The following is a 144,179-nucleotide window of genomic DNA, read 5'->3' as shown; positions in this document are numbered from 1 at the left end:
ATAGATGTTATGGTTAGAAATTGATCACTTTTGAGTTATAGGCATACTGCAACTTCCTGTGCACAAGCTTGCTGTACACATGTGCACAAGCAGGTGATCAAATCATTTTTACACTAGATCTACTAAACTAAGACAGCATGCATGGCTTGCTCATGCACTTGGCTCTGAGTATAGCACAGTAAAATTCTGAGCGCCAGGTAGAAGTCTGTGACCATCTGAGAAGCAAAAACAGTAAAATGTTTCCACATAATAGAAATAAATTGCATCAGTCCTGGATTTTTACGAGCAAAGACAGCTACAACTCTACATGCTACACCAGGGAACACTGGCTTATATCCTACCAAACTACAGTAAAATCCATTTCTGAATGAGGACTTCAAGGAATTTTGGCCAATTCCCCACATCATGTTTGTGGTTTTTGCATTCCTTTCTAATTTATGCCAGGACAGAAGAATCTACTTTGTGGATTATGAAGTTTATCAGATGAAAGGGAATAAAAAGGCTCACATAAATGAATTTCTAACAATTAAGACTAAACTGTGATGTGATGTATGAAAGCTTTGCTTGTGTTTTGGTTCATTTGTTTCTCAAGGACTCCTGACTCCTCAACTGTTTCCTTAGGTCCCTTTGTCTGTTTAGGTAAGATTGAAACGCTCGTTAGGCTCCCTACCTAAATCACTGATGGCAGACTCAAGGCCTTCAGTGGACACTTGGGCAACTCCTAGAATGAGGTAAGGGTGTCTCTAACAAAGAGACACAGAGACCCTATTATAGGGAAACTGATTTTGCTGACTTAGGAGGGAGACACCTGGACTTTACTTCACAGCGCATGCTCTGGAAAAAGGGTCAACGGGTGAACACTGAAGAAGACTACTTACTTCCTCCCCCGACCACCGAAGACCCTCACCCCATTTTCACTACGCATGCTCGGATTATGCAAATGAATTCTGGGAACTCATTATCATAAGACACCCCTTTCTAGGAAATCCAATGAATATGTATGATTTGTGTGTATGTAAACTGTTGTCCCTTGTTAATTCTTGGGAGCCCTGATGGTGGAGAATCCCCGGGGCGACCCCAGCACTGTCAATAAAAGAATACCTGCTTAATAGTTCTATTGGATTCTGACTGTTGAGTTCATTTCTTACACAGCAAAGAGCTGTGTAACAGTAAAGCAAAATGGTTGTATAACAAATGGATCGTATCAGTTACACAGAGCCTACAACACCATTCTAATTACTAAAGCTGGTCTCAAAACATCCTCCTGCAGACATAATGAGAACATATTACGTTCTAGTCAACAATATGTCCCTTTCAAAGGCAAGTGGGGTGGAGGTGGTGGAAAAAAAGTAATTTGTTGGATATCCAGCTAGATGAAGGGAAAACTGAAGTCCACGACTAGGCTAGCTTGCATTCTGGTGTGGCCATTCAGCTATCTACCATAAGAAGCTGGCTTACTGCCATAGAGGATTATCTGTAAAGATACTCAAGATAACTCAAGAATTTGCAAAACAATTGGTTTCTTAGGCAACTTTTGATTACAAATAGAGATGATAGGCACTAAAATTATCACCTGCTTGAGAGAAAACATACATAAAGCTACATAGAACACTCTTCTGAGGGATTTGAGTTAACTATTAACTAGAGACTATTTGAGATTAAAGACCAATTATTTCTTTTAAGTGCATCACTTCACATAATTCCTAAAGCCAAAAATGCATAGACCAAGCAAAATATTTTAATTGTAAATTTGTGTACAAATAAATACCTAGTTTTTTTGTAATGTTTAGTACTTTCCAAACTTTAGTTCTTTATGATCACTTTTTGCTTAAAAAGCAAAGGTCTCGATAGAATAAGAAACAAGATATTTAGTTCCTGAGTGATTTTAATTTTCTTCAGTGGCAAGAAGTTAAACCAACATTTAGGCTGCCAGTCATTTTTCCCCTGGTCCTCTATCAGCAGAGTAGCTGATTCTATGTTCTGTTGGCTCAATTTCCTGACCAGCAATCTTTAAGAGACACATCAATTTGTTCTGAAGGAAGAAAACCCCTCCTCTAGTGATCTAGGAAGACAAGAGACATGCTAGTTAAGGAAAATCCCTAGGCAGCCTAAATAACTTTTGAGTTGTAGCAGCATGCTTATTGTAAAAGACAGTGAATAGAATTCTGCAAATCTTGAAGGTTCCTAACATCTTTTGTTTAGCTAGTAAATCTTTGTAAACATTTTGTTAAAAGAAGAATTAAAAAATAAGTAAATACTGCAAAAAGGCCAGACAGACATGAGCAACATGCACTAGGAAGCAGTTTCCTATTAAGTTATAAACTAAAGGATCATAGCAACCTTGTCTTGAAACATATAGCCCAACAGTTCTTTTTCCTCCCCTTCAAAATTTATCTAGGGAAAAAAGAAACATGCTCAATGCAATTAGTGTAAAGTTAAGGTTTGTGAAAAAAGGACAAAGTTACACATGAGTACATTTTGGTCCCTTCTACCCTCCATTTTAACAGTGCATATAAAATGGGGGAATGAAACAAAAAACCCACAGTGGCAGCAGTTTGTTCTGTATTAGAAATGCATGGAGCAAGTTAAAAAGCACCTGCTTGGTACAGCCACAGGCCAAGTCAGAAATGAAGCTTTATAGAGGTGATAACTTTTGTTTGTTAAATTATCTGACAAAAAGGGGAATTCTTATTCATAACTGTTGAATTTTGCACCTGGAAAAAATTAACCAAGTGATGGTTTCCCTGTAATTCTATTTGAACCTTGTTCTTGCACTACAATTTACTAGTCCAGGCCAGTGTCCTGTCCTAAAGAGGTTCAAACCCAAATCACTGAATGTAATGTAAAAGCTGATTCCCATAACCCCAGCAAGGGGTTTTCAATAACCAAGCTATACACAAAGTAAGGTTTCTACATGTAGCTTAGGTTAAGAGAAACATTTATACTAAAGAATCAAAGCTGGTACTTCTGAAGTTCACACAGTCGGTAACAGCAGCGCAATTCAAGTTCTGCTTCTAGCTGCAAAAAGTAAAACTTCTAAAAAGCAAGTGGGGATTATTGCGATATTTTGGTTTTAATCTTATGCAGAAACACAACCAATTCTCATCAGAATTCTCTCATCAGAAGCTATAATTGCAATAGTACTATCATCACAGTAAGACTTAATTAGCCAAGAAAAGTCATTCTTATGCTGCTGCTTGGATAAAGCTGTAGTACCTTTTGAATTAATTTAAGTTAGCTTAGTACTGCTAACTGGCTGGCATGAGCACCTATTAAAATAGGTTTTAGGTATATTACAAGTTTAGAGATTACAATGAATGTAAGAATGTATGTTTTAACTTCTAAAGATAATAGCCAATAAATATTCTGTTCAGACAAGAAACTAATGGTACAAAACTCAATTATAGCTCTCCTTCAAAAAATATTAAGAAAATATATTCAAAAAAATAAGATATTTTGCTTCTACAAATTTAATTGGGATATGAAAGGAAACTCACACTCCCAAATATATTCAAACAGCAATTTTTAAGTCAATTAAATGCAGAAAATTGCAAATACTTCATTATCATTAAAACACACTTAATGTCTTATTTCGAGATAACTGTAAGAGCAATGAATGATATGAAGATCATGTACAGAGATGCCAACTGCATAAATCAATTTTTTTGTCAATGAAAGAAAATCAGTAGCCAAATGTCTTCTTTTCTTTGTATAACTTCACCTTACATTGAGCTACAGAAAAGAAAGAACATCTAGCATAAAAACATGTCTTCTTTTGTTGTATCTCAAAATTAAATTTCAGTCATATGAAATTAAATGAGTAACAAACACTATACAGAATTTTTTAAAATATATATATGAATAACGTACATAAACCTTTGTTTTATTTCTAGGATGGTAATTTTGCCTGAAAACAGTGACCCCAGGCTCATATTCATTTTTCTAGTAGTATGCTATTTGGATTAGCAAGCAATAATTTCCATTACCTTGTCCAGTGCAAATTTGGCATTTCCTACAGAAGATAGCGATAACTTGTGGGATCCAACAAGGATGAAATTCGTAGTGCGTACAGCATTAGGGCCACCTGGACTGGCCATGGCTGTTGAGAAAGAAGTTAAAGTCAAGTTGTAACACAACACACAGTCAGGATGCTGCAGGCCTTAAAAAGGCTTTATCTGTACTACCATGCACATGTCCTACTCAGTACTCCAGGAGAAGCACTCTCTGCAGTGCAGCCCAGCAGCACATTCAGACAGGACCTTGATGCACACCATTCCTCCTCAGTAGTTCTTTTCTTTCAGAAAGAAGTTTTGAAATATCCGCAAAGGAGAAGACAAAGCTTTTTAAGTGTGGGGGGGGTGGGGATATGGGTGGCAGGGCAGAGAGCACCCTAGGGCACACTACAAAGCACACATCCTGCAGTAGGTACTTGACTTTCAAATTTCTTAGCCTCTTCTCAAGTGACACACTGCAGTCTTCCAGAATCTGTAAGCCTATATTGCTCTTTGCACTTATAGCAATAGAAATAAGCACTATAGCTCAGGCACAGCAACCTGACTAGTTGCAGCAGCATGGTAGACATTTCAGAGTCAGTTCATGAGCTCCTTATTGCTGCAGTTTGTACCAAAGCTAGTTCAAGTATCTCATACTGTAGTCAGACAAGGGTATAACATGTTTTTATGTAGTTAGAAAAACTACAGAGATGCTGTTCTTCTCCCTCGAGAGTCAGAAATATATGAAGATGTTAACACTACACACAAGCAATACTCAGAATCTGTTCATATTTTCAAGTTTTCCCTGTATTACTTTATTGACATCAGACTCTAGTTTAAAATCTTAACATTCTTTTGAGTTTACCTTTTCAGGATAAGAATGTAAACCACAGGCATCCGATACCAGATACTAATTTTGATGTTGTGAAGAGATCTTCCATTAAACTAATGGTAACTCAGATATAAACACAGGGCCAGCTTCTGGCCTAGCAAGCTGACATAATTCTGTTTATTACTCCCAAATTATCATCTGTTAAAAGTTTTATTTATTGATATACTGCTTTAGACAGCAAGTGTAGATTATTCACCTTGACTTAAGATGTTCAGATTTTACTTACCTGGAGTAAGAAGGGTGCTTTTCTAGAAAGAGAGAAAGAAATAAAAGTTTAGTGGAAAAGCAGTTTCTCATAATTTCTACAGAACACTAAAGTACCTTAGAAGGAAACTAGATCTGAAATACTTTAAAAACACACACACACAACTTGAAAAGAAAGTCCAAATAAATGTGTAGTCACTGCATATTTCCAGCATTACATATTTAGAGCTGTTACCTATTTCTTGAGCCTATGGCTAAAGAGTTTGGCAGAAAGTATAGAGTTTCAAGTAAGGGACACAAAGAGCCTGCTGTGAGCACAGCCTTAGTCAGTGTGAGAATATGGCCTTTGGAAGTGCTCATAACCAGATCTTGTTACAATATTACATTCATACTTACAGAGGTAATAGATGTTAATAATCTCTTTGGAGTAATAACCTACAAAAGAATATAAGAAGATAAATGCATCTGCTACTGAATTTGTCCATCACATTAGCCTGAAAATTAAGACAGTGAAACTACTGAAGGCTTATCTAAAGAAATTTTGAATAGATACTAGTTGTTGTAATGAGTAAGTCTTGGTTTTTGACTAGATGTAACATTTCAGTGGAAGGAAAGGTACACATCAAAGAAATATTTACTGCAGAGAAGTTTAAGTATGCATTAGCTTGGGATGGACAGCATGCATTTGAAAAAGTCTTAGTAGACCTTTTTCCTTCATGTAACACAGCTTCAAAGTTACATTTGCTTATTAAAGATAAGAGTTAACAATACAAGTACAGGGATTCAGTGTGATACTGCTGTACCTTATCTATATTATCAGGTGAAAATCTCAAAGTTTAAGTGAGACTGTATATTAAACATGAACTGGAACTATATACTCATCTATTCTCTAAGCTGAAAGACGAGGGCAAGAAGCTTGTCAAAAAGGAGATACAGGATGCCATCAGCAAACCTGTAACCCCATGTCAGCAACTTACCTACAGTGACACAAACACATTCAGTTTTAAGTAAAGATCCCACTAAACTACAGCACAGGAGAGAAGGAAACCCTGGACTGCAAACTGGTTTTATTGGGGTATAGGTAGAAGCATGCTTTCAGTGTGCCAAATGAAAGTAAAATTAAAAAAAGTTCCTATTTTTTTTGCAGAGACAGGATTTAAGTACTCATTCCAACTGTTTCTGAAAGACACTCAAGTTTCTTGTTTTTATTAAGTGACAGATATCTTGAAAAGTAAGAAATCAGACCCAAAAATCATTAATACACTGTGAGCCCAGCTATTAGAATGACAAGAAGGAAAAAAAGCAAAAAAGCCACCACAAAAGACCACCTCCAGAAAGCCACTGACTTGTGCTTAATAAAGCACAAACACTTGAAACATGCACCCTATCCAAGCTGAAATATTTATGTTCAAGGAATGGTTAAAACAACGTTTCGTTTAAAAATAAGCATCTAGTGTTTTTACTTAACACTGGGAAGAAAGAAAAGTGTCACAGTTGATCAATAGAAGCTTTAAGACAAATCAGACTGTAGGGTAGGGCATATTGACTGGTGTAGCTTAAGTGGAGAATAAGGACAGTAAATCACTATCAGAAGCACCACACCCAATACATAAAAGTTTGCAAGGGACAGCATTTGTCAAACTAGTGAGACGACTTCTCCTTTCCCTCCAATATATTTCAGACTCAACCAAGTGCTGCAGGTCCAATCTACTAATAGCTGCACGACTCCATAACCCATCTGTCATTGCAGATGTTCCAAGAAAGAGCAAGAAGAGTAAAAGCAACCAACAGATATTCTAAGACTATTAGTCAGTTCTCCCTGAACATTGCAGTCTTCTGTTGAAATACAACATACTGATATTCATGTTTCATTTACCTTAGATTTATTTGCCTTTTTCCTTTTATCAGTGCTTGTAACTTCTTTTCTCTGCACCTGTAAGGCAAGAAGGTGTTAAGAAAGTACAACACATCATTCTCCCTTACACATTCTCTTGACAGGAACTGATACATACCAAACTGTAAACTTCTAGATTTATTTCAAAGTCATTTGACACATCGTGCCTAAAGGGAGGAGGGGAAAAAAAAAGTTAAACACAGACAAGCAAAAGGTCGGGCTTTTTTGTTTTTACAGTTAGTCTTTACTGTTTCCCTCTTTCCATTCCTTAAAACTGTCCAGGTTGCAGCTAGGTTCTACACAAGACAAGCGTAGCCATAGTGCTGACTAATAGCTAATCTCTAATTAGTAAGTCATAGTTTGTTCCTGCAGGCCAATAGGGCTATTAGAGATCCTTTCACTTCTACTCTTCAGTGTACTTCAGTAGTACTCTTCAGTGCAAGCAGCATTGCTGGTTTTAAGCCTTGAGTGTATTTCTATTTCAAGATACTTTTTAGAACTCAAAGAACAAAAGGGGAGGCAGGACAAGGGGCAGACAGAGTGCCTTCTCAAATTGTACCCTTCAGTCCACTGCTGGCACACATTTCTAGAAACAGAGATTAGGTTTTTTGGGTAAACACATTTAAATGAAAATTCCAGTTGGACTGAACTTTAAAAAGGGAGCTTGTCTATTTATTTTGGAAGACTTTTGCTAACAGCCATTTGAACTCACAACACCTTTTTAGCTAACATATGAGAGCTGAAGTTCTAGTTTCAAGAGTACTATTTTTTCCAGATACCAAAACCAAGTAGATATATAAAATGTTAGTTGCTGCAAAAGAGAAAAACACATCATCTCAGGCAGAGCAATCCATCTGTCATTGCAGGTGTTCCAGGAGAGAACAGAAGTAGAAAAAGCAAAAGATAAATTAACTGATGGATGGTAGAATAAGTCTAGATTGCTCTTTTGAGAGAAGTGCATTCCAGCTATTTCTTGAAGCAGGAACTACCCATACCACAAGATCTCACCATATTTGTTTGCAGCATATGACATTCTTATACAAAAGTTTTGAACATTTTTATGCACGATCCACCATCAGAGCTGAAACTGGTTCTAAACAGTTTCTTTAAACTTACATAGTAAATGTCGTAGTAAAAGTAAGAGCATCTCCATTCAGGGAGCTGGCAGTACTTGCTAATGGGGTTGCAACCATGTTTTCTGCTCCAGATCTCAGTATTATTACATAGTAGTAGTTTGCTGCTTCTGTAAATACATATGAGATGGTTTTATTAGCCAGAGGTGTCCAAGCATCTAAAAACTGCATTGCCATTAAACACATCTCTGTTTCACCCCACTTAAACACTTGGTTACAGTCAAGATTTGCTTATAAACTTACTCTTAAAACGATTTTTTTCCCTTACTGTGTCCACTAGTAAGGCTGCCTCCACAGGATTCACAACTGCATTACTGCCTGGGGCATCTCAGGCCAGAGCGACACTACCCAGTGTGCGAGGGGGAAGAGGAAGAACTTTCAGTCACATTCATCAGTTAATCTTAGTTTCTTATACTTGGTTGCTATTCTCTAGGCCTGCCAGCTTAACCATACATGAGCTTTTGTTACTGCCCATTCTCATGCCTTTTTCAGTCCTATGAAGGAGCTGGTTATCCAGGCAACTCATTTCCTTAACCTTTCACATAAGGGGAAAAAAAGAAAGCTGACCATAAGTGTACATCCCAAGAGTGTCAGGAGATAACTTGGAGCTTGTGCAGCAAATTGCTGAACAGTAAAGTAAGAACATTGCGTAATATCATATCACATTTAAAAAATCCAGAACAAAATGTTTGAGTGCTCTGTTGATAGGACAAGTCACAGCTTTCAGAACAACCACTGAAGACTCCAATAAGCTTTGGTTTGTACTCTTTATATTTGATGTTCTCTTCAGAGATGAAATAGAGCTTCTGGTGCGCAATGTATAGCAAATACTGCACTTTCAGAATAAAGTTTTGACACCAAATAGATCATAGTTGTTTGGTTTTGAGAATTACTGATAGAAGCTAAACATATTTTTGTAACCATTAGAGAGGCTTTCCTATAATAGAGATAGTCTCGTGCAACAAGAACTGTAACATTTTAGGAGTGGGGTGGGGATGGTAAATTAGGTCAGGTATTTACATTTATATTCTTGGCTGTGGTTTTAGTTGAAGTTATAAAACCACACTTTACATTCCATAGGACAGTTAAACAAGAAAATAAGAAAGGTTACATATGAATTCATTAGTAAAAGTTTTGCAACCAATATTAAACAAGACTTTGTCCAATGACTTTTGTCCTCAAGTTTTAGTGAGGAAAGAAGCAGGAACCTGACCAGCTACAATCATATTCTGCGGCATTATATAAGATAGCACTGGTTATTGTGGGCTTGCAGATTCTTTAAGCAACTACATGGCAGAACCTTGCTATGTTCCAGGATAAGTCTCTAGATCTACAGAGACATATTGCCAGGTATTTTTCTGGAACAAAAAAGAAGAAAAATCCACATTTTAATGCTTTAATGAATTAAATATGACAAGATAATGGAAGACTAGTCTTTGTAAATTAAGTATTTTGGGATGTTAACAGAAGGACAAAAAAAAAAAAAAAGAGGCTTAATGAGGTATTTCACACCACCGCAGAGGTCAGAATTTATGTAATATTTAATACTAGGCTTGCATCCATAAAAAAAATTCCAAGGAAGCAAGAGAAGGCAACGTGAAATACAAAATTCTACTTCCTCCCAACAGGTCTTTAAGATCTTTAATATCTCCCCAATAAGACCTTTAAGGCTGGCTGGGAAAGTCTTGATAAATTTATTGAACCTCACAAGCCAGAAAAGGATGCAAGTAAAACAACCATGGAAAATATTGAAAACTTAGCTAAAGAGCAGATCAGTTAAATGTAATTGCTAAATTTTCATTGCCCCCAGAGTTCTGAGAAACACCCATGCAGAAGACAGAAAAACGAGGAGAAATATATGTAGGGAGGATGGGAGAAAGGCAAGGGAAGGGGTAAAGCTTTCAGCTGCTAGTTTTACCTGGCTTTTGAACTGTACCACATACAAAGTCTGCTTTTAGAGGTAGACGCATTTCTGAAATGGAAACAGATCCCCTGGATGGAGCAAATTCAGTGGGTGTAGAAGCAGCTTTATTTCTTTTACTATGAGGTCCCTCACTCTTCAGTTTATTCAGTTCTTCCAATAAGGCAGTTCTCTTCTCAGCTGCACAGAGAAATTAATTATAGTTGTAACAGAGGAAAAAGTAGTACCGAACATTTTTTTTGTTGTGGCCATAAGTATGTAAAATGCAGCAGAAATGTTAATCATCTTCCAGAATAGCAAGAATATTAGGAACAAGAAAGATACCAAAACCATCCTCTTGCCTATAGAAGAAGCTGAGACAGAATAGATATTATCCTCTCCTGTTTTCCAGGTGAAGTACTATAAGTAAGCAGCTACAAGGTAGCATAATAAATGCATTACCAGAGTTCATCTATTCCTGCCAAGTGTTTATGACAAAGAATTGAACTTGAGTCTAAAAACCTACTTGCAAGGAGAAGAAGTCTCTCTGCTTCTGCTTCTTCTTGTGACCCTTTTCCATGTTCCTCATCAAAACAGCAGTTCAAAGCTTGACTGGCTTGATGAATCACTGTCTGCTGCATGTTGATCTCATTATTCAGTTCCTAGAATAAACCAGTAGCAACAATAATTAGCAAGAATAGAGAGATTTAGTGTTACATTCAAGCAAGGAAATGTCTTGAGATTAGCATTTTTGTGGCTATGCTTCAGAAAAATCACTTTTTTCTGATAGTCAGTTTAGAGAGTTAGCTACAAAAATCTTGCAGTTTACGGTTACTTCTGCAAAAGAATATTGCAGCACAACTTCTTTTGACCTCAGAGATAATTTAAATATGGTGGGGAGTGAATGACTTTAGTGTTTGTATGCTCCATATCCAGTCTAGTCTTCTCTTCACCAGGGGAAGCAGCAGTTAACTAGAAGTTCAGCAATGTACGTGAACAAGGCACCAGTAAAGATCAGAATATTGCCTGCTCAAAGTATGTAGTTATGAATCCTGACTAATTCAAAGGCAGTAACAAGGTATAGATTCCCTGTCCCCTTCTCAAAACAATGGCTTGTTATCTCCAGACTTACTCTGTAGCATGATTCTTCTAAGAGATGCATTAGGTGTTCAAAATATGCAGTATCATTCCCTACTAAACAACCTAATCTTGCAGTTCTTAGCCATATGTTAGTGTCCTGGACATTCACAGGGGAAATTATAGGAGAAAATAGTAAATTAGAAGAAGGATTTTAAGAAGATATTAGATACCTGCATTTTCTTTTTGATATTGACTTGATCAGATGGGCCATTCTTCTTCATTTCCAGTTTGGAAGCCACATCTTCTTTGCGAACGATGATTTGCTTTATTGAAGGACGATCAGTTTCTTTAAATCTTTGAGATCTATATGCATCAACACTTTTAAGAGAGGAAACCCCATTAAACATTTCACAGGTTTGCCAAGCTTTTTTTTATATACATACATACGTATCAGGTATTGATGTTTTCCAACTTGCCTAAATGGCTTTAAAAAAAAGCATTCTATCAGCTCATTCTAAATTTAATCAACATAAGACTAAACAGAGGCAATTTTTGATAAAGGCTGAGATCTTGGAAAAAAGCTTCGTTTGTAGTTTAAGCGGTATGCTTCATGAGAGGAGTTAAAAAAGCCAGTATCTTAACTTGCACACTTAGGGAATCAGGTGTCAGTTTTGTGTTTATTACCTATAGAGAAGGTTGCGATCTTCTGACATAGAGCCAATACTGTCTCCAGATTCTGCCCTGGGGACTTTAGTCCTTTGGAACTTTTCAGACTTGAGACTTACATCACTGATACTGCTACCTTCACCAGTTGACTTACAGGGAGAAACAAATGCCTGGGGAGAAGAAAAGGTTATACTATAGATATCTGTCCACATTAATCATTATCTGTTTTCTCTCATCTTTACTTTTTTGCATATGAACAGTAAATTTGGAGGCTGCTTAGTACTACTTAAAAGACATTTTACAAATATTTCCTAGGACACGGAACAAGCTAATTTGTTTGTTTGTTTATTTTAAAGACAGCAAGAAATCACCAAATTCAAGGAGATTTCACCCTTAGTTTCCAAACTGGTACATTTACATAACTACTTCTCTTCAGATTTTCATCAGTAACCACTTCATTGAATGCATATATATCAGTAGAAGTCCAGCACAATAGATGTACGTACACAAACTTGATTTAGTGGAAGTTAAACCACTTGTTTAGCAGATCATCCTATATGCTATGCTCTTTTCAGAGGAAAATAACTTCACCTCATTATGTTTTCATTAGCCAAATGTCATTTGTAACTTCTCTATTTGCCCAGGTATCACAATACAGCAAAATATCACCGTTCACAAGCAAAGTGTACACCTCTAAGTGATCAACAGGCCCTTCCCCACCTCCTAAGAATTCTCACCTCTGGACCAACAGATTCTACTAGAGGAGTTAACAGAGACATTGATGAAATATTCAGTGACTCTTCCTGCTCATCCTCATCACTTTCACCTTCCAGGCTCATGCTCATTTCTTTCTTCAGTTTTTCTATGTCTGGACCATCCTCTTGAAGAACTTCAAAAATTTCATTTATCACTTTTGAGCTATTCAACTCGTCATCCACACTCATTTCGATTTCATATACTTCATCTGAAGGGGGATGTTTTAAAAATATTAGTAGCATGAAGACTAAACTCTTCATTCTCATTAAATGAACAGAATGATGTTAACAGATAAGCCAGCTATTTTTGCTTTTCAAGTAAGCTTGATTCAATAGCACTTATTATAGTCAGGCATACAGAACTCTAAAGTATACTTCCATTCTTATTTTAATATATTATCACATATACTGCATAATTGATACAGAGAGGGGACAAAAAGATGCAGTTGTTAGACACAGTTCAACATTTTAGTTCAAACAGGTTTGAAACTTAACTGCAAGTCCCATAGTAGAGCAGTCATTTCTGTCCTTTCCCAGTAAACTTTTAATATTCCTTGAAGACTTGAATGTTAAGAAAGAAGGGTTATTATAAAAGGATTTTCACAATTTGTTTTATATAAACCTCATTACAAACACACATGAGTGTCAGGAGATGTATGGTGAATTCATTGTTCAGACTTGAAGGATATTAACACTCAGCCAGACAAGTTGCCACAGATATCTAAGTGCGTTAATATACATCTACTCAATACAAACCTTTTGGTTTCTCAGCAAGTTGTTCAAGTTTTGAGACAGACATTGCTTTTACAGGACTCTTTGGCTCAGTGATCTTCAGAGGACTGGGTTTATCACTCTCTTCACATTTAGGAGCATCTAAGTAGTTTATAAAAAAAAGAAGTCAATGAAGATTGTCTAGCCTTTAAATTTTATTTTTTTTTAAGATACTGAATTTCAGAAGTTTGATAATATAGCTGACAACTTAGAAAAAGCCTGCTAGATTAAGTATTCCAGTTGGCTTGCTGTCAAAAAAAAAGCATTAGAATACATACCCTCCACAACCTGTACAGCTAGACTTGTATCTTATAATCAGAAAACTGATAGCACAAGAGATAATGTTGAAACCATAGGAGAGTGCGCCCATCCAAGAGCAGAAAAGAAAAATTTTAGAAAACAAACAAAAACACCACACAAAAACCATCACACCCAAACCAAGAGCAGGGTATCATCCTGTTTTTCTAGAATCACATTTGATATAGCCTGTTGATATAGCCGTAATGTCTATAAGTGTCAACTAAATTCACTCTTTCCACAGAGAACTGGAGGCTCTTCCACTCAGTAAGCTTCAGAAAGGATGTCACGAGCATCTCAGAATTCTTTTCACATTCCCTGCTATAAGAATTAATATTACAAGGGGATACTGACAAGGAAAGAGTTCCCTTCCATTAGATTATTGTGGAAGTTTGGATACCCAGGCACAGTGTAGATTAAATCTATAACTGATGATTCTCATTCACTCTCACTACATTTAATGTACACGAAAGTAGGAAACAAATAAACACAAAAGGCAGTCTTGCCTTGCCAATCTTTCAAGTGGCATAGGAGTGCAGAGTATTATTATCATGAGGAGATTTAGACAAATCAGTAACCAAATAAGAGGCCCAGTTCTATACATCAGTGCTATTAGTCTATCTGCTCATGAACTTCAAGGACAGTGTTTCAGTCCAGTATTAGCCACAGGCAAACACTGACAGTTCTTACCCGAAGACTCCACGCTGGGAGACTTTGCTGGCCTGTCACCTGCTGTTGTGTCTTCTGCTGATCCAAAAGTGGTGGCATCTGAACTAGGAGGATGTTTTGGACTAGCCTGAGATTGGCTTTCCTGGCAAAAATAAAAACATGGAATAAAAACATTCAGGGGGTAATGTTCAAAGTGACTAAAAAACTACCAGAAAAAACCCACATTTTAACACCTGCCAGGAAAAAGAGATTGCCTATCCAATATCAAGAAAGATCCTATCTATTTATGTAAGAAACTCAGCTGAAGTACTAAATACTAAATTGAGTGTGTGAGGAGCTTTCTTTTGTTTTTAAAGATATAAAATACAAAAAAACCCACAGAACATCATCCAAAAAAAAAAAATCTATTGGCTTAAAGCAGTATCACTTGTCTCCTTAATTGAGTCTGCAGGAGGAAAAAAACCTAATAATTTGTTAATAATCATACAAACCACTGGACAAGTGGTTTCACACAGCCTGGGCATTCACAAAGCATAGGTTTTTATCTTTTATTTATACTTTCATATCTATCCCTGGATTTAGAACATGTTAAAGTAATTCACAGACTATCATCTTTTGATACATGAAGGCAACACATTACCATTTTAGCTTCTGGAAGTTTTCTCTTTGAACTTTCACTTTTCTCCGCACTCCACAGATTGCCTCTATCGAACCGGCCACGAAGGCATGCAAGTTCTCGTTCACGTTCCTAAGCAAATAGAGGAGGACAGAGGAAAAGCTGACGGCTTTAAGATGTCAAAACATCTCAACTTCTTCAGGTAAGTGCCAAACCTTCCTCAAGCTTATAAGCAAGCTATGGATTTAGCAAGTCATACCTGCTTAAGCTGAAGTGCTAAACTGGCAGTAGAGGAATTTTCATTTTGCTTGAGAAGCCTTTCCTGGATTGTCCTTGTATTTGGGGTAACGATGGGTGTTCTGCACCCTGGAGTATTCGTAGCAGGACTCCGTGCACTACGCTCTTGACAGCGCTCCCCAAAGCGTTCCAGGAAGGGCTTAATTCCTGATCCCCCTACAAGAACAATTGTTTTGCCTTGAAAGAAACTCTTAAAAACACAGAAAGAAATCACTGCAATTTTGCATTCTGCTGAAGGTTTTCAGTGAAGCAATTCAGATGTCTCCTTTACAGCTCTTACTCTGTTATACTTTATACAGACTAAACCTGAAGTGCAAATCACCACAGTAACAGACCACTGAAGTTAATAAAGCAGCAAATCAGAGCAAATAGATGTGCTTCTCTTACTGAAGTCCACATGTGATCCACCAGTTATTTAAACTGGTTTGCTTTTTCAACATTTCCTCTACAACCAGCTTCACGTGCATCCTTTGTGCAAATGAGCATTCTAGTACATAAGGTGGATACTCTGTTTGGCATCCACACCACTTTATTGAGCTTCTCTTATTGTCGGCATATTTAGACACACATGCTTGCTTTGCTGGCCATCACTTCAAAGAGCTCAAGCTGTTAGTTCAAGTTTCTGACCCAACAAGCAGTTGATTTTAAAACTGGGGATGAGCACGTGTTTCAACATCAACGCTACCACTGAAAAGACAGACACCATGCAAAGTTAGAGCATCTATGTGGCATTGATTTCTTCGAACATATGCAGACTCTTTACCTTATATCAGTTGGATACACATAGTATGTAACAATTTGAAAGAAGGTTTGAATAGTCTCAAATAACTGATGGTAGCAGGATACATTTTTACACAGAGAAAAGTTAGACTGATTTTGCTCTCAAGAGTTACTAAAACCACGTCCAGGAAAATGCCCTTGCAAAATATGGAAGCTGTACAATTTATAATTATCAGAGAACTCTTCAGAATTTTACTCAAGTTACAGCAGAAAATAGGCATTATCTGCTATCTTACCATAAATTCTTAACTAATACATAGTTGTATTAGTTATATAGTTAAGTCCTGTAATACACAGGACACATAAACCTACTTTGAATGAATGTTCATTGGGGCTGAAAAACAGCTTACCTGGTGTTGTGGGTTTACCCTTAGGTTCAAGTTGCACATGTGTTCCTTTGACTGGCTCTTCTTTGGACTGAACTGGTTGAGGCAAAGTTGATTTTGCTGTTTCTGTAAGCTTTTCAGTTTTCTGAGGGCTGCAGGGATTCTCTGTTAGTAGTTGTCGTACTTGAGATTCTTTAGAACAGGGAACAGTGACTCTTGAGGATTGTGTTAAAAAACTGTCTGGATCCTTAACAAGGGAAAAAGGAATAGCGTTAAGAAGAAACTGTACATTCTTATTCTCTCAAGAGGAAAAAGAATGAAAGCATTCTGCATAGCATACTATAACACACCTATTCCAACAACAATAGAAAAAGCTGCAAACGAGTGTTATAAGCTTCTTGTAGACTTTTTATTACCCAGTATTTCAAATTGTTTCAGTGTTTGATTCCAGGTGCTTTTGCCAGCTACTTTACGTATTTTCCCACACTCCCCTAAACAAGACTGCATGTGGCAGATATTGTCATTTCAGAAATGGCATAAATTGAACACTAGGTAGCTGGTACTACTAATTTCAGCATTCTGATTGAATTTTTACACAGCAATAATGTTTACAATCCAAGTTAATCAACTATATGAAGTTACAGAGTGAAACCTAGTATCTCTGTAAGAAGCCCCCTTCTGATGGTCAAAAGAGCATCAATCAATTACTTTGACATCAGCTTTTACAAGTAAAAGGTATTCTAAGCCGTTTCATGTCTGCTATTAAAGAGTGCACATGGGATTGCAATAACCCAAAAGTTATAAATAAACTAAGATTGCTCACACCAAATCTTTAAATTCAAATTAAACAGTTATGAGTTAGCATTTGTCCCCCCAGTACTCAAATCAATTTTTAATCAGCAACTAAATCAGACACTCACCGCTATCTTTGAGTTTGCTGGTTTATTAATAGAAGCCTCAACAAGCCTTTGAGAACAGGATGCAGCTTCCTGCTTTACACTGCTACTATTGATTCTAGCAGATGCTCCACTTGTAGTGGACAATTTGGATAAACAAGTAGTGCCAGGCTGTTCTTGTGCATTGTTTTGCTTTGCAGATGGATGACTTAGGTCATCTTCCCAGGAACCAATTGTAGCAGCAAGGTTAGCTAAACGGCCTCTTCTCCCAATAGGGGTGTCACTTGCCAGGGCACTAGATGTCTGCTTAGGTGGAGAAACAGACAGATCTTTTGACTGGAGGGGAGACAGAGGAACACATTCAGAGGGATCTGGAAAAAAGAAAAACACATTTATTTTGCTCATAAAATATATTGACATATATTTGCATCTTTTGCATTTGCTATATATTGAATTTATCAACAATCAGATGTTCTTACCATCAACAGAATCAAGCTACTAGCTCTGAAGGCATTGAGACTAATCAAGTTAAAGCTCATTGCAAAGCCAACACATTTTTAACCAAGCAGTTTACTAGTTTTATGTCACCACTGTGATGGACAGGGCATCACACTGGGAGGGGACGAAATGTATAAAATATAAGCTGTAGTCAACTGTTTCATTATTTTAGGCCTTCCCCAGTGCTAAGAGTTCTTTATGAAAACATTAGCATGCACACACACAAATATCTTCTGCTAGAAAACAATCATCAGTGCAAACACTGAACACCACCAGTACTGCTTAGCAAGTGAAACATACCCTCACTATCCCAGCAGCGTCGCTGTTCTGCCAACTTCTGCATACGTGTTTTGACTGAAAGGGCTGCAGGAGTTTCTGACTCGGTGTTTGTTTTTCCTTTCTCAAGAGGCTGAACCAACGAAGCCCTGTTAGAAGCAGTTATGTGCAACTCTGAAGTCATCTCAGGAGAACGATGGGTTGTGGAACTTGGAACTGGCTGTACGTTCTCTGAACTGGAAGCTTGGGTCTCCATATTGTTAGGGCAGAGTCTCTTTGATGGTGATGGCTTTGTACCAGGTTTCACTGTACCGGTCAGAGTATTCAAGAAAATTAGTATTCAAATAATCCAAAATATTTTCAGGTATACCAATATAAAGGTATGATTTATTAATACCCTGATACACCTCCCAAAAAACTGCCCTTCCCAAATTCTACCAAGCACAAGGCATTATCTTTGGCATTATACAATTATTTTTAATTATCTTATTAATTACTTAGAACATCTGCTCTTGGGTCAAGATAAACACTAGCCATATTCAGCCCTAGTGGTCAGGTAACTGCATCCATCACTGTTCAGTTTAAGATAAACACCAAGGGTTTTCACTTGCCCTTAGAAAAAAAGGAGATGGAACTGGTATCAAAAGACAACCTTTATTAAAACTTGTTGCAACATACCTTCTTCACCAGGAAGGGGTGCCTGGTTACCAGTTTCTAACAAAGGCTCTCTGACCCTCTTGGTCTGCATTGTGGGTCTCACTCCCATCTTGGGCCGCTCAGCCATCTTCTTCTGCAGGTTCTCTCGCCTGGCTCGGGTTCTTTCAAGGAGTTTCTGAGTAGTCAATAAATCATGTGTTAATATACATTGTAATAAGTGTGTTAACTAGCAATAGCTCGAATTAAAAATGTTTGAATTTTATATAGCATATACTAAGATCCACAATACAAGAAATTTATAGTGAAGACTATATTAAGACAAACGTAGCTCTCACTTATTGCTAGCTCATCTGCTGCAATGCAACACGATAGAAATATTCAAACTCTGGTTTTCTGACTGGCTATCCCCTCCTGAAAGGAGAATGAAAACATGTTTTCTACACTGCCAACTACATGGTTTTTCTGTCAACCTCCTTTTTCTCACTGTGATAACTCCTGATCTCCATACTTTTGATTTCATCATTGCAATACCCACAGCTTCTCCCAGTTTCAGCAAGTACCTGTTAAATAAAAGTTAGCTCACACTGTAGCACATTCCAAGCTACCTTCTTGCTATCTGGCCAGTTACTACATGTTTGTAGGCTATCTGAAGTTCTTTGGCCTACCAGACAGACAACAGGCTGCAGCATTTTCTTCACCAAGGCAAGAGTCTGGGTCTTTTCACCTAGCCACAAATGTCCATGAAAATTGTAGCAGCAGTTAGGTTAGAGACAGCTATTCTTTTAAGAAGAGGTCAAGCTAGCCAGCAGGTTCCAAAGTTCCAGACATTAAATCAACCGGTGTCTCTCATTAGCTTGGCTTTCGAGGGAAGACACAAGCAATGGCAAAATTTAAAAAAAAAGAAAGTGGAGACACTTCTGTAGAACATGAAGTAGTCAGAAATGTTTGAAAGTAATTACTTTTTTTTAAATTAATCACCACATGAGAGTCCTGAACTGTCAAGTCTTGCTAGTAGGTTTTTTTGACACATTGCTAAAGCATATGGTCAAGTCACCTGATTGGCTCTAACCTAACAAAATAACATTGAAGTGGTTGCCAAGTGGTCATAAAAAAAAAAAATCATCAAATCTGTGGCTGTTAATATGAAAAAAACCTGTTGCTATTACACCTTCTAAATCAAAAGGTGAATTTCTCTTCCTCAAGCTTAAATTTTAAGAATAGACTGATGTTATAACTAGTTGTCTTAATAAACAGACTATTTATCACAATATGTCTGTATACAGAAGAACATATAAAGAGGTACCAATTAAGCTACCTAACAATATTCTCTTTCATTCCCTATCCATTGGAAATCTGACTACTATGATCATATTCCATACAAAATAGCTGTTTTAGTAAATGTTCCACACAAGTACAAAGTGATTGCTTATAACATCCAAGTTTGAAATAGGTTGTGGGGTGGTGTTTCTTTTTTTTTAAAATACTGCATTCATGAATCATTATCACTCCATTTGATCACATCTAAAGGATACTTAATTTCTCCTTTGATCTAGGCTTTAAGGCACTTTGAGACAAGAAATTGTGTGATTGAACTAATGGCCTTTAAAGGGAAGCACATAAACTGCACTTGTTTGGTGGCACATAAATTATTGCGAGAACTGTGCCAGTCATTATGTGTGCTGTTGCACAGCAATTAAATACACATTTCACATCTTTAACTGTCTAAGGCTGTCATCTGAAACAATGTTCCATTGTAGGGCAACACAGGACAAACAGAATGTCAATCTCAACAGTTTTTTGTGAAAGCGAAAATCAGCTTCTCTGACTTAAATAGAAGAGGAGGATTTAGGAAAAAAAAAAAAAAGGACACATGAAATGACAGGAGCGTTCTCAACGCAAGTTCCATGCTAGTTGCGTCCACAAGTCAAGTTTCCTTATTTCAACCTCCAAAAGACAGAGCTACAAAGTACAGGTAATACCCACATGAATAAAATCTTAAAGGCTACATAAATTAACTGTTTTTCTCCTTTGAAGTTGAGTATGCCTTCCACAACAGTATTCCTACAGTTCTATTCAAATGCAGTACATTCCTTTCTGTTTTGTTAGTTCAGTGAAATGGAGTTTCAGCTGTCACAGATAGGATGTCACTTCCCAAGAATGCACGCCTCTGTTGCTGAACTCCAGCTCCTATTGGCTTTTTGTATCTCAAGTTTTCCATGCAACTGCCGTAATTCAAACTGTGCTATTACACACGATGACTAAGCAAGCCAGTCACTAGAACTTGAGACTTAATTTTCATGTTCATCAACAGGGTATTTGTTACAAATACATTCTCCAAGTGTTCTGATGGCAGCCCAAGTTTCAGAGTAGGACATACCTATTGCATTTCATCTAGAAATCTGAGAATTTCTAAGTCACAGTTAGAGGAACATGCTTTGTGTTGCGAAAGCACCTTCTAAAAATCAGGAAAGGCCTTCCCACTTTAAATGTTGATGGACAATCTTGGCTTTAAAAAATAAGGTTTTAAAAGTACATATTTAGCAGCATTAGAGAAGATACTCAAGCCCATATGAGATTACAAGAATTTGTTCCCACTACGCTGCTTTACTAGCAGAATGCAGCAAAGGGAGCAAATTTATCCATAACATTGAAGGAACAGTTAAATTCAAACTTCACATATGCAGGTTTTCCCCTGAGCAACTGCATCACTTATTTCTCTTTGGTCATTCTCCATGGTAGGAAACCATACTTTGCTCTATGAATCTTGATAAGTACTTCAAAGTATGAAATAACCTGGACTGTTACTAACATTCTGCAGTACCGAATATAAAGTGTTGTGTGCAAAGGTGATTTATACAATTGGCTATAAACTGAAAGTCACAAATAGTATGTTCATTGTGATCCTAAAAATGTATCCACTGCACTATGTCCTCAGTGCGTTCTGTATTAACGATGTGGTTGAGATTCTGAAGATTATTATTTTTTGCTTGTAAGATTAATCAAAAGAAACATTATTTCAGATCTGTCTGATTTGAAAGCATGCCAGTGAATCTTACAGCAAGATTTATTTGAGCTTAAATTCAGTGAGACCAGGACAAAATTTCTTATTGTAAAGTGATCAGCAAAAGTTGAATTAGCAGCATCCTTTGGCCAATTAAGGCTTGAATAACACTGCTTTACATAATCAACACTTACAAAGCCTCACCAGTTCCCTGCACATAACAGAGAACAGTAATTTGTAGACGAAGATTATCAGAAAGTAGTTAAGCTCAGGAAAGGTTATATTAAAAGGAAAAAACAAGATCATAAATACTTCATAGCAGGTGATAAAAAACTTCCTTTTCAGAAAGCTTTTTTGAGGAAAGTTATTAAACTTCAATACTAATACACTAATATTAGTCAGATTTTTACACAACAGTAGAATGCCCTCCACAGCATAAACCAGGCAACATTTTAGGCACTCTGCAATACTAGCTAACATTTGAATGAATGTTACTCTGAGGAGCAGCCTCACTCACAGTTGGTCACAGCTTTTCAAAGTCAGTTACTTACAAGAAGGGCGTGTTGAGGTTGGAAGATCTCCCAGCATGCAAAACCATTTTAAACTTGATTCAGTAGTTCGGGCTTGAAGTTTATTTAAGACTAGTCAGATCATGTCACTCACTACCAATTAAGGAAGGAGGTTTTAGATGTTTATACTTATCAAGCCTTTGCATGGGGGTATGGTAAATCTGCCTTGGCATAACACATCTAGTAAATATGTTCAGATCAATACCTTATGCTCAGTTTTTAAAATCAGATCTGTGCAGTCAACTTTTTTGGGCACTCAATTCATTTAAAGCATGTCAGCTTGATATACAGATTGTTTTATTTCACCAACGTATTCAATCTGGATTTTTCTTAAAGTAGTTTAGGGTTTTTAGGCAGGCTGTGGATCAAAGGCCATTTTTCCTACGACATTTCTCAAAGCAGTCACAAGACAGCTCCACAGCTTTACATCTGTCACACATAAAATCAGAGTATAGCATCTTTAAGAACCCTCTGACATTCATACAGATTCAAGCAGGTCAATTCCACTCACTTTGTTACAATTTTGCCTCCGTAAAACTGAAGCGAGCACACACACAAATCCACCCTAACATCTTCCTTTTTATAAAAAGAGGAACTGTGACTGCCAATGAAAGCGACCAATCACAGGTGGCAATAACGTCAAATAGGGTGCATTTTTAATCAGACGGTTGCCGCTTTGGGCAAACTTCACACGTCACCTTTAGGTATGCAGGTACAATGTGTGTCAATACCACTCCCATTAGCTTCCAGGGTCCCTTATGTTTCAGCCGAAAATCTTATCTGTCAGACGCACGTGAAAGGCAAACACTACAGCGCTAGGAAACGCAGTCAAGTATCAGCCCAGTTTAGGAGAGGTCCTCTCCTTCGCAAATCCTTGCATGAATAGCCCCTCTGTCCTCTCCTGGGAGATCTGACACCCCAGACGCCTGGGCGGCTACAATATTGGAGGAACCAACACAAGCAAGACGAGGGGGGCAGAAAGTGCCCCGGCTGCAGAGAAAGAGGCTCGCTACAAGCCCACAACCCCCGCGGAGTAACGTAAACGGGATGAGGGGAGCTGACAGGCCTTAGCCAGGACCCAGGGCTGGGACAAACTATTCCGCCCGAAGAGCGCGGCCACACGGAGCAGCTCCCCTGCGGGCCCCGGCCGGCCCTTGCCACCCTCCGTCCACTGACAACCCGTCTCCCCCCAGATCGGCCCCCAGGCGCGCCCCCTCCGCAGCTCACGACTCGGGGCCGTGCCCTCACCTCAGTGAACGGGTCCATCGCTGCTGTTGTTGTTGTTGCTGTTGTCGCCGCTACCGCCCGCGCTCCGTCCGCTCCCTCAGGCCTCCCGAGAGTAGCGAAACCCCCACTCCAACCGCTCCTCGGATTTGAATTTCAGCGCCCGCCGCGGCTGCGCATGCGCGAGGCGTGGCCAGCAGCCGGCACGCGCCCCGGCCGCTCCCCCCCGCCCCGCACTTCCCGCCCCTCGATCACGTGACACCCAAGGGCGCGTGCCCCGCCCCTGACGTGTCCCGAGGCAGGCGCGACGGGCGGAGGGAGGTGCGTGGGTGCGCACAACGTTTCGGCCCCGCGCCGCAGCGGGCATTGATTGGCAGCAGTGCTATCCAATCCGACGGCAGCCTGCCCTGCTCTCTCTCCCCGTCTTGGGCTGCCTCCCTGTGGGGGAGAGGGCGGGAAGGGCGAAGGTGTGTGGGACCGGGACCGGGACCGGCACCGGGCTGGCGTTCCCTTTCTGGGTTCTGGGAGCGGGCCTGGCTTCGCGTACTGCACCCCTGGGCTCTGGGTCTGACTCCTGCGTGTGGCTGTGCCGCCCGGGGTTCCCATGTGGAGGGAGGGCATCCAGCCATGGCAGCCCTGTCGCCTTCCTTTCCTCCTCCTCCTCAGCCCAGGGCTTTTTTTTAAGAAAACTGAGGCTTTTGCCTCCTTTACAGGCAAGTAGAGCAGTACTGCCAAGTTGACTCCCCGTCTTGATGCAGCAGCTCAGTAGGGGTGTCCCCTGAGCATTTTTCATTTCAAGCTTCGTTTTTCAGCTGGCATTGACAGGAAAACATGATTTTAGTGTTACTCTGTGAATGGAGAGGATACTTACCCAGTGCAGTTGTGAAAGTCGCAACTCCTCATGGCTTTTACTTTTTTTCTTGCATTACAGCCCATGGTCTCATCAAACCTCACCCACCAATTCCAGCTTCTCCCTTCTCCTTTTCACTGATGGGCCTTAATATGCACGTGTTTGGGATGTTGAATTGGCAGAGACCCATCGGGTGCTCAGATCCAGCCCTTACTATCCAGGCATCATCTCAAACTCCTCATGAACACATTGAACGCAATCACAAATACAGCTTGATTTTCTGGCTCTACAGTTCCCCCTGGCAGGCTGCTGTAGGCCTGACTGCCCAAATGACTAAACCATGTTAAATTTCCAGTCTATCCATACGTATTGGCAGCCCTTTATGCATTTTTACACATACGCAAACAGTGTTCATTGCCTTGCATGGATGCCCTCCTTCCCTAGTGCTGTGCTTCTTGCCTCTTGGATTATTTATAGGCAGCAGTCAGCTCTTCCAACCTTTACTTTGCCTTGCTAACCAAACCACCTCTTCTAACGGCCCCTCATTAGAAAATCTTTCCAATGCCTTATTTGCAAACAGCATGGCATCAGCGTGCTGCAGAATCTAAAAATACAATATCAAATAATCCTTTTCTGAAGAAATCTTCAAGATTAGACACCCTGGCCAACAAATGTCCCTGCGCTGTTCTCAGATAAACGTGGGTTGCAGCAGCCCGAGGTCCAACGTCAGAAGTTGCTCACACACCAGGCTGAAAATTGGGACTTACCAGGTGGGACTCATCACTCATTCATAATCTGTGAACCAGCCTGTACGGTGATAAGAAAGGACAGGCTTTATTTCCTTCAAGAGAAACTAGGTATAGCTATCATTGGGAAATAACAGAAACATTCCTTTAATGGACGAGCAGAGAACCAATGCAGGGAAATACCAGAAGACAAAAGAGCCAGTATGGAGCTCAAAGTCATCAGCAGAAAATAAAAAGAGAGAATTACCGTTAAGTCTTTTCTTTATCCTGCCATCCCAAAGGAAGAAAAGTCATGGACAGTTTGAGCTCTTTAATTCCAGCAGAACTCTTGCAATTTAAGCATGCTTTCTCTTTACATGTGGATCTATGAGATTTATACAGTGCAGCTCCAGGTATCACTGGTGCATTTCCAGATGTTGCTCCATCCATTCAAGTGATATGGCATAGCACATGATGCTCAGCCTGGGGGCCAACCAAAGTGGTGTTAGCTGCACTGTTAGTGAACATAATAATCTAATCTGCTATGTATTATTTAAAAAGAGGGAAATAATCATGCTTTATTCTGTAAAATAAATTTATTGTAAAAAAATTTTCTATAAAGTATTCTGAAAAATGAAATTGAGATTCCTAGGAATGTATAACTGCTTAAAACGTCAATGCAACGTGCATGTGACAAATGTCCTTTCCTTTTGGTCTCTACAGAGCCAATAATTTCTTCATCATTTTGATCCAGACTCAATGGTGTCCTGCTAGAAATAAATAGAATAATTAGTTTCTCATATTCTCAAGAGGTTATGTCTGTCTTCCAGAAGAGCAATAGACAGTAAATATATCTTATCCTTTTATTGCTCCAAAGAGCCAAAGAAAGTCAGTCTTTTTCAGGAATGGTGCTATAAAATGGCTACAAGATGCATTGACTGCTTAATGGTGGGGGGTATGGCCCGTAGCAATGGAATTTCCAATCAGGGTTATTTTTTTCTTAATAAATTAATAAAACCATTTGCAACTTACGGAGAAAAATCAACTGATGTTTCACAATCTGAAGGCATAAAGAGAGCAAAAGAAAGGAATGCCATGTTGAAACCAGCAGAACAATGAGCCGTCTCTGCCCGCTGAACAGCATTATATTTTATGTCAGCCGTTTGCATTCAAAAATTATGAATCACACCCTTCACTGTCTCCTCACCCCACGTGATACGGTTTAAGATTTCTTCTTGGCAGGAGTAAGCTAATGGAAAGTAATCCCTTCTGTAAGAGTAAATAACACAAGACAAAGCACTTGGGGAAGAGTTTTTGCTGGCTTGCAGTTTTCATGGGAATTAAGAGCATGGGCATGGAAGCCAGTCATTTGTCTTTTAACATGGCAAGAAAAACATTTTTACTTTCCCAAGTTTTTCTTCAAAAATTTGTAAATCATATTAACTGTTTTCAGGGGTGTATTTTCATTTTCAGGTTATGTAAGTTTGCATTAGCACTTTAATAAGAATGGTGTACTTATTGACTAATAAGGAGAGCACTAGCCAAAGTTTTTGTAGCTCTGGCTTCCTTGCAATACCAATACATCATAAATGTAAAATACTGAAGGCGAAAATGCTGATCCCAGTGTAGTCCATTATATAACTCCATTCTGCAATCCTCAGAGCATATTTCCTAAAACTTTCTGCTGAGAAATTGAGTTCATGATTATGATTCCAAAGGAAAGATAAGGAAGATGCTTCTTTGATTCATAAAAAAAATCTCAGTAATCCTGTCATGTAGAGAAAAATACTATTTTCCAACTTGTAATTTCCTTTTATTCACACTTAAATAATTCAAAGTGTAAGTTGAAGCTCACCTATCTTGCCCTTGCAAGCAGATTCAATCTATTGCATGGTAATACAGTGCATTGTAGTATTCCTTGTAGCTTAGATTTACCTTCAGACGGCATTTTTTACCAGCAAATTCACTCTTCCACTAATGAGTTGGAGAACTGTCATGATTCTGATACTCATTTCACACTGGTAGTGTGATTGCATAGGATGCCATAGAGAGGAGAAGCAAATGTATAGTCTAGTACGCAGTGTTGTGCATAATTATTTCTGGACTACAGTCCCATTAGAATTAATTCTTCCCAGTGACTTCAGACAAAGGGTTTAACCTTGGGGAGGAGGCAAGGAGACAGCCCTTGCAGAGCTTCTTGAGGACTGTGCCACCAGCACGGACATCCCTTTCCCTTAGCCCACCATCTTTTTGCCTCCAGTGGATCTTGGAGGACGTGTGGTGCAGGTCTGACTGTGTCTTGGTGCTTAAGATGAAGCCAGGGTGTAAGAAATTCCCCTCTTCACAAGCACCACACCAGGACCCCTGTGTAAGAGAATCCTGAACTACAGAAGAGCAGCAAGAATAAAAAACCCATCCTTTCCTCAGTGATTCTGAAATGAATACCAAATTGTGCCCTTGGGTCCTCCTGAATATCCTAGCGTGCCAGAGACTCGGCCTGGGAAAAGGCAATTTCACCCCCAAACAATGAATAGAAGGCTGGTCCATAGAATGGCAAAGCACAGCAGTTTGGATAAATCTGTATTGTCTATTGCAAATATTACATAATCAGAAATATTTTGATGAGCAGCATTTAGGATCTGTTCTCTGTGCCAAGCCGAAGGTGATTATACTCAGCTCCCGTGATAGTCACAGAGGCAACTTAGGCTGATGTTACCCAGTAAAAGAATATATTTATGTCAGGAATATATTTATGTCAGTAATAAGACAGGTTTTGTGAGTAAGTAACCCATTGCGTGACATGGATTTAAATTAGCAATGCTCAGAGCACAAGTCTCTTTTCCAGTAGTCTGAGTGGGAAATTGATAACCAGCTCAACCACACCAAAAGAATGTGAGACCCCATAGCCATTACAGTCGAACTTTCAGCTGGGACTGTGCTTTATTGTACCAAAAGGCTTCATTTATTACTCTGCTTTGGTGAGTGTAGTTGGGGGGAAAATCCTTTAAACTGGACATTTGCTGGGGGCAAACATGCTACATTTTCAGATGTACCAAAAGAATTTCAAACAGTGTGAATTTTATTTGTTCCCTCACTTGTCATTTGCAAAATGTGGGAGGTTCTCAAGAAAATGGTGGCTCGCTGAAGACACCATTTATATTAAAGGTTGGAAAAGCACACCATCATTTATATTCTACACTAAATTACCGTTTGATGACATGGATGGGTTAGTGTTAACTGTTGTCAGAGCTGAAATGCATCATCTCATATGAAGAGTGACTGAGGGAAAATCACACAGAAATCGAAGCTGGAGGGAAAAGCAAAAGCATTATGGGGAGAAAGAAAAAAAAAGGAGAAGGGTGGAGAATAGCAAATAACAAGGGAGGATAACAAAGAAAACAGGAGCAAAAGACAGAAGAGAAAATATATTAAAATGGAAAAATAGTGAAACAGGAATGAGGCAAAACTCGTATTTCATTAACAGCAAGAAACAGTTGTCAAGTGGACTCAGTTTCAGAAAAAAATCTCTGGATGATTGAACTCTGCATTTTTACAAGGCAGTGGGAGTCAAGAAACATTTGCCTGTCATGCACCCTGAAAAGATTTATTGTCTTCACAGTTTTCTTAGCATAATATTGCATTTGTATCACTAAATCATGGAAAGTTTCTCAGGATCTTTCATTTAGATCTCCTAACTGATTTACCCAAGAGAAGGGGAATTAGACTTCCTTCTTTTGTGTCCCAGTTATAAAACACCCACTCTTTTTTCTTTATCCATACAGTACAGCTGTACCATTTGCTAATATAAAAATTCTGAAATGAAGCAAAGGGTCTGAGAGTACTTAAGTGCCATTATGTTAATTTAGACCATGATGTTAATTTACAGTACCTGAGACTTGCTTGCAACTCTGCAGAATAAAGCAAATGAAGTAATTGCATAATCACATCAGCAATTGCACCAGCCAAATTGTATCACATTTTGTATTCTTGAAATAATTTTCTGAAAAATGGAAAAGTGATGAGATTCTTGTTGAAAAGCCATTTTTCACTAAAAAAAAAGTGTTCTATCAGCTCTAGTTCCTTTTTTGAAGGCTGGATATGCTGTAAGCTCAACAGGTGATAATTTTCTGACCTCATTCTTGCCATCTTATCCTCATATTTTAAATAAATAAATGAAACTATAGGACACACATAAACTAAATCATAAATGATGCATAGGGAAGGTCAAGAATGTTACCTACAAAATGACCTTAAAGCTTTTAAAACTAAAGTAGGTGCTCCAAGTTAAGCATAGCCTATATGCTTTGCTAAAAAAGGAAAGATCTAAGGATATGAAATGGGTTTTACATGAGTTCATGATATTTTTTTTCTCTTTACTTTCCATGTCATTGCCCTGAAAAAAATCCAGTTATATGAAATCTTTTCTGCAACAGTGGCAAGTTGACACTAGAGGGTACTACTGAGACAGGATTTTAGACTGCTGAGTGTTTTGCTTTGGAAATTTGACTATTTGGAAAAAAATGCACATCTGAAATAAGAAGAAGCTGTTTTTAGAGGGAGAAATTATACTGAAATTTGAACAAACACAATTAAAATTAAAATTAACGGTGATGATATTTTCCACACGTATCCATGAGGGACACTGGTAATACAGTCATCTCAGCTTCAGTAGAAACTACATATATAATTACACTGCAGCTGTGTTAGAGATGAGTAAGTATCCCTAATATTTCAGTCTGCTTTTGCTTAAAAAACTATCATGACATGGAAAATAGATTAACTAAATGAATATGAAAATAAGATCACAGCTTATTGTTAATGAGGGGCACAGGAAACATCTGATGGAATAAAACATGAGTCTATAGTACAAATACAGTGTCACTGAATGTCTGGATGTGATATGACAGAGGGCTGCCTCACCTTGCAATAAAACATGAAAGAAGGCAAAGGGAATAGAAATGACCAAGAGGTTATTTTAAATAATTCTTCCCTCATCCTTCCAGTGGTGGTGAGGATTGTCAGAGCCCTGAACATGTCTATCTACATCTCCAGAGGCTTTGGCTGCCTCGAGTCAGAGCCCACATGGAGTTGGTGGAGGTCTTGGGCCATGAAGAGATCTGCAGCTGCCTGACAATGTTTTGCAAGTGGCATGGTGTGAGCAGCTTGTCTTCTTAGACATCTAATTCAAAAATCTCTTTGGAACTTGGCAGATCTGTAAGGAGGCAAGATGATGTGTGCCCTGCACTGTCCTCCACTCAGAGACTCTGGAGCTCTGACACTGGAACTCTAGTAACACCATGATAAAGTGGTACCCAGGCAATCTCCAAAACCAGACATGAGATGGAGGAGAATGAAATCTGAAAAGAACTCTGTCTTAGCTTATGCTTCTCCTGAGCTTAAACACTATTTCCATTAGCTGAATTTGTCACTGCTACCACTTGAAAGGGATAATTCACCATGGAGTAAATAAAACAGACCCAGCAAACTAAACCCACAAACTATGCAGGAACCTGCAAGGTAAAGCTCAGTAGCAGTGCAGGCATGTACTTGGAAACTGGAAAAAAAGAGTGGGCTTACACTTTGGGTCCTGCCCCTCATGGAGTCCAGTGCTTCTCCCTGAAAATGGGACTTACCAGAAGACCACCGTCTTCAGGCCAGGCAAAACCCCTTCTGCTCTACAGATCCTGTCCCAAGTGAGAGGATCTGGATGTCCCATGAAATGAAATTAAATGCTTTGATGAAGAAGTATATCATCGCTCTTTCCCCAGCTGCTGGGTCTCTGTCCACTGAGGTCAGCTGTGAAAGGTCCCCTGCTCCCAGCCCTGGTGCTCCAGCTCTAGGCGAGCATTGGCCCCAGCATGCAGGTGAGGCCTCTTTCTCCAAAGCACCATGTAGTCATACCTATTACTGCACAAGTTGCATCTTGTAAAAAGCTGCTAAGATGGTGGTTTGTGTTTCTTGGATATCCCCTTTCCATTTTCTAAGTCTGTTGTACAGCCTGGACCAGCAAAAAATAGGGGATCAGGTAGGCAGTAGAAGAGGAAGGGATAAAGAAATGAATGGCAATAGGGAGAGGACCTGTGTTTTTCTCAGGTTGGTTAAGAAACAGGTGAAGTCCCCACCTGATCAGTCAAAAAGGGCAATGCTTTACTATGAAAACATTTGCTTTTCAACTGAAATTATCCCAGCACCACAAAAGAGTTGGCAGACTTCAAAAGGCCCAAAGTAAGAACATTTAAAAATTTCTCATTTTTTGGGGGGTACATTGTCGTTAGTCCTGTGCTGCCTGACCTGCCACAGCAAGGTATCTGTGACTCATCTGTAGGTGTTTGCAGTTGGGCAGGCAGCCAGCACTCAGGCTGCCTGCCAGTGCCGAAGGCAACATCCTGCCTTTCTCAGAAGGACCCCTGTAGTGACAAAGCATTGCTGCAGAAGTGGGCAGACAGTTAGAGGAGGAAAGGTCAAGAGGGGTGTATTGGTCCATCGGTCCATACTGTGAGCAGGTGCGTGCTTTACTGTGACTAGTGTATTTATACAATCCAGTTCTCTGCCACAGAAAAGCAGAATCTTTTTTTCTTAGTAGGTATAAGTGCATTTGTGAATGTACAATAGACATCTCTGATTTTTTTCCCCATATGATAACAGACAACAGTCAGCTACGTTTGTAGGTTCACAACACGAGGATCCTACACTGCTTTAACTTCTCTGAACTTCACTGCAAGGTTTGCCTGCATTTTGTTTCCCCTTGTTGGGCTGGGTTTACAGTATTGAGCCTCCTTAGCATAAAGTGGGAACAAATTCAGTGGATAAATCAATCTGAATACTGGAGCTGTATCAAATTGTGCTCTTCAAGGCATCTTAAAATAGCAGTCCAATTGAATAAGATTGAACAAGCATGTGCTGCCTTTACTGTGTACTAGAAACATAGGACCCAGCTGGAATCAGACATTTCAGAAGGAGTTTCTAGAAAGTATGTATCTGAAAGGATGGTCAGTTGGAGTCACTTGGTCAATGAAATTGTTTGGTCAGAAGATATTCAGCCAGCTAATAGTCATTAAGTCAGGGAGGGGAGGCTAACCTTGCCACTCTGATGGCCCTGAAGCTGTGCCAAATTATGCATGAGTTAGTTAAGGACTCTTGTTCTCAGGTTTCCTAGTTCCTCAGGGATTCTTTCTTGTCAGCACAGAGAAGAGGAAGAAAGATATTGGTGCGAATATAAGGGAGGAACCTAATAAAACCAACATTAAAACAAGTGTGTGTGTATATATATGTATATGCACATTTAAAATCCAAATGCACATATACATATTTATATATGTGTGTGTTTGAATTTTGTAGTGTTGGCTTGTGACAGGTGTAGAGATTAATAAAATGTATCACTGCTCTTCCAGACCATACATGTTGCAGAGCTTATTGATGCTAATATTCCTATAAAGATACTCTTCTGCATGCAAGACATTGCAGTATTTTTGGCTGTATGAATATGAAATTATCTCTGAAGACATGACCAGGTAAATCTGAAATCATCTTTGGAAGTAATGTTGTGTTGAAGTTGAAATACAAGACACATGTCAGCTTTAATTCTGTGTCCTAACTATGGATACATGGTACCAAGATGTAGATCTATTTGTATTGTGAAACTGTATTATTTAAGCTGTATTCCACTGTGTGGCTCTCATAAACCTTACCACTTGTCCCCATGTCGCCTCATCTCGCTACAATGCAATCTGTGCCAGCTGCACTGATAGCCTCCAGGAGTTTTTTCATGACAGAGTAGCTTGTCTTTTTCCGACTCTCTGTCCAGACAGACTTGCAAGATAAGACACCATTGAAGTCAGAACTGCTAGAGGTACATTAAATATATATATAGAATTGTCATATTGAGATACTTAGTAATGTCTTTCTTGATTGAGACATGGAAAATGTCTTTTCCGTGTTGTGCTTTTAATCAACAAATGTGACAAAGCTTGCTGAGAGCCAAAGCAGAAAACAGGGGCAGGTGGCCTTTTAGCACCCCTCCTCTGTGCCTTCTGCTACTGCCTTTGGCATCCTCCTGCTAGACCCAGGAGCTAGCATGACCTAACAAAACCTTCAAGCCACCCTGCAAAGGAAAGAGGCTAGAAGGAAAAGAAGTAAGATGGAGGCATCAGATTCAGGGGTGACTGAATGCCCAAGTGCTCAGTGAGAAAGGGCTCACAGACACCTGGGAGAAGTAGGCAGGTGAGAAACACGGAGAGAAAGCATTCACTGGAGGGAGTAAGGAGAGGGGGCATATGTGTAAAAAACACATCAAAAGCTGGAGTTACCAATTTCATTACTATTGCTTCCAAGCATATATAAAATATCATCTCTAAGAGGAGAATTCAGGGTTTACACAGCAAAACCATTGGGGAGTTATGGTAAAATGGTACATTGACTTCATGTTGTAGCAGCTGTGTATCATTTCTTCATCTTCTGTGCTGATTATTTGCAGTGCTTGAAACGATACACTGGTTTGGTTTTTTTTTTCTGTAATCGCCATGTACCACAAGCAAACTCTAACCCATTAGTGATAGCTTTGTCTCTCTAAATTTAGAAGTGTTTATTCAGTTCCTGCAATTTGAGATTTGGAGACAAGCCTGATACTCCAGTGTTAGCAAAGTACTTTAGAGGGTATTTTAGGTTAAACTTAGACATGTTGACAGAGCATATATCTTCTCTGTTCCTCAAAGAATTCAAGTTAAAAGGGACATCAAATTTGTCAGCTAGGTAGGAGTGTATTTCAGCACTAGTTCTTCATTAGCAGGCTGAGAAAAATGAGACACCTCAGTCTTTTCATAGCTGGCACTCTTAAGTGCCTGTCCTCATGTGTGAGGCAGTAGTAAATAAAGTATGTGCTTTAAACTTCTATTTTTTAAAAATTATTGCCTGTGAAGAGTGATATGAAAGCAGACAGAACTATCTGATCAGCGTCCACTCAGTCGTACGATTGCATACATGCAAGTGTCTCTAAGAAGGATTCATGAAGTTCAGTAAAACTTTTCCAGGTAGGACAGAGAAAGGGGTTCTCAGAAGTATCAACGAGCTGTGATCTGTGGAATTCCCATTCCTGCTACATGATGATACAGCCAGATCTTGTACCCCATAGGATGATGTTATGGAGAGAATCTATGTGTACAGGTAGGAATTTATGGATGGGAAGGTGGCAGACATTTAAGCTGTTCAAACAAAGCAGTGCGCAACTTCCCAACTCTCCTCTCCCTGGCAGATCACTACATCCACATAACATATGTTGAGCACTATTGTGCTGTTAAGACACTTTCAATTAAATTGCTTCCTCTAAGTGTTGACCATTTAGAAAAGGCATTAAAACACTAAAATGTATTCTTGTGTAATCTTTCAGTAAGGCCCTTAAGTCTGCATGAAGAGTACAAAATCTTCCTACACCATGCCTCCATTAATTGGTTACACAACTGTAATTGCTAAGGTGGAATAGCTTGTTCCAATTTGATGTTCAATAGGCATTTTAAAGCATGCAGATTACATTTCAGGGACTGAAAGGTTTCACAAGCAAAGCAACAGATTGCACAACAAGCAACAGAAGGGTGCAATATAAAGTCTATCTTATGCTTTAAATTCTATTTATTACTTATCAATGTGGAATAGTTTCTTGATTAGTAAAATCAGTTATTGCCCCAAACTGTTGCTCTGATGCAATTCCTCCATCCTCTTTAGCAAGAGACAACAGCTCCTTGCCGTGCTCCCCCAGGGTGGCACACACCCTGCTAAGCACCCTTGCCTCGTGCAGCCCTTTCTCTGCCCACCTTAGGCCCGGCAGATAATTATCAATCACAGCAATTATTATCAATTACAGCAATGGTGATAGTTGACAATTATCCATGTACAGCAACAATGTCGCTGGATTCGGTGCAAATTCTGCCTGCTAGACTCCCTTAAGGGATGACACCGAAAACCCGGCGGTGGCGCTGGCACCTCACGCCGTGCCGTGCCGGTGTGACAACGCGGGATGTCTCGGCCACGGTTTCGGGGTAGGAGCAGCTCAGCGCCCGCTGTCCGGCGGCCACCCCAGGCCAGCGGCGGGGCCGCCCGCTCCCCAGCACTACCGTTCCCAGGATGCGCCTCGCCCCGCCCGCCCGGCGCAGGGCCTGACGGGACTTGTAGTCTGCAGGCGCGGGCGGCCGTGGGCTCTCGCCGGCCGGGCCGGGCCGGGCTCGGCTCCCTCGGCCGCCACACGGGGCCGGGCCGCTTTCGGTGAGGCGCCGCGCCCGGCGGCGCTCGCTGCCTCCCTCCCCGCCTCCCCTCAGGGCTCCCCGCTCCTCCCCGCCCAGGAGGCGGGAGCCCGCCGGCCGAGCCCGCCGCGCAGGGGAAGGCAGCGGGGCAGAGCGGCGGCGCTGCCCGGCGGAGCACCATGCTGGAGTCCATCCGTGTCACCGGTGAGTACCGCCCGCGGCCCCCGGCCGCTCCCGGGGCGGCAGCCTGAGGTGGGGCCGGGCTCCTCAGGCGCCTCCGGGGCGTTACCGGCTTGGCGAGGGGCTTGCGGCGGCAGGAGGAGGGGCGAGGTGGGGAAAGCGGCCCCTCTGGCGCTCCCCACAGCACCCGGACCCGGGCGGCGCCGGGACAGGCGGCGTGCTGGTCACTGCTCCCTCGCGGGGAAAAAAATCACCCGGGGGGGCTTCCGTGAGGGTACCTGCTCCGCGGGGACGAGGGAAAGGTGCTTCGCACCCACCTGTCTCGAGGAAGGACGGCGAGGCAGGAGTCCCGCCGGTGAATACGGACGCGAGTGTGTTTACCTGCGGGTCCTGTCCCTTCCCAGGGACACCGGGGAGTGTGGAGGTGACAGCCGCCCGCCTGTCAGTGGAGCGAGGGACAGGAGATGCAACTAAGATTGCTAACGAAACTACCACTAATTATATCTGGTGTCTTTCACTGTTTGGCTCTCCTCTTTGTCGTGTTTTCAGAGAAGTTAACAAATCTTTTTAATATGTGTATATAAAAACCTGTATTGTGACTATATAACAGTAATACAGGAAAGTATTTGATATAACACAAAACTATTATCTTCAGTGATGTGTATATGTGGTATGTAGGAAAACCTACAATACAGTTGCTGCTGCAAAACAAATTTTTCACTCAGGCGTTTTTCTTGTTTAAATTTGACGTCATTTCAGGTGTCATTGCTTCAGCTGCTTCAAGACAATGTTACTTTGTCATGGGGAAATCTATCTAGAAGAGATCTGGGGGAGATGTCTTGGTGTCCCCTCATACAATACTGCTACAATCATAATTAGGATTTCTTACAGCTACTCTTTCTCTGTGCAATTTATATGCCGTTCCATCTGTGCATGGATATGAGTAGGGTGTTACTTCTGGTAACAGGAGTAGAAAAAGTTTGTGGAATCAGACGGAGCATCCCTAGAGATGTGCAACAGGAACTGTAATCTTAAAGGATTAAGATTTCTTATCGGAATAATTATTTTGGGTCCATACCCCTCCATCAAAATTTCTGAACACACCTGTGCTGCAGTAGAGCGAGCTAGAGATCTGCTTGGATGGAGGTTTCATCCTGTGCAGGTCTGTCAATAAATCAGTTTTGTGATTATATCCTGAGTTTATTAAATGAATGGGAGTTTGTTGCTTGGTTTCATTAGGGCCAAGTCTTCACTTTTACTGATTATTACCATGCTATATAATTTAATTGGAAGAATCTGAATTTGGAGTCAATTACATAATGTCATATTTCAGTGTAGAAACATGTAAGCAAGAAACTGCTTGTAAGTCAGTTTATACTTTTTTTTTTTTAAGGCAGAAAGTACATTTTTCAATATCATTGCAATTTTAAAGACAAAAAACCAAACTACACAGTCTAAAATCATGCCAATGAATCCTTAAAATGGTGGATATTTCAGAGTTATTTACAAACACTGGCGGTTAATGAATCAGACATACAAGTTGGCTCATAGTTGAATCTTGCACTTGGTTTTGGAGCTCAGAATTAAAGCTGAATGACAGATATGCTTATACAGGAGAAAAGCAAATAGGTGGATATTTTGGCAGAAAAATTTTCTTAGGTTAAATGTCAAATTTCCCAACATCATATGGGCTCTAGCTCATAACTAACTTGCTGTAATAATAGAAAATATCTCAGTGTCAGTTTTTTTACAGGAGTTCACTGACTAATTCTACAGCAAAACCATTTTCAGTCATAATAGACAGAGCTTCTAGTGCTGTTTAGTTCAAGCGGCCTGACACTTTCTGTTCAAAACTTGAGTATTTTTAAGCCTTAAAGGTGTTTATAGTGGTGAGGAAATATACTACAGGATTCTGGTCAGATTCTCTAACACCACAAACGTAAGCCTGTAGTATTTGAGAGGCAGTGGAACATTATAGATTCATATAGAACACTCTCCATTGCCTGCTTGTCACAGAATATTCTTTCTACAGCTCTCTGCACACACAAACCTACAGCCTAGAGCTCATAAACTACAGATAGCTGTTAATCTATTCACATTACCTGATCATTGAAGATAAAAAATTCCTTTGTAATATAATTGTACATTTGCAGAATGTATCAAAGCAGCAATCTTACTTGTCACATCCATATATTTTCTTTTCATCTTTCAGTTTCAAATGTCACTATTTTCTTATTACTTGTAGATAGATCACGTTATTTGCGTTTCTATAAATTTGAAAATTCAAGTCAAGCTATTTGTTTCTGATTTTGAACAAAAAGAAATTCAAGCATATTCTAAGACGGTAATGCTGAACTGAAAACCTAAAGCAGTGGCTCAGATCATTACATTTCTAGGACAGGAGGAACTGCTCCAATAACATCTTCTCTAAGCACCTCAAGAATCACACCTGCAATTCGGAAATGATTTGTCTATTATGCGTATACAACCTGAGTGACAGCTGCTCGAAAACCACAGGAGCTCTCTACTTTTTTTTTTAGAGCAAGGCTAGCTGGACAGAGAGAGATCTGTGCCCACAAATGTCTATCATTATTCACCTCATTCCACCTATGGAACACGTATGTAAGAAGCTGCTTGGATAGTAGCTACCCAGTAGCCTAGGGGAAGATTTTTCTGTAATGCTCTCCAAACTCTGGAAAAATTCTTATGTTGGGATTTTACCACACTTATTATTAACATAATAAAAGATTAGCTCAATTCATCAATATCTAAAGGATGGAAGCCAATAATATAACCTAGCTCCTGAACATAACACGAAATCTAACATATTTTTCCTAACAAATAACCTCTGACAAGATTAGGCAGTGTCTGCGATGCTACAAGATTCAAAGCTAGTGACTGGGGGGGTGCAACTGAGACATGGAAAATATTTCATTAATGCAGAATTATAATGAGATTTGTGGTTCCCACATATCTTCTTTTAGCGGTCTTGGGGTACATCCCTTCTCCAGTACAGCTGTGACACTGGAATAACCACATGTATATAAATGAAGCGTTACACAGGGGTAAAACTCCCCTGTTGGCAAACTCCAGCCAGTGGTATTTTGTATTGTTCCGTGACACAGAGTACATTTGTATCTGCAGGATGGAGTAAGTCCAGTACTGCCAATTCCAGCAGATATCTTGAAAATGCTGGGATTTTGGCTAGGGCACGACCTGCTCTCAAGTGAGATCCTTTAGACACACAGGGGGGAATTGCCTCTGGCCGCCTGCCCGGCTAATCCACCTCATGGGGTAGCAGAAACCAAGCACAGCGGCTCCAAAGAAGGGCAGAGCTCTACTCTGGCCCAAGACAGACCAAGTTCCCATGCAACAGGAGGGTTTTCTGGCCCTTGATACCCTAACGATGCCAAAATGGGGACAGGCAGCTCTTCTGCCCTCTCCTTCTTGCTTCTTTCTACATCACCACCTTCCACTCCAAACCTGGCAGATTGTTTTGTTTAGTAATTCACCCGTGTCTCTAGGACCTATGTTTTTAGTACTTGTTGCAGAGAGAAACAAAATATAAATAAATGGAAGTAAACATGATGGGAAATCTTTCTGGGAGAGACTATGCTACTTTTGTGGTGTTTTGGGGTTTTTTTTAATTGTTTAAGAACTTGGGGTTTTGTGACTTTGAGTGCTCGGAAGCGAGAGCAATGAAGAGAATCATTGTACATCAATTGCGCATTTTTAGGGAGGTTCTCAAAGGTAACTGGAGGCTTGGGCATATGTTCTTTGACAGTTTTCTGCTGCAAAAACTGAAATAAAGTCAGGAAATTCAAATTTGTGCTTCTCAGAACACACGTAACACGTGGGTGAGATACAAAAGATAAAACCTATATGGTATGTAGCATGATATGCAAGATCGAGTTATGCCATAGTACGGTGATTTTCAATTTGCCTTTTTCAGACCTTTTAGAAGTAATCTGTTGACATCTGTCCTATGGTATTCAGAGTTTAAAAATGGGAAATTACTGTGGGTTGATAATCTGTTCTCTGACTGGCTACTGTATAACACTCTGATACCTTGGTACTTTTCGAAACACTGAAGCATGTTTTCAGAACGCAGGCTGTGCCATGAATTGGTTTTGTATGCAGAATACTAGAACTCTGTTTCAATCACCAGGCATTGCTAATCCTTGGAAACTCTTGGATATAGTTTAGTAAGTCAAGTTGTCTAGAAGACAGTGTATTTTTAGTTTGGTTGATGTTGTCTGATGGATCTAAGTGAGTTTGAAGTGATAACTATTCCAAATTAAACCAATGAACTGGAGAAAGAACTTTAAAATTTGGTGTTTTACAACATGATTTTGACGTTGTGTCAAATATTTTTTTATATTTTGTAAAGTAATGATGTTCACAGGACTAATCCAAAAATTTAAAATGGCAGTTGAATGACTTCTGTGAAAACTGTGGGGTTACCTACTATATAATCTTTCAAATCTGCTGGATTATCTGTTGATTCTAGGTTTCCAGCACAAATATGTATCAAACAGTATCCTTCTTTAGTTGGAAGAAAATTAAGGACAGCCACACTTTGTTTGGCAGTTGAAAAATCACTTTGCTACAAGATTGCACATATAAAGTAATCACAGAATTGGGGACAACTATTTTTGATATCAACCATGTGCATGTGAAACCTGCCAGTGTGTGTTCAGCACTCGATCATCATTTGTGACACTTGCAGGAGAATTCTGACTCGTGATGTTCAGAAATTTTCTAGATATAAATTCATTTATTATTGGCCAACTGTACTGCTTAGCTCTGAAAGCTTACTGTCATGAGTTTTTGGTATTGGATCACCACAAGAGCTTGGGGGCAGGGTTTAAAGTAATTTGTAGTTTCTGGTTTGGTTTTTTTGGGTTTTTTTTTCCTGGTTATCACTTCTTAGATACACATGTAGTATTAAATCAAATTATTCCCCGTGTAGTAGCAATCTAAGGCTTCTCTGCTCTTTGTGGCTTTTGAGAACTGATGAGTAGAGAAGGCGAAGTGTTACGGCTGTTACCATTACATTATTATGTTGTCTGTATTTTAAGAAGTAGGTGTGTGATTTCCAACTTCAATGTTGTCTACGCAGGCAAAGTCACATGCTCAGAAATTTAATATTTCTGTATTCAGACTTTCTGGAAACCTTGCTTTTCATTTAACCTTCTTAAAAATAAGGATTCTCATACTGTAATACCTGGTACAGGCCTGAAGTTAATTTCAAATACTTGCCAAGAAATATGTGAGTGCGGTCATCTTGTTCTGTTGTCCAAAAAATACATCTCATTTTATGGTAGTTGTTTTGATGTTGTTTTCCTTGTGATGGGAACTGCAATTTCTCACCACGACAGCTCATGGTAAAGCAAGATGAGCCATGTAGGCAGGTTGTCATGTATGTGATGAGAACGATCTGACGGAATTTGAACAGGGAATGCCAAGGAACGCATTCCTGTGCCAAGCATCGAAAGAGGATTCGCAAACTTACTGTGAAACAAAACTGAGCTTGCATAAGATATGCATGCTTTAGTGGAAGAGAATAATCTAATGCTTCTATCTCTCTCTTTCCAGTGGAGGAAACACCCAGGCTGCAGATTTCCCATTGTATGTTCATGCAAATACGACCTCTGTCTTTTTGCTTTTTAGAACAGCATCTTCAGAAGAACCGAGGAACACAGATTGACCTGGAACTGACAGAGGTCCAACAGCATGAAATACATTGTCACGGTGCTTATGTTGGGAGCAAACCCTAATTTTACTATGAAAATAAAGCTGAAATTAAGCTACTATCAATTTTTTTTCCCTTGGAGGCATTTAATGATCTCTTGCTAATGTTTCATTCAGAGTATAATTACTGTATGTAAAGTAATCACAGCTCAGCTATGTATAACTGTGGGCTGAAGCTCAAATCCCTTTTGCGGGCTTTAATCAAGCTCCGGCCATATCTCCTGTTCCACGAATCCTTCCATTTTAGGTGCAGAAGTAGGAAGCATTTCTCTGTGGCAGGATTTATTTGTGCCCTTACTTTCAGCTCACCTAATGTTCTAGGATGAATTGGTTGGCAAGAGAAGGGGGTGGTTAGAACCAGTGAAGAGAGGTCAATTCTCTCTAACAAGCCAGCCACAAATGTTAAATACAGTTTTATTTCTCAGTGACTTTTCCATGCAGCTGCTCTGCACCAGGTACCTGTCTCCCCTGAAAGCTGTGCTAGGGGTCAGAGTGAGAAAGGAGGGTTCATTCATTAAAGGAAACTTATGCTCTTCTTCTATTCAGTTTAATTTACAGTGTTTCTTCTCATGTGTTTTCTTAAAGCCAGCTGTTATTGTAGAACAACTTTGAATAGATGACAGTGTTGTCTTGAGGATTCTTACCAGTCTGTAACTAGCTGATCTCTCTCCTCTTTAAATATAGCTTACTGTCTGTATTAAGAAGGAATATGCAAAACTGAAGTCTTTTAAATGTATATTACTATTTGTATGGTGTTATAACTTGTTCATAGTGGCTGACCCATTCCGATGTTCTCATCCTTTCTGAGACTAAATTCTGTGAATCAGATTTTGCAGATGAGACCACACCAGACTGCTTATATCACAGCACAGATCCCTGTGGGACTTCTCTGTAAATACTGCTCACATACTCCTATACAGTTTCTCATGTTTTAAGTTCTTCGTTATCAATACAGAAAGCCTTCCTTGCGTGATAAAGATCAATCAGATTTTGCTCAAAACTAAAAATCTGTTAATGTAAACATAAAGTCCTGCACAGAGTCTTGTTTTAAACAAGTTAGTTCAGCTGCAAACAGTGCACTCATGCATGGAGATGCAAGCATAAAATACTTGTTTAGCTGGATCTTACAAGTCCCAGTCTAACTGTTCAAAAGTGGTATACACAGACAATTCTCCCATATGTCTAGAAGTCAAGATTAACTTGATGTGACTGCAGTTAAGTCAAATTCTGTGTTTCATTTGTGTTGCAGTTTTGAGTCCTTAAGACTCATTGCTGTGTGAAACAATCAAATTTGTCCTCAACTTTTTTTCTTCCTCCCGTCTCAATGCAGAAAAACTTCACTGGCCTAAGACAGAGCTTTCTAAGAAATCAGTCCTGAGTCCAGAAGAACATAAGCTGAACATTAATAATGAAAACAGCCTCCAGCACCCACCTTCTGGGATCCTTAAGGACATTTTCACAACAGGAACCAGTAGCTACAATGTCCTTCTGCAGAGCAAAGAGGAGAAAAAACACCATGCTCAGAAGCAGTCATCTGCTCACCACAAGAAACACAGAAAAACTACAAAGTGTTCTACCACCTTGCGAAGCAATGAGCACCGCAAAATCAAAGTCCCGCTGCCCTTGCTCAGCAGTGGATGGTACTGCACAAACAGACAGCCCTCCCTCATCGTCACTGGCCCAGTGTCTACCAGCATGAAGTTTACAAACAGTATTTCAGTTGCAGGCAGCAGCATAGCGCTGCCATCCCGACCCAGAAGTAGAACTAAGAGGCATTTTAATCTAACAAAGCCAAAGCAATCCCAGTCCTCAAAAAGCCATGGGAAAGAAGGTGATGTCTCTGGCCAAAAACTCTGTTTACTGACTGCTATCAAGCCTTCCAATGTGGAGAAAGAGAAGATGAAATTCTTCAAGTCAGATTTCACATACAATCCTCAATTCGAATATGCAAACCCTGCTCTGCCAAACGTATTAGCTAAGCACAGCCACGCATCTGACAGATTTCTTAAGCAGGTATAGTTACTTTTTTCCCTCTGTTTTCAGTGGTTATTTTTTCCTACACCTAATAAGGTGGTATTTGTCTTTGTTTGTAGCGAATTGTTTCTCCATGTCATCCTCCCCTACTGTTTGAAAAATGCATCAAAGATGACAATACAACCGTAGAACTGAAAGAAAATATTTTTAATTAAAAAAATTAAAGCCTTCCTAATACTTACAGGATTCTATAGGATAAAGGCACAGTTACTTTTAAATGGGTTTACATGAAACATAAGAAGCAAGAAAGCTTTTTAGGCAGTGAAGCAGAGTCCAATACAGGAAAAATACAATGCCTAAATAGGCTTTAATAAAAAGAGGAAAAAAGCAGTGTAGCAATTCTATCAATCCTCTTGGTGACACAGGCATTGGGAGGGGATAGCAATTTGAGGTCATGGTTATTCAATAAGCATGTGTTGATGTTCCTTGTTTTAATCAACTTTGAAAGGATATTTGCATATACATTAGACTCAGTCAAGCAGCAGACAAATTCCATTCCATTTAGCTCCACAGAGGGCTAAAATTTTAAAATATACCCCCCCTTTTTTTTTTTCATAATATGTAGCCACACTGGTAACATAGCTACAGACTACCCTGGCTTCCTACCTGTCTTTGAGTTACAAAAAACCCAAAACCCAACAAGAACAATGAAAACCTTGCTTTCAAATTTGACCTAAATGACAAAAATCAGAGCTTATCTATACAATATCAGAACCAGTCCTCTTCACAGTTTTGCCATTTTAAAATGGTTTAGAAAGACTTTATTTAAGTCTGACAAGCTTTTATAGAGAATCTCACGTTTCAAGTGATGCTTAACTTGGGAAGAGCTCCTGACATTCCGTGAGTTTCACTTCTTTGTGGTAGAATATTTTGCTTAAAACCCCCGAAAATTCCTGGTGAAAAGGATGAATTAATTAAAGTATCGTGGGTTCTAATAACTGACCCTTGACTTGTGAAGAGTCTGACTTTTTTTTTTTTTTTTTTCCCTAAATCCAAGAACGAACGTAGGTGTTATTACCCATTAAATCATTGTATTGTAAGGCTTGGTCTGTGTTTTCACATTAAAAATATCTGTATATTTTAAAAACTCAGTAGCTGGGTATTCATTAAGAATTCATTTTCAGAGAACAGCTGTTCTGTTCTTAAAATCAGCTTCTATACTTCTAAGCAACCAACTAAATCATACTGACACCAAATAAAACTACTCCTTGACTAGAGCTTTTTAGCAAGTTTTCCTTTGATTTTTATAGCAATATTAGCAACATTAATCATAGATTACAGCAAATTGACAATAACTAATTTGCCAGACTGAATTTAATATAAACTTGTATGAGATAGCAGAGCCTTAAAAATTATGCATGATGATTTTATAGAACAGGCCTGTTATTGATTTACCCTTCTTTTAATTAAAAAACCCACACCTAAATAATACATATTTTAATAAAGAATGACTCCTCAATAGTATTCTGATTTGTAACTCTGCCTTTTTCCCTTTACATAAAAAGCATGAGAAAATAAAGGCTTTGTAACAACTTTAATAAACAGTGAAGGATTTAATGTTCAATGAAGTATGGTATTTCTGAAACTTACCAAGGAGGATATAAATTATTTCATAAGATTTAGTTTAAGTTACAGAAGTTCTTGGCAAGAAAAGCATTTCTTCAAAGTTCAGCTCCTAAAAATACTGAACAATATCTTGCACTTAAATGACTAAAACGGCAGCTTTAACCCAGCACCAAGCCCAGCAGGTGGCACTCTCTCTTTTTTATCTGTAACTAGCTTTAGCAATTTTCAGCTCCACGCAAATCTGAATTTTATTTCATGCAAATTTCCTATCCAGAAAAAGCAGCATTAATCAAAATTTTAATCAGCAAATATTGTATGAGCCCTTGCTTTTCCTCAGTACTAATTTTTTTTCCTTGCATATTTTGATTGTCAGAAGAAACACTTAGATATCTTATAGGAAGTGTTAAGTTCAGGAAAAATGACTTTAGTTGCAAAAAAAGTACTTACAGTGTCCAGATTTGGGTCTGCAGTAAAAACACAACTGAGTGTAGTCATCCTTTTTCCTGCAACAAGAAAGAATTCAATTTTGGCTTTTTGAAACATTTTTGGCTTTCATTTGTTGCTTTACTTATTTTAGGAAGCTTTGCTTTCTGTGAACCAAACCAGAATGATTCCTATTTTATTCTGTAAAAGGTGCTTACAGCAACTTACACTTGCTTGCTCTTCTATGACCAATATATCTGTAAAACCAACTTTTTACTGACAGAACTCACAAATTTTATAGGGGGCTTTCAGGATACTTCAGTGAAATGAGCTCAAAACCTGACATTTCAGAATTTTAGAGGATTTTTAATCATTTCAAAAATATTTTTACCCACAGCTGTGCATAGCCTGCTAGGATTAAAACAGACTTCATTTTCTTATTGCCCGTTCTGCTTTTGTGCATGTCTGTGGAATTGGTTAATACAGCATTACTGCAACACATTTGGAAGATGAATCACACCCTGCCCCATTTATTCTTTTTCTTTTTTTAAAGGCAAAGAACACTATGCATTTGCAAACCATTAATACAGCAGTGCTGCAATGGGGAACTCACAGGCTTGTGAGCACCCGCTTCTAGTCAGATCAAATATTTTAAACCTTGGACACAGCCCAACACTTTTATTGATTGACTTTTCACAGACATAGACTAAACATTTTTGAATTGTTAATACATTTGAGAATAATATTTTAAATATCTCCTCATATTTTGTTCTGTTTCTTTCTACTTTATCTTGTTTTCTTCATAATAAGGTTCTTTCATGAGTCACACAGTATGTGCCTTTAGGAAAGAGAGCTTAAGAATAAAAAATAGTATGCAGACTTGCAGCTTTTCGCATTGATTGACATATATAATATTACAGAAATTAATTCTCTTATTGCTGTGTTTCAAGGTCAGTGCAACAACTGCGTGATCTAAGTGCTATGAAAGTTTTCTTATTAGCACTCCTTCTGGCTCAAACTACTTGTCCTTCATTGTTAAGTTTTCTTAACACTTAAAGTGTTTGTTATTTTTGCACAGATGCTAGAGGTGGCAATACTTAGCTAGAAGTAATTGTCCCCCACATTTGCAAAATGGATGACTTAACAGTTGCAATTTGCTGAACCAAAATCAGCAATGAAGTTGCAACTTCAAGTAACCTGTATATTAACACCTGTTTCTTTGAATTGTACATTAAAGCATGAAGTCTATTGTTATATATTCTAAAAAAATCATTTTGTTGAATAATCCCCCCTGTGAAAGAGCTGTACATTCTTTTCCCTTGTACTCATAAAAAATATCGCAGTTTTGAGTTAATAAATGAATCAGTTGTGCCACATTGCAAGTGTTTGTACTACACACCTTTTAAGTCATTAATACAAGTAGCCTACAATTAAGAAAATTTATCAGATGTTGGAAAAATAGTTAGGTGGAGCTGGAAGGCTAAACAACATGGCATTTAACACTGAGTAATCCTTTGCAGTGTCCAGGTGATGTCACAGCTTAGGCATGTTGAAGATTCAAGAATGTGTCCCTGGCTGTAATTGTAAAACAGCTCATTCTCCACTAGTAACAAATTCCCTCCTAAACTAAGATTTATAGATAAAAAGTGTTAATATATAACACAAAGCATATCAGGCCATCCAAGGAGCGAAAGTTCTCAGGGTCCCACACAAACTTCTCTTTCACTAGAAGAGACTGTAGATCACTTCTGGTGATACTACAGTAGGAGCATCAGTTTATTTCAGGACACAGTCTCATACAAAAACCAAGTGAGTATTAATTTTTAATTCGTTACAAAGTATTTGAAAAGTGTTTCATTAAAAATATTTCTACCAGCTCTAAATTACTTAAACATGCTCTTTGTCACACTGAGAACAAGCATGCGAAAGAAAAACCACTGTAAACACTGAATAAAGTACCACAGCCTGAGTAGACTAGCCTCAAAAATCTGCTCTTACCTCTCTCCCTCCTTTTCCCTTGACCCAAAAAGGAGGCAGCCACCATTTTACAGCTGTTGTTTAGACTAACAAGTTCCATCTGGTACATCTTAGTGTTGCCTAAAGATGTGTCTGGGAAGCTTTCTCCCCCCAGCAAATAAGCTATGCAGGAAGGAAAGTGATGGTGCCTGCGAGACTTTGTCTCACAAATGTCAACAGAGACTGCAGCCTTTTTGTAGCAGAGCTGCTTCTGAACGTAGGACGAGCTGACTGAACGCAGGGGCCTGACTCCTAGGTCACTGAGCCCGTTTTCTAACTTGATTGCCTCAAACATTTCATGAGCATGTCTTACCAGTACATGCATCTACAATAACTCTGAAGTAACTAAGCTGTGTTGCTGCGCATGGGTGACTTGGGATTCAGAGACCTACTTGGCTGTAAATAATTTGTTTAAAAAAGCCAACACCACCACAACCTAAACCTGTCAATTAGAGCCCTGTCTTGCTCTTGTTAGTGCTTCTGTGTCATTACTTTCTTGACCAGCAGATTTGCTGCGCAAGGGGACTTGTCTTGGGACCGCTGCTTCTTTTGGCACTCTTCAGTAGTGATAAGAGGGATTAAACCAGACCTTTTAGATAATAATGAAAAGAACAGGGATTACTACTCCTAACTAGTAACTTGGTACAGCCACACAGTCCTTCTTTTCTTCCATTTTTTTACCTGTTGCTGAAGAGTTTAGTTTGGCCGTCGGAACTGTGGCAGTATCAGTACCTTGCTTTCTACTGGCCCAGAGGCTGGAAAATAGTTGCACAGTTGGATGCTGGAATAGGCAAGAGCTGTCATGCTGGTCTGGATTTTCCCCTTTCCCAGCAAGTTCTTGCAACACCTGACTTTGAGTCATCTCACCTCAGAGACAGGTGTAGAACCCCATGGAGGGGCTCCGTGTTGTATTCAATGCCTGGGATCCAAAAATATCCTGAACCTTTTCCCCTCAGGAACCACCACCAGCCAGGGTGGTTGTGGCAAGAAGTGTCAAAACGAGCAGCATTACTGGGGACAGGGCCCACCTCAGTGCTGGGACAATCTGCCACTCCCCAGAGATTTGTGTGCTGGTGGCAATGTGTGTGTGCGATGGCTCTCCCTGTTGTTTTGGTGCTTCCAGAGTCACACCTGCCCACTTGGAAAGAATTCTCGGGACTTCTGTTTTGCTTGAAACAGAGTCAAGGAAGAAGGTGGTGGTGGTGATGAGCACCCTTCTTAGTGATTTCCTAATGAAGAGAACATGTGCTCAGCAATGAGGAGGCTTAAGCTTAGTGACTTTCTCAATATTTATGGGTTCAAATTTGCAACATCTGTTTGGAGGTGGCTGAACTGCCAAGATAGAGGTTACTCAGCATGGCACGTAAGGTAGAGGAAGCACCCTTCGGTATCCCACTCTTCCCCTTGAAGCTGCAAACTGTGCACCAGGTTGAAGTGGGAGAGGCCAGAGTGGATCTGTGCTTCTTCAGGCAGATGTATCCCTGAAAACGTCCTATTCATATTGTGCTGTTGATTCAAGTGTCTCACAGCATTTTAGGAAAAGCCTTAAACAGCCCAGGAAGAGTTCAGGAGGTAGAACTTGGGCCTCCTGACTCCCAAACTCATGTTGCCTCCCTTGGCACACATAGGTCTCAGCTCCAGGGAGTTTGCTGTTACAGATGGCCAAGCAGGAAGTTTAATGCTTGTTCAGTGCTTGTTTTCTCACTGCTGTGATTAAGTGGTTTTAGAAAATACCTGCACTCTGACTAAGGTAGGAGAGTCCTCTGGGAGAACACCACCAAATAAACTTATGTAATGCTGCATCTCATAGCAGTAATGTCTTTGTAAACAGTGTCAAACAGAGAACTGGTTAATAAAGTTTACAAGCAATTTTCAAACACCCTTATTTTTATGAGCTTGCACATTGAGTGGAAACTGCCCCCTTGCTCTCAAATGGTTTTGGCAGTCCTCTGCTTCATCAAACCTGCTCTCATCCACCCCTACCCGACTTTGATCAGCACTCTAGATTTGTCCTACTCTTTTCAAAAAATATGTAAAGTATCTTTGCTATTCTTCAAGCCTACTTCTTATCTTTTGCTACCTCTATTGGCTGCTTTCAGCCTGTGAATCTCATTCGCCTGTTTTTCTCTATCCAAAGGCTTTGCCATCACGTTGTCAGAAAATCTTTTTTGCATTGTTTGATATGAAGCTGAACTGGACCTGATGTTTGGTTTGCTGAGAGGCAGTATGGGCATCAAAATGTAGCGGTCTTGTTTCCATGTTTGTTGGGAACCCAACAGCCACATGATCCTTTGGCAATGGCAAAGTGTTGCCTGAGAGAGGAGTGCTGGTTCACCTAAGGCAACACCGTGCCTGGGGGCCTACCAACCATTCTGCTCAATGAACAGACCCCTTCCAGCACCTGAGCCAATATCCTGTTCTTGTTTGATTTACTAGCAGACAGATGTAGCCTGAGTGTTGGATACTTTCTGAAAGATGCCTTAAAAACCCTCAGAAAGAAAAGGACCGAATCCTGGTAACTTTTGAATATAACATCCATCCCTGCATAAGTTCCTGCAGTAAATAACTTTCAAAGAATTTAATGCCAAATCTTCCCACCCACAGGATCTACTGTGTTTTAAATCACATTATTCAAAACTTTTGAGGGGAATTGCTGTTCTGTACAACCATATATTTGAACATAAAGACCTATTTCAGAAAGTGAGGATTTGGGGGATACCGTGTAGTGTAGCTGCTCCAGGGATTGCAGTTCTCTGGCAAGCCCTGTTGCATCTTAATTCTTCATCTCACTGTGATTTTTATAAAATGCTATTAATTATAATGATTTTTTTCCAGAACTTATTACTGAGAGATAGAATTGGCCACAGGAAGAGATAAGGAGAAAAGGAAGATGTTCAGGAGACAAAACATGATGCTGCTGGGCAGCAATTCTCTTTAGGAATGGAAATCACTGGTGCACATTCAAAGGAACTTAAGTCTCCAAGAATTTAACTGGGTACTTACTGTGTTTAATCTAATAGACTTAATTGAAAATTAATATCAACAAGTTGTGGAGATAAATTTCATGCAAGAAGATTAATTCAGAGATGACTTCTTTCAGAGTAAGCAAATAAAGTTAATTAACTGTTCAGAGCAACTAGATACACAAAACAACTACTAGGTAGCATAAGTATCTTAAGGATCTGGCACCTTGCAAAGGAAACTGAAGAACTGTTGTCATTAATTACTCAGGTTGGTGTCTTGAGAATAAACTTCCTGGGACAGGGGACAGGAATTTTTGGGTTGTTCTTTAACCAAGGATTTTGTGTAAGGCAGGAAAATGCCTCAGCATTTGCAGACACTGAAAAACTTCTAAAAGAGCCCATGTTTTTAGAAGTTAATTCATATGTAAATAAAAAAAAAAAAAAGGAAAAAATCCTTTGGGAAGATATACAAGCTATTAAACAAGAACTAGATTTTGCTCTGATTTGTTCTTTACATCTAGTCCTTGATCCTAAATTTTGCTAGAAGCAATTGTCATTAGTCTCTAGAAATACTAGGCCTTGCATGAGGGATTAATGTATTCCTTCTTTTAATACTTAGACACTAACCTTGCTTCATTTATTTGAGAGATGCAAGAAAAAAATATTATTTACTGACATAGAAAGACCTCTCTAATCTCCTTCTATAATCTTTCAGGCACTGCCACACCTATGCGTTTGTACAAGACCTGATATATGGGGAAGTTACTGGGAACCAAAATCCCCTTTACCTCGTAGGTCAGCAGTACAGATGTGTAGTTGTCCTTACTCATATTTATGTGCAATAAGTTAATAGGAGTAACAACAAAAATAACAGCACTGAACTTCTGTCAAATACCTACAGCAGCGGGTTGGCAAAATGATGCCAGAGCTACCCAGTTTGCACCAGATTAGGGTGTATCCTCTATTTGTGTCTTTCAGTAGCAATTACTTGGGGTTGCTTGGTTTCAACTTGAAAAAAATTAGAACAGGATTGTTAGTAGCTGTGAGAGATACAAAATGAACCCTGGTTTTGTGGACAATAAGCCACTCCGGCAATGTCAGAATTACATAGCTGGAAACAACAAGCATGTTATCAGCTTCATGCATGATATAAGTGTACAACATAAAAAGAGATTCAATCTGCAAGATTTCCACCTTCATCATTAGAGGTATTTTCTCAGCAAGAATGTTCATGTTTTAAGGTAATATCAGTAATATTTTTTTCTCTGTGGGAGCGTCTGTTATCATATCTATGAAAAATGCCATTCCCTGTAGCTGGGCTATTGCTGGGCAAGAAGTTATTCTATACCACATTTTCTTTTAAGGGTGTGAAATGACATGTTGGGAAGTAAATTACTGGGGATGAGTATTTCACACCCCACCAGTAACATCTTCAACATGCAGAGTTCAGATCACATTATAGGTATCATGCTCTGTTTTCCACCCACAAGGGACTTCTAGCAGCAATATGTAAGAGAATTGTTGATACCAGTTTATTTGTCTAATGAAACATGCCTCCTTCATTTTGGGGGGTTATAAATAAGTATTGTGATTTAAGTGAAGGGTTTAAATGAAAGTTCTGTGAATAAAGTTCCCGTTCTCTCTCCTTTCTGAAACAGACACCCATGGTGCAGAGGATTTTATTGTAAGAAGATATTTTTGGTAGAAATGCTATTGTTAAAATTATAGTTACACATCTGTTTAATCATGGTTCAGCATTTCTAAGTTAGAAAATACCAAGAGATGAAGTGAGATGACAGTAATAGTTGATCTTTGTAAACTTCGTTGGAAAATCATAAAAAGAAACATGCTGACAACTTAAACCGCAAATGTCCTTGTGACCTGTTATGTCTGATTTACAAGGCAGTTGCACAACATTCCCAAAATTAAAGAGAAAATGGGTATTATTTCACTAGACTGATAATCATCTGTGTCATGCTGATGTATGTGGGTCCAAGAGGAGTTGGTCAGAACATTTTTTCAGTACTTTGGCATTAATGTATGTCTGAAGATGGTATAAATTGATTACAGAGCACGTCAGCCTCTATGACTACAGTTTGATAGTGACTCCCAGGGAGTTAAAAAAAGAAGAAAGATTTTTTAAAAACAGAGATTGAGAGGGAGACAAAGAATGCACATGCCAGTCTGACACAGGGGCCTTACTGCATTCATATTTGCTATGCTTTTGTATTTTATAGTCCATTAACATTATGGAGCGGACATTGCAGAAATACGGAAGCTATGAAAAATTTGAACAGGCCACTGGAGGCAGCTTGCTGACCAAAAGTAGGATCTGGAATCATGTCAGGAAATACATGGTGAAAGAAGGCTGTCTTGGTGAGGTAAGTCATACACACTGTATCAGGAAAGAAACATTTATCTAGATCTTAGAAATTACAGATGGATGGACCTGAGAGACCATCTGGGAGGCCTTTCCTCCACAATTACAAGAATATTCCTTACATCATATTTTTCTCATGGCTGTGCCCAGTCTAATTTTTGAACAATTGAAATGATGCAGATTCCTTGTGAATGCTTCAGCCGTCCCTCTGAGCCTGTTTCCTGATTCATATATGCTTGTTCTTAAGTTCACCTCTTATGGGAGTGCCCAAGAATGACACCCTTCCTTCCCTCCTTTTTTCAGCTACTTGGAGACTAGCACATTTCCATTTATTCATCAGTTCTGCCATCCGTTCTCTTGTGTCAAATTATTCACACCAAAGGAAAGAGTTAAGAAAAGGCCAAGAAAAATAACCAGCAGCCCAAGAGACTGATTTATAAGAAGCAACACAAATGAAAGTGACATAAATGATTTAAAATGTCTGAAAGAGGTTGGCTTGTTGAGTTGGTTTGAGTGCTGGATTTTCCTGACTTCACCCATCTAATTTTTTTAGAGTTCTGTGCAAAAAAATTATTTCCTATATTCAGGACTTTAAAAGCCCACTTGACTGAGTTACGTAGAATTGCTTGGAAGAGTCAGATGAAATTGAATGTATAAAAAGATAATTATTCCAAATGAAAACACCAGCTGACACAATCTAAGACTTGGGTGAGATCACTGGCAGCGAGCAAGAGGAGTCTGGAATGGGAGATCAAGAGACAAAAATTATTTTCCCAGAAACTAGGTTTAATTAGTAAACATAATATTATTAGGAGAAACTGTTAAACTCATCACATCTTTTTGGGAGACTATAATTTGACACTGATAGCAGACTTTACCTGTGTTTCTAAGAGTGAGGCTGTGAAACTACAGTTTAGAGCAAACAGAAAAAAATTATATTTTTGGTCTTTGCTGTGCTTTTATCTCCCTTTGCGTTCATTTTTGTCTTGGTTTGTCTTCATGGAAGCAGGATCCTACACTCTTATAAAACATCTTATGTCCTTCTTAATGAAATGCTTTACTTTCTCTGCAAAAATAGTGTTAATACATCATGCTTGGTATGGTCTAAAATATTATGCAAATACTCTCTCCAGTTGAAGAGATGTTAATAAAGCTAAGTGGTACCCATGTTTTAAATGCTTTGGGATTTACCTGTCTTTCCTGCATGTTAAATATGAGTTTTATGGGACTGATTGTTTGCTGTTGAACTTGAAGCTGAATGGTGGGTTTTGAATACAGGGAAGTGTCATGTTAATGGCTTTGATATGAAAAAAAATTTACCTCTCTTGTAGGTACTCTCCCTTGTACTCTTCTGAGCATTACTGTTTCTTTAGGCATTACATGAAGAGGGAAAGGTGCTTAGTCTTCAACAGAGTTTCTCTTCTCCCTTCCAGTGTCTTGTTTAAAAAGTCTTTTTAAATTCAAATAGCAAAATATATCCATATACATTAATTTTCTTCTCTGGCAGTTTTTGTTTTGATTACCAATTTTCCAAGAGGAAAACAAGAACTACATTCCTATATAAAACAAACCAAAGCCATACCAGTATTTTAATAATATTTCAAGTCTGTGTCATGCATCAGGAAAAAAAGTACACAGTGCTTCCCTCTCTCATTCATGTGGCTTCAGAATTGCAACTAAAAAGGTTTCAGACAGTTAGGTGTATGGATACCTAGTCAATTTATTTGTGTTTGTCTAATATTTTTTCAGTTCTCAGTAATATCAGGATAATTAGACACAGTTAAAAAATGGAATTTTCTCTAATTTACTCTGCATATGATTGTTCCTTAACCCCCAAATCGAGTCAGTGTTACTGTATTAAATTTTGCAGTCTCATGTCTGTCTATCTTAATCCTCATGCTAAATCCCACTAAAATCTGAGGTTTTGTCAGCAACACGGGTGACTAGGACAGCTGAGGGGAGTCAGAGGTGTCTCTCATAGGCGACTGCTGGGAACAAGGGAGAGTTCTGAAGGGCAAGGGACCAAAGAGAAATTAAATAATGGAAGGGCTGAAGGAAAAAGCAGGAACAGGAGCGAGAAGAGAGCTCTTTGCTACCTGAACTCTCTCATCTTCAGATTGTGGTCCATCTCACGGAGGACCTGCTATCTCGAGCCTCAATGACAGTGGTGAACGGCCGCCCCACTCTCACGATCAATATCTCCACTGCGCGAGAGCACTGGCTGGAAGGGATGCTGAGACATGAAATTGGTACGAGCATGACATCAGTTCTTCAGGCAAAGGGGAGTACTTGCATGCATTCTTACTTATTTTGCAGTGATGGGCCAGGCACTGTACATATACAGAAGGAGGGAACGTCCTTGTCTAAAGAACCTTTGCTGTAGGTGTGCTAAAGGGAAGGAGAAACCTATTTATCACTGCAGCATGCAGTAAAAGGAAGATAATTCACTTGAGGATTCCTAGAGTTCACATACATTATCATTCTAGGTCAGATTAGGAGCGAGGGTTTGAAGTGAGTCTACCAGCTAGTCCCACCTACTGCACTGAGGTTCACATGCCAAAGGGATCTTGGAGCAGGCAAAGTGAAATCCTTTCAGATTATGCTAGCCCAGAGGCTATGCTCCAGGGCATACGTTCTGTGCTGCTGCTGCTCAGTGTCACTTTGCTCATGAGAGCAATTTAGAGCTAGTCTGGAGTTTAAAAAAAAAAGGGAAATAAAAATAGTGTGACCTCAACCTCAGCACCAGCCATTTCACTTTACAAATCTGCTTCTGTTATGCTGCACTGCTTGCAAACGTAGGCATGCTTTAGGTATGAAGAATTTACCCAGCAACCACTAAACCGGTGTAAGATTGCCTTGATTTTGCATTATAGAAGGTTGGCCCAGCCCCATGGAAAAGTTCTACAAACTTTTCAGGGAATCTGTTTTAATGAAGTACATGAAAACTAGATAAACTTGGCTAGTACCTGAATTTCAACTGGAGAATAAGCCCTGCAATTGCCTTGGACCACTGTTACTCCCATTGTCAGGGGACATAGCCTCTTCCAAGGCTGTAGCAGGGCTGTTTAATCACCTTCAAGAGGCAACATTTCTGCCCCCTTACTTTGATTCTCCTTCCTTCTGTTCACGACAATGCCTAGCCTATGCTGGAGGCATTCAGCACAAGAGACGCTTTCGTAAATTCCTTTCCACGCATTTGGGAACTCAAGTCCTGCTAACACTTGTATTCCTTAGGCATTTTTGGGACTGCCACCTGCAGTCAGCAGATTAATAATTGCACCATGTAATCAGTTCTGACAAAATTCTCTGTTGTAGACAAGGCTAAAGTTGGCACTTTTCCCAGTGCTCAGTCCTACCAGTTCAGAGTTCTGAAATGGGCATCTCGTTCCATATTTTATAATTTCTTTTTAATCATTAGATGCTACTGTTCTAAATCCCATATTCCTTTCTTTTCAGGAACTCATTATTTTCGGGGTTTTAACAACAACAGCCAGCCTTGGTGCAACTGGAACGGACGTAGAAAACACGGGTTAAAACCAATCAACCCTACAGAAGAGGGGCTAGCGAGCATTCACAGTGTCCTGTTCCGCAAAGACCCTTTTCTCTGGAGAGCTGCCCTGCTCTACTACACAGTATATCAGGCCAGCCAAATGTCTTTCAGTCAGCTTTTCCAGGACGTGGGGAAATTTGTCAAGGACCCCAACACCAGGTGGGATTACTGCGTACGAGCCAAGAGAGGGTGGACTGACACATCACAACCAGGTGGGTTCCCTATCTGTCTTCTCTATTTTTGTACTTCAGGGAGGTTTTCAGAACAGAGCTCCTTCATCATGTCAAACAGTAAAACCTTTGCAAAAGGGAGAAGTGGGACTCTGTACTTTCTCAAATGAGGCAGCAGGAGGCTGAAAGTGCACATCCATGAGACTTTCAAAATGAAGCAGTAATGGATTTTTTTTGTTGGAAGTGGGAATGTAAATTGCAAAACCATGAAAAAGTCCATACTCCCAGTTTGACCTCCTTTCACGTTTATTACAAGAGATGTAATGTTGCTGTGGATATTCACATACACCATCTTCTGTGTTTGATTTCTTTCTCTGGCTAGTGGGTTTAGCCTTCTCGTTACATTTTGGGAAGGTTTTCAAAGTCTGGGATATAAATATCTAGTTTTTAAAAATAAAATTGTTCTGCTCATAATGGCTTCTGAGAATATGCCTTGAACAAACCCTGACAGAGTGCAACATATCTTGATTCCTTTTAGGCTGTTTCAATAAGGATCAGGTGTACTTGGATGGCATCCTCCGAATCCTGAGATACAGGGAGTCCATTGATTTCCATCTTCTAACAGCCCTTGGAAAGGTGAGTGGACTCATTCTTAACAAAGGGTACAGTTTTATCATTTCAACAAGCCTGCCTGTAAAGAGCTGTGAGTCATTGTGCTCTGTTTTACTTTGATCTAGAAATCTCTGTTCTGTACTGCACCTTGTATTATTACACAGTGCAAGTTACAAATATTTTGAGGTTCTAAAAATTTCTACCAGCTTTTCCTCATTCCTCACTTATCAGATTAAGATTTTATGGTTGTATTTCTCAGACTTTCCTTTCCTCCCTTTACAAGGTACTTATCTGACTTGCAGTACAACAGACTGCCTTGGGCAAGCAGGACAGGTGCTAGATAAGGTGGTGGTCCTAGCAGAAAACAAAATAAACCATTTGATGCCAACGCATCCCCCTCCACCACAAAGAGTTTTTAATCTCAAATATCTGTCACTGATGGCACCTCTGATGTTTTTCAAAAACCAGTTTGGTTTTTTTTCCCCAGAAAATATGGTATTTCTACGTTCACAGAACATATTTTATGTCCATTCTAACTGTCACTGCTTATTTGTTCTCTAAAACATACTAAGAAGTGCAAAAACTTTGTCACACTTCCTTAACCAAATCCTTGGATTGCTAAGTTTCCACAGTTCGTACTCACATAAACCAGGATCTAAATTGATGTTAGGCTTGCATTTAGAGCACTTCTGCCTCCTTGGCAGTCATGGGCGATAAAGGGAAGTGGCATATTATGATAGAGGGTTTTGGTCCACATTTAAGAAGTTTTGCCTTTAGTGTCAGAAACATCCGTATTGGTGAGCAGAGCTATTTAGGTAACTGAACCAAATTAGGAAGCTCTGAAAATAAAATCACACTGTTAAATAAGTCTCTGCAACCTTATTCTCTGAAACTTCCTTTTCCTTTAAGCCTGCTTGACTCCACACAGCCTCTGCCTGCTAAACTACTGAACACATACGGTTCCTGGCTGCTTTATCCCCTTCTATCTTCAGGGAATCTGCAGGATTCTCAAACCACTTCAAAACCATAATAAGTCATTCCTCATATATTTATAGATTCCACTATAATCCACGTGGCAACGCATCCATATTAAGGCTCTACAAGCAATTTAATTCTAGCAGTATGATAATTTATAAGTGCTTGACTTTACAACTTCTAAAATCAAGGGATCTTAAAGTCTACTCTGAATGTTTTTGTTGCACACGTCTTCTGCAATCAAACTGGAAATTTGTGTATAAGAGCAGTGCCTGCTTTCAGCATCACAAATTGGTTGAGGTCTTCAGGGACCTCTCAAGATCATCTAGTCCAACCCCCATGCTTAAGGAGGGTCAGCTAGAGCAGGTTACCCAGGACCATGTCCAGTTGGGCTTTGAATATCCCCACTGATGGAGACTCCGCGACCTCTCTGGGCAGCCTGTGCCCGTGTTTTACCACCCTCACCATAAAAATGTGTTTTGTGTTCAGTTGGAATTTTGTGCATTTTAACTGGTGCCCATTGCCTCTTGCCCTTTGGGGCCACTCCTGTTTAACATCTTCACTGATGATCTAGACGAGGGGATCGAGTGCACCCTCAGTAAGTTTGCAGATGACACCCAGTTGGGTGGGAGTGTTGATCTGCTCGAGGGTAGGGAGGCTCTGCAGAGAGATCTGGACAGGCTGGAGCGATGGACCAAGGCCAGCTGGATGAGTTTCAATAAGGCCAAATGCCGGGTGCTGCACTTGGGCCACAACAACCCCCAGCAGCGCTACAGGCTTGGGGAGGAGTGGCTGGAGAGCTGCCAGTCAGAGAGGGACCTGGGGGTGTTGATTGACAGCCGGCTGAACAGGAGCCAGCAGTGTGCCCAGGTGGCCAAGAAGGCCAATGGCATCCTGGCTTGTATCAGAAATAGCGTGGCCAGCAGGGACAGGGAAGGGATCTTACCCCTGTACTCGGCACTGGTGAGGCCACACCTTGATTCCTGTGTTCAGTTTTGGGCCCCTCACTATAAAAAGGACATTGAATGACTCGAGTGTGTCCAGAGAAGGGCAACGAAGCTGGTGCGGGGTCTGGAGCACATGTCGTACGAGGAGCGGCTGAGGGAACTGGGGGTGTTTAGTCTGGAGAAGAGGAGGCTGAGGGGAGACCTCATCGCCCTCTACAACTACCTGAAAGGAGGTTGCAGAGAGCTGAGGATGAGTCTCTTTAACCAAGTAACAAGTGATAGGAAAAGAGGGAATGGCCTCAAGTTGTGCCAGGGCAGGGTTAGACTGGATATTAGGAAGCATTTCTTTCCAGAAGGGGTTGTTGGGCGTTGGAATGGGCTGCCCAGGGAGGTGGTGGAGTCCCCATCCCTGGAGGTGTTTAAGAGTCGGGTTGACATAGCGCTGAGGGATCTGGTGTAGTTGAGAACGGTCAGTGTGAGGTTAATGGTTGGACTGGATGATCTTCAAGGTCTTTTTCCAACCTAGATGATTCTGTGATTCTGAGATTCTGCGATTCTGAGATTCTGCCCTGCCATTGGGCACTGCTGAGCAGAGCCCGACTCCCTGTCATTCCTTCCCCTCAGGTGTTTATACACACTGACAAGATCTCCTGAGCCTTCTCTTCTCCAGGCTGAACAGTCCCAGCTCTCTCAGCCTTTCCTCATGGGAGAGATGCTCCAATGCCTTAATCATCTTAGTGACCCTTCATGGGGCCCGCTCCAATATCTCCATCAGGAAAAACAAGTTCTGTGAGTGTAGAGAAATATGAAACTTGGACTGAGATCTAGCCTGTGGTTATTACGAGTTTATCAGCACTCTAAAGGGTGATTTATTTGTTTGTTTAGGGTGGAATAGGAGGATCAGGTTGTTCCAAAGGGTGTATTAAGGTCAGCTGGCATGTCTTCCAGGTTAGAAGAAAACACACAGGATTTAAACATAGGGAAGCCCAGCATTTTGCGGGAAAATTTTCGTTGCCTTTTGAAGGTTCTCAGTGTTGTATTGTAACATGTGAGCTCATCTTTCTCAGCATATTCAAAATATGCCCATCACCTTGGGCATAATTTCATTGCAAATACAATAAAGGTATGAACATAATAGGAAATGAAAACAGTCAACTATATTGCTGACAACAAATAGCCTCTGTGCTTTAGTAGGTAGTTAACACAGTTGTAAAATCAGAGCACTGATTTCTCAAGTGAATGTATTTCAGACAGAGCCATGCTGAGGTTTCTGTGTCTTCTATTCTCATCTGAGTGCTAGAGATCTCCCTGATGCAGGCAGCTGTGCCTTCCTGATGCTTCTCTGACATTACTTACAGTGTAGAAGAGAGCAGTGTGTGGAAACAGAACACATGCAAGCTGTTCAGCATACCTTGAACTGACTAAGGAAAGAGCTTGAAGCCTCAGAAAAGATGCTTCTTAGAAGGAGCAGTTTTAGCAGGAAAGAATCGAATATGGGAAGCGCTGTAAAACATACATGTACTAATCACATGCAAGTGGTATTAAAGAGAAACAGAATGCGGATGTTGGGTGCACTTCAGTATGGCATAATTACCAGAGTTTTAAAAAGCAAAAGCAGCAAAATGTCACCTACTATTGAGTTTCCCAAGAATGTGAACACATTACAAAGAGTCTAAGTAAGCCTGTTTTAGCCTCAGTCTTTTTTAATTAGTACAATGATTTTGTGGTAAGGAAAACAAGCTGTTGCCACAGTAGGATGAGATTATGTTTATGATCTCCTCAGGATGCCAACTTTTGTCATTTTTTAGCAATTGCAGGGACTGGGGGAAAACATCCCATTCAAACCATGCCTCAGATCACAGATACTTGTTTCTTGGATGCAGCAGTAACAGAAACCCCTGAACATAAATATGAGGGGGACAAGGTTCTTTTTCTTTCCTTTGTTTGGACAGAAAAGAGGTAGAATTCAAAGTTGGGACAGAAGGGAAGGTCAATATTTAATTTCATTTGGTGCTGTGTCTCCAGACTGAGAGGAGATGGTATGATTTTGTATAGCTCCTCTGTATCAGCTTCTAAATACATTAATCAGGTGTAATGCCACACCGTCTTCAAACAGCAGTATCTTAGTGACTTGAGTAAGCCTGGGCATGGGTGTATGTTCATTTTTTTAATCAGGATGCATCTTGTCATTGCAGCTAGAAAAACACACGTGTACTCGGATGCCAATTCATTCTCTTTGCAGACTTTGTTCCCACTATCATCAGTAAGATATGCACCTATCTGACTGCCTCTATGGGTCAGGTTTAGCAATCTGGATTAGACCATCCTGTCTTTCCAGAGACCCCTTCCATGCCCTTTACACATTGGTGAGTCATTCATGCTGACTTTAATCTTTTCTGAAGAGAAACCATCACCTTCTAAGAGGGCAGGCTGTTTCCAGGGAAACCTCACTGAGCTGTGCTTCACTCCTCAGAAGAAACATGGGGTAAAAAGGCTGGAAGGAGCAGGCTCCACTCTCAAGCCACCTGGCACAAGCCTGCTGTGAGGAAATAGGATGTGCCAGTTAGTAAGCACAGCCAGGCATGTGGTTTTTGCCAGTACATATGCTTCTGTCTGTAGGGTGCCCCGAACACGCAGCTTGTAGACAAAGCAGCAACCACATAAATTTCATCACACTGGATTGCTGCCCAAGGAGTCCTGTTCTGTACTTGCAGGGCAGCTTATGTAGCGATTGCACAGTCAAAGCATTCATCCTTTCTGCACCATCATTCACAGCACCTTGAGCTACTGTGAGCTCAGGACTTGAAGTCCTAGCTCTTAGAATCATAAGACTATGGAGAAAAATCTCAGCTTTCATTAGAAAAAGAGTAGTAGACCCTGTAGTAGCTGGAAAACATTTGAGAGTGGCACACCTATACCCAGAAGGATCTGATGCCAAGAGGCAAACCCAGTCTCTGCCCTGCTATTGAATGGGAAAAAATAAAACAAAATTGAGATGCTTAAGGGTTACCCATGCTGTAGTTAGTTAGTAGAGGTGCATTTTAGTTTGCTTTGCATAAGCACATTGGATTGTGAAAATGAAAACAGGAGAGTTCAGGTCAGCTGGCACCATGCCTTTCCCAAAGCCAGAGCCTGCCTGCTTCCTGTGCCATACCTGTGCTGCACTCCCTTTCTAGTTCCTCAGTCTTTGGCACAGTGTTTTTTCCATTCTTATGTTAATCTTTCCACCTTTTTGAGAAAAGACTCCAAGACCCATATGTGCTCCACCCTTTCCCTCTATTCCTGCAGCTGCTGTACAGGTCATTCTCATTCAGGTTCCTACGAGTCTGTTCACTGACTCAAAAGCAGAATCGGGAAGTATGGATGCATTTGCTAAAATTACTTTTTTTTTTGCATCTTCCACTGAGACAAACAGTTGTTCATGTTTTCAAAGGATTCTCACAAGCTTTTAAATCCCCCTGCTCTGAAATCTTTTCTCATCTACAAGAGATGATTTAGATTGTAGCAGAGAAATAACAGGACTGTGGTGCAAAATTAACCCATGTCCTTCCTTACAGATCTCGTATGAGGATGTGGACCGCCTGAAAGGATTAGCTGTGATTGAGAACATGAGGGTACCGCACTTTTTGCAAGACCATGCCCGGTATATGGAGCACTTGGAAAAGATCATGGAAGTCAATGAGCTGACTGATGAGGAGCTCCAGGATCTCATAAATTAACAGTATTAGTTCACCATTCACTTACTCTGTGAGGATGTAGAACTGGACTTCCCAGAGCTTGCGAAAATGGATTTATGAGGGGAGGGGTGGGAGGGAAGGGTGGCCAGAATACGTGGAATTCAGTAAAAGCCCCTTTCTGTTCCTTTTGCATTGTGATTGTATACTGATTATTTTCTAAGGGGTTTGTGCATTTTTAAAAATTTGGCTTAGGAATTCCTTTGCAGTGATCTGTTCAATCATGTACTCTGCTTTGTATGCCAGGTATAGCGCTTGACACTGTCTTTTGTAATATACTGCCTTCTCCCACCCAGGTTTAGAGGTGGAGGAAAGGAAAAAGAGGAGAAATTCCCCCTTAGTTCACTTGTGATTGCCCTGTCTTTGGTCATAGCTTTCATAGCAATAGAACTGCTGTAGATTATGCTACATCACTGTCTGTGTAACTCCCATTTGGTCTTTATTGCAGTGAAAAAAGAAAGTTTAAAAACACAGTGCACAGAAGCAGGTCTTTGTGCCATAGGATCAAAGCTCTGTAATGCTATAAAAAGTTTTGGGTATTTTTACTGGGAGACTTAGAATTTAAAAAAAAAAAAAAAAAAAAAGAAGATAGGTATTGCTGTTTTAATGACTGTAAGCAGGTAGCAAAGTTATCCCCCTTTATCCCCTCAAAAATTTACACTGTTCCACAGCTTTATCTGTATAGTGCATGTTTTGGGACGCTGAATTCTGGAAAGGGTCTCCCTCCTTTGAGGACCAGCATAGCATATCTGGGAAGTTCAACATGGCAGTGTTTTGGAAGAAGGATTGGGCAGAACTGTGATTTCATGACTTACATATTTTAAATACATTCAGGAACACAGGGACATGATTCAGCACAGCAGGCAATACCCACTTCTTCTCTGGGTCACCTGAGCCTACAGAGGGTCAAGTCAACTTTTGGAGCAGTACCTCCATGCTGCAGCAAGCTTGAGCTTGCAGAGCTCATAGAAGAAACAAGATGTGAATGGGGGGGAAAGAAGACTCACAAGTGCCCTATTCCTGTGTTCCAGCAGAAGTGCTGCACCACTCTGAAGCAACCTTACCTCTGTTTTAACTGCCGGTGCTATATCCAGAACAAAGAGGAGAAAGCACCTTACTGTAAGGCACAGCTGGTCACATGATAAATAGCTTAGATGGCTCAAGGAGGACTTAACTACATAAGCTGCATTTTCTGATTCCAGAGTATTACGGAATTACCGAGGCAAATTTTGCACCTATAAGTATTCTGACAAAGGGTTTTGTTTTAGTAGATGGGATTTTATCAGGGCTCCTCTGAACTCCTGGGAAGCAGCTATGGTAGGAGAGGCTGGGCAGGAACTAGGGAGAGCTTTGGACAGGGCTTCTGCTATTTCTTCCTCTTCTGCCTTGGCCCACTGGTAACAAGCCTGGCATTGGATAATGTGGATAGATGGAGCCAAGGTTTCCTCCACACCACATTTGCATGGACCTGAGCCCTGGTATCCCTCCCTCCCTGCTTATCCTGTTCTTTAATGAAATGGATGGAAAAACCCTCCCACCTTATTTTACACCCAGGGCTTTACCAGCCATGACAGCAAGGTCTTGAGAACACATTTTCTGATCCCCAGGAAAATCTGTGAGGAAGCGCTCTCAGTTGGCTAAGAGGTCTGAAGGTTTTTAAATAATCCCGTAAAAGCAGCTGCCTTTTAGATAGTTTTGCAGGTGCATTTGCAGCAGCTGGCTGGCTGGCTGCTTCGAAAAAGAAAATGCACTCAACAAGCATAAATTTACTAAATTTGGTTATTTTCAAAGCAGGGACCAAGAACTGCTTGCAGCAGCCTTAATTTTGTATTGTCAGTACTGTTCACGAGCTGAAAGCCTTTCAGCCTCTGTAGCCTGAAATAAAAGCCCTCTTTCTCTCCTTGCCCCCTTCAGGCTGTCTGGTTTGATCGCTGGTGAATTTGCCTGCCCAGCTTTGTTTTTTTGCTGTGCCCAGGAGACACGGTGTTGCAGCAGCCTGACAGGAACCATTTGCATCACGCACCCACGTGCTCCAGGCTTTGGCTCCTTTGCCAGAAGCAGCAAGAAAGCCACACACGACTAAGGCTGAGTCAAACGTTACAGTCAAAAGCTCTCTTCGGAGTAAATTGGGCAGAGATTGTTTGAGCTATACTATGGAAGAATCTGGCTCATTTTTCTGGCCCAGGGCCATGCAAAAGGGCCAGTCCTGTATGAAAGGGACAATTCTGAACTGATTTTCTTCTTACAGGAGAGATCCCTCCCTTCCTCCAGTGACTTCTATATAATCAAAGTGCTCTTCCTCCCCCCCCAGCAGTAATGTTTTATAATCTAAGTGTGTGTACATAGTGTGTTCTTGAAACCAGGAGGCTGTGCTAGTCACCCTGCCTTTGCCACAAAATACCATGCCTACAGCCCTTTGTCCAACAGCCAGTTGACTCCTTTACCACTCTGAGCCCTAAACGCTACTACAGGCCTTTTTGCTTTACACGAAGACCCTCATCACATTTTTGTCAAAGCAGTAGGTGCCATCAAACTTCTGTTCTTCGTTATTCCAGAAATAGATTTGCCTTGTGCAAGGTTGGAGTCTGGAAGTGGTCAGTATCAAAGTAATACTGTAGCAATTGGTGAAGCTGTCAGCTTCTGTTTTCAGCATCAGATTTGTCCTTCCTCCTTTGTAAAAGTGTTTCAAATTTTGAAGTGTAGCTTTTGTAACTTCTCCTGATTCCCCCCGCCCCCGCCCCGTGAAGAGGCTGGTTACTAAGTCATGATACTGAAGTTCTGTAATAAAGCGTACGGACAGCAGTCCACGTGAGCTCGCGTCACTTCACAGTGTCACGATGTCAGTGATGTGACGACAGCCTTTCCCAGCAGTCTGGCTCATTTGCTTTGCTGTGTATCCACATCTTGCTACTTCTACGTTATTCCTATACAGAAACCTGGTCAACATTGGAGAAGCTTCCCAGTCTCACCAGACCAATTTTGAAAGGTATTTTATACAACTTTTACAAATAAAGATAAATGAAAGAATGACAGAGACAAGAGTACTGAAGTGTTACATCATACTGTGTGAGAGCATTACTCTCTTTCAGCGGCATTAGCTCTGCAGCTAGCTGGACATCCCAAGCTGTGCATGGAAAAGATGGCTTTCTGATACAGTTTTGAAAAACTTGGGGTTGGAGTCATGAAGGGTCTGCTGAAGCCTTACATTGGGTACAGCTCCCTCTGCTCTGTCAGAAGGCCTGGCTGCTCACAGGGAAATTACACACCCTCCCTTTTTCTAGGATATGGTCTGAGGCATCATCGGAGCCACTTTGCGGTGATGTGTTTCTCAGAGCCATCCATGTGGGAAATGGCAACTCCAAATGCTCCACTTTAACACTTGGATCCACACCTGTCCCTCCCCCGCTTTGTGTCCCCTCTCACATTATAAAACATGCTTGCTTATCTTCAGGGAGTCCTGTCATCTCCTTATGGTTAAGCTCCCTCACGTATAAGTAAGGATAACATTTAAGGGTTGTGGATTCTTTTTAACGGAAATACTTTAAAAGTCACTAGCTGATGTGCCTTGCGAGATAGCTAAATATTATTGCATTACATTCCCCCTCCCTTGCTAGCCAGTTTGGAAAACACAGCCTGAAATCTCCCACCTCCACAGGCTCCCAAATCACCACCGCTCTTTCTCACCCAGTGCATCCCAGATACCCCTTCTACAGCATCAGCAGCATGAAGCAACGCTCAAGCCTTGTATTTCAGTACTGAATAAATTTCACATTTGTTACAGGTGATCTGCAGGACTACTGAACTCTGAAATCCTTTTTCCAGCACTCAGGTGCCAGCCTTGTGAAGCTGGATGCCCTGCAGTTTCAGGAGCAATTCCAGCACCAAGGATCTCAGTGATGCTCCTGCCTGCCTGGTGAGGAGGGAAAGCTGGAAATCATTTATGCTGGAAACCAGATGGAAGTCTGACAACACATGAGTCAGGGTGGAAGTTGAAAGAGGCACTGTCTAAGCCAAGAGAAAAGCAAAAGGAAACAGCTAGAACAATTGGGGGTTTTAAAGGAAGTGTTCATTTAAAAGTGTCTTAATTTTCATAATAAGTTAGCACCAAATTAAGAAGTTGAGTTCTTTTCAGTATGCAGTTTAAAATGAGATTGTGTATCTTTAATATACACAGGGGAGAACATATTTTGGCATTGCTGAACAATTATAGACTTTTCACAACTGGAAGTCTATATTAAATTAAATCCAGAAAGTCTGGATATTGTATTTTAAACCCATTCATTTACGTTGATTCAATAATAAAAAGATGCCACCAGGATTACCTCAAGGCACAGCTGTACACACAGGGCAAAGTACAGTGTTATTTCAGCTCTGTAGATGATGAAGAAGCCAAGGCTGGAGTTACAACTACGCTGGCCACCGTACGAAGCAGAAAAGAACGTGCATGGAGACCACACAGCCAGGGCTCACGTGAGTGAGCGGGATTGGGTTGGATAGATATGGTTTTGAAGAGAAAAATATTCCCCAAGAAAACTTGGTGGTGGGAGAAAGGTGGCCGGTGACACTGGAGTGGCTGGCTCCAGGCCACGGTACCCTTCTTGTGGTGCACGGTCAGAGCAGGGTGGACACGTCCCCACAGGGACCCTCTCCGCTGGCCTGTGCGATGCTGGGGGGCTTTGGAGGAGAAAGAGGGTACACACCAACACCAACCCCCCTGCACAGCTCATCGGATATAGCAGAGCTGGGCTCACGTTCAGGCCCTGTCCCAGCAGCACCCTGAAAATTGTGCTTGGGGCTCTCCTGTACATACATTAGGGCCCAATTTCCTCTCATGCCACGTCCCGACGAGAGATCGGTCAGGCTGTCTCCTCCAGCTTATTTGCTATGTCTCCTGCTTGGATTTTTGTCCTGGTCTCTAGCACTCATCCTTCAAGCTGTGTTTATTTAATCCCACTCCTTCACCTTCCTTTTTATCTTAAGAATACCTTCACTACCACATCATCCATCTCTGAGCCTAGGAAGTAAGTCAATTCACTCCCACTCATCAAAAAAAATCCGTGTATGATCTACGAGTCAAACTCTTCTCCCTCCTCTCCCCCTAGCAATATTTTAAAGATGAGGTCCCCTGTATTTTTGATCTTTACAGCTTTCAGAAAAGAAGCTTTTCCAGGTTTGGGCAAGATTTGTCGCCAGACACACAGGACCATGTGGAGAAGCCTCCAGCTGTGATTTACTTCATCTGCTCTCCCATCTCCATCTTTCCTCCTTTCCCAGCTCCTCTCTGCCCCACACTCCTCCAGCTCCCATAATCCTTGCTTAGACATTTCTCCCCCTTTTTCCGTAGGATGCTCCATGTTGCAGCTATGTCCTAGACGTGCGTCACTTCAGGGAGCCCCCGTGCCATTCCTGCCTGTCTGTTGCCATGCTCCTGCTGTCCCCCCACTCCCCGTGCGTTTGACATCTCTCACACATCCCCTTCCCCTTCTCTGACTCTTTGAGGCTTCTTCATGGGTCCTCGCCTGTCCCAAAAGCAAAAGAAATATTTTTCCTTCTCTTTTAAAGTGAAAAAAGTGGTTAAGTGCAGCTCTGGTCACACCTTCCCAACCCAGAGCCCTGCCTGTTACATTGCTGCCTTCCTGCTGCAGACAGAAAGGAGCAACAGCAGGTCCCCAGCCTGGTGGGACAGGCTTATTTCTAAGCATAAAGCAATGCATGATGCTACAAGCAGACGTACTAATCCCTCCGTCCGAGGCGACAGACAGGGAAAAGCACGGCGTGTATCAGCCGACCAGTATTGCTGCCCTTTGGGTCTCCAGATACGCCTCCATACAGCCCCCCAGGCACAGGGAGGAAACCGAGCACAAGCGCTTCTCCTCCGGCACCTTCCTGACCCAAGGCAGCACTTGGGTGGAGGAGGACAGGGTGAGAAGTCCCTTTAAAGCAGCTGGGGAAACCTCACATGCAAAGGGGACGAGTAGTGTGACCACAAAATTACTAGGAAAATGAATAGTCCTACATTTGAAAGAATTAGGTTAAGTTTCCCCCAAACGAGAGTATGCAAGAGTGCCCAGTCAGGTACATACTGTGAGTGACCTTCATGGGAGCAGGCCGATAACCTCAAGCAGTAAGAGAAGGGGGACATAAAGTAACCACCCAGCTGCAAGGCAGCCCCTCTTGGCTACCAAGCATGCCAGGGGCTGGAGGAGGTCTGAAGAAGGAACAGCTTCCTTCAAGGCCACTCCAAACATTGGTGCACAAGTGCTCCGAGAGTTTGGTGCTGGTGCTCCTTGTGTTATCTCTTCACACAAAGTTTAACCAATATGGCAAGTCAGGTCTGTGCACATTCCATTTTATTTTTTTTTTTTTTTTAAACAAGGCCTATTCTTTCACACAACTGATAAAGAGACACCTTTGGACGTCCCTCAGGCTGGGAACGTCTCATCACACAGGGTTGCGAGATGACCAGAAGGATGGGTCATCCAAGGGTCACCCAGCCCCATGTTTCCTAAGTGTACAGGTAACCTGTGGGCACTCTGGACTAAGTCCTACTTTGATTCTATGCAGGAGCTTTTTTGCTTCCAGATACGGAGGTGAAAATGACTTAAGACTTAAAAACATAAAAAAATAAACAAACAAAAATCTCATGTTATGTCCTGATGATAAAGTGGTCTGCTTGAATGCGCATGTGCCTTTATATTATATACTGTCCTATATATGTGTGGCCTTTCATAAGAGGCACGGGATCACAGAGTTGCAGCCTCCTGACATTACTTATAACCAAAGCAGTAACCGGCCAAGGCAGAGGCAGCCAAGGGCTCCGTCTGCCATTGTGGTCACGTCCTGCCCTCGGGTGGTGGGACACAGCCCAGGACTGCTGAGTGGTGGCAGCGAGAGCTGTGCAGGCACTTCAGTCACACCCCCACAGAACCCGAGTCACAAAGGGTTGCTGCTGCACCTCTTCTGAGAATGAAAAAAGCTGCTGCACGCTATGTTTCCCACAAGAACTCTGCTTCACAGTCAGTGTGACTCCTTGCACGGGGGAGAACTTTGTGTTTTGCTTTGGAAAAACAAATGAACATGGGTCTTCTAAGAAGTTTTTCCCCATCTAGAAACTCTGTATGAAAGTGTGAAATCTGGAAAGTTGAAGGCCAGGAAATGCCTGTGTGGTTTTGCCTTGCTTTCTGCAGCTAATGAAAATCTCATAACCTAAATATGGGACATTCCCACCCAATTTCTGAGTGCTTGAATTTATGACCTGAAGTGCCCCCAGGGAGGGAACAGCAGCTGCTGCCCTGGGAGCTCTGCTTCTCATCATGTCCAACTCCTGCCTGTGGCCAGCATGCTCGCTCCAGACACCAGTTTTAAAACCAAAAATCAACTCATTATCAAAAAAAGGCATTTAGATGCCCAGGAAAACCTCGAAATCCCCTAGGCTGACCCTTTTCTGTCCTTTTCTAGGAATGCTGAGCACTGATTCCCATGAGGGCTCAAGAGTGCCAAGACCAAGGCTGGTTACCTTGTGTGATCAAGCTTTCACCCCTGCTGCACCAGGATTTATTCAACCTGCTGCTGCCATGACCTAGTTCTTGGAAGTTCATTTCCAGGACAGTTACTTGGTTGCATTTGCTTCTCAGAGGTTTTTAGCAACTCTCCAAATTACTCCTCGGGTTTTTTTTAGACATTTTGCAGCACTGCTTGATGCAACAACACAGCAAAGTCAGGTGACCAAATGGACATTTGCCAAATAAATCCTCCTAAAAAGCCCACAGGACAAAGCAGAGGCTCTGCCCTGAAGCAAACAGGTCAGAGCAAATTGGAAAGGAGAATAATTTGTGAGTATTTTAAAAGCTTTCACCACAGGGAGCAAAGAGGAGAGGCCAAACACCAGCCATGCCTCCCTCAGCTTCAGCAAGCAGGGCGCTGCTTTAAACTCTTATTCCAGCAGCTGCTAAAAGGTAGAAACAACTTGAAAACCCAACCGTGCCCCACTAGGAGCCACCTCTCCTCTCAGAGGCTGCCAGGAGGAGGACAGACCAGAGCTCTCCCCTGCAGAAGCCACCACTGCAGGGTCTCACCAGCCACAGCCACTGCAGGGACCACGGGCTGCCCATCAGCTGTCACCGTGTCACCGGGCCAGGAGAGGTCTGAGGCTGGCATGTGTCAGGGGAGATAAGAGGCAGCACTTAGCTGTAAGAAAGCTGCCAGGCTCCATGTGCAGTGGGCAGGGAAGAACTCCAGAACCCTTTGCTGTGCACAGGTGAGCTGAATTGCCTTCCAGAAGTGACTATACTTAAGAAAAATTAAACCCAGACCAAATCAGTCTGTAGCCGTCGGTGACATTACTTACAAAGCAGAACTCAGCCTCACAAAATTTGGGCTCCTGAGGGGAGCCCAGAACATGCAAGGTGTGGAGCCTGTATCAGGCCTTTTGCACAAAAGGCTCACTGTTGCCGTGCTACCTCCATCATTATCACCTCCCTTGGCGCTACCAGGGCAATACAGCTACAGAAAGCTGGGCTAGCCTAGCTTCTATTATAAGCATCTTGAAATAAAATTACTATTCAGGTTTGCTCCCACAGTTGCAGGAAGAAGCTGGCCACTACTTTGGCTTCTGAACCAATGTAACATGACAGATGCTTTTGGGAACTCCAAAAAACCATCAGGCTCACAACCACCACCTCATCCTCACACACAAAAAGCAAAGCAAAGCAAGCTTTTTAAAACCAGTGAAACCAGCAAGACAGCTGATTCCCAACATGAAGTAACCAGGCACATACCTTGTACTGTTGGCCCATGCAAGGCAGAGCTCCACCCGTAGCTATCAAACTCCTCTATCCTCCTCCCTCTGACCCTGTAGGGCCCATCTCACTCCAAGGCATCTTTCTGTTCACCAAATAATCACCTTTCCAGAGCTTCCTGCTTCCTCCCAGCAAGCTGGGCTGAGCAACCTCTGGGCTACAAACCAGCCTCGTTAACCTTCCCCACAGCTCACGCATGGGTTAGGAGAGCAGCTCAGCTCATTTCCCCCCGTGGCAGCTCATGCTAATAGGCAACTCATCAGCCAACTCATCAGGGCCCCTCCTGCAACTGCGAGTGCTACTGCTCGCAGACCACCACCCACACAGGAGACTGCAGGTGCTTCTCTAGGCCTTGGTGCCTCTGCATTTATTTACACCTGCAGCAGATTAAATAGGATCTGGCCCTTCCAAGTTTTATTTCTAGAGCTATAAAGTCATTTCAGCCTCCAAACATATTTATAGCAGTGAAACACTACCAAACACTAATTGGTACAAGTGAGTGAGTGTGTTCTTGGCAATTTCACTGCCTCATGTGATATTCATTTGACTAAGGCAACTCTATTGTATCCTCATCTATAGTGTGCAGGGGTCCAGTGAGAGCTGCTTGGGGGATCTGGTGCTACTCAAATTAAGGGGGGCAGCAAAATTGTGCCAGGTAGAAAAGGACAAAGCAGCAGCAAGGATCTGGAATGAAAGCTGGAACCAAGCTCTCCCGCTGGCTTCTTTAATGACCAGGGGCAAATGCCTGCACCTCCCATTTTTAACAGGGAATGCTGAGCAACTAAATACACATTTTTAGTCTGATGCTCTGAACTCTTAGCCCTTCACTTAACCTCTTGAAATGTCAGTGAAACCTCCCTCAGCCTGAGTCACACCCACCCTATTTCACCTTCCTCCAGGTTTAGTTTTGCATATAGTCAGAAAACCTGTTTGAAATACTCAACTGTGTGTGCTTGCATGTGAATTTATTCAGTTGTTGCTACCTGAAATGAGATGATATTTCAGAATCACAGAATCATCTAGGTTGGAAAAGACCTTGAAGATCATCCAGTCCAACCATTAACCTCACACTGACCGTTCTCAACTACACCAGATCCCTCAGCGCTGGGTCAACCTGACTCTTAAACACCTCCAGGGATGGGGACTCCACCACCACCCTGGGCAGCCCATTCCAACGCCCAACAACCCCTTCTGGAAAGAAATGCTTCCTAATATCCAGTCTGACCCTGCCCTGGCGCAGCTTGAGGCCATTCCCTCTTGTCCTATCGCTTGTTCCTTGGTTCAAGAGACTCATCCCCAGCTCTCTGCACCCTCCTTTCAGGTAGTTGTAGAGGGCGATGAGGTCTCCCCTCAGCCTCCTCTTCTCCAGACTAAACACCCCCAGTTCCCTCAGCCACTCCTCGTACGACATGTGCTCCAGACCCTGCATCAGCTTCGCTGCCCTTCTCTGGACACACTCGAGTCATTCAATGTCCTTTTTGTAGTGAGGGGCCCAAAACTGAACACAGGAATCGAGGTGCGGCCTCACCAGTGCCGAGTACAGGGGTAAGATCCCTTCCCTGTCCCTGCTGGCCACGCTATTGCTGATCCAAGCCAGGATGCCATTGGCCTTCTTGGCCACCTGGGCACACTGCTGGCTCCTGTTCAGCCGGCTGTCAATCAACACCCCCAGGTCCCTCTCTGACTGGCAGCTCTCCAGCCACTCCTCCCCAAGCCTGTAGCGCTGCTGGGGGTTGTTGTGGCCCAAGTGCAGCACCCGGCATTTGGCCTTATTGAAACTCCTACAGTTGGCCTCAGCCCATCGCTCCAGCCTGTCCAGATCTCTCTGCAGAGCCTCTCTACCCTCGAGCAGATCAACACTCCCACCCGAGTTAACCGAAAGTTAAAGTAATGAAAATGCTACAAGAACATGATACTGTTTTGCTCTAAACCCCTCCATTACACGACCTCCTTTGGTGTGGCATTGCTGTGAGGAGTCATTTTCCCTTTATAGTTCAATGAGTTGTGCCAGAGAGCTTTCCTTTCCACTCAGCAGCAAACTGTGTGGTCATCTGGAGCAGAAAGCGCTGGGCTAGTGGGCAGCTCAGCATCTTTCACACTCAGAATTGCTTTTCCCAGTCCTTGTATGTTTCCCTTCTAGGTCACTGTTTATTAATCGCTACTTGAAAAATTTTATGTAGGTGGCAAATTTAATGCTCCATCCCTGGCTCTGTCATGGCAGCTTGCTGACTGAAGTCCTCCCCACCCAGGATACGCACAGAAACAAACCTCCTTAGAAGCTGACCCCATCCCTGCGATGTGCACCATGACCACACGCTATATCCAGACTCCCTGTTGCGGTGCCTGGACCAGGCTCATGCAGCAACAAAGCTTAGGAAAGTGATGCATAACTGCCTGGTCTTCCAGAGGGAGAAATTGAAAACCCCTAAAAAATCGAGAGGCAGAGGTCCGTGCAACACGTGTGTCAGGCTTTGCAGTATTCACATGAACGTGGGCTCATCTATAGACCTCCCACCAATGTATGTCCTATTTCTCCCTGAGGTAGAGCCCTCCTCAGAACACCGACTCCTAGAGAAAGACTCAGAGCTACATCTTCTCTTTGATGCCACTTGCAGGGCCAGAGGACAAGGGCTGTTCCTGTGAGATCCCCAACAGGGAGCAAAGCAAAGGGCACTGGAGAAGTGGACCAGGGTCTGCAGAGGGTCAAATTGGTGGTTTCCCAGCTCCTGATGGCTAGCATGCAGGGAAAAAACAACATTAAATGCTGCACACCAAACAAAAAGCCAAAGCCAAGCTCCAGGAAGCCCTTCTGGGGCAAAATGCACCCTGCCAGGAACATAAGTAGAGAGGAAAGGAAGGATGACAGGTGCCCACATCCACATGGGGCTGTGGAAGGAACTGGGCCTCTCCAGGCTGAGCTGGAGGGACCACTCAGGCCTCATTTCATGTCACATAGGGACCAGCTTTGGCAGCTTTTGCAAGTGTTGAATGGCATTTGTGACTTGCCAAGAATTTCCACGGTGTCTCTCTTTTTGGGGCCTCTCTTATTCCCTCCATTTACAAGGAGGCAAATAACTCTCCCCTCACCCTCACAGCAAAGCCCTGCTTGGCTGCGTTTTAGCAAAGATCCTGTACAGTATTAAAAGTACACTTTATTTTCTGTACAATTCTCATCCAAATCTCCAGACGTGGAAGTGTCCACTGTGTCCCCAGAAAAAAGCTGCAGATTGCTCTGCTGCTGTGAGACACCCCACAACTGTCCAGGAGGGGCACAAAGCCAGGGCCACCAAAATCAAGTGCTGATGCTTTCTAGGCGTGGGGAGGAGAGCGGGAAGGAGGGAGAGGGGGTGGCAGTCCTGCTCCGCTGCTGAGCCACCAGCAAAAACAGAGCCTTGGACTGCTCCCTGGGGAGCAGAAGAGGCACCCTCGAGTTCATGTCATCGTTCATGCTTAGCGTGGGAGTCGTTGCGTTCAACCGTCACCCCGTTCCCATTCCGTGTCACCTCCTTCCTGTTCCAGTCCTTTTCCAGGTAAAATTCAGCAAGCACGGGGCAGTGGTCCGAAGCCACCCCACCCCAGGACCAGTTATCAGGGATCCATGGGTTTGTAAGACCTTCTCGCACAACAGCCCAGTGGCCTGCACAAAAAAGAATCACGGAGAAAAAGATAAGTAATATTGCCCAAATTTGACACACGCCGCTAAACCCAGCTAAAGGTTACATGACCTCACTAAAAAGTAACTCTACCTGTGAAAACCTTTTTCAAGCTCCGACTGATCCAGATGTTATCCAGCGACTTGGACCCTTGTGGGTTCTTTGTGCTGATGTTGGTGAAGGTGCTGGAAGGGACCAGGTGATGGAACTTCTCCTTCCTCAGGATGTCATGGTCGCTGCTGTCTGGAGCCTGGTTAAAATCTCCGAGGATGATCACGTCTTTTTCTCCTACAAAACAGGAAAAGTAGAAAAGAATGTGAGGAATGGACATCCATTGCTTAAGTACAAGACGGAGAGAGGATAAATTGGAGGAGGAGTAATACAAATACTGAGTAGCAAAGCTGACTTTTCTCTGAAGTCCTAAAAGAAATGCTGTTTAAAGCATTTTTCACTGGCTATTTACTCATGGCCATTCTCTTTATGACAATAAAAAGCAGCCAGTACACATTTCATGCTTATTTTTAAATATAATCTCATTTATATTGGCGTCCTTTGTTTGCTATTCACTGATAGTGACAAACTCAGTTTCAAACTGCAGTTCTGGTCCTACAGGTTTTTAGAAATCTGTGACTTTGTAAGCTTATTTTTTTCTTTTTCTGCAAGAAACACATATTAGCTTTAACTTGTCCTGACATCGTCTTTTTATAGATTTGCTGTAAGAGTCAAGGACACTTTTGCGAGGATCCTGGGAAGACACGGGTTATGTTCCAAAAGTGCAGTGCTTGCTCTAACCCTCTGCATTTAAGAAATCCCAAGGAACAAGCCTGAGGAGCAGCCTACAAGCCTGACAGCAGACCATGAAGTCACAAACCATAGGGACACTCCCTGACTACAGCAGCTTTCCTTTGCCTGGCCGACTGAAGGGATACTGCTGAACTTGGGATGTCTTAGATCTTGTCTAGGGCTTAGTTTTCAAAGCAACAAAGAGAATGACTTGAAATGCTCATCAAAAAATCCTGTCTTCATGTGAATAGAAAATGACCTCAGTTACATTTTATTTCCAAATGAAAAGAAACTATGAAGCCTAATTTCGTACCCACAATGTGTGCTCTCCTAGCTCCACAGCTGCAGATGATGACATCCCAGCTGTGCACTGGGGTAAGAGTACAACGCACATGCCCCAGTGCCCATCTCAAACCACTGCCAGAAATGTCTGATAAGACAAACTCAAGAACGCTGACAGCTGATCAGAGATGTTGCTGTGTTACAGCTTGGTACTGGAGAAGGAGGAAGATGTTACAATGGCACAAATGAACCAAAAAATTATCCCAAAGATGACATCAGAGAAGGAAACTACGAGAGCCTGTAAGCTTTTTCCTTCCTGGGATTGAAGCGTGGGAGGAGACGGGGTGGACGGATGGATTGCTCTACTATACCTAATGCTCATGGATAAACCTCGTTTTGTGCTGTTGCTGTAGAAGTAGCCAGCCAGGAGAGGGAGTGCAAGTTCAACAACAAAATCTCCACTGCTGTCTTGCACTGCATGAAAGATGAACTGGGAAAGGGCAGGACAGCAGCGAGATTGATAGCATATGATTTACGAAAAAAAATACTTCAAAACACGCTGCTTGCTAAGATGCAGAGGGGTGATGAAAAGATAGTAAAACTATCTGTGGTTTCTCTACCCTTTGCAAGTCACAAATCATATTGGAATTGACATGAGGTTTAAATATTATTCTATAAAGTGTTCATGACAGTGGCCTTCCCACCTTTAAAAGAAACAAAAAACCCAAATCTGAACCTGAGCTATTTTAAGCTCCATCAGAACCCAAATGAAAAATCAGTGCTTGTCTAATGGGACGATAGTGCTTGCTGGGAGCTGGCGGTTTTGCACACATCTCATTGCAAAAAACCAGGATCTCTCACTTTGCAGGATCAGGAAGCCTGAAATGCAACCATGCGATCTTGGTCCTTCAGGACTGATGCTTGCTTAATGGCCCAGGCAGCACTCAGCTCCTTCCATGCCTTCAGCTTGGCCATATAAGTGGGGAAAGATCATTACATAAACCTCTGGAGCACATCCTTGGAGGGCGATGCTTAAAAATGACAGAGAGGCAAGGATCTTAACAGCAGTATCTCAATCCTGCACAAAATCAAATCTATCCTATCCTATCCTATCCTATCCTATCCTATCCTATCCTATTCACACTTGCACTTCTTTCAGCACGCTTATTTCCCTTACATGAAAAATCTGTGAAAAAACCATACTCACAGGTGAAAATTTTAACTGACTACTCCGATCTGGACAGTTTAGAAATAGCAGAGGCTAAAAGACCCAGCACCTGGATGTGTGCTCAGAAGGAGGTAAGAAATCAGCCTGCGGCACGCCCAGGGAGGCAATCACTGCATTCTTCACCTGTTTAAACTTTTGCATGCAGAATAGCTAAGCATAAAATCATAACTGAGCACAAAATCGACAGACAGAATAGTCTGGGGTATGTCAAAGAAGCTGAAACCCAATTTGCCATTGGGGATGGAAAGGATTGCTTCTGGTTCCCTCTCACAGGAGCTTCTGGGGCTCCCCATGACTGAAAATCACTGCGGAAAAGGCCGGGCAGCCCTGCACTAAGCAGGAAAAGCAGGCCAACACCAATTTTCTAGATAGCCACCAACTTCATTTCCCCTTGTCCTGGCCTGCTCTCAGCACTGCTCTTGCCTCTGCCAGCTCCTGCGACAGCAATGCTACGCACGGCAGCACAGTGGTTTCGTGCTTCGTCTGCCTCCTGAGACCCCAACAGACATCAAGCAGCAGGAGGGAAGAAAGTAAACTTGCCTGGGTCCTCCCAGGTGTGTGACTGCGCTTAATCGGTCACCCCTCAGCAGAGGCAGGGAGCAGAGCCGCCACGCAGCAGCCGCAGCTCTTGGGGGTCTCACGGATCAGCCCCAACAGCTCTCAGCCAAACTCGGCAAAAGCTCCAGAAGAATTCATGCCCTTGCCCATAACGAGGGATGATAACTGATCGGGAACTGCAGTCACGATGTCCACAGTTACAATCAGATGGGCAGGGAAAGAAAATCAAGATAATGCTACTGGTGCTGTGATGTGATTTTCCTCTTCTGGAGGGAATGAGAGTTTGAGACTGGCAGGGCTTGTTCCTCCTTCTCCTCAGGACTGAGCAGCAAGCGCTCCCTTACCAACCCATCTGCTGCTGCAGAGGGCCCTCCCACAGACTACACTGTCCCACAAGGACCCAGACCCTCCATCCGGTGGGACGTGGCATACAGCCCGCCGCAGACAGCCGTGTGTCCTGGTACCTCTCAGGGGTGCTCCCACACACGTCCACAGCCATCGGTCTCAAAGCAACCTTGCCCTTGTCAAGGGAGAAGTCTTTAGGTGAGAAAAAAGTCCGGGCTTTTTGCAAATGCATTTGCAAATTCACTGAAGCACCAGCGACTTTTAGCAGTGTCTGCGGGTGGCTCTCAGCCAGCAAAGCAAAGCCCTGCCTTAACTCAGCCCTGTGCCACAGAGGCTGAGCACCGGGGTGCAACGTGATCAGCTGAGGGACTTTCAGTGCCTGCAGAAAGTCTGCAGTGTTGAAATCTGCTTTTGTGCAGGAACCGGGAAGCCCTCCTTTGCTTGGTGGTAGTCCAAAGAGACATCAGTAGAACACTCTCCCTGACTTTCCCATGCCCTGAATGGGTCCCCTCATGAATTAAACAGACCCTTAAACTCCCAAATTCTTTCTGGAGAGAGTGAGAAGCAGATGATAAGAAGGATGTGATGGTACATTGGCTGCTAAGAGGCTCCCGACCGCCTCTCAGAGGTTTTCTAAGCCTAGTGCCTGATACACGGGTAACCCGTGGAGTATGGCCAAGCCAGATGGGAGAAGATGACTAAGCCAACACCCTGGTCCCTGGGTCCAAGCACTACCAGCACATCCAGAATAGCATCTGTGCACTGCCCATGGTCACCACACTGAAAACGAACTGGTGGAGTTCTTGAGAGAAGGCAGAAGGGCCTCTGCAGAGAGTTAGCCATGAGCAGCCAACAGCCACAGCGTCTCTCCAGTACTGCTGAAGGGAAAGAAAGAATGGAAAAAAGGCGCCAGGACCCACTGGTCTGATGGGAGAAATAGGGAGACACTAGTGCTCTGCATTACAGGAGACTGTGGATAGTAACCAAATTTCCTCAGATGCTCACATGCTTCTTCATAAGAATGAAAGATAACAGAGTAGGCGTCTGTTAGCAAAATGTGAGGAGAAACTCAAATTTACTGCAGTACTCACAGACAAATCAGTTCTTATTACCCATATTTTATGGATTGATTTGGAAGAAATTGAAGGACGGTGGTAATTTTAAGCATGACATTCATTTTGGCAGGGTAATTCAGTACTTCAAAGTCACACGTGTGTACCACCATTTGTTTAGGAAACAAGACCTGCATACCACTAATTTAGAGGAATCTGAATCTCTTCTTTTGTGAAAAACTAAGCCAAGAATAAGCATGCTCCAGTAACATGCCTACCCTATGAAAATAAAAACATGAAATAAAGAGAAGCCCTAATGCCAACAGTCTAAATTTAGATGCAGTGGAAATGCAACTCAATGGACTTTGGAAGAGCTACACATTTATCTGTGTGTCGGTTCAGCCTTTGGGGATTAAACAAATGATCCTTTTGTTTACCTTCATCCCTTCCAATTTCAAGGTACATGGACAAGTACTTAAATCAGTAGCACTTAAAAATAGCTCTGACTTCTTGCAGCTCAAAGGGAAAAACAATAGAACACGCATAAAAATTGCAAATATCTCGTGTTATAGAAGAGGGATATTAATGCTTCCAGGTGAACAACCTTGCTAAACTGGGCCAAGCTGAAAATCATCATGCATATAACCTTGTAACACTTTTGCATCTTTGTTAAGCAGTAAACAAAGAGCTAGATTTTTCTATTCCTACAACAAGATCAGCAACATTCAGAATCTGAAACGTGCTGTTCTGCTTTGTAGAAAATCGAATTTAATTTGCAAGCACCAAAGTAAGAAGCAAATTCTCTGAAATGAGGTAAAGAAATTCAGCTGGCTATTACACTGCTCAAGTTCAGATCCAAATTCTGGTGTCCCTCATCCTGGTGTAAAACCAGAGCAACTTCTTTGGAATCAACAAAATTATCCTGCATATTGCACTCAGGTACCAAAGCAGGATTTGGTCTCTTTTCTCATTAGCAGCCATCTCCTGATTTGCATTAGGTTTTCCAATGTGCTTACAATTACCTAAAAACCAAATATATAGAACATATTTCTTTTGGAAAAAAGCCATTAAGCTTTTTTCTGATATCAGGTAGGTGTCATTTCCACAAAGTACTTACAATAAGGTCTTAACCCTGATGTCTGTTCTTTTTTTTTTTTTCCCTGAACTTGCTCTTACACTAGCGTAAAATCAGAAGGAACTTCATTTGAAAAAATGAAAGCTGGTAGGATCCCCTGTGTTATTTGTGTTAATTAGGAGAGACTATAAGACAATGAGCAGGGGAAAAGCACCTTTGCCATGCTATGGATCACTCAAATTCAAATACCAGTAACAACAATGCAAAGCTAATGAGGATATTTGTGAAACCTGCACTGAGACAGATTTTTTTTTTTTTAAATTCCTTTTGATTAGATAAGATGACTAGCGTGCATGTGATAACTGGCAGGAAAAAAATGCTATACCTTTCAGAGTCTCCTGCAAAGTCTGTGCAAAGGCTGCCAGTTTGTGGCTGTCGTGGTTCTTCCCGGTATTCTCTCCTGCCAAGGGTGACAAGGCCAGATGAAGGTTAACCAGCGTTAGATCGTTCATCCCAACCTGGGGGAGGAAGGAGGAGAAATCGGTGCCAGGCAGGCAGGACACAGGAGGTCACAAAGCAAAACCACGTGCCTATTCCCAGTACTTTTGGTGGTAAATCCGTGTGACTAGGCCTCGCTTCGCTATCTGTGTGGTGTGTTTTGGTTGGTCTTGTTTCTGGGAGGAAGAGGGGGAAGGCGTTTTGCAGCTCTGTTTGCAATAACCTGACACCCTTTCAGTTCTGGGGAAAGTGGTCTGCATAAGCAAACAGCTTCTTTCCACCATGGTTGCAGAAAGAAGCTGGCTGTTTATGAAAATCAGCGTATGCAAAAACAGTTGTTAATAAGCTACAAATAATGTTGTGGTCACTGCATGGGCTAATTACGACTCTTGTGACTAGCTCTGACCTGTCACAGAGACTAACCAAGAAACTTAATGTACCTTGAAAGGGGCTGTTGGCTCCCTGCAATCTTCTGCTTACCTTCTGGGACTCACTTTGTCATGTAGCACGAGTAATACCTGCTCCTAATATTGACCTGTTTACATTATTAATTGATTTATATTAATTATAAATAATAATTTATCCATAATTATTTTATTAATGCTTCTCTCAAAGCATTACCAGAGATGTCAGGTTCCTCAAATTGGACCCCTCCATCACACCCTGTGCGGAGAAGGGGGCTGTATGCTCACTCAAGCATATGTACAAGAACAGTTTCCAAAATGCATGATGTTCTTTTAGACGGGTTCAGCCTAGTGAAAAAGATTTAAAATGGAAACTCTGCAGTATGCCAGCAACATGCGAGAGATCATCCCGCATCCCTCAGGAGCACTGTGCCTTCTATATTTATATAGATCCACTTTGACTACACTTACCCCTCTCCACTCACAATCTGTGGCACTGACAAGAATCAGAGCCCTGTGGTTGGCTGCTGCTGGATACGCACCTTGTTCTTGACGTGTTAATTTGGTAAAAGCAGAACAAGGTGACTGGTGACTTCTGTCACTCTCTGAGGCTGTGGATGCTACTGAAGATCCACCAACGCTCATGTGCCCGAATGCTGCCTTGTGGCAGGGTTTGCTCCCACAGAAGCTAAGGAAAGGACTGATTCTGGTGATCTGCCATATTCATAAAGACCCTATATGGGTGTGTCTCATGGCCTTGACCCATAATCAAGCCATGAGAGAGTGCTGAAGTGATGAGATGGATTAGAGCCTCATGCAAAGTTTTATCTGTTAGAAGACTGTGTGTCTTTTCAGCTTCTTACCCCAGTTTTTTAATAAAAAACTCAATTCTGCAAGCGTCGGTTGGTGCAACGGCAGTTACCTTGAAATGTGCAAGATACGGGTGAGGATATGAGTGCTTCCCATTGCCATTAGTCTGTGCACTCTCCTGAGACAAAGCATCTTTCAGTTCAATACCAGCTGTTGTATCCCAGAGGAAGCCAGAATATTCAACTCCCTGGAGTTTAAAAGAAAAAAAAAAAAAAACAGAGAAGAGCTAATAGTTAAGAAGGTAAAAACAAAACATTCTGTCCAAATTCAGCCCCCTAGGTGAAATTTTCACCTGCAAGTTTCAGTACCACTGTTGGGAGCGGCAGTGGTGTACATCACTCCCAAAACACGCAGAGGCAGTAAAAGATGATGCAGTTTTATATCCCGGCTTGGCGCCTGCTGAGGGCAGGATGCCCAACTCGCTGTGCACAAGCATAAAGGAGAAACAGCATCCTAGGCTATCAGTTGGAGATAAAGAAACAGGTAGAAATGCTTCTTTATCCCACCCCAGGCAAAAGCCCTACCAGATAGGGGAGGAACGCTCCCTGGGCAGCCCAACTGAAAACTGAGCATGCCAAGCTGAAATACATATTGCTTGGCTACTCGCAGCCCCTCACACCTGTACACTGGCTATCGGACACCCAGGTAGCCTTAGCACTGCTCAATCCAGTCAAGGATTTAATAAGCTGTTCTACTGTATACAGGTAGAGCGTGTTCAGGACCACGGCAGGGGTGAAATTAAGATGCCGCCTCTCGTGCACATGTTTGTGCTGATACGGTCTCCTCGTTTCCTCCTAGTCCAGGCAAGACATCGGATTCTTCTGAGCATGGTCTGTAACAAGGTAGTTCATTATCCCTAGGACTGTTTGTCTAACCCTGAGCTCAGTGCCTCGTGGTCTCACTGGGCAACTGCTATGGCTTGCAGCAGAGGATGCTGAGCGCAGTTGTTCCTTCTCCCCACGCCGTACACCATCTCACAGACTTCTGTCACCCGCAAGCTAAAAATATCCAGGCTGCTTCAGTCCCTTGGCATAAAATCTGGTCTAGACCTCTCAGCCCTGTCAATCTTCTCTCTTTTCCTGCTCAAATATTTTCACGCTCAGCTCTCTGCTCCTTTCAGCTCTGTTTCTATCATCCTGCATGGGTTTTTTTGATTACTTTGGGATGTGGAATTGGCATTTTCAGAAAGCTGCCTGCCCTGGTCACACCAGCAGTGGTATCTAGTTCAAAGCCTGTTAGCCTCTCCTCCCATCACCCCGACACCATTTTCCTTGGTATCATTCAAACCCGCTTCCCTTAACAAATTCTAGTTAAATCCATCACAAGGAAGAGTTTTTTCCATTTCGACTGCAATAAACAAGCATTATCTGCTCTGCTGACTTCCTGTGAGCCTTGAAAGGAAGTATTAAGGTTGTCTAAAATCCTTTGGTAGCTTCTTTGTTGGAAGTCTAAGGTCTGAAAACCACTATAGGAAAGGACATGGAAGAATAAAACTGCTGTCAACAGCTGTTCACTATTCCCTGGCTCCAGATTTCACATCAACATGGTGGTCAAAAGTCATTGCATGGTTGAAGGCCAGATGCCTGGGACGTGTGGAAGCACGAGCTTGAAGCACCATCCATCATTTTGCATTATTTAGCCCTGTAGAGAGTCCTGAGATCAGCTTGTGCTGAAGATGCTATATATTCTGGATTACACTGCGTTACTTCACTGTATTGCATTTGTGTACACGGTGTTCAAACCTGCAGGACTCATTAACTAACCCAAGGGATAGAAGAGACTTTCTGGCTTAGTGGAGGGTTCTCCAGCACAGCCAGGTTAAAGCAGCTAAAAGGAAGAGTCCGTAGATAACATTTGTATTCTTAGCTTAGCCACAGACTTCTCCCACAATTTTGGGAACCATTCATCCTTACATTCCTACCAGTAAAACAAAGTAGATGATGACTTTTATTTTCTCAGCCCATAGTCAAAACTTTCATTGTTATCTTTGGAAATATAGCTCAAAAAAGAACTGACTAAAGACTCTGGATTTAACATAGAAACTCTTGAAACAATTATTAATAATTCTTGGGAAAAAAGAAAAGGAGGAGGGAACAACTTTCACAACTTTTTAAATTCAGTATTTTAATGATCTGACCTAACAAGAGATCCCAAAGGAAAATTTCAGCCAGGAATAAAAATGTCCTGAAGAGAATTTGCACTCTGCATTGGAATTAAGTGTGAATTGTGTTAAACTTTGGACACATTCAGACCCTCCCGTGTCTTTCTAGTGGAGCTATAGCCCAATCCTTGTGCTGCTCAGGTGGCGGGTTTTGGTTTGGTTTTTGGTTTTTTTCTCATTCTTGGGTTTTACTCAGAAGGGCAACAAAAGGATGTGCACCTCCCAAAACATCAGTTCAAAACCAGTGAACGATGGTGCAACCTGATTTGGAAAAGCCAAATTAAGCAAATGTGGATTCTAAGCTGCGTGATTATGGGATACAACTGCAGCCACATATTTAATAAGGACAGTTCTAAGAATAGATGAAGACAGCCCTATGTACTGCTAGGCACCATTCATTGCATGAGAGGTCTTGGTTTCTGCTTCTACCCCACAACACCCATGCTGCAATAACTGCATCATGAGAATGATCCTGTTCAAGCAACAGCAGGCTTGACCCAAGGAGGACCTTGCTCTGAAAACTCATTAGCCCCTTTAAAGGGAAAAAAAGAGAGACTTCCCTTGGGAGAGACTGCTTTTGGGCACCGCTAGTGGTGTCCAGCCCAATGTAGCTACACCTTGAATACTGTCAAGGGTAGCAGTTGCAGTGATCACCACTGTATAAATTAGTACCTCACTGCAGTACTTATCTATACTCCCACCACAGAAGATGCTGCAGGGAAAAGCCGAGTGCAGCACGGTGCAGATTTCAAACGGAGTCCACAGCATTTCAAACACCCGTGAAGAACACTTTGGGGAATGTGTGAGACAAGGTCCTCTTCCAGATGAGGATGGCAGGCTGCACAGCCCCTCTGTGGGGTCTTCACTTGCAAACTAGGAAAACGAGGACCCTTTCCGAATGCCAGTCAGTGGTGCACTAGAGAATAAGCTCACGTGACTAACACAAAAAAATTCAGAAGTACTGCAGCCTGCCAGGGGCAAAACCAAGGACTCTTTCCTTGTCCTAACGTGTAGCCTTTCTTCTATAGTTCTGCTTTTATCTACCATACCTCCCCTAAATGCACACACCTTCCTCCTTACAAGTGTGCCACAGGCTGAGGAAAATAATTCTTCCAAAAAATAAATTGCACAGTCAAACTGAAAGATATAGGAACAGACAGATTAAAAAACAAGAGATGCAAACCTTGACAAAAAAGATTTGCAAAAAGTTTTGCCTTAAACGTTCAAACTATGTCCTTGGTTAGAGGGGAAAAAAAAAAGCAAAGCCAAAGTTCAGACCTAGGGATTAATGTACCTTGTGTAGCTGGCCTGAGGGTTTTTCGGAAACAACACCCTTCCAACATCCTCTAGGGCCCTTCCACTTGCGGATGTTTGGCAGCGTCGGCTGGTTCAGCTCCATACAAAACTAGAGAGAGAGGAAAGGGGAAAAAAAAAAGATCAGCTTTGTAGGGTTTTTGAAAAATAGCAAATAAAGCATGTAACAAGGCATTGGTAAGAGACACTGCGGAGCAGAGGCTGTGTTCTCTGGTTTTCCTCTGTGCTGCCTTCAAAGATGCTGACTGCACTGTATCGAACCCTCCCCGGGGGCTGGAAGCCCCCCTAGCGTGGCTGGCTCCACTCCAACACTGAGGCCACCAGTACAACACAAGAGGAAGGGTGTAGGCCAAGCTCAATAGCTGGATTTTTGGGGTTAAGACTGCTCTGACTTTACACCAGGGACACATGCTTGAGACTCCCTGTGCACAGAGGAATTGGCTGCACACTTGCCCACAGACCAAGCAGATCCTTCTGATGCTCCCCAGAGGCGTTCGTCCTCCTGGACACTGCTGTACAGCCACAGCACTGGGACACCTTTACGCATCCAGAGATATGGAGGGTGCACCCTAATGCCCAACAGATCTGGGATACTGTAGCTGTGGACAGCATGAAAAGCCCCCAGGTCCACCTGGGTAACATCCTCAAATTAAAATACAAAATAATAAAAACAATAATAATAATAATAATAATAAACCCCTCTATGCCCTGGAAAATCTGGAATCTGAAACCCCTAGATGCAGACAATATGGACTACTTTTTGCCAGGATTTTCAAAATAAAGCTTAATAGGAGGAGCTACAGCCCTTTGCAAAGCCAGGTCCCGTCAGACTTGGGCTGGAGGCTGGCAGGGAGAGGCGGCAGCTGAACGCCCCGGCCACGCAGAAGGGCCTGTGTGCAGCAGCTCGGGCTGCGGGGAAAGGGGCTGGCAAAAAGTAATCACCACAAAAGAGCAACAGGGACAGTCACTGCGCATCATTTTGTTATATCTGACACTGGAGAAACTGCACTGAAATGCAGAGGTTTTCACAGTGAAAGAGTATCCTCAGACAAAATCTTGTATCTGGAATGTCCCTCCAAATCAAGCAGCAATTTAATGAAAAAGGATTTTCAAGGCAAACAATAACCTCCTGTACACAGTGACTCTTTGCAGTGGGACATGCCAAACACAGTTTGAAGAGCGGCACAGATATAAGTGTTTCCTATGTGGGTATCAGTAAAATAATGGGACAGCTATTCTGATGTTTACTTTATCTTTTGATTCAAAAATAAAAACAAACCCTGCTCCTTCACTAACTGCCTTGTCTGTGAGTTCAGTATCCTGGAGGCTGAAGCTGTAAGCATTGACTTCTCAGATACAAGCAACCCAGCAAACCCCTTTTTGCAGTGGAAGGCTGAGAGTCATTTTGGTTGCAACACCCGAAGAAAAAATGCTTGGCACACCTTTTAAAACAGTTTTCTGAAATGCAGAGATTGGCTGGGACTTCTTATTCAAGGTGCCGCATTAACATACAGCGTTATTGTCCATTATATACCTTCAGGCAGTGCTAGGGCTGGGCTGATTTATTAAACGAGGAGGCACGCAGGGTGTTTGCACAGCCTGGGAACAGAGCTCTGCTCTTGACTGATTGCCAGGTGCTACCTTAATAAACACAATAAATCACAGCAGCAACAATTATTCATTCCTGATGTCATTCTGATGACTTTAAACAGTGTGAATATGGTGAATGAGTTTTCTAATATTTAAATAACTTAAATCAGGAAAAAAAAATGTTGAAATTAGGAGTTCAACTGTAACCTGACAAAAGAGTTAACTTATCTCTGGGTTGCAGATACCTAGAAAGTTCAGCCAGCCCAAAGTATACGACAGGGCTGAATAAATCCTACAGAAACCATGACTTTATTAAAAAGAGCATCTGCAGTCAACTAGTTTGAATATTTTGTTACCTCCAAATTGAATTTTTTTTAAGGCCCTGATTTAACTTTGCTCAAACAAAAAGATGACAAATAAGATTACATGGTTTGTCCAGAAAAAAGCCATCAGCCCATTCTGGGTGAGGTTGCAACAACAGAGAGCTTGGCCTCCAGCAGCTGACTTTAATCTGTGCCCATTTTCCAGGGCTTACAGGCACACAGATTTTGAAGCTGTGACAGGATACTTGCTTAGGTCATGGTTTTTTTGCTGAAGTGAGAAGGGCATTTCTCAAATCATGTTGTTCTGCCCACAAAACCCAATGTCAAACAACATTACACTTTCTCTCATACAGTAAAAACATACAGACAAGCTCCTAGCCCGCACTGGAATGAAAAAGATGCCTTTCCTCCTTTGTAAAACTAAGTTAGAGCTACACCAATCCCTTCGAGGGGCAGTTCTTCAGGTGGTAAAGAAAAATCAAAATTAAAGTCTCAATCAATCAGAACAATATTTTTTTCCCAAAATCCTCCTAAGGGAAAAAGTTCTAGTTTTGTTTTTCTCTAGAACCTTTTAGGCTTCAAGTTTCCTGAAATTCAATCAGCTTCTTCATTAAATCCTACACATACCGAGTCAAAACTCACACGCATACAATAATACCAACAGCACCAGGGCTTATTTATGAGGATGCCCCATATGCCACCTATGCCACCACGGTCTCTCGCAGCTGGGTGCTGTTTTTTGTGGGATAGGTGGTGCTGCCAGGGAGCAGGAGCACAGCAGCACCAGGCTCCATGTGTGTTCTAGGCAAAGAGCAGCCTGTGCTCTTGAGAAGTCAACCCACTTGTGCCAGGTACCTGCCCATTGCCCCCATATGGCCTGCAAGGCGCCAGCAAGGGCCACCACCCCAGGAACTGGGACAAGCCCTGTCGCCTTTGCTCATCAGCAACATGTCATTTTCCCAAGAAGGGTGGATCCAAAGATGTAATTGCTCTTTGTCCACCCTGATAAGGAGCTGGTGCCTGTTGCTCCCAGCTCCTCCAGAAGTAGAGATGGGTACAAGAATGAGCTTATGACTGACACTGGAGAAGTACAGAGGGCAGTTGGAAGAAGCTGGGGAAATGCACATTTGAGGAGAGACTGGAGAGGGAAAGGCAAGGGGTCTTGGACTAATTTGGGAGCAGGGAGAAGAACATATGCTGGGCTGGCACATGCTGGAGATCATAAGGGAGTAACAGACTCCCTAACACACCTACCTGCCTCCCCAAGACACTCAAAGCATGGCTAGCAAGAGCATCTAACTTGTGCATTAAGTTAAATCTCTCCCTGTGCAGTAACTCTGCACACTAGGAGAGCTGCCAGTGAGCACCCTGATGTAGCCCACGAGCAGATCTCACCACCTCCTGTTCATCAGGATGCCCTGGTTAATCTTTATTTTCTTTTGGGGTGCTATTTATGCAGCCAGTCCCAAACCAGGCACAGCAGGGTCACCTTTTCCAGATGACGACACCACTTTGTGATGAACATCCTTGCCTGTCAAGTGTTACTCCTGTAATACCAGCACAGGGCACCACATCGAGCCAGCAACCTCCCTTAAGGTGAGCATCTTTTGCTCAAAAAGAGGGTGCACTACTCCTAAACCCTGAGGAAACCAAATGTGACCCAGGAAAACAACGTCTTAGGGCTTAATAAATTACACATTTCTTATTAGCCAGTGATTCCTCTTTGGAGGACACTTGCATTTCAAACCTGGAGTCAGAGCAGAGGCTCTAAGGAGGATAAGAGAAGGAACAGTGAGGAGGAGCTTCCAGGCCCCTGCTGTTACAGCATGGTACATCCTGGTGCAGTAATCATTGCCTGAACATTAGAAAGGCACTCAAAGCAATTAACTGTCCATTTGGATTAATAACTACAGAAACTTTCAGGCCAAAAGAGCACTGCAGTAAAGGTAAACAACAACATCAAAGTAAAGGTGATTTTGGTTCCTCTTAACCAAGAGGAGAGATGAGAGCTAGGTAATAAATATTTCATTTCTAAATGTCACACATACACAATTCCTTTATTTTTAACAGGCACTAGAGGGAGCAGCTTTAATGAGTACCAGAGACATATGAAACTTCTATCGATTCTTTATCATTTCAGCTATGTTGGGGTGTCATATTAGTAAAGATTTGACATCATATTGGTGAAAGAAACTTGGAGTTTGAGTGTGAGAGCTGGCAATAGTTGAAAAGAAGACCCCGATGAGAAAAAAAAAGATGTTGAACTGTATTATTTGGTCAAAATTAAACCACCTTTTTTTTCAAATATAGATCCTGGATAAATCTTGAAGTAGAAATCTGTACCTGTGCATGAACAATTTAAGTCTTCCAGTAAGTGGGCTCACTTTCTGGTTACTTTTGAGGGACCTCTTAGTAGTAGTTCATGGGCCAGAGGATCTGCAGGTCATGGGCTGGAAAACACCAAGGTAAGGGCTGTTCTGTGCTACAGAGCATCTCCCAGTGATGAACTTGGTGCTTCAGTAAAGGGTAGACAGAAGAGCTCTAAGATATACCTTGTAAATTGTGCAGTGGCACTTGAGGAGAAGCCCCCCAATCCTCTCCCATAAAACTACCATTCTGATACATGATCTAATATACTTCTGATAGAAGATACAACAAAATTGACAGTAGCTTCATAAGACCATCTGGCACTGCTCTTTTTTAATCCATCCTTTAATATATATATACCTTGTCTGTTCCATCACTGGGTATTGTAAAAGCTAAAAAACATGTTCCTGGAATTAAATGCACATTATCCTTTCTTTTCTTTATTCATCTGAGTGGACTGTACTTTTATTTCCAATTGAAAAAGCAGACTCCAATATGTGTAATCCTAATCCAATCTACCACGTACAGGACACAGCTACAGCTGGTGCACCCTAATGATGCCTGACCTGAAAAGCCAGGAGCAGAAAAGTTACAAATATTTCTGAGACCTTGAAATCAACGGCTTTGGTTTACAAGTAAAGCATCTTGATTTGACACCTATGCTCCAGAAGAAGAGCATTTTGTTAGATCATGTTTGCGGGGGGGAAGAGGCAGAGTAGGGGGGAAGAGGTAGAGAGATTTATGGGTGTGGTGTTTTACTGAACAGGCTATTGAGGTAGGGGTAAGGAACAGTCAAAGGCTTCAGGACTGTTGCCCAGGTGCAGCCACACGTGGCAGCGGGGATGCAAGACGCAGCGGGCCCAGGATGCTCAGTGCACTTCTGCAGCTGAACAACACTGCATCCATTTCCCACAGGCAGGAGCAACCAAGGAAGGGGACACAGAGGATCATCAGGCCTTTCAGTTACATCTGGATTCTCCTATAACCAAATGTAACAGCAGGAAAGGAAGTATTATTATGACTAAAGCCTGAAACAGAGAATCAACGTTGGATCCCATTTCCCACTGACACCAGTGTTGTCTCAGGCCTTCATTGCTTGTTTGTCTTTCCCTCCAGTGGATCCGCTTCCTGTTTGCAAAAGCAGCCAAAAAATACACAGGCAAGAAATAGATGCATCCACTGGCATGGGGGATGCACTCACAACCTCTATTCAGAGGAACCATACAAATAACATGAGGGAAAGTCAGGGTGGCCCTATGTTAAGATACAACATTTTTCACATGCCCATTCAACTTGTTCCTTCTAGGAAGACTTCATTAAAGATTGCATAACATTTATTGCTTGTGTTGTTCAAGTATTGATATTACATAAAGGCACATAACACTTGGCAGGCACATGGGGGTCTGATAGTCAGATAATTATGAGTGTTTTCAAAGGAGAACAACCCTCCCCAGGGTATCAGTTTCAGTCTCAGCCATATCTGTACATTTGTGTTGGAAAAAGTGTTCTAGTTCTCCCCCTGGTACATAATTGTACTTAATCCTACAATGACATTAGAGCTGAAGAAAGAAAAAAAAAATTATAAAATTTAGGACAAAAAAAAAAGAAAAAGAAAAGATAAGGAAACAATCTACTGAAAGTGCGGCAGCCACTGAATTACTCCTGGAAAGCTTATCTGCCCCTTCTGCCACGCTAGCGTGTCCTGCTTGCACTGGGTCATCGAGGCCTGGGCAATACCTTCCCATCCTTTATGTACTGGTTTGTTGTTCCTAGAGCTAAACCAAAACATTCAGATTGATGACCAAATTAATCCTTGCCATCCTCCACGTTCTTCACAAACATTATCTAACACATCCTTCTAAGAGCTCTATAAACTCATTGTGAGTAGCAAAACTGAGTCAGAGCCCTTCAGCACAGCCAAATCCTCAAGCAGTGTCTGTCTTCAGAAACAATACAGCACCTACAGGCCCAGTCATCACCTCTGTGTGCCTTTGCACGCTACAGACATACAAAGCTCATCTGTTGGGATAATGTGCATGCATCTTGGGGTTCCAAATCCTGGTCCATCTGAAGGCATCTACAGCTTCTTCATCAACTCGAGCAGGACTCATTTTTTCCTGGAAAATGTGCTGCTTCTGCTTCTTAAAGAGCATCCCAGTAATTCAGACAGACACCCACAGAGGAAGGATTTCCTTCCTCTGAGAATCAGATTCTCACTGAGCTCCTAAATGAGTGCTCCTGGCACCATGTTATGGACCGGAGAGCAAACATTTACTGTACGGCAGCCTCGCCTCCCAGCAGCCATGTGGTGACCCAAATTCTCAGCTTTGCTGCAAACACCAGTTCTAAACTTAATACTTAAAAAAGGAAACCTCTGGGACTGAGCTCCTCAGAGGAGATAGGATGAGGAAGGCTTATTTTTGAAGCCCAACTATGCAAAGGCGACAAACTAAGTTGTCCAAGTCTGCTCTGCCTGCTTCAGATGGGTCTAATTCTGGGTCTGCAGAGAGGCGCTGCTCCGCTTACCTGAAGATCGTGAAAGCAAAGCATCAGAGGACTCGGTCATTTAGGCACCCCTGGGGTTAGGTAGCAGCTAAAGGATGCTTGGCAGGATTGGAAAGTTTTTCAAACTGAAGGCATCATTTCCTGCGTCATGTATCTAAGCCCCTTCATGAACTTGGCCCTGTTTTGAACTGGCCCGTGGATGTGAACCCAGCTGGTCATGCGCCTCTCTCCTGCCGCTGCTCTGTTACACACCCATTGTACTTCATGAATGTGAGGGAAATAATTATGTTGATAAGCTTAGCATTATCTCAATTATCAAAAGTATGTAATGATTTGTTTCCATATACAAACCTGTCTGAATCAAATCAGATTTTTTTTTAAGTCAGGCTTTACAGGATCAGTTGGGGAGTGGTAGGAGCCTAAGTTTGCACTCCCAAGTTATTTGCTTTCCATTTAGAGTACTTATTTTGGAAAGTTTTAGCAGTGAGTTTGTACACTGCCCTCCCATATGAATTACAGCTCACCACAGCCACCCAACTGCTTAATTCTTTGTAATATCTAAGAGGAAATTACTTTCTTTATCTTTGAATATATGATTAAAAAAACAGATTGTAGCCCATAAACCCAGTTCTCTGCTCGCCTTTAATCAAGAGTGTTCCTGGGACAACAATGCAGATCATTCACCGCCATGTTTTCCTACCTTCTTCCTAAACAAAAGTGATTATTTATATAAACAATGTCTTTTTATATCTTCAAAAGGAAGACATGGAAATCTTTGGTGCAGAGCAGCAAAACAACAACTGAAAGAGGCAATGCAATAACTCCACTAACACATTTTAAGTTCTGGGGCCACTATTGAAGAATTATGGGACGCTCAACTACCTATTGTCAAAATGGGATATGTAACATCTTTCAGCCATTTGATAGGAAGTTGTCTTCACAGATCCTTGGTGGAAATCTATGCCACCCTTCCCCTAAGGAAGAGAGCACCCATATTTGCCAACCTCCGGATAGGAGAATTTTCTGGGTTCATAAACTACTCATGTTTCCATTCACAAGCTGAGCTTTTTCCTTGTACTTCATGGGACAGACTAATTTTGCAAAGACATTTCCTGACTACTTCTTTTCATACCCTTAAGGACTTTTTTAATTTTTAAACTTAATATGGGAATTAAGACTCAAGAGGTTGTCAAGGGTGGTCACAAATCTTTGCAATTTATTCTTGAAGCCTTTTCAAGAGCGTGTTTTATTCTGCAAAAGTAGGCAGTATAATCATTAACAGCAATAATTGCATGTTAAGGGAACTTATGTGATACAAGAATAAAAATAAGCCTTCATGATTATGAGGCTATCTTTTTCACCAAGCTGCTTTTACGAGACATGAGTGGTTGAGTTCAAACACTTTCACTACATTGTCATAAAACAGTCTGCTCAACTGTTTTGCTGTGCTAAAATCCCACCACTGAATTATTTACTCATTACTATGTTGTCTGCTGTAAATACTCAGGTGCTTTTCCAAGGATTTTTCCCCAACTCATTATTTCCAAAGAAAGAAGACAAGTTTCATTTTGCTGCCACTTCTGACACCAGAAATACACCTCTCTGGAAACACAGGTGCATGCTTAGGGAACATATAATTGACATTATTAGAGCAATGTGGCATCAGATATTTTAGAAATACAACTATATGTGTTATTACAGCTACTGCTTCAAGCAGTGACCGACACAAAGAGATCCAAGTCTTGCACAAAGTGAGCTACTGCACGTGGAGCCTGAGCACATGTACTTTGTTCTGATCCATTACAGCCACCGCGCTGCACGGCCCTGGATGTGCAGCAGATGTTCTGAGACCTAAGCTGTGTGCTCCTTTGGACCAGAACTAAGGCACCGGGCAACCAGGAGTCAGTAGCTTACCTGATCTTTTTTTTTTTTTTTTGTTTAATCCCTGGCCCAATTCTTTTCTCATGAAACATGAATCGATTTCTGCAGTGCAGTTTAAGACCATACCACTGTGAGTACAACCTTACTCACCCACTAACGACCGGAACTGCATGAGATTAAAATCAGTTTATCAGAGCCTAGCCCTCAATATGAAAAGCAAATAGAAAATCATTCTACGAAACATGAGACCCAAAAGTGGTAAGAAACAGTTTCTTGTTCACCAATTTAAAAAAATCCAAACAAATCAAACACTGAGCTATATTGATTTGCCATCATCTGAATCTCCTTTCCTGCATGTTGCCTTCAGCCAGAGGAAAAGAGGTGGGGGGGAAAAATGTGCTCATACAAAAGAACAAACAAAACCAAAAGGGAACAGGGAAATCAAGTTTTGAATATTATTAATCAAAGAAAGCTGCTTAAGCATGTAAGATAACTAGGTGTCTCTCCATTCACATGACAAAAATTTACTCATTTACAAGGCATTAAGTGAGTTGGATTTTTTTGTGGGTTTTTTATTCAAAAAAACTGTGCCCCTCTGGCATATACATGGTGGTAAAGACAGACGGGACTGTGCTGATGTGCAGTATGAGAAGGTATAAAAGTGTGTTAAGAAAACTGCTGTGTCACAAGGAAAAAGACACAGCCCTCCTTATTACAAGATCACAGCTTGGCCACCTCTACAGAGCCCTGCATCAAAAATAGTTATTCGCTGGGCATTTTACTTCCACCCATTTCTTTCCTACTATTAGTATTACCGTTTTCCCCAACTGATTTACATCTCTGCTTAGAGCAAGCATTCTTTCCCATGGTAAGAACACAAAAACAAGGAAGAGAAAAATATATAATATGACTCACAACCATTGCCAGCCTCAAATATTTATTCTTCCTTCGGGCATTGATTACACCACCATACAGAACACTGTGCCACCTTCTGTAAAGTTATTTAAATCTGTCTCACATCCTATTCCATTAGTTGTGGTTTTTTTTCCTGATGCTCATTATTAGGAGGATTTCTTCCAGGCTGCTAGCATTAACACATGTCATCTCACCTTTTTTTAAAAAAATCTCATACACTTCTTACACTCTTTTTCACACCTCTACCCCCTAATTTAAAGAGTCCATTTTGACACTGATTCCTCCCTGAAATAGCAGATTCTTTATTTATAGGTTTGCATGAGTAATAGATGGTTTTCTGTCTTTGCCTACTAGCACACTCTCCACAGAGCCTACTGGACTGTCCTCTAACCCTGACCAAAGTTCTGCTCTAACAGATGCAATGGACTCTGGCTCCCCATAAAGAGCATATGCATTACTTAATCCTCATGAATTACAAGAAAATGATTTGGGCTGACATTAAAGCACTGTTGCTGCTATGTCAATCTATTAAAAAGGAAAAAACCGCCACCCTTCCCCAAAATTGCTGACTATTCAGAACTAGTCCTGTTCTATGAACTTGTTTTGACTTCTGCCATCTTCTAGAAGAAAGCCAGGAAAAAGGACTGACTAAGGACCCCTGTTACTTCTACCACCCACAAATGAAACCTAAACACATGCCAGCATTAGCATTTGTAAACACATATTTTCTATTTTCCCTTGTTCTGGAAGTGTACAGAATGACTTTACTAATGGGTAAGTTTGGCTTCTGTTCAGGGATAAAACTAGATGCTTCACAAAAGAATGCCAAGCTAGTAAAACAAGCAGTCTCCATACCACCACTTCTCAGAAAGGCACAGCCATGCTCTAGGGCAGAAGAGGGCACCTCCTAAAGGACAGCATTTTAAGAGCAACCTGTGTTCTCCATGGCTCCCTGTGATGCGTATAGCATGGCTTCTAATGTTTTGTTTATTGAAGTCCACTGATCATCAGAAAATAGATGGGCAATTCAACTAAAGAGAAAAAACATCCAGCCAAGATCAAAGATGCCAGAGATACTGGTAGATGAGAGCCTGTGCTTCCAATGCTGCCAACCACTTGATCATAGTTTGCAGTAGAGGGGTCTGGAAAGACAAAGTAGTCATAGGTCCCCGGCAGAGAGCTACTGAAATCATCATGGAGCTGGCCAGAGCCATAAGGTCCACCAACACATCTCCTTAAACTTCGAGCCATCTAGATCCCTCCTAGAGGACTGAAAGGAGAAAAAGAAGTGAAAGGTCAGAGACAAACACTGTATAGCTGCAGGGTTCCTAAGTCAATTTAGTGGATGGGATAATCCCAAAGAAGACTCCCATATTGTAAGAAATCGTGTCAGCATTGTTTCCAGCTCCACTCAGCCAAAAATTGTTCCCTCACAATAACAGCTATGCTTCCCTTCACCCTGAGATTTCTTGACCCCAGGGGGCGAAGTCTGAAGAAAAGACTTTGCACCCCTGAGTATTACCTGTACTCAGATAAACAAGCAACACAAAGGAAAGAGATGAGGGAAATATAGGAAGGGTGTAGGGAACAAAGTGAGAAAAAGAATTAAAATAAAACCAGTTAGATGATTTGGAATAATCTCCTTTTACTATGAGTGGTCAATCATTGACTCCATGGTGGCTTTGAAGGAACCCCTGGAGGCCCTACTTCAGCTGATGAATTATGCAGAAGACCATCCCAAGGCTGAATTAGGCAAAGGAGACGGCGAGAGAATTGACTCCATCTCTCCTCTCTAGAAATGGGGAACAGAAAATGGGGCAGCCACAGGGCTGGAAGAGACTGATCAAAAGTCCTGACTGAGTCAGTGGTCTACATCTCCTTTTCCTGTTCTCTGAAAATGAGACTGCTGTTTCCTTATCTGACTCTAGAGGACATCCAAATGCACTTAAGTTTCAAAGGGAACAACCTCTTTCTGGAAAGGATAGTTCTAAGAACAGGCAGTAAATATAACTCATTTACAGCAACTAAGTCATTTGTTGCCACTTGCCTTATAATCTTTTTTAACCAACAGCTCCAAAGCAAAGCAAGATTGCAAGATGGGGCTCACAATGTACAGGAGGATTATGGCATTTTAAAATATGCACACAAAGACTCAGTCCTGAACTAACTGCATTTCTGGCATACTCGTCTGCTACAGTAAAAAAAAAAATCACATCAAAGAAGGACTGTCCTGGGGTTAGAAGAGTGCCTGGGACTCAGGAGACCGAGGTTCACTTCCCGACTCTGTCCGGAGTCGGTCATCTTAGGTGACTCTGCCAAAATCATGTGATTTCCTTATAACTCCAGCACACCTCCATAAATCAAAGATAACAACAGTTCTTCCCTACCTTCTCTGGGACTGCTGTGTGACTGCACTCTCTGAAAAACTGAACAGCAGCAACAGTGCAGGATATTTTGGATGCGATACATGCCAGGTGATCCAACCCCAGTAGCTGCAGAGCTCAGACAGCAGTGGTAGACCCTTGCCCTGCAGGGGGGGTGTCAACAGTCCTCCCCTACTCTTCCTTCAGGAGACATTGATGGTAGCTCCCATGCCAGTGTCAGCTTATACACAGGCAATAATGTTTGCCTGCAAGGGCCAAGTTGACCGCATGACCAGTCACTTGGTGCTTTCACAGAGGAAATGGTGATGGGCCAGACAAATGGCCTTGGGTGACCAGCTGCTCCATGTCAAGGCATATTATAGGTCACTTCCAACTGTTCTAGCAAATGCACACACAAACATATTTATATCCATGCAAGCAAGAAGCGATGTGTCTATGCTTAACCCTGCAAATGGAAAACAGCACCTCTCTTTCAAACACTGAAAAGCTCCCAGGGATAACCTTTCACAAATAAACAACCTGCTCTGCTTCGAGAGGGATTTTATAAAGAACAGAGATTACAATGGGCTTAATCATGATTAAACACTGATCTGGCTCAATCTACTCAAAAGCAGACAAAAGATAAATAAAAACCTCCAGCAGATGCATTTCATACTGGAAATTCTGGAACCTCAATTGACGTCATACTTTTTATGTTCAGATAATATCTCGAGGAAACAGTACACTGGATCAAGAAAACAAAAGCAAATTTCTAGTTAAAATTCTTCGTGTGTTGTGTAGAAAGGAGAAGGCTACAGCAGGGAATGCGCAGTGTAGCTCAGCATTTTACAAACTCATTTTTGACTGTATTTGAAATTCCACTATTAGAGCGATGCCACCAGGAAGAAACAAGCACTCCTTTTGCCCTTGTCTCCTAGGCCTTGCCCTGTAGCAACATCAGGCATTGCATTTCTCCTCAGACAAAAGTTGCTTCTGATCGATGACCGGCAAGTTAATTTTCTTTTACTAAAATAATGTCACCTCCTCAGTATCACTCCAGTTGTGGTTCATTGATTCCTCAGCACAGTATGAAAATTCTGCATGATGGGAAGTGGTTGCATCTAGTGAACATGTCCCAGATACAGACATCTGGTCTTTTCTACGGGTGAGGAAACCCAGGAAACAGATTCCACATCATGAGAGACAACTCCAGCCATTAGTACTGCTGAGGGAGGTGGAAAAAAATTTTAAAATGAGCACGTATCATAGGGATTGCTTAGGGATCGCTTACTTACAGTGCTAGGCTTTCCATTTTATTCAACAGGGTAAAGAAGTTCTCTTCAAGGAAAGAGAAATAACTCTTCACATGGAGGGGTGGGGTGGGAATCTATCTGGAAGAGAAGGCTGATCAGAATTTTCTCATTCTATCATCTCAACTTTTCACGTCCACACCAGCAGAAATGCCCAAGGGATGACCACACAATGTTGGGCCAGTAGACAGAAGAGATCCCTTCCTGTACTAAGACAGCTAGAAGCTACATTGCTGCTTCTCCTGGTGCCTAGCGAATGTATCCCGGGCTTCACAGCTACAGGACCTCTACTTCCAAATACCAGGTGAAAAACTTTCAATCCCTTTTGATTTGTGACCTCCAAAACTTCTGCAGTGAAGGTGAAAATCCCCATATAGACAATGTAAGCTTACTGATAATTACTTTGTTCTTCTCACTTTCTTTTCACTGACCTCTTGGACGCCACTCACAGTGCTTAAATTTGCCACCACTGGCACAGACAGACCTTGATAGTGAAACCTATGTTACTTATCCTGATTTTTCAAGCTGCTAGTTATCATCAACTTCAAGAACATCATCTCTGAACAAAATCACAGTTCTCACCCCAACTCCTACCATGCTTCAGCTCACCCACCCTCTCTCTCATGCCATTCTAGATAGATCACTTCCAAATTCAAGCAGAATAATCATCACTTTGCAGATGAATTCTACACTTTCACAAACTGCAGACCAGAGTTACATGATTTGCATTTCCTAGATGAGAAGCCAACAAACTGCTCTGTCTGTGGAATCAAGTGGATAGTCTTTTCGCATCCTTAGTAACAGCAGAGGCACTTGTTTATTAATACACAAATAGGAAAATAACAGGTTACTGTTCTTTGTTCCCAAAGCAGGCTTACCTTATAAAAAGCTGTCAGGGGGTTCCTAAATATAACGTTGTTGTACAGGTTATTTAACTTTCCTCAGTAATCTACATCTGAAGAAGAAATGAGCTCAAGAGCCCATGTTAACACCCGAAAGGTGCACAGGGGAACATTTGACAGAATGCAAAAAATATTTTTATTTTTCTTACAATATGGATGACTCTTCCTGCACATCCTACTGGCATCAAGCACCAATGAGAACAATTTTGGCATACTTGTTGCCTATGGAAAAAGACTACAGATTTAAATGCTAAAACAGCAACCAATGTGAAATGTCACCTGGCTAGGGAGTTCAATCTGCTAATTACTTAAACAGATTTATTTTTAAACTATAAAAACAGCATGTTCCTCAGGAGAATTATTTTTTCCCCTTCCCCAAATAAATACTTGCCAAGTAGAATTCTTCATCTGCAATTAAGGACTTCCCAAAATTAGACCAAGTAAAGTACTCAAAAACACACTGGGACAAGAGTGTCCCTGGGGGTCTCTCCCAGCACTGTGCTTCTGGAAGAGGAAGAGATGCTTCATACAGGACACAGCGCCAACAAGCCTGTGTGCCCGATATACATCTTTCAAAAGCCTGAGTGGCCTTGAATCCTTGCAGGGACAAGGTTGTCACAACCACAAGCCCTCCCTTGGCACCTTGCTGTCTGCATTCCTTACTGCTCCTGGCAAACAGCAGCAGCACTTCTGAAGCAAAGGCACGCCAGCAATGCAATCCCACGGCAGCCGGGGCAAGCTTGGCGAGGAGGCAGGGGGAAGCAAACAGATCAATTTGAAGGTTCAAGGTAAGACATACGCTTAGTTTTAAGCTGCTGGTGAGACCACTCACGTGGAGTACGTGCTGGAACAGGTCTGATGGGCTATGGCCAAAATAAACATAAGCCCTTTCCTGACCCAGAATTTTCTCCAGGTAAAGACTCTTGTTCATCTTACGTGACCTGGTTCTGTTCCGCTGAGATAAATTATTATCTTCCTGTTCCTCTTAGTGACAGCAAGAATGGTGTTGGGGTCCAGCTCCACAAGCAGCACCCCCTTCTGCAGTGCTTACAGGCACCCATGGCACCCCAGAGAAACAAACCAGGTAATGAGCATCATCCAAGGGTCAGAAAAGCTTGACCCGAGCCAAGACGAGCTGTAATTAAATCCAGCCAATCATCCCTTCTGTCTCAGCAACCCCAGGCATAAATGCAGCCAAGTGTGGTAGATCTTTTGCTTAAAGGGTGATTTTGGCCAAATTCGCCAAAACATTAGGGCTTAGGAAGTTAAACAAATCGTCTTTGCATGACACAAAGCTTCTCATGGTGTGAGCGATTTATTTTCAATGGCCAAGGTGAGAAAAACATTTAAATAAAGCATCTAAGATAGTCAGAATGGCATTAAACCCTTTTGCTGTAAGCAATCAGTCAATAACTGATGTGCAGCTTTTGAAGCACAACATTGCTCCACTACACAAGGGCAAAGCTTTCTGTGACATACTCATAAGGGGTTGCCATCCTCTCAAGACCCCAAAGGTTCAAGTAGGTTCTCCCATCTCGCTCCAACAGCCTGCTGCTTCATGTGCCTCACCCTGTAGACCATCATCCTGTTTCAAAAAGGTGACAGTAAACCATGTTTTGCAGTGCTAGATAATTTTCTGACACTGTCTCAAGGCCCTGGTTCTCAAGAGACTTGCTACACATGTGCTTAACTTCAGTGTGCTTTAATTTAATGGAGCTAGTCTGCAGCACAAACACTACTGTGTGCCCGTAAGTCTTTTCAGGAGGCACTGCTGTTCACCAGCATGCTTCTACTCACTCTGGGCTTGCATGCAAGTGTCAAAAATATATAACAACACTTTCAAAACTGAGCATGGAATTTTAGAAATAATAAGGTTGTAAAAGTTCAAAACTATCTATGACAGAATAGAATGAGTCCTATGGAAAAAACCACTTTTAGGGTTTCATGTGCATAGCTATCTTAAAGAAAACTTTCCTTCAGAAACTAGAAAGATCAATCTTGCAATGAATATTAAAATATTATCATTTAATAATATTCTGTATTCCTACAATATAATGCAGATAAATAATGATTTACGAATGCAAAACTCAGCATATGTTCTCAAAACCTGACTCTGCAAGCAGGCGGGACAAGGGATTTTATTCTAGTCTACTTTTTTTTCCCCTCCTGTATTTAAAAAATAAAGACAGAAAATTTCTTTGAACTTACATAATTCCACCCTGTTATTTTCCAGAGAGCTAAACTGGCCTTTTAAATTCTTTAAGCTTGGCATTGTATGAAAGCAGATATCAAATATTCAGAGAGCTCAATTTAGAAAGATCACTTTTCTGAGGCTGAACCTTTCTTGAAGAGCTTCCTGCAGAGCTCCAGACAATGCCTCAAACAGCTATTCCCACTAGGCTGAGATCACTTGCCCTTGCCAAGCCATGTTTTAGGAGGCGTTGGGCCAAAGGGAGGTGCAGGCCTGATAGAAAGGTGAGAAGTGTACAGGCTGTGAGGTGCCAAAGAAGCCAACTGCTGCAAACAACAACAATTTGTGAATATTAACCTGTTTTGTACAAGTGGTTGAGAACTGTGTCTTCTTTGCATGCAAAAAACTACCGTATCACCTGTCTAGTCCTCTGTCGCTGGCTTTTAACAAAATACACCTCTTCAGGACAAAATCAGAGTTCACCAAAGCCAACGAAAAGATGCCCTTCTTGAATTAACTGGGTTGTACGAAGGACCTCTGTGAAATGCACCACCAGTCAGTGGCAAAGCACGAGGCTGAAGCACCCGCTGCTGCTGGATTTCATTTTACTCAGTTACTTCTACAGCAGATGCAGTTGTAACACAGTGCTGCAGGACCTTCTCCTTCACACAGACAGAATCACAGAATCATTGAGGTTGGAAAAGACCCTTGGGATCATCGAGTCCAACCATCAGCCCTACTCCACAAAATTCTCCCCTACACCATATCCCCCAATTTCACATCCAAACGACCCTTAAACACATCCAGGGATGGTGACTCCACCACCTTCCTGGGCAGCCTATTCCACTGTCTGACCACTCCTTCCGTGAAAATTTTTTTCCTAATGTCCAGTCTGAACCTCCCCTGTTGGGGATGTGCTCAAGGCAGGAGAAGGTTTCCTCCTTCCTCCCCAAGCCTTGCCAGGTCACCCATAGGTACAGAGGGACTGCTTGGGTCAGCAGCAGCTCAATGCCTGCTAGAAGGCAGCAGTTCTCCCAGCACAGCTCTGAATCCAGTTGTTTTCTTTGAATCCTACCAAGTCTTTCATATTCTCATGCTGCCTCCCAGCTGGCTCCTTGGTCTTCTAGATGAAGGAGCTGGTGCAGAAAGTGAAGAGAACCCACCAGTCCCAGTGTGGGCATTGGGAGTCCAGTCCTGCCCTCCAGGCCAGCAAAATCATAAGACAATAAGAAATACAACATTTGGTTCTTCACGCAGAAGGAAATGATCTATAGGACACTGACGTGTTTGCAATACCCTTGGCCAAAGAGTAACACCAGGTTTTACTACTTACACACCCTCCAGCCTTTTGTGGCTACTGGTTTTGCTGCAGCTCCGCAGGTGGAATCTCAGGCTGCTGAGACACCCGGCGCCTTGCCTAAGCCAACAGGAGGTCTTGGGTGCTGGACCAGGGGGATGTACCCCCTGAACAGGGCCACGCTGCTTGGATGCAGGAAGCCATCAGCGCCGCACAGCTCCTTCCCTCTGCCCCCCACACAGCCAAGCACAGACTGTTTGCAAATCCCACTGTCCCTGGGATGGTCGATGGAGGGTACATCCCTCAGCTCCTTGGAAGGCCAGGCTTAAAGGCAGGCCTATCCCTGCACAAGGCAGACAGGAGCAGAGCTCAGGCTAACAGACACCATATACTCAGCTGGTGCTGTTAAGGCTGATGTTGAGTAGCTATCTGCTTTGATCCCTTCATGACTAAATTAAACCACATTTCTGCCAAGGCGCCTCCTGCCATTCTCCTGAGCTGGTGTTGTGGTTTAATCTCAGCCACCAACTAAGCACCATGCAGCTGCTTGCTCACTCCTCCCCACTCCCAGTGAGATGGAGAAGAGAATTGGAAAAAACAGTAAAATTCGTGGGTTGAGATAATCTCTACTTTAGTCAAGAGTTTAAGTTTTAGTTTAGTAACTAAAATAAAATAACAACACTAAATAATAATTGTAATGAAAAGGAATATAATAAAAAAGAGAGAGAGAAATAAAACCCAAGACAAGACAAGTGATGCACAGTGCAGTTGCTCACCACCTGCTGACTGATGCCCCAGCAGCGATCCGCCCCTCCTGGCCAACTCCCCCCAGTTTATACACCAAGCATGACGCTCTATGGTATGGAATATCCCTTTGGATAGTTCGGGTCAGCTGTCCTGACCATGCTCCCTCCCAGCTTCTTGTGCACCTGCTTTGCTGGCAGAGCATGGGAAACTGAAAAATCTTTAACTTATGATAAGCGCCACTTAGCAACAACTAAAACATCAGTGTGTTATCAACATTATTCTCACACTAAATCCAAAACACAACACTCTGTCAGCTACTAGAAGAAAATTAACTCTATCCTAGCCAAAACCAGGACAGCTGGATGTTCAAAAGGGCTCCTCAGACGGTCTTTCTGCTTCAAAGATTCATCTTTGTCCATTCAAGTCATCTACTTATCCTAGCTGTTAGCAAGGAACTGATTTTGGGAAAGCTAATATGGGCAGGCTTGAGGCATTGCTCACCCCACGCTCACTGTAAAATCAGAAAAACCAAAAGCATACAGCCAACTTGGACAAAACATTGCCCCTCTAACTTCACGTACTATGTAGCTAGGAAGATGTCCTATTTTAGGCTGCATGATTTTCCAAAAAGTTAGGAAGCCCAACTAACAGAGGGCTTTAAGAGCTTAAATGTATTATGACAGTTGTATTAGATATATTTTTAAATACCTTTTCCAGTGCTTCTCTATCGACCAGCTCCTGCACAGCCAAAAGCTTGATACTGTAAGAAAAAAACAGAGAGAAAAAAAAGAATGAATCACTCCATTGCAAGCATTACAGAGACACGAGTAACAGCAGAACTGAAGCTCTTTTTTTATCTTCTTGCTTCACAAAAGAGTCTATAGAGGTACAGATACAAAAAGCGCTCAGGATTTAATAAACCAAAGCAAGAGAGAAGCAGTGTTACTTTGTTTGCTTTGAATTAGCTGTCCCAAACACATTTTCTGGTTTCTGACTTACAAGCATATCTGAATTCATCTTACAGAGAAACTGCATTAATCTTTACATTTTTAATACCCTACATTAACACTGAAGGACCTTCTGCACAACAAACACAGAGAAAGACTCTAAACTTTTCTATCATTTTTAGTCAGCTTTGTTCTTCACTATCAACAGGTTTCTATGAGTCCCATGACAATTATTCCCAGGGATTTACAATATTACATATGAGGTACAGTAACTAAGACAACCCAGCTCAAGAAATTTGAGGGCGATATGAGGGAAATATGCATGACTGTTTCAAAGTAGGGTAGAGAGATAATCCATAATTATTATTCTTGTAATGCCATTCGCTAATCAAAACCAAATTTCTTCATCTACTGATTCTTTTATAAGTTTAGCTCTAGGGGCTAAATCCTGCACACTGAATTTCGTTCACTTCAACAAGATTATGAAAGTTACTCAAGCAGGATTTAGCCCTGTAAGACAGGTAAAAACACAGCTAAATCAAGGTATATAAGAGAACCTTTTACAACATCCATACTTTCATATCTTACCCATCTTCCTTCAACTTCAGTTACTTGCATGTGTCCCCATGTAGTACAAAAGCCCAATCCTTCCCATGCTAAGCAATTTCAGGACAAGAGCTTGTTGCATCCCCACCAAGCTGCAGGGCTCACACAACAGGTATGAACCTGAAAAGTTTGCAAAGCGTTGCCAGCAGGTTGAAGGAGGTGATCCTTCCCCTCTACGCAGCACTGGTGAGGCCACACCTGACACCTCCCCACCCCTGGGCGCTCGCCATCAATGGTCCACAGCAGGTGCCTTGGCCAGAGAGCAGAAGGGATCAACAACATCCACTTACAGAGTCGGCCATCTACTTTGGACAGCATGGTTACTCAGCCCTCCTAAACTTCAGCTCTCTACAGCTTTGGTGCCTAATCAAAGCTAATGTTTAGGTTCGCTATATGGTCAATGAAATGAGAGAGGAACCTCACTCTCAAGGGCAGTTCAACCCACCTATCCTGGCAGCATCCCCTATGATCTCCCACAAGGGCAGAAGCTGCTGTCACACTATGGCTGCCCCAAGTCAGGCGTGTAGAAAGCTGCCAGGCTTTTTACTCATGGAATAGACTAGTATTGCAACTCCAACTGCTCACCTTCCTTAGCCAGTCTTAAACAACAGTCACATAATATATTATCCTTGGGCTCCAGAGGTTAATTTCCTTTACCCAAGGATACAAAACATTTGCGTGGCTGTGCATGAATCAAATGATGCATATAAATATTGTTTAAATGACTCTCACAACTCTGTAGACAGACACAGCAAAGAGTCAGTATAGTTAAAAGCTCATATTCAAAACTGTGCAAACAGTTGATGTAGAAGTCTGCCAAAGTATATAATTAGCCACGTACTACAAGAAGTTTTATTAGCTTTTCAAAACCTCAGTGCAATGTTGTGAATTCTTGAACATCCACTGACATAGAATGGTTTGGGTTGGAAGGGACCTTAAAGATCACCTAGTCCCAGCCCCCCTGCCATGGGCAGAGACACGTTCCACTAGACCAGGTTGCTCAAAGCCCCGTCCAACCTGGCCTTGAACACTGCCAGGGAGGGGGCAGCCACAGCTTCTCCAGGCAACCCGTTCCAGTGCCTCACCACCCTCACAGTGAAGAACTTCTTCCTTACAACTAATCTAAATCTACCCTCTTTCAGTTTAAAGCCATTACCCCTTGTCCTGTCACTACATGCCCTTGTAAAAAGTCCCTTCCCATCTTTCCTGTAGCCCCCTTCAAGTACTGGAAGGCCGCTATAAGGTCTCCCCAGAGCCTTCTCTTCTGCAGGCTGAACAACCCTAACTCTCTCAGCCTGTCCTCACAGTGGACGTGCTCCAGCCCCCTGATCGTCTTTGTGGCCTCCTCTGGACCTGCTCGAGCAGGTCCATGTCCTTCTTATACTGGGGGCCACAGACCTGAATGCAGTCCTCCAGGTGGAGTCTCACAAGAGTGGAGCAGAGGGGCAGAATCACCTCCCTCAACCTGCTGGCCACACTTCTTGATGCAGCCCAGGATACGGTTGGTTTTCTGGGCTGCAAGTGCACACTGCTAGGTCATGATGAGCTTCTCATCAAGCAACTTTCCCAAGTCCTTCTCTGCAGGGCTGCATTCAATCCATTCTCTGCCCAGCCTGCATTTATGCTTGGGATTGCCCCAACCCATGTGCAGGACCTTGCACTTGGCCTTGTTGAACTTCATGTTTGCATGGGCCCACCTCTCCAGCCTGTCAAGGTCCCTCTGGATGGCACATCCCTTCCCTCCAGTTTGTCAACTGCACTACACAGCTTGGTGTTGTCGGCAAACTTGCAGACTTAATCCCACTGTCCATATCACCCACAGAGATGTTAAACAGCACCGGTCCCAACACTGACCCCTGAGGAACATCACTCATCACTGCTCTCCACTTGGACACCGAGGTGTTGACGGCAACATTTTGAGTGCGACCATCCAACGAACTCCTTATCCACCAAGTGGCCCATCTGTCAAATCCATGTCTCTCCAATTTAGAGACAAGGATGTCATGCAGGACAGTGTTAAATGCTTTGCACAAGTTCAGGTAGATGACGTCAGTTGCTCTTCCCTTATCCATCAGCGCTGTAATCCCATCATAAAAGGCCACCAAACCTGTCAAGCATGATTTAATCTTAGTGAAGCCATGTCGGCTGTCACCAATCACCTCCCTATTTCCCATGTGCCCTAGCACAGTTTCCAGGAGGATCTGCTTAATGATCTTGCCAGGCACAGAGGTGAGACTGACTGACCTGTAGCTCCCCAGGTCTTCTTTTTTTCCCTTTTAAGAATGGGTGTGATGTTTCCCCTTTTCCAGCCAGTGGGAACTTTACCAGACTGCCACGACTTCTCAAATATGATGGAGAGTGGTTTAGCCACTTCATCCACCCATTTCCTCAGGACCCACGGATGCTTCTCATCAGGTCCCATGGACTTGTGCACCTTCAGGTTTCTTAGATCATCTCTTATACACTAAATACGTACATCCAACCTGTAACAGCAGCTGGCAAAACATGACTTTAGTCCTGTCCTTCTACTGTGTTACAGTGTTTTCCACTACAGGTATTCACAGCCTAACCCTTAAACACGAATGTGGTTTCACTTTAACGTACTTCTAGTTTTCAGATGTCTTCAAAGCATCATAAAAAGCCTATATCCAGTGAATTATAAAATAGCCCCAGACCATACATTTCTAGTCTGTAGAGGTTAAGACAGAGAGGGTGGAGATGGTTCAGAAAACAATGGGATAATCAAGAAAAAGAAAAAGGTATTCCATTAAAGCTCAACTACTACAGTAGCAGAGGGCACATGATTTCCTGTCACTGTTTGGTGAACACACCAGGCTGCACACAAGCATTCAGCTTGTACTGGAAGGTACTTAGGGAAAGTACAAAGCCAATACAAGGTATTTTTTAATATTATTTTCTTTGCAATTCAGCCAGCAAGCAAAATAAAGACGGGATGGGCACTGACTAAAGAAGGGACCTCCATTTAAAAAACAATGCTGTGTCCAACCCTGAGCTTCAGAAGGAGCCTCGGCTGATGCATCTTGGAGAACAAAGTTCAATAACACAGGCAGTAGCAATGCAGCCACAATCAAGACCTGTCTATGAATTCAGGACTCCCCTCTTAAGTTTTGGATGACCCACCTCTGCTGCAGCGCACTTTGGAAAAACACAGGACCAATGAGAGGTAGGTAGTTTAACACACATGTGGAGGCATCCAGGATGCTCAGAGCCAGCTGATCTGCTGCAAAGATTGCTTCAAGTCCATGCGTACATAGTAAAATCTAACATTTTGCCATACCCTTCTGCAAGCTGTACAATGTGGGGTTTTTTATGCAAATTACTTTTGTCTTTTACCTTTTGAAGCCAGAGACTTTTCAATCACTTAATCATCAAAAGGCAGAATTCATCAACTGGCTGGATGGCCGGGCCCAAAGAGTTGTGATGAACGGGGTTAAATCCAGTTGGCGGCCGGTCACGAGTGGTGTCCCCCAGGGCTCGGTTTTGGGGCCACTCCTGTTTAACATCTTTATTGATGATCTAGACGAGGGGATCGAGTGCACCCTCAGTAAGTTTGCAGATGACACCCAGTTGGGTGGGAGTGTTGATCTGCTCGAGGGTAGGGAGGCTCTGCAGAGAGATCTGGACAGGCTGGAGCGATGGGCTGAGGCCAACTGTAGGAGTTTCAATAAGGCCAAATGCCGGGTGCTGCACTTGGGCCACAACAACCCCCAGCAGCGCTACAGGCTTGGGGAGGAGTGGCTGGAGAGCTGCCAGCCAGAGAGGGACCTGGGGGTGTTGATTGACAGCCGGCTGAACATGAGCCAACAGTGTGCCCAGGTGGCCAAGAAGGCCAATGGCATCCTGGCTTGTATCAGAAATAGCGTGGCCAGCAGGGACAGGGAAGGGATCTTACCCCTGTACTCTGCACTAGTGAGGCTGCACCTCAATTCCTGTGTTCAGTTTTGGGCCCCTCACTACAAAAAGGACATTGAATGACTCGAGCGTGTCCAGAGAAGGGCAGTGAAGCTGGTGCAGGGTCTGGAGCACAGGTCGTACGAGGAGCGGCTGAGGGAACTGGGGGTGTTTAGTCTGGAGAAGAGGAGGCTGAGGGGAGACCTCATCGCCCTCTACAACTACCTGAAAGGAGGTTGCAGAGAGCTGAGGATGAGTCTATTTGACCAAGTAACAAGCGACAGGACAAGAGGGAATGGCCTCAAGTTGCGCCAGGGAAGGTTTAGACTAGATATTAGGAAGTATTTCTTTCCAGAAGGGGTTGTTGGGTGTTGGAATGGGCTGCCCAGGGCAGGGGTGGAGTCCCCATCCCTGGAGGTGTTTAAGAGTCGGGTTGACCCAGCGCTGAGGGATATGGTGTAGTTGACAATGGTCAGTGTTCAGTTAATGGTTGGACTAGATGATCTTCAAGATCTTTTCTAACCTTGATGATTCTGTGTTTCATCAATCAAGGCTGCTGACATTTCTACCAATTGACTGGTTTATTTCCAGACCATTAATTGTGGATTATCTGACACTCGGTAGCTGCAGAAGAAAGAGGTAGACTGCCCCAAATGCAAGTACTGTTTTCATTAGAGATCATCATCTCTAGGTACAAACCTACCCTCCTTCCCATTTACACTAGTAAAGCCCCATATGAACTCCCTCAACTGGTATACTTTTATTTAAAAAAATAAGTATACCAAGTTACATAGAAGCAAGTAATAAAACAGGGAGCAGGAAACTTTTTACTTTATCTCATTATATTTAGAGGGATGCTGTACTCTTGTTCAGAGGTGAAGAACCCATACAAAATGTTTACATCCTGCAGAGATACTGTATATGCAGGGCCAGAAGCAAATCTGAATTCAATATCGTTACATGATTTGCAACAACACTGGTTTGACTCTTGGTGAGAAAAAGACTTCCCTCTACTGTTATAAATTTACAGAGATCAATGTTTGCCCAGCACTTTACTCTTTTCTCCTCAGGTGACACCAGGTATTTTTTCTGGGTCTCAAGGAATCAGCAAATGCAAATATCGGCCTTCATATAACCACCTGCAAGATGTTTTTTTGCCTTGAAGCACCATCATGGATGCTGTCTCTGATCATTGGATTACACTACCTGGAAAACGGCTCTTGATAACCAGTTATTCTCTGCTATTTCTTCTAGCAATTCCAAGCAACATTAGCATGTTACATGTTACTTTATGCCATGTTGGCTTGGAAATGCAGCTTCTTTCAAGGCTGCTATTTTGGGGGTCTGATGCTTTGAAAAGAAATCAGGTTGCTTATTTAGGCACTGCATCAGCAATCCTACAAACACTGAAAGCAGCTCATAACTACATATGCTGTTTGTAGCTTATGTGTTTGCCAAGGACTTCAGAGTAGATGGGAATATGATCAGTAACTGATGGGGGGGGGGGGGGGGGGGGGGTGGAAATCTCTAATAAAGCAGAAGTGCAAAGAGTTACCAAAAGCCAATGCTGAAGCCCAAGCTCTTAGTGTCTACAACACACTTCAGTACTCTGTTTATATACCATGGCATCATTTCTTTCATCCTCACCTGCGGTATGCAAACACTAACTCATGAATAAAGTCATAGAAAAATCGTATTCCTGAAGTCACCTTTTGGTTCCTGGAGCACCTGCTCTAATTTACCAGCTTTAAAGTATACTGGTAAGAAACCTGTAATACAACTAACTATACCGACTTGATGGAATTGGCCCTGCTTGTATCTGAAACCCTATTAAAAATACTCACTGACTCAACTACTTACACGATCTATTTAAACAAAGCTATTGAAATTAATATCCTGGCACCCCAGGCACACTCAAAATACTTGAAAACATGCAGTGATCAGGATGAAGGACTCTTCTCCAGCAGTAAAAATATGCAAACATGATGTGCTGTCAAGGAAACACATGACTGCCTCTTTTTTTGGCCATGGGTGACGCACAGCATGCTCCTCTAAGGGAATTCCTTTTGGTTTCCAGAAAATTAGTCACAGCGCTGAGCAAACGCCTATAGCTACAGCACATTTCCACTCCTCAGGCTAGCGCTGCAATCCTTTTCTCAAAGTCTTCTTACTTTGCATTGGGTTCCACTCTCTAATGCCATTTACCCAGGAATAATTTAAGCCTTTTTAGCAACCTTTTGCAATACTGCAAACTTGCCAATGGGTCCCTTGCTGGTTGGTGCACCGTGTGCCATCATCGCGTTTTATTTGCATTGAGCTTCACTTCCCATCTTCAGTTCAGATCGCCCACAAAATCCCATCTGCTTTTGCAACAGGGGATGTCAGGGCCTTCCTAAGAACCACGGGAGGGTCGTCTGCCAGCAAACCAGCAAACCTATGACTCTGCAGCAAGGCAGATGGGATAGACAGAAACTGCCATGCTAGGCAGATCCAAGATCCATCCATGGAGAATGCACCCAGGGTCTTCACCTGAAGAAGAGAAGCTGCTTCCTCCAAGACCAGCTTGAAGGGTGCTCTAGTATAGGGGTAGAGAGGATTTAGGATTACAGCCAATTTCTGGACCATCCCTGCACAGCACTAGAATTGCAGTCATTAGGGACACAGGTCTCTTGGCTGCCACTATCAAGGGAGAAGGTCTCCAGAGCAGAGCCCTGCATCAATGAACACAGTGACTTGCATCTGTTGAGCTGACCTTGGAGTGGAGCTGAGGTTCCCATCCAATGCAGAACCTGGCAATTTTGAGAAAAAAGGAAAGAGGAGGAAGTGAGGAAAATGTGAGGCATTAAGTTCAGTGATCAGTGAGTCACCAAAGCACTTAAGCAAACACTTGGCCTCACGACCATGTCCTACAGAAGCTGCTAGGTGCTGTGATACAGGGTGGCTGCAAAGGTAGAGAGCAGCAAGACCTCATCTGGAAGCTCACACTCTTGGCACCTGCACCTTAGCTCTCCATGCCATGTTAGCCTGCAAACGGCTAGTGCACGGTGAGTCTCCAGGCATTCGCACAGCTGGATTTGCTACCACTTTGCTTTTCCTTCCTGGCAGCCAGCCTCCCTCCTCAGCCTGGAAGAGCAGAGCTCCCTGGACAGCCAGCACTGTCTGTCTCCTACCTGCAGATTGGTACAGCTCATGGCTCGTAGCCAGTTACCACCAACCCGTGTTTGTCATTCAGCAGCAACGTGAACTGAGGATTAGTCTCAACTTGCTTTGCAAGCTTATACATGTTTGCTTAGGGCCCGAGTTTTTCCAAAACCCTCATGCTTTCTATTAGTCAGTCCATAAGCCTGACTAAAGTTAACAGCAAGAAATGCTGTTTGATTTCTCTTAGTTTTCTGGCTCCTTCTTCAGCATACAGCTGTACCAAATCACGCTTCAGCTAGACTCACAGACATTACTATAAATAGCCTGTGCAAAAACCACTCAACCCCAAACTGTTATTTCAAGCACCATTAAATCATTCCCTTCTCCCTCCCTTTCAGTCCACCAACTTCTCCCATTTGTTCTTGAGGTAAGATCCCATAACCATGTTATGGCCCACGATGTTTTATGGATGACTTACATACCCAAGAGTAGAGAGAGCATGGATGCACGTAACAGAAGTGCTCGATGACGGACTCACATTGGGGTTAGTTAACAAAAAAGAACACAACAAGACCCTTTGGGTCATGAAATTTGTATGCTAAAATTGTATTTGCATATCTACACAAATTGACCCCACTCATAAATCAGTTCTGCTCTAAGAAACGGGCATGAAACAAGAAAGTCGGAAGAAAAAAAGCCAAAACAAATGCCCTTGGTAGCTGGGAGGGAGCACTCGCCATCAGCTGCCTGCTCTCCTCATACCTGACCTCAGTCCCCAGCTCTCCTGCCAAAAGTGCACACTCCGTTTTGTCACCATTCACATTGTAGCCCGCAACCCTTATTTTTCCTTTGGCATTTGCCAGATGATAGGGTGAGTAACGATAAGGATGGGGAAGTGGCCATCGCAGGTACGTGTTCACTGCGAGGGCTGTGGTGCGTCCCCGCTGCAGCCAACTGTTGACAGTCCGAGGTTAAGGGCTGTGATTAACTGTTTTCTAATTTTTTAAGTGTAGGTAGAAGCTTAGGCACCAAGCACGTGCTGCTTCAGGAAGTACATGGAGGGTGGGGAAAGATAACAGCCAAGAAGTGACACACACGGGAAAACCTTGTGCTTAAGCAAACTGGGGGGAGGTGTGGGGTGTGCACTTGGGGTGGGTTTTCTTGTGGGTTTTCAAGGTTTTTTTGTTTGGTTGTTTGCTTTAAATATAAAGCTGCTGCTGGCATATTTGGAGTTGTCCCTTACTGTTAATGTCTAATAAGACCCAAGGTTTGGTTTCTTGACTCTGCCCTCCCCGATGAAGATTACCTTGCACCGAGGCAGGTGAAAGAATGGTGGGCTCCCACCCGCAGCACGGCGGACTATGATTAACACAATAAGATGACTGAGGAGCAAGTCTCTGAACACCGACTCGAGCTCCAGCCCTGGGGGGCTGCAGAGCAATCCATGGTGCTCCCTCCTCAGGGCTGCCCACATCGACTGTGGCAATGGGTGACCTAAACGGGGTGTCTTTACAGTGAAGGAGTAACCTTTAAGATGTTCATCAATGCATGCACTGTGAAAAACCATCTCATTTTTGCTGGCATATCCCATTTGCAAAGTTGTCTTTCCCCTCAAGACCCTGTTCACTGGAACTCCAGTAAAAACAAAAGCAGACGGAAGGAAGGAAAAAAGCATGCTTAATGACTTTCAGCTTCATAAACTTCCTCCATCTACCCCTATGAAGTCTGACAAGGAAATAAAATTGGTTTCTCCTTTTCCACAAAAAGCATCCGCATCTTCTCAATCACTCCTTAAATGGGAGGAAAAATTGTGTACGCTGCCACGTCTTAACGGCTGCTGGAAGCCACTGGGAGAGCTTACGAAGTAAGCTGACGGGCTTGGATGGGAATACCATGCCATATTGCTTTGGGACTAGCTGCCAGCTAATGACACAACAAAATGATTTGGAAGATTCTCAGGGAAAATATATCTACAGTAAGTAGAAGTTAGGATAAAACCAGAGAGCTGCATTTCCTTTAAAAGAAAAAGAATATATTTCTATTTACTTCATATATATCTATATTATAGTATGTATTTATATAAATACTATATACTTATATATAAAATAGCTATTATAAATTTTATATATAATTTTATAAACATATATAAAACAATACATATGTAAATTTATTCAGGGCTACTTTTTTGCAGTTTCCTAGTTCAGATGAAAGCAGCTGTTCTTTGATGTCTAGCCATCATTGATTTGCCCACAGAATGGTTTGAAACCAAAAAGCAGATCAAGGCACTGCAGCTGGGAAGGGAACCAGGAGTAAATGGAAGGAGCAGAGAAGTTGAAATCCATCAAGCAAATTGGTGGTGTAGCACAGGCTGGACAAACAGTGTTCCCCCAATGTTTGCATTCACAGATCCCATTACATTATGTGAGTGATTGGAGTATTTGTCATGGGAAGAAAGGAAACTGTAATGGAACTAAAAGGGGAAAAACATGAATTATGGATGGTTACTACTGAGAGTTGAAGGGGAGAAAGAGCAGCATTACCCAAGCTAACAGGCAGGAGGCAACTGAAATAGTTCAACTTTTCTTCTTCCACATCAGCAGTTCCCTGGGTCCAGGGATGCTCTCTCAATCCTCTCTCGCACACAGCTCTCTCCTTGCTGTTTTCTTTCCTATACCTGCAGCAAAGCCACCATTTTGCAGGACCTACAAACTTTGCATTGAGGGTCTGATTTATGTTCAACTGATGCTGTGGTTTCAGGACAGCTACATCACTGCAGGAACAGAATGATGATTCATAAACCCTGGACACTGTGTATTTCCAATGCATGAGTGAGAACCAAAAAAGGGAGGTTGCAAGAACAGCAAACTTCTTCCTAGCAGTTTGGAAGGGAATAAGACATGCTCACAAAATGACCCAAACCACAACCAGCAGCAGAAAGCATGTGAATTATAATGAGACCTGGAAGCCTTCTTGACCTCCTCCTTGGGAACACCCATTCCAAGCTCTTTTCAAAGGGATGAAATCCATGCTGCCATGCATACAGACATTTCCTACGTCAGTAAGCAGAGCAGGTCACACACAGTGAAATTAAGAGGGGAGCTGCTCAAAACTCCCAGACTCTGTGATGCTAAAGAAACGTCATTCTTTTCTTGTCCATCTACCCAGAAAAGGTGTCTCCTGAGTTGTGAGGCACTGATGCTCAACAGGACACTTCTTCAAATTCTGGGGGTTTCTATCATAGACAGGATTAAGAGCAGCAGGGAAGTGTCCTATTTACCTCCTCCGCCACATAGAGGATCACCTCTCAGGCCTAATTTGTTCCTTTTTCAGGTAAGGGGGAAGGAGACTGGACATCATCTACTCATTTCCACTTGCACGAAGTCTCCCTTTCTGAAGATTCTCTTGAACTTTTAAACCAGGGGAAGTTGCAGAAGGGGCATCCTTTTGGGTGCATGCAGTGTGCTCATACATGCTCTCATTTATTATTATGTTCATAGAGATCACAGAATCACAGAATCATTTAGGTTGGAAAAGACCCTTGGGATCATCGAGTCCAACCATCAGCCCTACTCTACAAAGTTCTCCCCTACACCAGATCCCCCAGCATCTCACCTAAAAGACCCTTAAACACATCCAGGGATGGTGACTCCACCACCTCCCTGGGCAGCCTATTCCACTGTCTGACCACTCTTTCTGTGAAAATGTTTTTCCTAATGTCCAGTCTGAACCTTCCCTGTTGGAGTTTAAAGCCATTCCCTCTTGTTCTGTCACTAATTACCTGTGAGAAGAGACCAGCACCAACCTCTCTACAATGTCCTTTCAGGTAGCTGTAGAGAGTGATGAGGTCTCCCCTCAGCCTTCTCTTTCTCAGGTTAAACAGTCCCAGCTCCTTCAATCACTCCTCACAGGATTTATTCTCCAGGCCCTTCACCAGCTTCATTGCCCTCCTCTGCACTCGCTCCAGCACCTCGAGATCTCTCTCATATTGAGGTGCCCAAAACTGGACACAATACTCCAGGTGTGGCCTCACCAGTGCAGAGTACAGGGGGACTATCACCTCCCTACTTCTGCTGGTCACACTATTTCTAATACAAGCCAGGATGCTGTTGGCTTTCTTGGCCACCTGGGCACACTGCTGGCTCATGTTCAGCTGCTTGTCAATTAGAACCCCCAGATCCTTCTCTTCCACACAGCTCTCCAGCCACACCTCCCCAAGCCTGTAGTCATGCGTGGGGTTGTTGTGGCCCAAGTGCAGGACCTGGCACTTGGCCTTGTTGAAGCTCATCCCGTTAACGTTGGCCCACCAATCCAATCTATCCAAGTCTCTCTGTAGAGCCTCCCTATCTTCACGCAGATCGACACTCCCGCTTAACTTGGTGTCATCTGCAAACTTACTGATGATACTGAGATTTGCTAACCCATCTCAATTTGGGGTGCAGAGTACTGAAGACACGAGCCCTGAGCAAACTGCACTTTTTAGAAACACTTTACTAAGTTATAGGCCATCCTATGGCCTTTTCTCTTGCTGTCCTCTTATTATTCCTTCTCCAACTCTATCTCTGCAAACTGGTGCCATGCCAAGAGAGTGGCAGCAGTTAGAAAAGAGTCATGGAAGACTTCCAAGGTCCTCAGAAGAAATGTTGGTTATTAAGGACTGGGATACATTGCACTTGATTGAACAGAACCAAAGCTGATTCCTGAGAGGCAAAGGTTAATTAGACAAATGGCTCAAAAGGATCAATCTGTTCTAACTCATTATTTGTTGATTTTTTTTTTTTAAATTTTAAAAGAGAGTTTAAAATAGACTAGGCAGCTGAAAATAACTTCCAAATTCCCAAACGCATGAGATGAAACCACAGAAGGCCTGAGACTGCCAGTAACATAACGATTACAGAGTAGTAGCCTAACGAATAAAGCAGCAGCAAATCAAATACCTATATTAAATTGAATGCAGCAATCTTGTCTGCATATATCTACTAATGGGGACCAGGTACAAGCAGTGGCAATGCAGCTTAACTTCCAACATCATTCAAAACTTGGGGTGACAATCCAGGAGGCTTCTCTGTCCACTTTCTCTGTCCACTTCCACCTACTCCTTCATTCCTGTGCCAAACACTCCACTACATGATAATTCAGGCAGCAGAAAAATATCCTACTGCAAGTAGTGGCGGGGGGCGGGGGGGAACAAATAATCTGATGACAGTTATATTTACTCACAAAAAATACACAGGTTGTTTCAACTCACTTCTGACAGATAGCCAACCAAAACCAGTTGCCCGTATTAAAAAAAGGGGGAGTTGGCTTTTAGTTTAATTTAGATCACGATAAAATGTATTTTCCTTCTTCCATATTGCATTTCTTACTATATTTAGCTAAGAGTAATAATGTGTCCCTTCAAACCAGTTGACCTCACGTCCAGTGGTTTTGAAATTAGGGAAAATGCTCTGTATAATGTTCACAGTCTTTTAAGATTTATTTTTTTTTTAATTTTTCAAAGGGTGCCTGTTTCCTTATAATTCTGCAGGAAGAGAGAGGCTCACAAAGAGTGTTGTGTTTGTGGCAACATTGATTTCTTCTGAGTCATTAAAACTGGACATGGGCAAGTTATTTAACTTGCACTGAATTATTCAAATCTGTCCAACAAGGGAGGAGACCAAGACTGAAAACAAAAATTTAGAAGCTCATAAAAATCAAAGGTGACTTAGAGCTTCCAAATATAGGCATTATGTTATAGTGTAAGTGGTCTCTCGCATTTGGCTCTTTTTCTGGATTTTCTGAATCATTCCCTGCTGAGGTAGAGCTTCTTAGTTCCAGAAATGGTGCCTTCTCCAATCCAACCCTGCTCTACTGCAGCAATGGAAAAACTGAGAAGTCCTTAATGAAATCAGATGGGCATGTTTGGAAAAGGGCATACCACCACACTATCATTCTGCCATGAAGAACAAAGCTACCAGTAAAATTATGGGGCCTCAGGAGGCAAAGCAATTAATAGGGAACTTTACTTGAAGAATTTACCTCTGTGTCCCTGCAAAACAGACTTGAACTTGGAAAGCAATAAAGTGTGATTTGAAATAGCTTGCTTCCCTTTCTCCATCAAGTATGTGAACCATATGCTATCAAGCTCTTATGTGAAAGCTCCTCATGTCGCCTTATTTGCTTTCAGAAACTTAATGCAATATTATCTTGTCATACATGCATATCCTCCTCTCAGAGAAATAGGTTAGCCCAGTTAAAAAACTTACAAAGGAATACCATGGAAGCCAGTTTGTTTTGTTAAATACAGGCCCAAGAGCAACGCTGTAGTTTGGTGGCAGGAGAACCGCAATCAGCTGGTGGCATCTGAGCGTCAGTAAAATTTAGCCTGGCATTATGCAGAGTATTGAAGCTTCCTGGTTAAATCTTGATACAGAACTTCAAAGTCTTTTATAGTATGCTCTTAACAAAGAGGCTGACCCTCAAAAGTTGGCTTCTACTTTGAAGAGGCTGGCGGAGCGCCATAGCAATTGTGCGTTTTGTATGAGCATCTTCTGCCAAAGTGGAATTGTTTGAACAGCGGAGGAGGCCAAACACTGGTGACTAAAATAGGAGAACATACACCAGAGGTGCTCAGAGAGATGCTATGAAATCACTGAGGAGAGGCACTGTGACAAGGGGAAAGGAGCACTACAGAAATCAAGAGTGGTGCTGTGGTTGAGTGTACTTTTCTCTACAGCTCTTTCATGAGCAGTTTATGTTGTCTAAGAAATTCAAAGACATTTCAACAGAAAGGATAAAATGAAGTGCATAATTACAACAGGTAGAGGATAAAACAGAAACTGTATTAGCAGACAGACTCTATGTTTTAAGGACTTCCCACTGTGTGGCTAAAAGCCAGCCCAACCGTGTTTCTAGAGTGGAGCTCAGGAAGCCAGTCACAAGACCTTGATGTTGCAGTGCCCTGCAAGAGCAAGGGGCAGGCATTGAAAGATGAAGAAAAAACTTTGCCAAGGTGACTGAGGTCTTGTCAACATGAGGGGGGAAAAAAGGAGAGGGTTGACAAGATAACATTCCTGCATTACTACTCCAGCAAAAGTCTCTAGCACAGGCCTGACCTAACACTCAAGTTTGCACGTCAACAGAGCTGAGCATGTCAGTCAGCACAGCCATCTACTGCACCACAAACAGGAATGGCAGCAGGATCCACTGCAAACAATCGGGTTGTTCTCTTATAGCATCTTTACCGTATGGTGAAGGAAAGGCTGCAGTAGATGAGACTTCCTCAGAACTGTCACTTGGCTAAACCCACTTACAGATTACAGAAAACAGAGCAATTTGGTACCCAAGCTTTGAAGGAACATGAACATTCTCCTAAAATTGAGGTCAACCGCACATTCCAAAATGTGAAGTAAAGAGATGGAAAACTGAAAGGAAGCAGGCCAGAGAGAGCAAAAGGAGCAAACCTGAGTTTTGCACACCAGTGAAGATGGCACTCCTGTGTCTTGCATGCACCTGAGCCCTTAACTCTCAGAAACGACACTGAAGACAACTGAGTAACGCTACTCACAGATGGAGTTGATGTCACGCTATAAAGAATTTTGCTTATGCTGATGCTACACTCTTAGGTCACCAGAAACGCAAAGAATATTGTAGTCAGAAAATAACAATCAACCAGTACTGAGGTCGCATCTGCAAGAGCCCACAGAAAGCACAAATCAGATAAGAAAACCACCTGTCACATAAGGGTAAGAAGTTAAAAGCCTCCTTTCCAAGAGCTAATTACAAAAGTACCCTACCAGCTGCATCTGCATCACATGATACTGCATTAGAATAGGGAATTTAGCTTATAGGGTATTTACATAACTTTAACCCAATAGCAGACCAGACTGTCCTTCTATCAGTTCAGTTGTTTTTTACTTTAATAATGACTCTGAAGTGTGATGGGGGCTACACGAAGCTTAAGCCTCCCCGTTAGCCAAAAGCCACAACCTCATATAACCTTTGCTGTGAGGATCAGAGTAACACAGAAAGGTTTTGATTTAAACCTCCAGGGGATGCATCACATAGCTGCAACTCTAATCTCAGGGAGAATGTAATCCTTCCTCAATTCTTAAAGTCAGAAAAACTGGCGGAGTCAGCACTCTCCCAGCCAACTGCTGTCCTCGAACCAGCCTCTGCTTGGTTTGCTGGCAGAGTTTTCCAGCAGAGCTATACTAAGCAGAAGGGACAGACCACTCAAAAAGAAAGTAGACAACATAAACATATAGCAGAGCAGACCACAGCCTATTTCCACAGGCTGCTACCACTCACTTTTTCTACTGCATCCCAGAAAATTCCTAAAGGCTGCGCATGTTAAACAGGAGAATCCTCCACCAACCAAATCCTGGGTGTCTGTCTTCAGGAGTACTACAGAACCACAAACACCAAAACATTGGCCAAAAGAGACCATCTGATGCAACAATCCCCTCTACACAGGACTATCATGAGGTCAGCTGTGGCTTCACCCAGATGAGTTTTGAAAACCTCCAAAACACTACGACTCCATGGCCTGGAGACAAACTCTTCCAGTGCTGCACCAATTTCTGAGTGAGGAAGACTCTTCTAATGTCATTCAGAAGATCCCCAACCAGCCAATTGCCCACTTGTACTAATGTAAGGGGTTATTTTACCTGCACCGCTAGGCGGTGTGCTTCCATTTGAACTTCATAAGGCTTCTGTTGACTCAGCTGAGTTTCTCCAGGATCTTCTGGATTAAAGGCCTACCATCTGCTACAGCAGCCACTCCCCCAAATTACTTACTGTTATAGAACATAATAACTTACTACCCACCATAAAGGATAATTACCCTGTATAGCAAATACATACCACCACAGTGGTCTTTGCTGACATAGGAATAGGTTTATCTGACTAGACACATGGGTCAAGTGATGTTTTCTTTCTCCCACCCCAACAATAGCTTGTGCCAGATTCTTCAGAGGACAGAGTAAGACACATAGTAAAGAAGGCAAACAGGTTCTCTGCTTTTTCCCCCACTCTCATCTCACATAACTGGATGCCACCACTGTCCATATAAGCATCTTCTTGGTGGTTCCCAAGTTTTCTGGGCTGCAAGCTACTGTCAAGATTGAAGCTGCTCTCCATAGAAGATTACATGCCATTGTGAAACATTAGACCAAAAGATACTACAGAAGGGATGTCTCACCCACCACGAAACCACAGTCACCCCAGGAATGGCAGAAGTGGAGGGCGACGAATCCTTTATTTGAGCTTCTGCAGAGCTCATAAACAGTGTGGCATTTCCTGGCATGGGCTTATTAATGTGATGTGTTAAAAATTCTCTTGAAGCAAGCACAGCAGAAGGTTTTTCCCTTGTTCTAATATGTACTTGGAAAATAGCACAGTTATTTTACATTCACTTACCACAGCAGCCTTTTTGTTCTAGTATCTCATGACTTTGAGATCAGAATGAACTTCATCAGTTAAGGAACCTCATTAAAATGAACTATTTCTTCCACAGAAGAGGAGAAATCTGAAGTTTCTATCATGGAAGACACCACTGAAAGTTTTAAATTGCTAAATACTTATATTTGGAATAACAAGTTTCAAATTAAGAGTGTCGTATGGGTACATACACAAAAGCTTATGTTGCTAGCAATAATGGGCATCATTACAAAAGCAGATTAACCATCTTTCAGTCAATATCTGCAAAAATCCCATGTACAACGGGATACCTAGTAAACAATACCCTGCAGCTAAGGGCTGTACACAGGAGCAAGGCAGCTCACAGTTTCTCTTCGGTCACAAGGAAAAGTGATACGCTGTGGAAGCTCAAGAAGACTGCCGTCGAAGTGGAGCCTCCTGAACCTCCACGCAAATGGGCAGAACAGCCATGAAACCAGGACCCCGTATCATTTCTAGAATAATTCCTGCAAGTTCAAGGGCATCAGTCATGACTTTTCCACTTCTTTATGACAAATACAACCACTGCATTTGTCCGAGTAATAAAAAAAAAAAACCAAATGCGCTGTAGCGTCAGTCTCCAAGTGCTCCGATTTGATAAGGAATAGTGTAGCGTGGCTGGACATCACCAAGCAGAGCAGCATCAAACTGAAACACAACAGCACCACCCAGGCACCCTGCTCCCCATGCCCGCACCGCAACCGTGCTGACCGCGTCCGCCCTCGCAGGATGGCCATGTAGCAGAGCTCTGTCTGACCTGACGGGCAGCAGTGCTGACCAGATGCCAAGGGTGGCCACTGGTGGACCTCTCCCCATGCCACATCCCCACCATGCAGCAGCTCTCCTGCCTGTGTGTTTTAAAGTCGGGGTCTTCATACACTACTCCCCATGGACCTCCACATGCTTTACAGAAGAGGCATTGCCCCAACACTTACAGCCAGGGCACAGTCTGACTTTCTCTTGCAACTACAGATAAAGTGGTTTGAGCAGTCACTACTCCTGTTCAGCAAGCGCATTCGGCATCTGTTTAAGCGAAGCCAATTTACTTGGCAGACAAAAAGCTCCCAGATTAACCTGGATCAGCTTCAGGTGCTGAAAAAGAGTAACAAGCAGCTAGCGGTAAGATCTCAGAAACACGTGCTTCTTTAGTGGTGATGAGAATACGCCTGAAGCTGCAGAGAAGTGACAACACCCATCCAACATCATGTCAGAGATGGGGATGGGACAGAGCCATCAGTGGCTGCAGTTCCAGGCCACAGCTTTCTCCTCTTAGACCACCTCACTTTTTACTGTCTCATTTAGACATTTTACAGTGCATGAAAGCATATGCATTATATAAGTGCTAATTATATAGTGTAAAGGGCTCCTACTTCAGATTTAAGGAAAGCATTAAGGCATTATTCATTATTTCAGCATTTACTCTCTGTGATTTGGATCATTGCTCTGATTTTTGTAGCACACACCCCCTTTAATTTTTTTTTTTTTCAATTCAGCCAAATAGTTCCTAGCTATAATTTTGATTACAATTTGCAAACGCTGGTTTGTGGAGGATTAATTACAGTGGTGGAGGCAGAGGAGAAACCTGGTGGATGAGCAGTGCTAGTTTAGAAGCACAGGACAGCAACAGGAAGCATCACAGTCTTCTCAGCAAGATTCTGTTGAGCAACAGAAGTTTGAGGCTGCCTCCTTCTCAAATCCCCAAACACACTGAACAGCTACAGTTTAGTCCTAAAAGGCTGTATGCTATTAAAAAAAAAAAAAAAAAAATTAACCGAAAGCAGAGCACCTCACACAGGCTGGGAGGATGCAAAGGGACATTAATTTCCTTACACAGCTCTCAATAAACACAGATGCTTGCAAACTGCCACAACTGCCGCAGTATACAGCCAGCACACAGGTACAACCAGTTACTATAGAAAGTTATAAAAATGACCATTACATAAATTGCAGAGGGCTGTGTCTATGGAGGAATTTTCTTTAACCAGTCTGCTAGTATCCACTAAGCTCTAAAGCAAGGTTTAAGGTCTAAAGCAAGGAGGACTTCTCATATCTGCTTCACCAGATGTGTAACGGGACAATAAACATGATCCTGCTGTATCAGTCCAGTCACCAAATGTTTTCCTTTAGAGAGGACACAGGTAAACTTAAAAGCAAAAATCCCAAATCCTTCTAATTTTAAAAGGCTGTGAGCTTGTTGGGGATTAATAAATAAATAAATAAATCTTTTTAAAGTCTTCCAAAGAGCCATGAAAAGGAGATTTTGTTAAACACATGATTCTCACCATCTCCCTACTTGTGCTTCACAGTGCGAGTAGGGCAAAGATTTAAGGTGCTTTGCCTGTGAGTGGATGCAGCCTGCCACGAGCTGCGGGTAGCGTGAACTCCCTGAACTGAAGTAACCCTGTGCAGGCAGGGATCCAGCCAGACGTCTTAGGGGTTACTAGGATTCACTTTTAAAGAGGAGAAACACTGTCTTTCACTCTCTCACTAATAAAAATAAAAATTGCCAAAGGCAGATGTCTCCGCATGCTTAAATTCAGTCGGATATTATGTGGTTGGGATTGCATTGCCACAGGATTTAATAAGAGGAAGTTCTCTTATCTCCCTTGGTTAGGCAAAAAAAACATGTCTTTTTTGCTTTATAGAGAGAAGAGAAAAATAGCACCCACCACACAGCCTCAGTACTAGTGTAAGAGGGGAAAAAAAAGTTCCTGACGTTATGCAAGTCCTAGCAGCGTAAGAAAGGTTAACAGAGTTTATTGCACTTCTAATAGTGCGTAAGTCTAGCATATCTTCACAGTCTGCACGCATCAGAAAGATGATTTCATCTGTTTTCTTGTTTATTCCTCCATGGCTAAATTCAAGGCCTCTGCCTCCAAACCCATTTTCCTTTCTGAGGCAACGACCAATTCCCTTTACCATTCACTTGGCTAGGCAGAGTGGTTTTATGAGCTGTGCAGCACACATAAGGGTACTGAGGCTTCTAGACACGGCACCATGTTAATTCCTCCAATGGGACTGATTTTGGTTTGCAACGCAGGTGGCCAGGATATCCAGTGAGCAGGAAAGCCTCCACACCTTCTTCTGATGAAGGGGAGTTCATGGAGCAGCACCTCAGAAGGCGCCTGTCCCCCATCAGGCTGGCTGCTCTCCCCGCGTGGTGCCAACCAGGCATCTGGGTCTTCCAGAACATGGCAGCAGCTTTGTCCTACAACAGACCTGCCTACGGCCCCTTAGATGCTCACCAACCTTTCACTAGTTTAAGCAATCAAATACTATTCAAATACAAAACAATAAACAAAATCATCCTCTCCCCGCTGCCTCAAACCCCCAGTACTCAAAAGACCAACCATGACACAGATGAAGAAAAGAAAGCAGATACAGCAGCATTCACCAGCAGTTCACTGAAGAAAAAAGCTGAGCGCAAGATTGCAATTTGGCATCTCACTCTCAGTAAGGTCACCGTGAAGCAGCACCATCCTCAAGGGAATGAGCTCAAGCAAAGAAAAAGGGAGTCCTAATGGAGTGGAGAAGTATGATGGATCTCTGGGTGACACCGTAGAGCAAAGTCAATCTGTTATCGAGTCTCCAGGGTGCTCACAGAGGCAATGATGGTAAGCTCCCTGGCCATGCATGAACCTGGGCAATCCCACCTGGGATAGTGCCACTCATGCAAATGACCACGTACTGACACAGGAGGATGAGGAAAGTTGTACACTTGGGCAGAGAAGGCTACAAACAAGAAGAGGTGGTAGTCATCTCTTCCTCTTTTAGAAGAGCACAGGGAGGAGATGACAAAATACGTAACACCTCATGACACAACCACACAGAAAAATACTAAAGACAGCTTTCCCAGAAAAGCAGGGTAGGAGAAAGGAGCAGAAAGGAGAATTTCAAATTTCTTTCCCCTCTTCAGAGAAACACATAAGCAATTCAGGCAAAAACTGTACTGCTAAGGCTGAAGCACAGTTTAATAGTCAGGATGGACAGATAGAGCAGTGCATGGAAAAGGGGATGAGCAATCACTGGAGCAGATTGTCAGCAGAGATGCTCCCCCCTTCATGGCTGGGTGGCAGGGTCCTCTCTTCCCACAGCCCCAAAGAGCAGAGTGAGGAGCGCTATGAAACCTCCCACCCTCCCACCAGCTGAAGTCTGACAGACCATGCAGGAGGAGCAGACACACAGAGTTACCAGTAAACGGCATACCTTCTGCCTACGCAAAAAACCCAGGTTATTAGATACCAGTTGCTACTTTATGAAAGACAAAGACAACCCAGTTTTTTTCCAGACTTGTAAGAAGCCTTTATCCACATGCATACACGGCAACAACAGTGGAATTTCTGCTCAGTCATAAAACACATGAATAAATGCATGTTGCCCTGACACACAGCAAGAAAGCCAGGGCTGGGGAGACAACCTCTTCTGATGAGTAAACAGGGCTGACATGTGCCTGTGCAGATGCAAAGACAATGTGCAAAGGGAGTTGGGTAACACCATGAGGTGAGCCAACACTTTGCTGGGATCAAACGCCCCCCCGGCAGGAACACACTGCTATCATGAATTAGTCAATATTGCCACAAACCACCTCACCCCCAGCTCCGCGCTGAAGAAATCTCTCACGTGGCCGGCAAACGATCTGATTTCCTAAGCCAGAAGAGCCAGGGTGTTGGGCTTTTGCTTTCCTCTCTCCCCCACCCCCATCCCAAAACACAATAACACTCCGAAACGCTCTTTCAAGAAGGGGAACACCCATCGCGTCTACAGGATGTGAGAGACGAAAGGGATGTGGGTTCGCTGGAGGAGGTGCAGCAACATGCCTCCAACTGCTGTGCCCTTCAAGACGTACCAGGATGCGCCCCAAAGCTCACAGCAGACAGCAGCAGATCTTGTATATCACATGGGACCTGGCTGTGAAGCATCCTACCCACCTCCCATTTTAGCTTTCCTTTCTCCCAGACAGAATGTAGCCTTTTCCACAGGGCATAACTCTGAGGGATGAATGCAAAAGGTGTGAGATTATGGGTCATGAAAAACATAAGTGTAGCTCCAAGTTAATCCTGTTATTTTTTTAGAGACCATCTTCACAATTTTTGAATGTTCAGAACAGGCGATACTTGGGTTAGGGCCTGACCCTGCAAAGGGGACTCCTCCATCTATATATCTTCAATTTAGGGATCACAGTCGAGCTGGCTGGTGCTCATGAGTAAAGCTGTTTACAGGTTCTTGTAATTAGAAGGAGATATCCTGAAGAAAAAACAAACTATCAAACTGTGCACACGAGCTCCTCTAGCATACCTCTGCGCACCTCAGACCACAGCTTTAATTCTACCCTAGCTTCCCTCTCCTCAAATCAACTCCTTTAGCACGCCAAACACCCACAGCTAATAATATCAGAAGGGGCAGCAGAACAAACAGAAGCACAGCCAGGTGTACTGGGAGTTTTCACTTCACCTGAGCTCCTGACCTGCTAGAAGGCAGGAAAGGGTGAAATAACTTAGCCAGAATAAATTTCCTTTTCATCCTTTTTTTGCTTTGTTTCCTTAGGCCTGCAAATGCCTCGGGAGCTGCACAAAGTCTTCTGGAGCAGCACCTTCATGTAGCAGGTGGGTTGACCTCAAGGTTGCCATCTTAGAAATGATGCAATCCAAACCTCCAAGGTCAAATCCCAGCACTAAAAGATGTCCTTGTAAGGGCATTTGAATATATTTATATATTCATTACCTTGTTCTCTCTCTCTCCTTGTACCTGGTTTTGGGAAGAAAAAAAGGCCAGTTCAGTAGAAAACACCCTCCCCCCTGTCCCATTAACCTGCTTTTATTTCCCCTGGCTACTTGCACACAAAAAGAAACAGCAAACCCATAGCAAATCACCACCCCTCCCGAGTGACTGCAAGCAGGGTCGAGAAAGAGACGTCGTTTCTTCCTGCTGAAACCCAGGAGCTGTGCTGAACATTTGTGCTTCTTGACGGCAGGCCAGCAAGCAGACAAATGGAGCATCGCCATGAGCCAGCCCGGCTAGCTAAGCATCCTCGCTAGCACGCCGTAGACCCGAGTACTCGTACCACCGTCACGCCATATAGCTGCCCTCCGCCTTGGCTCATCGCTAATTCGGGGTTACGTTATTCCCATGAACCGCTGCTTGTCTTCCCGTGTGGAAAGCCAACAAGGGAACATGCTAGCCTCCCAGAAAACCATACTCTGTGAGGAGGAGGGGATTAGGAAGGAACAATGTCAGAGTGTCTTCAGTGAGCTGGAAGCAATCCCAGCTTCCAGCTGCACAATGACATGCAGGAAGGAGTTTTGAAAGCTTCCCAGTCACAGAGTATCCCTGCGTGCCAGGCTCAGAGATGTCTGGACATAAGAATGGCCTTTAAAGCATAAGGATGCAAGAGGTCTGCAGAGCCCCACACACAGACTGGCCCTGGCAAAGTGGGGAATGGTGGCTCCAGCTTAGCTTTTTTTCCCTGGCACTGGATGCTAATTGTGTAGTCCAGATCCTTAACCTTATTTAGGTCAGAGGCTTCAACACAAAACAGTCTTAGAAATGCCAGCCTTCTGTGGGAATGAGAAAGCCTGCTTGTCCAGACCCAGAGCTCTCCAAATATTGGAGCTGAAGTGCAATCGTATCTTAGAAAGGAATGACAGGAGGAGATCGTGTTTGATGGGCTGCACACAGTAGTACAAAATTATGCCTCATGCAGCTTTATACATGATTCACATGTTTTGTAACAAGCTCCGAGGCGGATAAAGCAGCTCTTAATGAACTACATGCAGGGCATGAAACAGGATCATGCGGATGCTCACGAAGATGTTTTCCATCGATCCGCCCTCATGCCCTGCCAGCCACTGCGATGCCATCCCTTCCTCTGGTTTGCCACAAATCTTCTCCAGCTTGAACAGGTTATAATCCCCAAAACCACTGGAGAAATGGTGAAGGTGGCAACGCAGGCACCGCCAGAGAGCAGGGGCGAGAACATTGCATACTGAGCACCGGTGACTATTTTATTGGATTCAATATTGGACATAAAGCAACATAAAGAGGGCTCCAATGATTCTTCTCAATGGTGCTTAAGCACCTGCAGGCCTACAAAGTCATGGAGCAGAAATTATAACCCTTTCACAACACTAATCTCACTCCCGTTTCTTGATTACTCTGAGGATAAAGTAATCATTGCTCCATGGAAAGCATTTCAGATTATTTGAAGAGATGTGCCTCGCACAGGTTTTGTTAGCACGACGGCCTCCTCAAGTTGTGCCATAGAAACAATCTATAAAAACAATCAAACAAATTATTTAATACCTATGCATTGCACCCATAAGACAAAATATCAGTATGGAAAACAGGATGTAAAAATAGGGTGACAGGGAAATATGCAGCAGTGTTTGACTGAATGCAGCATCCAGGAGGATGGAAACAAGGAATAAGCAAACTGTCTGAAATTTAACAATCAACTCAATGGGAACAAACTTCTGGATTTGGCAGACTTTCCAGGAGCATCCCAGTTTTGAGAAGCAGACCTGGGAGGTGAAACTTGAGCCAAGCACTGGGAATAATAAAAATGGAAGCAACAATCTCTCTGCTTTCTCTGCACAGTGGATTCAAGCTGTTGTATGACCCTTGCTCCCCAATAACATGAACTTGCCCTGCAGCAGATAAATAGATGTGCAAAGTTTATAGACAACATTTGATCAAGTCTTTAGGTTATAACGACCCTGGGAAGATCTCATGAGCGGGGGGGGAAAAAAAGAATACCCAAAACCCCCGAATGACAGTATAGTCATCTGACAAATCTCTGCTCCAGAAGAACTGAAGTTTTCAGACCATCATACTTACATTCCTAGCAAAAAACACACTTATATACCAACTAAGAGAGTACCCACGCTTCTAGCTGTAGACTCCAAACAATCCCCCAAAATGTACCAATAAGTACTTCAAAAACGGGGGCACAGGGAGCCCTGCATGGACAACTCAGGCTTCCTCCTACAAATACCAGGGTTTAGCCAAATCAAGCCGTACTTAGGCACTGAAGAAAAATGACACCGCCATGACAAAGCTGGTATTCCTCCAGTACTTTCTATTTTTAAGAGATACTCTGAACAACGTGTGGTGTTGAAGGGCTGCTAGACAAAAAGATTCTTCTGATATAAATTCATCAGTCTCTCCTCACAGATCTGACATCTCCAGACACTATCTTTAGGAAGATAAGATGCATATGGAAGAGGAATCGTAAACTCTCAGTGCTGCATGCACCCGTACAGCATAATCAGATAGGCTCAACTGAAGACTGGAAAAAAAATGCTGAGCACTTGTGCTGCTAAGCTCCTAACGTCCATACAACCTCCTTTGAAACAACTGCTCTTGCAAGTTAAAAATAATTCCACGTCCAACACATCAAGAAGTTAACAAAGTATTTTTCTGCAGAGCTTCAAGTAACTCTGAGGAACAGAAATCAAAAACATAAATACTTTTTTCCTTTAAAGCAATAGCACAGGCGCCTCCTCTATTTGCAAGAATTCGTAACACCCCTGAAATAAAAGGCAGGACTGCAGTTTTCAAGCAGGTTTTGCCTGAAACTTGAGATATCTTAGAAGGTACTGATTTTCAAACTGCCTGGCAAAAGGCTTCAGCAGAGGAGAAAGAAATGCTGCAGCACATCCTGGAACCAGAAGACAGCATCAGAATGATTTTGGGGGAAATATCACGGGGATAATCCAAGGAAACCGAAGTCCTCGGCCTCATAGGTGGGAGATGATACCATTCAGCCCTCACAGTGTGAAAACAAAGGCATGATCAAGAAGCACCTGCAACAACTGGAAGCACTCGAGGTGTGGCAAGACAATTTAAAAGCCCAGTGAAGCCAGTGAAAAGGCTTTAGGTTCAGTAGGACTGGAAAGAGGACAAGGACAGGGGTCATGTTCAGGTTATGAGAGCAAGCTTTGAAGATCAGGTCAAAGATAGAGGCAGGCTTATGAGGCAATTTCCCTTCAACCTATGGACAATCAATATATAGGAATCTGCCCATCTTCTTCCTTTCTTTTTCTTTTTTCCAAACTTGAGTGCCCAGCTGGGCAATATAGAGAGCCACCATCACCCCTGCACACAGGTCCTCAAAAAGGCTGCTGCACTCTCTACACACACACAAAAAAAAAAAAAAAGTCAAAAATGTATGGAAAAGCAAGTCAAACCACAGACAACTCCAAGTGGTCTCGGTTTAAAAAATGGGAAACACCACGTGCTTAGAGGTGGCTTTTGCTTGTGTAGCACAACCTTCATGCACTGACAACACTTCCAGAATTTTACTGCCAACAGCTCTGTGTGGAAATTGTCCAAATATCTATTAAATCCACAAGCTGCTGACTGAGGACTGTTCAATCCCTGAACCTTGATCTTGTCCTTTAAGCCATGGTTTCCTTTTCTGCGGTGCTGCTTTGCAACAGAGAACTCAGAAGCAATTAAAACAGGAAATCGTGGGGTTTGTTTTGGTAACCAAAAGGTAATCTTTACCAAGAGATCTCTCTGATATGTGTTGGAAATAAGGCTGAGCTATTGGCCAGCGGTACCAACCCCTTCACCCTCACCCAAGCCACATGCTGTTCATTGCTCAATGCCGTGTTTTCAGGAGGGTGGCCAGCACGGAGGACAGCGGGCAGCACTGGTAGCGCAGTCTCCACTGATTATGAAAGGGGAGTGTAAACACAGCTAGAGATAAGGGAAGGAGTTGTACAAAGGACTAGCAGGAAGATAGACAGACGATAGCCAAAAATTGCACTACCATTCCTGCCAGAATCATAGGTAAACTTGGGCTGGTCAGCATAAAGGTTGCAAAGGGTAGTCAGGTATCACTGCAGCATTTTCCTGCCAATAGCATTTATTTTAACACTTAATTCAGCAGCAGCTCTGATGTTTTATATGTGGTGGGGATCTCTTGCAAACACAGTGTACTTCCTCTCCCATGTATTACGGTGCTGGTATTTGCCTCACCACCATCAGCCCCACACACCATGAGAGAGGAACAACTCAAAAACTTCCCTAATGTGGTCCTCACGCAGGTGGGACCCCATCACTTCCTCCAGTGGAAGAGCCACATCTACCTATGTTAGCTTAAGATGGTATTACCACTGGAAAACTGCTGCCTTGTTTAAAATGCAAAATGGTTTAGATCAAGTAATATGGGTCCTTCCCAGCTAAGACTATCCTCCCTGACAGGGGTTCAATGCTCTTCCATATTTTTGTCTGCTTAGAAGGTAAAAAAAAGATGAGTAAGGTAGTCATTTGACAGCAAACCTATAAAACCGACCTTGCATGCATAAAAGCAACAAAACTTGCCTATTTTACAGTTCATTTTTCAATACCAGATCAGAGTTGCTTCTGCCCCAACACCCTGCAATTCAGCGGCACTGAAATAGAGCCACACTTATTTGCTTAAATAGAATAAATAATGAAACCAAACACAAGGTTTCTAAGTTAACATCCAGTGCATATCCAACAGCACGCTGCTTCCAGTTCAGCAGAAAGCTGGCTAACCTTTATGCCAGCCGAGTCTGGGCAAGGGAGGAAGGGAGGGCACTGACCGGCAATTACCCTGAGCAGGGCTGGAGCAAGCCCTTGGTGGCCAGTGGGCAAGCGCCTGCGCCTCCGCACCCGCAGGCCTGTGACACACTGACCGACAAGGAAACAGAGGGGAAAAACGGAGCTATAAATATAAACGAGTTGAAGGATAAGTCTGAAAGCAAAAGCAACAGCCCCTCTGTGCTGTAGTCGGGAGAGGTTTGTGCTGTCCCTGCCTTGTTAAGCAAAGGGCACGGCGGTTTTGCAGGACTGGCAGCGTGTCGGGAGCACGAGGGATTTAGGGCAGGAAGGCTGCCACCGCAGCGCATGGCAATAGCCTTGTTGATCAATTAGCTGTTCAGTAACCCATTAAAAACCTGTTCAGCTGTGAACGGCTTGGACAGCTGTTGTAGCTAAATTTGCACAGGAGCTCGAGCATGTTACCTGAAACGCCTATAAAAACGCAGCAAAAAATAGCCACGCAGAAGCAAAAGGAAATTTTCCAATTCTTCCCCCTCATCTGCATCCATAAACCTACGGTATGAACTGCTCCCAGGAATAGCTTTGCCCCGTGGGATGTTCCCCACAAAAAGCAGGAGGACATTACTGTGCTCTTTCCCCTACTCCATGACAGACACTGAGACAGGACGGACAGACAGCCCGCATAGCCATGAGGCTCCCTTCCAGACAGGAGGTGCCAGGCGGCGTCAGACAGAGGGACTCCAACCCGATCTGCACAAGCTGGCTGCATTTATTCCACTGCAAACACAGTGCATTTAGTTACCACTGTATTCCCAGCCATCCTTACCACAGATAACAATATAATCCCAAATGTATTTTTTCATAGGAATTAATTTATTTTTAAATTATATTTTTATACACAGTTCAGCTTCTGGAACATGCACACAAGTGGGGCACAAGCAGGGTAAATGTATTTCTCTTACTCACTGGCCTCTAATAATTTTACCACAGGCACTGAAAATAACAGCTTGGCGCTGACGCCGAGCTCCTGCCTGCACAAAACCCCCAGAAGCAGGGGTGGAAAGGAGGTCAGCGGCACTGATCCATCCCGACGGTGACCGAGCAGTTTAAAACACTCATGCCATTTGAAAATGTCACACCGCTTGACTGGTACATGGATATGCTGCATATGCCAAGGGTGACATGAAACAGTTTCTCAACAGAAAACATCCTTTTTACCACAGCTACGTATTCCCTTCACTGCCCATCTGCTGTTGACATGATGCCCACCCTGCTCTCGGCACCGTATAGGGCATTTCAGAACCCACTGTGAATCACCCAGGACCGAGACGAGGGAGGGACCAGACCGAAGCTGGGTGGAAAGCACATCCACACCTCCAACATAGGAGAGGAGGTCTTCGGTAGGTCTCACCCTCCCCTCAGCAAAGCCACCATTATTCTCTGATAAATCAGTGGGGATTGCCAGCTATTATTCACACAAAGCAAAGTCCCTCATGTAAAATAATAAATCTGGAAATGAAGAAGCCACTGAGTTCCTATTTTTAAGCACTGTTATTAATAATCTGCCATGGTTCTTGTCTCCATCATCACACCATATAATAGTGTTGAGAAATTACTGCAGCATATTGTAATTATTTCAGTAAGGACACTGTGCCTCCGTCTGTCAGCTTACACCTGCATCACAATGAAGAACAATGAGACTTAAAAATAAGTTACATGCACACTGTAATCTGCGTCTATCAACTTGTCTGCTTATCTGGCCAAGCCTTGAAATCATTATTTGGGCAAGACTCCCAGAGAAATGCTAATTAGAGACTGAAGAAGCGGGGTCCTCCTAACAACACAGCTGTAGGAAACACGCTGAAGCCCAACTCCAGCAAGAAGGGTGCAGCTAAATCTGTAAAACCAGATTCTCTTGTAAATGTCCCTGTTTAACACAGCTGAAGACCCGTGTTCACAGTGAGCCAGACCAGCACTTGGTTGCAGAGACAGTGTTTTCCTCTAGTTAAGAAGGACTGACGGAGTTTCCACTTGCACCTTCTCAGGAACTTGGAGTATTTAATTCCCGTGTTTGCAGTCCCTTGGTCTGTCTTCCCTGGCAAGAACAGCAGCAGCAGCAGCATCTTTTGCCTTCAGGAGCAGTCCTATTGCTCTTTTTAAAGTGAAAGCTAGAAAACCACCCTTCCTGCAGCTGTACTGTAAGCTCCCAAACCACAGAAGAATCACAGAGCATTAAAGATTTCTGTTTACAGGATGGAGCCCTACGCGTAGATACCTCGTCTGTCTTCTACAGCCATGTGGCACAAGCTTTCTGAGAAGTCTAGCAGGATGAGGTTATAGCCTTGTGGCCTCTGCTCATGTTTCATGAGCATGCAGTAAAGCATTGCTTACTAATTCACCAATGTATTACCATAAATCAGCCAATGCATTTAATCTTTGCTGTGAGGAATATAGCAAACGCTGCTGGATCTGCACGAGTAGGCTGGCAGCTCTGGTTTACCAAAATACCTGCAATCTGTAACATGAATCCAGTGACATGAAATAAAAGTGCAGAATAGCCCAGAAGGCATGGATTGAAACTATGCAGCCATTAAGTGCTGCCAGATGTATCAAGTACACATGTTGGGAGAAAAAATAATATATGAACAAATGCTTTCCCCACTGATCTGTTCCATTTTAGTCAGGCTTTATGGCACAAGTAACAGTGACAGGGTATGATTATGATTTTAAAAAGGAGAAAAATAAGGTTTACTTTATATGGATAAACTGGCCTTTAACTATACCATTTTTCCAGTCACATTCTCAACTTTAAAGCAGATAAATAAGGTGGTTAGATACAGCCTCTCAGATGTTCAAGGAATACACTGAGGCAGTTGTTCAAAGTCAACAAGATGCCCAGATCCCCCTTTAGAAGAGAAAATCCCTGGAAAGGTTACTCAGGGGTGATTTCAAGGGCCTGTCCTACATCCCTGTGTCATGTTCGAGGGAGGAAAGCTATGGGGGCTGTAGCAAAGCCACCAGACCCACAGCTATCAACAGAGACCAAGCAGGATCAGACAGCTCCGTGCATCCACCTCCAAGGCCTCCTGCGGAGCGCATGGCTCCAGATGCCTTCTGCAAGAGTCTGGACATGAGGATGGTGTACACCCCTTGATGATCTTGCTGTAAGTCCACCCACTGCTTTTGATCTCTCCTGCAAAGACTCTGGAGTTGCAAAGTATCTTGAGTGAGCAATCCACCTCCTAGAGGAGGAGCAGGCGATGCCCGTATAGAGGGTCTCAGTACTGCATCCATATGAAGCACAGGTTTGGAAATGGAATTTCATTAATTTCATTTACTTAATTGACATCACCTGTTTCCCCAGCAGCAGTCCCAAAAGGGTCTGGGAACCCTACCCAAGATGGGAGCAGCACTGCATAGGAGCCCTAAACTGCAGGGAGATGGTTATACCTTTTCACACTGAGCTCTGCAGACTTCATGTGATTTGACATAGACAAAGGAATGGGCCAAATCCTGAACAGGAGTAAATCAGTAGAGTTTCATTTCACTGGAAAATGATGTAACTCAGGGTCTGACCCAAAAAGATCTTGCTGCTCTCCCCTGCCAGAACACAGTTTCAGTCTTCAGCAAATAAAATATTGCTTATCTCACATAGGTAGAGGCAAAAAAAATACCAAAAAAGAAAACAAAACCACAAAACCCCAAACACAACAGCTCTTCCATCACCCCATTTTTTTGTCCTCAGAGGTATTAGAATGTGCAAATTAATGGTGGCTTTACATGCATCTGTCTTTCTGTTGCTCATAAAAATCCCTTTGTGAAGTGCACACAGAAGATACCATCTAACAATTACTTTTTTCTCAAGTTTTTCCTGAAGTCACAGGAGGCAGGATTTCCTCCCTATTACCAACAGGAGGAGAGGGTGTATTTGTTCTTTTGCCATTTAAGACTTATTAGCACGCTCAGGTTACTCAAGCCAGGCCCTCTTTCCTGATCTTTTCTTGCAGGGGAATTATTCTTGGCAAGGCTCCAGCCTAGTATTAACCCGATGGAGAAAAAACAAGTGGCTGTATAAAGAAAGAGACATAAAACAGATGCACCTCAGGGCTTTGCCGGGCCACCAAGAGCTGCAGCGACAAAGTAGAAATAACAACTACAGGCTGGCGTTGAGCCTACAAAGCATGCAAGTACAACCATCGCTACTACTACAATACACCGCTGTGAGGAACGTGAGAAAAAGCAACACTGTCTGTTGGCAGGGGCATGATCCCTTTCCATCGTCCTGCCTGGAAACACGGCTACAAGCCAGCAGGCAAGGTACCACCCCACACCCTTCCCAACCAAAGCATCAAGCCCCAGTAGTAAATAATTCCCCCTGTAAGCATTACACCACCTTTTAGTCCAGATTAAGAGACTGGACACAAAAACAAAGTCCCCACCCTATTTAACGTAGGGGAGCAACAGGAACGTGCTTCTCCTGCCTCCAGCACCTAGTGTAGGGACCTGAAGGAGATGGCTTTTTCCTCAGCAACTTACGCACAGGAGGTGGCTGCTCCAGAGGGTGGTTCGGGAGCTTGCCTTTTATTTAGGTGATGAGAGGACATGCTTAGGGTGACTACTCCCCTGTGACACCTACCTAGGGTAGGTAGGACTAGGAAAAAGAGCTTCTGAGTATGGTGGCATAGTGAGGGTTACCCAGGGACTGCCTGTCCACCTGCTGCCTCCCAGGAGGCAATTTTAGCCTGAGGTTTACCTATCCTTCCCCCAGCAGGAACACCATTTTGGGTCTCTGAGCCACAGAAATAGAGGGCAACTTCTTACTTTTGAGAGACCTCTATGTTTCTATCTAACCAAAGTGAAAACAGCTAACAGCTCACAAAGCTGGGAGAAGTGGCTGACATGTTCTGAGAGGGTAAGCACAGAGGTTTGCTGTCCAAGAAACTAAGCCAAGAAGAGAAAAAAATTAATCGGTGCCAAGTACAAACCTTATATTGGTACTTGTATTTGTTACTCTACAAACATGTAAGAAAGAAACTTTTACAGTGAGAACAATCACTCACAGGAACAACATCACTGGAGGTTTCCAAGGTGCAGCTGGACAGGTGCTAGATAACCTCATCTAGGCTCCCTTTCCCACAACAGGTTGAACCAGATGATCTTCAGAGGCTCCTTCCAACCTGGACTCTTTTATGATTCAGTGATTTTTGCAACAGGTGTTAAGGCTTTATATACTTACACTTTTTTCATCTAGAAGATGATGGAACCACACCAAGCAACAGGTGTTAAGGCTTTATTACTTACACTTTTTTCATCTAGAAGAGGATGGAACCACACCAAGATTCTGACCAAAGCAAGCAGCAGAGGGAAGGAGCTCCTTGAACTGCTTGACATAGAGAAGGAACCTGAGCTGGGCTTCATGTGCCTGAGCCTCAAACTTTGTACCCCACCATTTTCCTGTCACATATTGACACCCCCCCCCTCTTTTTTTTTTTTTTTTTTTTTGAGAGAGAGAGAAAGAGAGACACACACACACACAGGGGAAGAGACAGAAAGAGGGAGTGCCAGTTCTGGCTTTTAGACCCTCTATCAATTTTCATTTACTCAGCTGCAAAGTGTGCTTTCAAGAAAAAAAATAATTAAGAGGTCTTCATAAAGTTACACTCAATATTATAACACATAACAAAAACCAGCTGGAAAAACTCCACTGCAAAAAGTGCTGGGAAAGGTGTACAACTGATCAGTGCCCTTGGCTACTAGCAAATTTTCAAACAAGCAATTAAATTATAAGTTGCACCTTTAGCATGCTCTGTGTATTGGTCGGTGTTGAAAACCTGCATCATGCTTCTTGATGCAGTCATGCAGCAGGCACCCCAGCATACAACAGCTAGAAAGGGCTGTTAAGGGGCGTCATGGGAGTCACAAGCTCCTTTTACAGCCAGGAGGGACAGGCCTGAGGCAGGTATGAATGAGGAGTGGAAAGAGTGGAAACTGCAACAGGGGAGGCTTAGACTGGACATTAGGAAAAAATTTTTTCACAGAAAGAGTGGTCAGACAGTGCAACAGGCTGCCCAGGGAGGGGGTGGAATCACCATCCCTGGATGTGTTTAAGGGTCATTTGGATGAGATGTTGGGGGATATGGTGTAGGGGAGAACTTTGTAGAGTAGGGCTGATGGTTGGACTCGATGATCCCAAGGGTCTTTTCCAACCTGAATGATTCTGTGATTGAGTGCCCTTCCCTATGGACATGGGGTACAGGACATCTCCACTGATCTTGGCCAGAGGGGACATCTCCACTGGGGCTACTTATCCTCCCCATGAAAACACTTGCTGCCTTTGACCTGAACTTGCTCGTCCTTTCAATCATGATACACTAACCCTACATTTTTCTCTTTTTTTGGTGAGAAGAAGCTGTTGGTTTCTTCATCCCCTGAGAATGGAGAGGACATGGCAGTCTGCTGGAGGGAATGACCTGCATCCCCAGAGACAGGCCAGCTCTGACCTCCTGTCAACAAATCCCAGATTTGCTGAACTACACCTGCAAGAAATGTCACAGGTTTGGGCAAATTCACCCCACATTTGATACTTTAATCCAATTATGCATCACACTCGCCTCCGTGTTCATCATGTTAAGCTCTTCTAAAATTACCCTCTAGTCCTCTGAATGAAAACACCTCGTTCCTGCACTCCAAACACTGTGATAAACATAGATCCTTGTAATACGAGAAAGAAGGTGAGGACCTTGCTGTATTTCATTATTTTTGTATTGCAGCGATGAATTTCAAAATAGCTTAGCAGTAGTAGTCATACTTACTGATTTGGTATACATTCCCTTTACTGCTCATCAGAAATTTAGCACTTCTGGATACACGTGTGAAGGTTTGGGGTTGGTTTTTTCCCTCCTCCCTTCAGCAGATTACTCTACATGACGTTTTCTTGCCTTTTGTTTGTTTTGAAGGCACAACCCTCTTTCCTTCCTGCACAACTGTTCCTTCAGTGCCAAGGCTATGCAGGGCCTGGAGACAGGAGGACTTTCATCTTCTAGCCTCACCTAGAAATGAGCGGTAATTTTCCCCGTTGTTAATGTCTGAAAGAACAAGCCCAAGGGGTCTCCAAGCTACTTGCTGTGAACTGGTCATGAAAAAAACCAAACAAACACTAAAGCAAACCCCATACCAGCCTTTCAACTGGCATGAAAGTCCCCAAGATCTCAAATTAAGATTCTTTACTGCTCTTTACACAGTTTTAATACTGTCTTCTTGACTTGCTGTGCTTTATTCCTGCACTTAAAAAGCCAGATGAGGCAGGTCCTCCAGCTCCTGAGATCACCCCAGACTATCTGAGACCACCCCAGACTACAAGGGACCAGCCTGCAGGAGCACGCTTACGTACGGGAGGGTGGTTGTGCGCAAAGTACGTCAGCGAGCAGGTGCCCATCAGCGTAGCTGTGAGAGCATCTGCCTACTGCCAGGCTAAAGAGCCTTCAGATCCACCCGGCAACAGCTTGGGCCGTAGCTGTAGACTTCAGCAACACATGTGGGACACCTGCTGAGCATGCAGAGCACCTTGAAAACACACGCTATGGATTTCATGAGGCTGAAGTGCTGGTGAGCCCCGTGCAGCGGTGTATTCTTGCTTGCAGAAGCAAGAGATTCATTTCTCCAGCTGATTATCAACTGAAGTTGATGTACCTGGGCAAAGATTAGTTTGCAAGGCATTTGATCAGTTCCCAGGGTACACGACTAGAGCCGGAAGGGAGACCATAGAGTTCACACACAGAAAGAAGGCAGTTTCTGGCCTCAGCTGAGGCCATTTTACAGCTGCAAAGCTCCACTGACCTCAGCAATGCTAGCACAAGCAAGAGGAAATTCCTCCCTGAGGTGATGAGTATGACTTTTCCCAACATATACTTTTTTCCTGCATTGTGTTGATTTTTTTCTGTTCCCACATTTATTTTCCCAGGAAAGTTTTGCAGGCTTGTGTGTGGATGCACATCACTCTCATTTCTTTCCAGCTTCTCATGTTATCTCAATTTTGATCAAACACAGAAAACAATTGCATTGTACTATCCCTGTGTGATTGATGGCACATATACGTGCAATAAAACAAAACAAAATCAAGTACTTACATCAGGGTCCTTTTAAAGCTCAAAGTGTCAGAGACCTTTCACACCACACAGTACAGCTGACTACCTGTTTGCTAAGCTAGATGGAAACAAAGTACCATGCAGTTTAAGAGCAAAAATAAAACAAACTGCTAGGGCCATGCTCTGCATGCACAGTGGCCAGCTTGGGCTAACACAGGCTTATTGTGTGAGTTGTTTTCTCTGCCTAGCTTTTTTAATAGGTGGAGTGTTTTGGGGTGGTTTGTTCCCCTCCCCCCCCCCCCAAAATGCTGAAGATGCAGAACTGACAGACAGTTAACACTTTACTAGATTAGGTCCTTAAAAAATAAAATAAAATATGTAAATAAATAAATCACCAAAGTCTCTTTTCTTCCAAAACTGGATTATTAGAATAATCCTGAAACTAGTGACAATCAGCAAAGTTTCTTTCCTCAACAGGTCTGTCCGCCTCTGCCCCCTACCCAGATGCCCAACCCCACCCGACTTCATCCTAAGGTCTGCTCCAGCCAACCAACTGCCCATGAAAGAACAAGAGCAGTGGCAAAGGGGGAAGCACAGAATACCTGAACTAGCAGAGCAATCAAAGAATACTTAAAGATGTTAGGCTGGAGCCATCAGCGTGACATCTGAATACTCCTGCTGGGCTATCATCTCCATTTTGGCTATCAAACAGCAATGGCCATGAGATGACAGATGTTTCCTATGCAGAAGCATCAGGCTCCTAAGCAGTGCTCAGCAGAGGTATCCCCAACCACAAATACTGTACCGCAGCGCAGGACGCCACATCACTGCCACTGTCCTTTTTGTGTGCCTGACCTCTGCAACCACACCGACAAGAGCCATTATTCAGCATATTACTGGAAAAGGGCAGAGCTCTCGGCACTGCCAGAGGTAACAGTTCATCAGGACTTCCCCTCTCCACAATAATCGCTTTTGCCAAAGTCCAAGAGTCCCCTGCTCTATTCATTTCCAGCTGGAAGTCTGAATAGAAACCAGAGAGAAAAGTTAGTTTCCCAGTGCCGTAAACTAGATGCCAGACCAGCTGGGACAGATTTCACATGTGGAGAGGAAAGGGTGAGACTTATTTCAAAATCCTTATTGCATTCTTACATTTCTGTATCAAACAAAGTTTAGCAAGAGAGACATCCCCAGCACTGTTGCCTGATTACCTTACTCAAAGAAAAAAAAAAATAAAAAATCTCTCAGCTGCTCAGCCATTATCACCAGAAGCACCATCCCACTTGACCACACCACAAACAGACCTTGCTCCATGCCTGCTAGCTCAGTGAAATCAGGGGCCCGCCCGGCATGGGGACAGCAGACTCCCCAGGCAGCTGCCCCATGTCTCACACCCCCAAGGGTGAGCAGCCCCTCCAGCTCAGCAGATACCCCATGACTGCTTGTTAATGAGCTGTGTCACTCCTGTGGCACAAGCCGTGGCATTCCATGCTTGTTACACAGTCCAAACCATCCTGCCTGTGCTCTCAAGCCTTTTTGATTTCAGGAGCAGATCCAAGGGAGAGCAGACTACAGCTCTAATGCTGATGGTCACCACCCAAACAAGACTTTCTGGAGAAGAGGCACTAGCAGGTCTCAGTTCAGCAGCTCCGAGAGAGGCTGATGTAGCGCTGCATCCTGCTTCCCAAAGTGGCAGTGAGATACTCTGGGAAACACCGTAAGAAACTGGGTACATACAGAACAGCCCTTCCCCTGCTATTCACAGCTTCTGGCAGGAAAGACAGTCCTCTGTGACTTGTTAAAAGGCTCTTGACAGAGAAACAATCCTTGACCAGCCATTAACAGGCCCGACGTGTCTAACCTCAACAGCTCAGTCTTCCCTGCACAGATGTGTGTACACACACACCTCCTCAGGAGGTCCACCAACTTCCAGGGGCTACAGCAGCTTTATCAAGGGACAGTCGCTACAGTCCCAGCGTTAAAACTCAAGCAGGGTTCCATGCAGTAAGTGGGGAACATTTAATAATTCTGGGAAGGAGCAAGTCCCACTAGGATCACAATGGGAGTCTAGAGTGCCCAAAGCCCAGGCATTAAACTACAGTCCTGCACGGTGCTGGGCCTACAGGTCAGGTGCTGCCTCTTACCTGTTCTCCAGCAGCGTCATGCACACGACCTCCCGCACGCCTGGGTTGTTGGCTTTCTCGAGGGAGCAGCTCTGCAGGTTCCAGGTAGCCACCCTCAGGACGGGTCTGCCATCTCTCACCCCCCCAAACATCTCCACGGAGGGCCGAGTGGATATGATCTGGGTCGGACCCCCAGGAGGAAAGTCCAAGTCCTCGCTCTGGAGGCTCAGAGAAGTGGGGCTGGGGTGAGGCCTGGCAGTGAAGTTGAGGCCACCATTGGTGTTCGTTGAAGGGGGCCGGGACCGCTCCGCGAAAATCTGATGCCTGATTTTGTCCAGAAAGGAGGAATTGATGCAGTCCATCCTCACCAGGTCCTCGATACTTTTGAAGGGCCCGTGCTCTTTACGGTAGTCCACGATGCTGTTGGCGATCTTCTCGGTGATGCCGCGGATGCTCATCAGCTGGGCAGGGGTGGCGGTGTTGATGTTGATCTTGGTGGCGGAGAGGTGGTGCTCCGAGGCCGGGTCCTTGCGCAGGGAGCTGGGCGAGTGCTGTGCCGAGCTGCCCTTGCTGCTCACGCAGATCTCGAACTTCACCTGCTCCAGCTTGGCCGCCCCCACCCCGCTCACCAGCGCCAGGTCCTCCACCTTCTTGAAGCCGCCGATGTACTCCCGGTACTCCACGATGTTCTGGGCCACCACTCGGGTGACCCCGGGGAGGGTCATCAGCTCCTCCTCCGTGGCCGTGTTGATGTTGAGCCTCTCCTGGTTGACGAGGATGTTGCTGAAGTTACACGCCGCGCTGAACTTGCGGCTGTGGCACAGGTCCGCCGGGTCGCGGGGGATGGAGCGGTGGCAGCCCAGGCTGCCCCCCATCTCACCACCGCCGCCGCCGCCGCGCCGGGCCGCCGCCGGAGCCGGGGGAGCGGGCTAGGGGCGCTGCCCGACCGCGACTCATGGAACCCCGCGGGAGGCCGGCGACCGACCGCAGGACACCCTGCGGACACAGACGCTCGAGCAGGCGGACCCCGGCGCCCCCGCGGAGGGGCCCCGCGCCCTTCCTCTTCCTCCTCCGGGGGGCACCGCCGCTCCCTTGGCCGCCGCAGACACCTCCCTCCCGCCCGGGGTCGGCCCGCCGCTCCGCTCGGCTCCGCTCCCGCCCCACGGCGGCGGCTGCCGCTGCCCCGCGCCCCGCCGGCGGTTGTAGTAGCTCGGCGGGAGCTCCCGCCCCCTCGGCCGGGGCGGGGCGGGGCCGGACGCCGCCGTCCCGCCTCCCGGGGCGTCACCCGAACACCTCCCCCCGCTCCCCCCCGCCCCGCCCCGGCCCGGCGGCGGCGGGACCGACCGGGGCTGCGGGGCGGGACGGGCCGCGGGATCCTGGTCCTGGCTCCGTCCCGAGCGCTGCGTGGGGCTGCGGGGAGGGGGGGTGGGGATGAGGAGGGGTGACCCCCGCGGGGCACTCAGCCCCCCAAAAGTGGGGTCGGGCTGGCGG

General features: G+C 43.1%; 3 protein-coding genes across 5 annotated transcripts in view; 1 reads left to right on the top strand and 2 right to left on the bottom strand.

Moving 5' to 3' along the window:
• Positions 1 to 23,524, bottom strand: part of ANLN (anillin, actin binding protein) — a 30,437-nt gene extending 6,913 nt beyond the window's left edge. The window contains exons 1-21 of one of the 2 annotated variants that reach the window (XM_074841517.1): positions 23,418 to 23,524; positions 18,621 to 18,774; positions 17,967 to 18,248; positions 17,193 to 17,539; positions 16,297 to 16,519; positions 15,129 to 15,322; positions 14,894 to 15,001; positions 14,275 to 14,395; positions 13,273 to 13,389; positions 12,499 to 12,725; positions 11,780 to 11,931; positions 11,326 to 11,473; positions 10,542 to 10,677; positions 10,034 to 10,216; positions 8,099 to 8,225; positions 7,101 to 7,149; positions 6,965 to 7,021; positions 5,485 to 5,523; positions 5,111 to 5,132; positions 3,987 to 4,099; positions 2,341 to 2,394 (exon numbers count right to left, since the gene is read on the bottom strand). In XM_074841517.1, the coding sequence (XP_074697618.1) occupies positions 2,341 to 2,394; positions 3,987 to 4,099; positions 5,111 to 5,132; positions 5,485 to 5,523; positions 6,965 to 7,021; positions 7,101 to 7,149; positions 8,099 to 8,225; positions 10,034 to 10,216; positions 10,542 to 10,677; positions 11,326 to 11,473; positions 11,780 to 11,931; positions 12,499 to 12,725; positions 13,273 to 13,389; positions 14,275 to 14,395; positions 14,894 to 15,001; positions 15,129 to 15,322; positions 16,297 to 16,519; positions 17,193 to 17,539; positions 17,967 to 18,248; positions 18,621 to 18,774; positions 23,418 to 23,435 (2,871 nt within the window). In that variant the 5' untranslated portion in view covers positions 23,436 to 23,524. The remainder of the gene's footprint in view (positions 1 to 2,340; positions 2,395 to 3,986; positions 4,100 to 5,110; positions 5,133 to 5,484; positions 5,524 to 6,964; positions 7,022 to 7,100; positions 7,150 to 8,098; positions 8,226 to 10,033; positions 10,217 to 10,541; positions 10,678 to 11,325; positions 11,474 to 11,779; positions 11,932 to 12,498; positions 12,726 to 13,272; positions 13,390 to 14,274; positions 14,396 to 14,893; positions 15,002 to 15,128; positions 15,323 to 16,296; positions 16,520 to 17,192; positions 17,540 to 17,966; positions 18,249 to 18,620; positions 18,775 to 23,417) is intronic. The other variant, XM_074841523.1, reaches the window with a different exon arrangement.
• Positions 23,525 to 35,156: 11,632 nt separating this feature from the next.
• Positions 35,157 to 65,540, top strand: MATCAP2 (microtubule associated tyrosine carboxypeptidase 2). Of its 2 annotated transcripts, XM_074841495.1 has the most exons (8): positions 35,157 to 35,401; positions 41,051 to 41,131; positions 42,462 to 43,144; positions 52,371 to 52,514; positions 54,630 to 54,762; positions 55,970 to 56,275; positions 56,772 to 56,869; positions 62,325 to 65,540. In XM_074841495.1, the coding sequence occupies exons 1-8, from the start codon at positions 35,377 to 35,379 to the stop codon at positions 62,484 to 62,486; spliced, it is 1,632 nt and encodes a 543-aa protein (XP_074697596.1). In that variant the 5' UTR covers positions 35,157 to 35,376; the 3' UTR covers positions 62,487 to 65,540. The 2 variants fall into 2 exon arrangements, with proteins under 2 accessions (XP_074697596.1, XP_074697606.1); XM_074841505.1 differs by lacking the exon at positions 41,051 to 41,131.
• An 8,891-nt stretch (positions 65,541 to 74,431) lies between these two features.
• On the bottom strand, positions 74,432 to 143,871 carry EEPD1 (endonuclease/exonuclease/phosphatase family domain containing 1). The gene is made up of 7 exons (XM_074841483.1): positions 142,710 to 143,871; positions 104,622 to 104,673; positions 85,503 to 85,613; positions 82,100 to 82,234; positions 80,661 to 80,793; positions 75,046 to 75,240; positions 74,432 to 74,936 (listed from the first exon to the last, which is right to left on the bottom strand). The coding sequence occupies exons 1-7, from the start codon at positions 143,561 to 143,563 to the stop codon at positions 74,737 to 74,739; spliced, it is 1,680 nt and encodes a 559-aa protein (XP_074697584.1). The 5' UTR covers positions 143,564 to 143,871; the 3' UTR covers positions 74,432 to 74,736.
• Positions 143,872 to 144,179: the final 308 nt, after the last annotated feature.

This window comes from Strix aluco, chromosome 1 (genome assembly GCF_031877795.1).
Source record: "Strix aluco isolate bStrAlu1 chromosome 1, bStrAlu1.hap1, whole genome shotgun sequence".
NCBI classification, from domain to species: Eukaryota; Metazoa; Chordata; class Aves; order Strigiformes; family Strigidae; genus Strix; species Strix aluco.
This window is presented reverse-complemented; position numbering and strand designations above follow the sequence as displayed.

Bases quoted from the DNA above. Each gene is read 5' to 3' on its own strand.
- MATCAP2 (XM_074841495.1), top strand. From the start codon at position 35,377: ATGCTGGAGTCCATCCGTGTCACCG. The intron at 43,145-52,370 runs GTATAGTTACTT...TGTATTTTATAG, and splicing joins CTGACAGATTTCTTAAGCAG to TCCATTAACATTATGGAGCG. The intron at 52,515-54,629 runs GTAAGTCATACA...TCTCATCTTCAG, and splicing joins AAGAAGGCTGTCTTGGTGAG to ATTGTGGTCCATCTCACGGA.
- EEPD1 (XM_074841483.1), bottom strand. From the start codon at position 143,563: ATGGGGGGCAGCCTGGGCTGCCACCGCTCCATCCCCCGCGACCCGGCG. The intron at 82,235-85,502 runs GTACATTAATCC...TTTAAACTCCAG, and splicing joins CCTCAGGCCAGCTACACAAG to GGAGTTGAATATTCTGGCTT. The intron at 80,794-82,099 runs GTAACTGCCGTT...TTCCTCCCCCAG, and splicing joins CGTATCTTGCACATTTCAAG to GTTGGGATGAACGATCTAAC.